We start from the raw sequence: 106984 nt of genomic DNA, 5'->3' as shown, positions 1-106984 counted from the left end.
GGCTCTTAGACGTACCGAAGAGGTTCACGCACAATAAATAAATTGCACTTGATTAGCATACATATCTTATATTATATTCTTGATAAGTGATTTAACTTTATAAAAAAAAGAATTACCTTTTTCGAAATGGATGATCAGTTCCAGGATAAACAAAGTCGTCTCTTTTTGTTAGTTGAAAGGAATAGAACAAAAATAAACAGAGAAGAAGAATCCCCCATAAAATTACCAGTAATGGTGTTCCCGTCTATGAGTTACTTATTGATTATCATACACTCCGCAAGATCACAAAAGTAGAATTTAAATTATAACGATCAAAAACATATAAAAACTTAAAAGATGAATGCGTGAAACTAACGGGGTGACGTGATATTTATATAGCAAATTAGTTTAAGTTTCTAAATGATCTAGTTTACAAGAGAAGCTATGAGATAGAATATCGTCTAATAAATTTAATTCAGCTATGAGATAGAATATCTTCTAATTAATTTTTAAAGATATTCTGGTTATAATATATACATAATTTTGGTAACTCAAATCTTGCTATATATATATTTAAATATTAAATGCATGATATTAGGAAAAAAGATATCTCGTCAGTTGATTGCAACTGGTTTTTGATAAAACAAATCCCACTATAAAGATTTAAATAATAGATAATAAAGAAATAATAAGGAATTTTAACGTTAAAACCTCCCAACTAAGTTTGTTTTGGGTAAAAATCCCCAAAATAAGTATTTAACGAAAAAACCCTTAAACTAACTTTATTTAATGAATTAAATTCTGATAGGTCATAATTACTATTACATAGTTGAGGAATTTTATCATTAAAATCAAAATATTGGAATAGGAGGATAAATTTACAAAATATATTTTATAAATTAATGTATAAGCTTCTATAAATGACTTGGAACCTCTTATAATAATTTAAAACGTCTGATTTTTATAAATGTATTTATAATTTTATAAATGATTTATAAAGCATGCATTGAATTATTAGACATTAATAGTTATTATGATACTTTATATACAAATAAACACTTTTGCTTATTATTTTATGTAATTTATAAATATATAAAAAAATTGATCGCATTATTACTCTTTCATAGTTTCAACAATTTGTTACCATAAATAATTATCTATATATATAAAGAAATGTTTGTCTCTCTCCCGTGAAGCCACGTCATCAATTCGTGCGTTCTGGGAGTGACACGTGTCCCATTTTATATTTAGGGCCAAAATAAATGAATGCAGTTAAGGGTAATTGAACTCAGGACCTCTAGCACTGGTAATTTCTCTTAGAACCACTAGGCTAAAGTCACTTTTTATAAATATGTGGCCGCGAAAATACTTATTATCGTATCAGCTGGAAGCCCATGCTTCTTCTGCTTGTGGCCCGGGCCGACACTGAACAAACGGCAAGATGAAGATCGTGAAGTTAAAAACTTTGCTCTAAACAGTTTTGCAATGTTTCCAACATTTATAACTTGATGCATATAATATATATCAAAATACATTTGTTGTACACGCTTTTATTAGTTTTGCTTTTAAAAGAAGGTATTTACAGTTATAAATGTTTTGTGCCAGTGAAGTAATGGTTGAAAAATCTCTATAGATATGTCATTTTTAAATAACACCCAACTTCTATATATAGTCAATACATATGTCCATGTTATATTCTAGACTAAATATTTTCTCTTTTAAAAATATAGAAAACAATTTTTTTTGTATACAAGCAAATGTTGTAGAGCAAGTATGCATTATACAAAATAATATATATTTAAAATCCATACACAAAAACATAAAAGTTGTTATAGGCCTCTTTCTGCACATGCACACTCCACTATGAATAAGAATTAAAAAAACAGTATTATCATCAAACTTTATCACAAATCCACATTTGTACATCTATAATTATGAGTTAGACAATTAGTTAATTTGATACAATACCAAAGCAAGAATAATCGAAAAACAACTATACCACCGCATACTAATAAGTAAGACATAACAGATAACCAAATTTTTGAATCTTAAAACAAATTTCAACTCGAGCATTTACTGAATATCAAATTAACTAATATCCCGTCCGTATGGCGGGCCGACCCTAGTTTCTAATATTATGTAGATTATTTGAAAAGTGGTAATTGAATTATCATTTTTTTAGATATAATTATAATAAATAAAATTAAAAATTATTGGTCAATCAAATTATAACAATTTGCCACAAAACTTATATCTCGAGGTCTAATAAAAAACCCAATACTGTAAAGCAATGAACCAATAAAGTGTTTGGTTAATTTAACGCTCTAAGAGAAATCTCCTCAACCAAATAATATGCAATACTTGAAACTAAACCATGTCCATCCCATGATATTTGTACAAATCGATCATTAAACAGTCATCAGAAGAACACAATCAAACTTATCGTATACATTAACCATAACTAATCCAAACAAAAAAAATTTAAATCACAAAGAGGGTGTCAGAAGGCAAAGAATAAAACGCAGAGAAAAAATCACAATGTTGAAAACTAAGAATATGGATTTGAAGGATCTGGAATTTATAAAATATGTAGCAAAAAGGTTATCTACAATAGATGGAATTTAAAGTGCTCTTTCTCCTTCTCATGCCTTGAGTATCCGCTACTCAGGGCCGGCTGAGGCATAGGGGATTAATTCTTCGCTTTCTACTGAGTAGGCTATAAGAAACTTATATTTTATGAAACTTATGGGGATTAAAGAAAAATTAATATAGGTAGAGAATGGAGTAGGCGTGATTAATTCTTCGCTTTGGTTTTTGAGAAACAGCGGTTTATAGAATTTTATTTTATTGAGAAAAACATCGACTAATGAAAATATTAAATTCAAATTTTTTTTTCTAAATAAAAATGTATGCTGATGTGTTTGGCAAAGGGGTGCGGAGGTGTACTCCACTCGATCATCCCTATATATTAATTCTGAAGTATTACAACATGTTTTCGTAGTTACGTGTTATCAATAAGATGATTTTTAGAATCCTTAAAAAAATAAGTTGGTTCATATAAATATATATTATATTTTTTATTAAACTAATTATCAAATATACAAAAAATATTAATTTTTTTTCTGAAGTAAAATCAATGGAAGTAACTAATATGATTAACATATATATATATATATATATATATATATATATAACAACTAATAATTATGAATCTATACTATATTTGCAAAGTAAATTTTTGGAATCGAGTTCTCACGTTAAAAATTAGAGTGGTTAATATCGTTTATACCCTTAATGAATAAAATGTACTCCCTCTGTTCTTGAAAGTAAGATGTTTTGTAGAATTTTGATGTTCCAATATATAAGATGTTTTTATTTTTCTAGGTAACTTTTACTTTATTAAAAACTGTGTACCCAATTATATTTTAATAGTTTATTTTATAATTGGTTAAATACCATTAATTTATAGTTTTAATGATACTTTCTAGACAAAAAGTAGTTTTCTTAATATATGTGTTTCTACCTAAAAATCTTATATTTAGGAACAGAGGGAGTATAAATAAATTAAAAATAAAAACGAAATTCTAATATAATTTATAATAAACGAAAAATTACGAAGTAAATTTTTGGAATCGGGCTCTCACTTTAAAATTTAGAATGGTTAATATTGTTTATACCCTTAATGAATAAAATGTATAAAAAATTTAAAATAAAAACGAAATTTTAATAAAATTTAATGAACAAAAAAAATAAAATTAATAATAGTAAGAATTATCCAAAATCTGAAAATATAATTTAAAAAAGAGATAATTTTTGTATATATTGTATTGTTATCTCAAAAAGTCTTTTAGTAAAAAGTCAAAAACATAAATTATATAACTAAATATTAATCAAATAAAATTCTTAATTATATAATTAAATTAGAATATTAAATTATCCAAAATCTAAAAATATAATCAAAAAGATAATTTATATATACCATCAGACAACGATCGTGGAGAAAGCATAATTAAACATTTATAATAAAAAGTAAATTAAAACATATATGAAACAGATTGAAATATAACTTAAAATTAAAACAGAAATATGGGCGGTTAGACCAGCCACTTAAACATAAAGCATAATACTAAAATGAGAAAATGAAACAAGAAAAATATAATTAAAACTTTATTTATTAAAAACTTACTTAAAAAGAGACTGTAGCAATGTTCTCGATTACAAGGACTGGAGAGAATGTAAGAGGAGATATGAATGAAAGAGTAGGAGAATGGGAGAATGAGAACTTGGTTTACAACTGAAGCAAAGACTCCTTTATATAGGAGTTTACAAGGGTGAAATTAAGAAAATAAAAATAAAAGTGGCATATATGGATAACTCCACTAGCAAAAGCTTGCTCCATTAAGCTCCATAATTGTTTGCTTTCTGCTGGAAGTGGACCTTGGTCTTCATGGCTACAGGAGAAAGCACTTATTTGATGTTTTGGATTTTTATCGGGTATTGCGACAAGAGATCGTGGAAAATATTCGTAACAATGTAACCGTATCTGACAGAGTTGCAACAAAGATACGTTTTGGATTTTGAGGAGATTTGCATTTCTTGGGGAGAAAGATTTAAACTCCACTGTTGCCGAAAATTTCTTCATCGATATCTGGCACTTGGGACCCTGAATCACTCCCTGAAGTACAAGAGATTTGATCTGACATTGACGGTAGAAATTGTAAGGAGATAGCCTTAATTTCTTCTTCAGATTTTGCACCTGCCAACATTGCTAACATTTTGGATTTTTGAGCCAAGAAAAAGGTTGTCTCTGGTGTTTGGTTCTGTGTTTGGTTAAGTGTTTGGATTTTTGAGTTTTGTTCTTTTATCCAGGTAAGAATATTTGACGGGTAAAGGTTTGAGGGAATTTTGTATTTATCCCACCACTTGACTCTGAATTTTCTTCGGATAACAGGAATTGGATCAGAAGTAAATTCTAGGGTCCATGAAAAAACCCAAGGAAAATGAAATTTTGAGTGGAAGAGGGCTAGTGGGGGAAATTTCTTTTCTTCTTCAGACGGAATGAAATTTGTCTTGAAGATTTGGAATGATTTTTGGATATTGGGTTTAAATATTTCTGTGACAGAACCAAAGTAGTTCCACCATGGTATGAACCAATAGGGAGATTTGGATAAGTTACAGGTGGTGTCAAAGAAGATCAACCACGTGTGTTTGTGTTTAGGAGATTGGATCAAAAAAGAATTGTACCATGCTTGGCAATAATCCCAATAGTTAAAGGGGACATTGTAACAAGGGAGATTTTTAAGATCTTCTGGAAAATTTAGATTGTCGTTAAGATCATATTCCCAATCGCATGGCGCAATGATTTTATGGATTTTGAATGTGGAATAAGCAACATCAGTGTGGTTTTCGTTTAGATAAAAATGTTTGAAGGACACTGAATCTGTAATTTCCAAAATGGTTTGAAAGAATAACACAGTTTTATCTGTATTATGTGGTTTAAATAAATTGTTTTTGCCAAAATATTTTTCGATTGTTAAAAACGGATCATTGTTCACAAAAAATCCCTTTTCGATATTTATAATATTTTGGTATGTGTGTTTTTCAAAATACTCCGATGGAGTGGTTTGGGAAATCTGCTTCAAAATAATTTGTGAATTATTTGAAGGTTTTGAAACAATTTTTGAGGTCTGGTTTTCTCTTGAAATCATTTTTGAAGGGACCTCGTTATTTTTTGAAATAGCTTGAGAAGGAAGGTTTTTGGAAGATTCTCCCGACTCTTGCTTTGAAAAACTAAGCTCGAAAGCTTTTTGCAATTGTAACATTTGATTCATGATAGCTTCTGGAGATTGAAGAGATTTTGGGGTGGTTGGTATTTCTTCCTTTTTAGCACTCTTTTTTGTTACTGAGATCCAGGGTTCTGTTTTTGGGCTAGTGTTTGTAGGTTCGGGTTTTTCTGAGATTGGTTCCAGGGAAATTCCCTTGCCTTTGTCAATTATCTTCTTCGGAGGCATTGTACCTGTTTTGGAGAAATTCTCTTGTCAAGAAATTTGGGACAAAGTTTGAATCTCCTTTTATAAATTCAATTTCAAAATCGAAAATACTCAAAATCGCCTGCCATCTCGCAAAAATTTGTTTTGATGCAAGGTTTTTCACATCCTTTTGTAAAACGTCTTTAGCACTTTTGCAATCAATTCTTAAAAGAAATTTTTTATTTAAAAGATCGCTTTGAAATTTTTGAATACATAAAACTATACTCAAGATTTCCTTTTTAATAGTAGAATAGTTCTTTTGGGGGTCGTTCCAGTGTGATGATGTAAATTGCACAATACTTTCGCGACGATCTAGCTTCTTTTGTTTAAGAATACCCCCATATCCTATATCAGAAGCATCTGTTTCTACGATTTTCTCTAAATCCGGATCTGCTATGTGCAGACATGGGATTTCTAAGACCTGTTTTTTAATCCTTTGAACTATTTCAGTTTGTTATTTTGTCCAAGGAACTGGATTTTTCTTTAGACGATTGTGCAACGGTTTAGCTATTCTATTTATATTAGGACAGAAATCTAAAACATAATTGAGACTTCCAAGGAACCTTTGTAATTGAGTTTTATCAATAATTTTATCTGGAAATTTACTTGCAAATTCTAAAGATCTTTCAATAGGGGTTATCATACCTTGTGATATCTAATGACCTAAAAATCTGATCTTTGTTTGAAATAGGGACATTTTTGTTTTGGAAACAACAAGACCATTCTTTCTAGCAACGTAATAGAATGTTTTGAGATTTTTGAAATGTTCATCAATAGAATGTGAAAATATTAGTATATCATCAATGTAGACAATGCAAAATTTTGAATAATCAGAAAATATATCATTCATGATTCTTTGAAATTCAGAAGGTGCATTTTTTAAACCAAATGGCATTACATTCCATTGGTACTGACCAAAAGGGACTGTAAATGCTGTTTTATAACGATCATTCTCAGATATCTGAATTTGCCAAAATCCTGATTTTAGATCAAACTTTGAGAATATGTGGGCAGAGTAAAGTCTTTGATGTAAATCTTTTTTATTTGGTATTGGATATCTAATCCATTTTAAAGCAGTGTTTAAAGGTTTGTAATTAATTACTAATCTTGGGGTTCCTCTTTCAATTTCAGAATTTTATTTACATAAAAAGCAGGACAAGACCAAGGAGATCTTGATTTCGAAATCAGTCCTTTTTCTAGAAGATCCGAAATTTCTTTTCTACAATGTTTTTCTAATTCTGGGTTCATTTGAATTGGACGAGCTTTTGTGGGAATCTCTTTTTCAAGAAAATTTTCATCATAATGTAAATCAACAATATGTTGTTTTCGATTCCAAAAAGCAGTTGGTAAATCTGAACAAATTTCTTTCTCAAATAACTTATTAAAGTTTGAAATTTTTTCTTTTATCTCTTTTGAATTTAAGGTTTCTAAGGTTTTTTGAAGTAAAACTTCTGATTTTAAATGTTCCAGGTGGAAGGTTTTACTATGGATTAAAGAGTTTAGAAAGTTTTCTTGTATAGAACAAGCTTTTATTAAGTTTAGACTTTGCTTTTTTGGTGTTTCGAGAAATTTAAAAGATAATTTTATATTTTGATTTTTGAAGGCAATTTTACCATCCATAACTTTATATGGTGTGATCAAATTAATAAATGGTGTTCCTAAAATAACATTTTGATATATATCATCCGTGAGAACGAATGCAGTTTTAATAAGAATATTTTCTTTTAATATTGAAGCTTCTGCTTTAGATGTTATACGAAGTTTAGAGTTATTTGCAGCAGATAGTTTTTCTTTAGTTTCTAGATGAAAACATTTTGGAACAAGCCCAGACTTGATGCAATTAAGATATGCACCAGTGTCGAACAAAGCAATTGTATCAATTTTGTAATTTTCAGAAAAAACAATGGTGACTCTAATTTTATATTTTCGAGAAGTTATTTCTCGTAGAACGAAAAGGAAATCATTAGGGGCCATATCTAGAGATTAAATTTGTTCTTTGAGATTTTCATCTTGATTATTTAGGCAATCATTTTCTTGTTCTTCCGAACTAGATTCATGAGGATCTTTGATGGAAGATATGATCGAGTAAAAATATTCAGAATCTTGTCTTTGTTTTTCTTTGAGGATTTTTAGATCATTTTTTACTTCTTTGATTTCAATCCTAAGATCTTGTATTGTTGTTTTCGAGGTGTCTTTCTTTCTTTTGTTGAGAATAGTGGTGAGATCATAAGAGGATTTGGAGGAACTTGGACCCTGAGATTTTGGGGAATTATCTATGTTTTTATCATCTTTTTCGTTTAAAGTGGAAATAATTTTCTCAAGAAATTTCTGTTTTAGGCTTGGATCAGAAATGGAATTTAATATTTCAAGTTGTAATTCTTGATCTTTAGTGAGGACATAGATATTCTTTTCATTTGATTCTGAACTAGATGATGAGCTATTTAGTTCATCAACCTGAAGGGCTTTTTCAGAAGCCACAGATGAGTCAGAGTCATATGACGAAGAAGAATCATTTAGTAAAAGATTAGCTATTTTATTTGAAATTTCTTCTCCGAGGTTTAGTTCCTGGATTTTGCGATTAAAACGGCAAAACTTTGAAGTGTGACCTTTCTTATTGCATTTGAAGCATGTAAGATCTTTATAGAAAGTTTTTTTGGCTGGGGTTTCCTTTGAAGGGAATTTGTTTTGGGGTTTTTTCCATGAATTTTCACGACTTCTAAAACTTCTATAGTTTCTAGAATGTTTTCTAGACTTATTTTTAGAGTAGTAGTTTTTGTTACAATCTCCTACACAAGATTTACTACCTTGATTGGGGTCTATTTCAAATTGTTTACAGAATGATCCTAATTCTACTTTCGTTCTTTTGAGTTCCCATTTAAGATGTTTCTGGAGTTTCAGGTCTTGGCATATCCTAAGACCTTCTTGTTGAACAATACTGACCAACTCTCCATAAGTGAAATCATCATAGTCTATTATTTGGGTTCCCATGGAATCTCTAATTTTGTTTCTAACTTTGTCTCCTAAGAGAGTAGGAAGGCCAGCTAGGAATTTTTCTTTCCAAAAAGGTTGGTTAGAATCCTGACGGAGTAAGACTCTAGTAAGAAATGTGTTTTTGTACCATTGGAAATCACTTAGTTTTTTGCATTTAAGGTTTGAAAGGAGTTCATCATTTTTATCTCTAAGGACCGAAGGGTCTCCTATAAAATGTAAGGTTATGGCTATGACTAAAGTAGCAACAGCATCTTGTTGAGGATTTCCGAGATTATCTAGGATTGGTACATTATCTTCATCCGTTTTAATTGAATCTAGGATTTCTGTTCGTTGCTGATTGGTTAGGTAATTATCCCACCATCCTTTTAGCTGTCCCGAAAAGCCAGCTATTAGGAGTTCAGCTACGGTTTTATCCTCATTTTCTATTTGGGTTCTATAAGCGTTTGCGGCCATTGTCATTTTTTGGAGAAAACTTAAAATGTTATATTCAGATATACCATCAATATTCCAGTCATAGACTGATGATGAGTTAAATCGAGATTGCTCTATTGGTTGGATTTGTCCTAGATTAGGGGCTGAGATTAATTGACGATCTTGATGGTTTTGCCAATCAAGACGGTTTATTTTTGGGACAGAATTTTGATCAGAACATTCACTAATGTCTGAATCATTGGCTAGAGTGTTTATTTGGATTTTTGATGTAGGAGTATCGGGGATATCAGAAATATGTGGCATGCTACTATCTCCTATTTCAGCTTTACTTAATTGACTTTGGAGGGCACGAATGAATTCAAGGTTTGTGTCTTGGTAAGTTTTGACACTTGAATTGGAAATTTGGAAAGGTTTAAACATGGGACTTTTGTTTTTTCTTTTCAGAAGGAGACTCCATTGGAATGGGGTTTTGATTTTGGATTGATTTTTCAATCCTATCAAGTTGTTTGCTTATTGTACCAAGATTAGTGTTTGAAAAATTGTTTTGAACAATGATATTTTTTATATTAGCTTTATCATCTTCTTGGGGTCGTTTAAAAGGAATTGCTTCAATTGGGGTTCCTAACCAATCTAGCTTTATCCCTTGGGGAGGAGGATGATTTGAGCGAATAATTTTACCATTAGCAAGTGTTTCCCATTCAGGAGTTTTATTGCGATTGGTAATTGGATTCACTGTTTTAGAAAAAGGAAAATTTATATTGTTCTTAGAAGCATAATCTTCAAACCAATTAAAAAATAAAATTTGTACCTTATGTGTTTGAAGATAATCATAAAATTCATTCTGAATGTTATTTCTTTCTTTTAAAAAGTTCTTGAAGAACCAAAGCCTTTTTTGACTATTATTTTTAGAGTAAAATTCATCTCTTAAAAACTCTTTGTCAATTGAAAATTCTTTTTCTAAAACATTTAATTCATTTAACATGTTATCTGTAATGGCTGAAAAAGTTGGACTTGTTGGCTCAGATTTTGTAATAAATTCATTTTGTGAAAGATCATTTTCCGCAGAGTAAACTGGTTTTAGAATCTGTGACTGAAAATTAACATTTCTTAAAACAGAATTTGGAATATCCGAGGTTGAAAAACGGAGACGGAATTTCATACTCTTTTCTTCTCTAGGAAAATCATCACCTAGTTGTGAGACTCTTCCTAAATCAATAGTTTCTGGGTTAGAAGAGGATTCACACATGTTAGAAGAAGATCCACACAAATATTCATCAATCCTATCTTGGTTATTTCTGATAAAAGACAGTTTTACTTTTCCATCACGATATTGTTCAATATGTTTTAAACGTGTATTTGGTTCTATAGATTCTTGGGGTGCATGAAGTTTTGGTTGGACCGCTCCTTCGAGGACCCATTCGTCTGGAAGATTTATATCTTTCCATTGGATGGATCTCGGAATAACGGAGTTGGATCTTGAAAGATCAGTTTGAAGCAACAGGGTCTCCCCTTTTTTGCTGGAAAGTTTTACCTTTGAAGAAAATGCACTTGTCATAGCTTTGTAATGAACTCTAAAGATCAAAGCAATTGGAATTGATCCTTCAATCATTTCATAGTTGTGGGTTTTAACTTGTAACACCAAAGATTTTAAGATATTTTTGTCATTTAGAGAAACAGTAAAGTTTGGATAGAAATCAAATGAAATTGGTCCAGTACATAAACTAGATTCAACCGAGCTTAACAAAGAATCTTCAAAAACTTTAAATCGTGTGTCTCTTAAAATAGCTAATATTGAAGTATTTAACCCTTCTTTTGAAAGAGGTTTTATGCCGACTTGAACCAAGCCAATATGAATATATTTAAAGTTTTTTTCTCTATGCCTTTGTAAAGCACTTTCAGAAAATAAATGAATTGTCTCAAAAGGTTTTGTAAGTTGAATATCACGTTCCTCAGTTTTAATAGAAAAATTTGTTCTCAGGAAATTCATTTTCGAGATTTGGTAAATTTGATCTTTATGAACTCTTGGAATCTCCCAATTATCAATTGATCCTTGGAAATCATCTATAGTTGTTTCTTGACTAGTTACTATCTTTTTTGAATCTTTTATAGCTTTCTTTTCCGATCTGGAAGAAGAAGAGGCTGATTGGAATTTGTATATGATGAAGATCTAAAATATGATTCCATTTTTTGATAATAAAGGTGTAAATCTAAGACTCCTTACAATCCTGTCTAAAGAGAGGTTTTGTTTTCCCAATACCTACGGGACTTAGGACCTTGTCTAGACCGGCAAAAACACTCAGGAGGACTAAGATTTTAACCTATAAGAACCAAAGGGAGGAATCAAATTAATAGATCACCAACAGCCAAAACTTTAGACGCCTACCCAACAGCCAAAACATATATATATATATATATTGTATTGTTATTATTATCTATACTATTATTTTCGAAGTAAATTTTCACAACAGAACTATCACGTTAAAAATTAGCGCGATTAATATCGTTTATACCCTTAATGAATAAATTAAATAAATTAGATAACATAAAAAATGAATTTAGTATTTATTTGATTAGATAAGTTCTTACAATTAATAAAAATAAAAATAATCAATAATTTAAAAATATATTTAAAAGAAAAAAGTTAATTTCTATGTATATGTATATATATTGTGTTGTTATCTTTTTTTTTTGAACAATATTGTGTTGTTATGCAAAAATATATATTTTAATAAATTAGTTAAAAGTTTAAAAACAGAAAATACGTGACTAAATATTAAATAAAATTATTAAGTCTATATAATTGAAAAATAATATCAAGTAATCTCTAAGATTTATATATTACTTATTAGTAATGAATATAGTGTACAAATAAAATTTTATAATACATAAGAATTTTTAATGAAAACATAAGTTATCATTTTTAATTAGTAATACATGTATTAATAAGTAATTATAAAATCTCTATGTTCGCACGTGCGGGCGAAACACCTAGTAATATATATTTGATAACAATTTTGTATCTTTTCATTTTTTGTTTAATTTTATGTTATTAAAAAGTAAACAATCACATTAAGCATATAATACAAAATTAGATTTTTTTTATATGTTATATTTTAAATTTTTATACGTTTATAAATTACTAAAAATGGTAAAAGTACCACAATGAAAATTTTGTGAACAATGATTTATCTTTTTTTGTTCAAGCAAGATACAAATGATCATAAATTTCATGAATATGAAGTCTCATTAATAGATATTCATATTATATCTATTAAATATTATTTAAATTAAACTATATACTATATAAAATATAAAATATGTTAATTTCAGAATTTGCAGTGAAAAGTTATTGAGATTTTATTATTTTAACTTTGATTTTTTAATTGAAAATCTCACATTAAATTTTTGTGATTAACAGTTTAAATATTTGTTAGAGAAAATATACAGATGTTAATAAAATCATATGAATAAAAAGTATCAAAAAGAAATATTTATATTAAAATATATTATATATATTTATGTCAATATCACTAAAATTTAATTATATAGCATAGAAAGTAAATAAAATGATTGTTTTGATTTATTTACCAAAAATATGACTGTAAATTAACAAAAAAATATTGGTTTTGATTTATTTGTTTACTCTGTATACAATTTTTTTTTTAAATAGGTGGTTACTAATATATTATTTGATCCTGACAATCCCAGAAATACAATTCTTCAAATCGAAGTGATTTTTAATATTGAAATTCACTTAGATTAAATAATTTAGTATTGATTTTTATTCCTAAAAGGTTTTAATGAAATATCATGACAAGATTTCAATCACATCCTTTTGAGTTTGTTCAAAGAATGAGAGATTTGATCATTCGTCTAATATTTGTTTCTCTCTAATACCCTATCTAACTATTATAATTGTAAGAATGAGATATTTGAACTATTTATTTTAAGTTTTTTGGTTTATCATTTAATAAATTAAACAATTCTTAATTTATACATAGTTTACATTTATTAGAATGGTAAAATATTATATATATTTTTAACAGTATACGCTTAAGTAGCTAAACATCAAAAACCCAAGTTAATAAATAATTAATAGTCAGACATTTATATTTCGAGTCTGCACTTATATTCTATAACAATTTAATATATTAAATTTAAACACTAACCTGTGAATAGAATTTGACGGTGATTTTATTCAAATTTTTTATTTTTAGATATGTATCTCGAGTGAAACTAATTTTTCAGATGTTCATTTTTTTAAATTGATACTTATATAATTCACCGAATTCATAGAAGAAGTTAAAAAATGAACAAAACTCATATCAATGAAACATAAATATAAATGTAGAAAATAAAATCATTTATGGAGAGTCAATAGTAAACTAATCGAGAGCAGAATACCTAATCTCATTTCCTCGTTATATAATTAATGTTGTCTATCTGGTTTTGGTGATTTATGTCAGCCGCAATACTTATTTTTCTTTTGTGCATATGAAATCTCAAAAATAATTAAAATGAAATGTAATATGTTAACTTTTCAACAACGATGATAGATTGAGATGATAGATTGAAATGTTGTAAAATATTAAAACCACTTAATGAACAAATTAGTATAAAAACTCACCCATACGCACATGATATCATCTAGCTATATAATAATTCCAGGTTTTTAATAATTTTATGACCTTTTGATTTTCCTTATTTCTTAGAAAAGGCAATTAATTAGGTCGGTTTCTCTAATTGAAAAGGAAAATATTATCTTCTCCCTTGTCTATATAAACACATGCACATACACCCATCAAATCACTAAACCCTTCTATCGATCTTATTCACCAAAAACAAACCCTAGCTATTTCAATTCCCAACTATGGCCAAATTTTCCAAAATAGTCAGCTTCATCATCATCGTCCTACTCCTTGTCACATTCTCTACGTTGTCTTGTGCAACACGTGTTCGCTTTACTCATTCAGATCATGTTAGCGCTGTCTCAAAAGAAAGTCAACATCAATACATTCGTCTGCATCGCAACCTCAACAGAATTGAAGAGCGTCTCGCTGATTTTGAAGATGAAGATGAGCCGTCTCCTTACACCAGGATGATCCGTAACGTTGAATTTTCTGCCTTGATGAGGCATTCTTAAGATCGTGTTTGTTTCGTTTGATTTATTAAATTGCTTGGGTTGTTTTTTATTACCATACATGATATTATAAAATTATAAATCATGGGTTTGTACTATTAGGGTTCTTGGGTATGCCTGAGGATCTGATTCCCCAAATTAATGGTCGTATATAGTATGTAATAAAGCATTCATATTGAAAATTTGACATACAAAAGTAGTTTGTGTCTTATAACCCATCAATATCTCTTAGACCAAAAAAAAAAAAAAACCCATCAATATCTTTAGTTACTGTGAAATATTTGAGATTTTCCATCATCATTATATTGGTCAGATATGTCAGAAGTAGTTTGTGTCTTATATAACCCATTAATATCTTTAGATTACTGTAAAATATTTGAGATTTTCCATCATCATTATATTGGTCAGAAAGAAAAGTCTGAAATTGGATAAATCGACAGAAAAGCTGAACTTTAAACCATTACAAAACTATGTTTTTACTATAATTATAAACAAAAACTGATAAAAGCTTTGAAATCAAAGCAAAAAACGTGATTGAATATTGCTGTGAATCTTCCTGCAGACTTTACAGCTATCATCAAATACAATAAAATCCTCTATATCTCCTTTCCATCTACTTCTTTGGGAGTTAATGGATTAGTAGTTTGTAATATATCTTTTACCTGTATAATTTTTTTTTTACATTAAAACTAAGAATATAAGAAACCAATAATTTCAGTAGCCTATATATATCGTCCCACGTTTGCTAAGACACGACACAATATGCACATAACCATCATGCATATAAACAAAACTTATAATATACAAATTAGGATAAAACCTATGCGCAAGGTGAATTTATATGAAAATTATTTAAGAAATAGCGTATGGAAAAATAAAATTTATATTCTTGATCAAATTAATAATTTTTTTGACCCATAAACAATTTTTTTTGTTAATTACATAATTTGTTTACAGATGAGCTGATCACATTTAAAAAACAATATTTTAGGTAAAAAAAAAATCACTTATCGCATAAGAACCTAACGTTTAGGCCGAAGAATCTCAGGCCTACTATTTGATTACAATGAAACTATGTCAGCTCGGTTTTATATCATGATTAACAATTTAAAAGTTAATTATGATTATGAGAAGCTTACATTCACGTGTCAATCCTATCTATCTTCAATATTTTTCTTATTTTTGTGTCGCTTTTTTATTTTGGTTATTGCTCGATATAAATATTAATTTTTGAGTTTATTATCATTTCGTTATTTTGTTTTGGTACGAGATTTAGAAAATGTTTAAGATTTAAAATTATTAAAGAGATACATACTTAGGTTAAGATCCGCGCCTTGTGCAAAATAAATATTTTATATTTTATTACTTATTTTATGTTTTCTGCATATTATGAAATACCAAAATAATAATTATATATTAAATAACTAAGAAATCAGTTACTATTATTTAATAAATTGGTGTGCTCATATAAATCAAAAGACCGCTCTTGTTTATTCGTAATCATTTTAGATTAAATAAATCAAAACAATCAATTTTATTTATTGTATATGAAATATAATTAAATTTAAATGATATTAACATATATATATTGTACTTTTAATATGAATATTTATTAAATGAAGTTTCTACTCATATTATTTTATTGATTATTTGCATATTTGTGTAACAAAAGTTTACACCAACTTTTTTAATGTGGAATGTTTAATGGTTTCAATAATTTATAATCACTTTAAAAAAACAATGAAGATTTAAAAATTAAAATATTAACTTTTCAAGATATGTTCAACGTAAATATCAAAATATAAGTATGTATTTTTATATGATGTATAGTTTAATTTAAACGATATATATCTCTATAATATTTTTTGAGAAGTCAATTTCCTACATGTCGTGCTCACGTTAACTCTCACAGTGCTTGATTACAATGATACCTTTAATGAATTGATTAATTATAATTGTCATTATTGATTTTTTTGATAATATTCTCAATTTCCTTATTTTAAGTATTTTCCCTTTTTCCTTATTTGTTTTTGATTTTTCAATCTTAGTATTTTTTATTTATTTTTCAAAATGAAATATATAATAAAAACGAAATATTCAATGAGTAAAAAAAAATATTTTACAAAAAAAGGAAGAACATATTTTAGGATATACTATATATAATGTGATTTTATAAAAAAAAGAAAGTTCACAAATAAAAACTTAAACATTAATTAATTTATAATATATTTAATTTTTAAATATTTTTATCCGTGCACGTGCACGGAAAAGTCACCTAGTATATATATATATATATATATATATATATATATATTAACATAAGCACCTATTAAAATAAAATTATTTATTCATATGATTTTATAATCATTGTATTTTATTATAGAAAAAATTAAACCTTGATCACAAAATTTTATGTAGAACTTTTAACAGTTTTAGTAATTTATACTTGTTTTTAGAAACTCAAAATACAACATATACAAAATCTCAATTTTTATTATATGATTAATGTAATTGTGTAATTTATTTTAATAATAAATAAAAAAATGATAGAAAGTATACAAATTGTTAGCAAATCTTTATTATTTAAAATAATTAATTGTCATATATATATATTAATCATATTAGTTAATTCTGTAGGTTTTATTTAAAGAAATAATATATAATAATTTTAATTTGATAAATGAATGGTACATAATGGACATACTATATAATATAACATTCCATAGCAATTTAATTTTGGATAAACAAAATTCTCAATTGATTCTCAAGCCGCCATGTAAACAAAATTAGTATTCTAATTACGTGACAATTCAGCAGAATATTTTTTTATTTAGTACAAATTATATGTTATAATTTTTAAATGTTTTTTTATTAATACAGAGGGATAATTAACTATTCATGGCATGCGCGAGGCCGGTCAACTAGTGAATAACTAAACCGAATACGTCGATAACCGACGGAGAAATTAACGGAGTTTGTTTAGAAGACTTATCTTCAGTCAACCTCAGTAATGCCCCTTCCTTTTCTCCTTTAGTATCTTCTTTATTGCTTTAAAGCAGAAGTACTAAGTGATTAAAAACGCAGCGTTTTGGTCCGGAGATCCGTCGGTCGGAAAGTAACCATCTTTATTGTCTACAGAATTTGTTCGTTTCTCCGACAAACCCCACGAGAGAGAGAGAGACATCGATGGAGAAGAGCACGCAGGAGACAGTCAAGAACGAGAAAGTGAAACCGGAGAAGGAGCTGCGTGAGGGATTGAGTCAACTCAGAGACGAAGAATCACTTGGGACTATCGGTGATGATGTGGAGGATGTACAAGACGAGGCGATACGAGAAGTAGTACTAGCTAAGGATCAGGTTGAAGGTAAATGGTTTGTTTCCGAAGATTCTTTGTTGATTTTTTTATTCGTGGGTTTAGTTTTGACTGAGATGATATGTTTGTGTTTACCAGAAAATTCACCTGTAGAACCAAATGATCAAGATGTAAGAGAGGTGAAGGTATTCTTCTTTAACACTAAATAGTTTGATGGAATCTACAAGTTCACTTCAGTGTAGTCTATGTTATGGCCTATGCGTTGTAAACGAGTGATCAAAAGTTGCTTTAATTGTAGCTTGTTACTAGGCAAAGAGTCTTGAGAATTGACATTACTGATCTCTTATGAACCAGAAGAAGGAATTTTTTTTGTCTTTTATTGGTACCCGTTTAGTGGTAATACTAGTAGTACATGGGAAGATTAATCTGAATAGTTACAATTTTAACAACAACTATGTGGCCTTTGACTTTTTTTTCTTTTTCTTTCATGTGGCACATTGGCAGGAAACATCTCCTGCTCTGACTGCATCATTAGACCCATCATTGGTGGACCCATCTTTACCTTCGGATCCTTCAGCTGCCCAAGGTCAAGGTCTATCACTGCTAGAGCAAAAATCTGACTCTCGGGTGGTTGACAACTTGTCTGTTTCTCCGGTTCTGAGGAAAGATAGCGGCAAGGAAGACGTAAGCGTGGTTGCTCCGGTTGATGAAGTTGCAGTAGAAAACCGTGAGGTGGAAGCATCTCCTGCGCTGCCATCACTTGTGGAGTCATCTTTACCTTCGGATCCTTCAGCTGCCCAAAGTCAAGGTCTACTACCACTGCTAGAGCAGAAATCTGATTCTCAGGTAGTCAACAACTTGTCGGTTTCTCCGGTTCTGAAGACAGATAGCGGTAAGGAAGAAGTTGCAAGTGCGGTTTTGCCGGTTAATGAAGTTGCAGTAGAAAGCCATGAGGTGGAAACATCTCCGGCGCTGACTCCATCATCCAACCCATTGGTGGAGCCATCTTTACCCTCAAATCCTTCAGCTGCGCAGGACCAAGGTCTATCACTGCTAGATCAAAATTCTGATTCTCAAGTGGTTAACAACTTGTCTGTTTCTCCGGTTCGGAAGACAAATAGCAACAAAGAAGATGTTGTAAGTGTGGTGGTGGCTCCGGTTGATGAAGTTGCAGTAGAAAACCGTGAGGTGGAAACATCTCCTACTCACCCATCAATGGTGGAGCCATCTCTCTCTTCGGTTCTTTTAGCTGCCAAAAGTCAAGGTCAGTCCCTACTACAGAAAAGTTATGATTCTCGGGTGGTCAGGAACTTGTCGGTTTCTCCGGGTCTGAGGACACCGCCACGTGATGGTTACAACTGGAGAAAATATGGGCAGAAGCAGGTTAAGAGTCCCAAGGGCTCAAGGAGCTACTACAGGTGTACGTACTCTGAGTGTTGTGCTAAAAAAATCGAATGCTCCAACGATTCAGGAAACATGGTACAGATTGTTACCAAAGGCTTGCATAGTCATGAACCTCCCCGGAAGAGTAGCTTCTCCCCGAGAGAGATCAGAGCTGCATCAGCTGTTACGCCTGTTTTAGAGGTTGATACAGTAGTAGCATCAGTCCCTACGCCCCCTCCAACTAAAGAAAACATCTGCCAGTCGCCAACAACCGTTGAACGGAAGAGAACTTGCGAGAACGAAGCTGTGGAAGAACCAGAGCCAAAACGGAGGCAAGTTCTGTACAATTTTGAATTTATTTGCTTACCCCCTTCACTTGGAGAGATCAAAACAACATACTCTTATTATCTTGTGTTTCAGGTTAAAAAACGACAACACACAAAGTTCAGATTTTGTCTCTAAACCGGGAAAGAAACATAAACTCGTAGTTCACGCAGCTGGTGATGTTGGTATCTCTTGTGATGGATACAGATGGCGTAAGTATGGACAGAAAATGGTGAAGGGGAATCCTAATCCGAGGTTTGAAGAACTAAACACATTACCCATTTCTTCTGTTCCATGATTTGATATATTCTGTTCAAAACATTCAGGAATTATTACCGATGCACTTCTGCTGGTTGTCCCGTCCGCAAACACATTGAGACAGCAGTAGAGAACACAGGAGCCGTCGTAATCACATATAAAGGAGAACACAACCACGATACTCCGGTACCAAAGAAACGCAGTGCTGTTATCCCCAGCATCAATGAGAACTAGGTTGGACGATCAGGTGAACATTCCGTCCTCAAGCCAATGCTCGGTGGGACGAGAAAGTGAGAAGCAGAGCAGTGAAGCATTGGATGTTGTTGGTGGCTAGAAAGTGTGATGGAATTAGTCTTTGGATTCGAAAATAAAGCAATGCTGATTGTATGTATTTTAGAGTTGATCAACTGACTCCATTTTCAGTCTCCCTGTTCTTGTTATATAATAAAACAAAACAAAACTCATGAAGATGTCTCTATTAACCTTATTAAGAATAATAATCAGGTTTTGTGTTTAATACTTCTCTCCGTTCCACCAAAATATTTTTATTATTTTCACACATATTAAAAAAAAATACATTAAACTACCATAATAAATGTATCGTTTTCTGTAATTTTCAATTTTTAATAATTTTTAACCAATAATAATTTAATATAATCAATTAATTTTTTTCTGAAGTTTACAATTTTTTTTATAAAAAACACAAAAAATACATCTTTCTGAAACAAATTTTGTTCTAAAAAGTTTATCATTAAGAAACGAAGGGAATAATATTTTAAAGAGAAAAAGACTATGATAGCACCAAACCAAGTTTTTGTTCCCAAAGTAGCACTCAAGGTTCAAAGTCACAAAAATAGGTTTCATTAAAGAGGTAAATATACACTTATACCCTTGGATTAATTAATCCAAACCTTAGGGTTTAGAGTTAAGGGGTGGGTTTTGAAATTAGGGTTTAAAATTTTATAAAAAATAAATACTAAAATAAAAAATAAAAATTTTAAAAACAGTTTCAAAAAGTATTTTTAAATTATAAAAAGAAAATTTGAAAAAAAAAAAATTTCAAAAAGAAAGTATAAAAATTTCGAATCTGAAAACTATAATCTGAAACTATAAAAAAAATTCATTTTTTTTATTTTTTTTTTTATTTTTATTTTATTTATTTTTATTTATTTTTGTTTGTTTATTTAATTTTAAATCAAGGGTATTAAAAATATTTTACCCTTTAATGAATGTCATTTTTGTGACTTTCTCTTTCTAGTGCTATTTTTGAGACATAAACTTCAAAAGGTGATATTATTGACAATTGCCCTATTTTAAATGATCTTATCTTCCCAACTAAATTACATTTTCCAAATTTCTTTGCATTCTCTTAATGGACGAGGCATGTGTATTCTTCAGTTAAGATTTTTGGGTCTTCGAAACTCAAACATATGCCTCTGGCTGACTTAGAGGGTCTTCATTTTGGCTATGTGCATATGCCTCTGGCTCATTTAGAGGGTCTTCATAAACTCCACAACTGAAGAAAACAACAACAACAAAAAACTCTTTCTCTAGTCACTGTAAACCCTAAGTCCAATCGTGATCTCCGATGGCGAGCCTTCGATGCCTTCGCGAGCTAAGCCGCCGCGCCACGACGGTTCTCTCGATCAACCAGACGCGATTGATCTCTTCACTTCCGATCTCAGAGCCTTGCGGTACCACCATTACTCATGCGACCCCTCGATCTCTCACCAGAGATCTCCCATGGTGCAATCTCTGCTCTCGCTCCCAAGGTCGCCATTTCTCTTCGAAAGCAAACGATACTGACGAAAGCAGCGAAGGAGAAGACGATGATGATGATGGTGATGATGAGGAGGAGGATTACGAGGATTCAGCGGAGATGGAAGTAGAAAGGGAATATTCACCGGCGGAGAAAGTGGAGGCGGCGGCGGAGATAGGTTACAAGGTGATGGGACCTCTCAAACCTTCGGAGAGACTATTCAAACCCTATGAGCCAGTGTTCGCCGTTGTTCAGGTTACGTCTCTGCTCTCTCTCTCTCTCTCTCTCTCTCTCTCTCTCTCTCTCTCTCTCTCTCTCTCTTTCATTTCACACTCTCGCTGATGTAATTAGTCCCGTGTAGATTGGTTCGCATCAGTTTAAAGTAAGCAACGGGGACTCCATCTTCACAGAGAAGTTGAAGTTCTGTGACATCAATGATAAGGTATGCTCTTCTTCTCCTTCATGAAGATTTTTGCATTTGTTCATAATTGTTGTTAAATGTTGTCTCTTTGCAGTTGGTACTGACTAAGGTGCTTCTACTGGGGTCTGCAAGCCAGACGATTATCGGTAGGCCTATCTTGCCTGATGCCACTGTTCATGCTGTTGTCGAAGAGCATGTAAGTGACTCACTGTCTTTCTTGCTGTTTTGTAATACCAGTGAAGCTGTGCAAGAAACATTTACTTCCATGAGAGTTGACTTGCTGAAATCCGATGATTGATGAGAGGAACTTAATCAGCTGCTAATAAGAGTTTGAATCCAATTTGTGGAGGACGAGTTTGTAGATTAGTCATTAGTGTTCATCTGTTGTTGCTACATCATCTGAGTGTCTTGGTGTAGAAGAGGATTTACTCATGTACTAGTAGTTTGTCATTCTTGTTTGTTTTTGTGTCTGACTAGTTGAATACCTCTTGTGTGAGTGACAGGCATTGGATGAAAAGGTGCTCATCTTTAAAAAGAAACGAAGGAAGAATTATAGGAGAACCACAGGGCATCGACAGGTATAAATTTAACAAACTCCACTATTTGTTTCAGATTTGTCGATTACCTTTATTCGAGCTTTTTCCGTGAAGTATGTTTGTTGTTTTTGATCATTTAAACACTTATGTCTAGGAATTGACGAAGTTGAGAATAACCGATATACAAGGAATTGAGAAACCAGAACCGACGATTGTCCATAAGCCTTCCAAGGCAGCTGATACAGAGCAACCAGAGGCTGAGTTAGTTGGTTAGAGAGAAGCATTTCTTTTTGTTGTTGTTGTTGAAATTGACAATACTTTGAAGTGAAAGTTCATCTATCATTTGCCAATTTGGGCTTCCCCATTTCTGAAGTTTTTCTCTTAGGAGTAGTCTGTGAAAGAACGAAAAGGCCTTCTTGGTAGTAAGTGGTAATGACTAGGCTCCTAAGATGTGAACGTGATTGCCTTTAGTTATCTCGTTCATCTGATTTTGCTCTTTTTTTGTATTGGAACTTGCTCATGCTTTGAAACTGTTTTACACAAATAAAAAACAATGGTTGCCCTATGCTTTTGTGCTGTAAGATCAAGTTATGTTGTTTTTTTCTTGGACGTATGTTATTGCTTTTTCATGAGCTTCTCTCATTCTCTATACTAGAGAATAAAGAGTATGAGAGAATGAATGTTTGTGTAGTAGAAAGAGAGTTGTAGAAGAGAGATAATAAATGTTTAGTAAAGTAACTTAAAAACCATTTTGTTTCAAGAGCATTGACTCAAAGTTGCGATTACTATAAGTAGTTAAGTACACTAGTCTTTGCACCACCACAATTAAAAAACAAAACCGGACTAGTTCCTGCTATCTGTTCAAAACCGAATGTAAACCAAAGCAATCGAACCGAGATGGGTTATTGATCATTTGAGTCTCCTCTACCTTACACTTGCTATCCTTATTTTGTTCATGGGAGGTATTTTTGTTTGGATCTTTTACAGAACATGAAACAAAGTCGTTAATTGAGCATAATAAACCCATTAGGTCTCCTCACAACCATAAAGAAAAGTCTGTAGAGAGTATACAGTTCGGCTCCTTTTATCTTGCTACCGACAATTCTTCAGTAAACACTAATGGCCCGCTGAAGAAAGGTCAGGCTGATGGGGCAGTGAAATCTCGACCCTCCAGCTCTCAGTCTGCTGGGTCTCAAAAGGGACTCGATGCTTCTACACCTTCGACCTCTGATAAGATCAGTGATACAGAAGTAAATGGGATTATTAAAGAGGTCTCTGAAAGAAAACCTCTTACCAATGGCGTGGCGGTGAAGGCAGATCCTATAGGTTTGGGGAAGTTGTGTGTGTCAGATGCTGAAAGTGACTCTTTGTATAAAGCTTCGAGCTCGAAATTTCAAGCCCTGGAGGACAGTGAAATATTGTTAAGTGATTCTTCATCTAACAGCGTACCAAGAAAGAGCAAACAGATGGTTGCTACTGAAACTCCTCTGCCCATTAAAAAAGAACTTACACCAAGAGGATTAATAAACGCTGGAAACTTGTGCTTCCTTAATGCAACGCTTCAGGCTTTACTCTCATGCTCTCCTTTTGTGCAGCTCCTCCAGAGAGTACAATTCCAAGATATTCCAAAGGTTTTGTGCATTTTCTTTCTATGGTTTCAGTTCTATTATCTGTTGTAGTTGTTATCTGATCGGTGACTGTTCACATCTGCGTGCTCAGGCTGAGTCTCCAACTCTATCTGCATTCTCAGAGTTTATCTCTGAACTAGATGCGCCAAGCAGTTCAAGTTTCAGAAACAATGTCGCCGTTGTTGAGTCTAGTAGACCCTTTACACCTGCCATGTTTGAAGGGGTCCTTAGAAACTTCACACCAGATGTACTCAACAACATGTCTGGCCGGCCAAGGTACAGTCTGAAACTCTTTTGTTTCCCTTCTTTCCCCCTGGTTCCAACACATTGTGTACTTGTGCTGACAGGCAGGAAGATGCTCAGGAGTTTTTGAGCTTTATAATGGACCAAATGCACGATGAGCTGCTGAAACTCAGGGAAGTGTCACCCAAACTTACTGCTTCGAAGTCATCCGTTGTTACTTTTGTTGACGACGATGATGAATGGGAAACAGTTGGACCCAAGAACAAATCTGCTGTGACGAGAACACAAAGCTTTGTTCCTTCTGAGCTCAGTGATATATTCGGTGGGCAGCTAAGAAGCGTAGTGAAAGCAAAAGGTAATTTGCTATTCTGTGTAGTTCATTTCTGCTTCAATCAGGCACTTACTTATATGTGTCATTTTATGGGAACAGGGAGCAAAGATTCTGCTACTGTACAGCCATATCTCTTACTTCACCTTGATATTCACCAGGGAGCGGTGAGGACAATAGAAGATGCGTTGCATTTGTTTTCTGCACCAGAGGATCTTGAAGGGTATCGAGCCTCGGTTACTGGGAAGGTAAACTATTTCTCTTCTCACTGTGTTGAATGAATCTTTGGGATGTTAGGAGCAATGAATATCTTTTTAATTATTGGCTTTTTTGCTTGTTTGAGGTCAGGCTGGTGCAGTGAGTGCTAGAAAGTCGATAAAGATACAGAAACTCTCGAAGATAATGATACTGCACCTTATGCGTTTTAGCTACGGAAACCAAGGGAGTACTAAGCTCCATAAACCTGTTCACTTTCCCCTTGAGCTCAACCTAGGCCGCTATGTTCTTGTTTCTCCTTCCAACGGGGTATAAAGTTGAAAACATAACTCTCTCTCTCTACGACTTTAGACTATTATTACGTACTCGGGTTTCTTCTTTTAGGGTTATGAACTTGTGGCAACTATTACACACCACGGAAGGGATCCTTCGAAAGGGCACTACACCACAGATGCTCGAAGAAAGAACAATCAATGGCTTAGGTTCGATGATGCATCTGTTACTACCATAGGGACAAAACAGGTTTTGCACGACCAAGCCTATGTTCTGTTCTACAAACAAGTGTAAGACGATCAAAAGCAATCCTATTTCCATTAAGAGAGCAGCACGGCTTAGTGTCAGGTCTTTTGAGTTCTCAGTTTAAAAACTCTGAGGGAGAGAATCTCAATAGGTACATAGTTAGTTTTAGAGTACTTTGTTTACATGAAAGTTTTGTTTTGATTCCTTGAGATGTAATGTGATTCAATTCAAACGTTTATTATTTACCTCAATATACTTATTATTAACAAATCAATCAAGTTTGTGAATACAGCTTGTAAGAAACTTCAGATAAAAATCTTATAAAATCAAGAAAATAGAACATGGCGATAATCACCTTTGTTTATACACTTTACCAAGCTACTGAGTAAACTTTAAAACACCTAAAGAATCATTTTTATTATTATTAATTATCCTCGTTGCAATGAATTCATGGCGTCTAAGAATCAATTTAGATGAGAAACGGACCAACAAAGCTAATTAGAACATATGTTAACTTTCACGACAACTTGGTGATATAATATACCGATTATCATACATTTTGACAAGTTTAGAAAAAACGTTGTATAATGGTAGCTTTCATTTGATTCATTGGCTAATCTGTTTATTTCTACAAAATGCATAACATCTAATAAGTTTTGTATGTATATAGAATATAAATTTTAATTTATATATTAATAACTATTACTCTCTCCGTTTCGATTTAATTGTCGTTGTATAGAAATTTTTTTGTTTTAAAATAAATGTTGTTTTAGAATTTAAATTCAAAATTTATTAATAAATTTTCTATTCAATTTTTATATTGATTGAAATATAGTCAGATGTATAGGTAATTGTGTTTTTATTTTGAAAATATATAAAATCATGTGTTTTCTTAATATGTGTGCATAAACGTAAAACAACAACTAAAATAAAATGGAGGGAGTATAAGTTTTAAATTGGAGTGTGAGTCTTGCTCGTTTTAGTCTCGCCATGTCTCATTTTCGGTAGAGATGTTGAAAGGCTTGATCGGTTTATTGATTCTATGCTTGGAGTGTATCATTTGTTTTAGTAGGTTTTTTTTCTGGGGGTATTGTGTCCATTGGTTGCATGTCATCTGTTTCTTCTCTTGTGAGTGTGTCCCAAGAGGTTCGATTGGCATGGCTTCATCTTCAGCGTGTGTTGGGAGAGCTTCTTTCTAAGGAATTTGGACGTGTAGATATCCAAGGTGTGTGGACTGAGCAGCGGTTCCCCTTGTCGAGTTATGAAGTCTCTGGTTCTTGGTCTTATCGATTGGCGGGTGTGGCAGCAGCGATAAGTGTGGTTTGGGTGTAGAAGTGGAGGTTATCGGGTGGCGGGCTATGGGCAGCAGCGGTAACTCCCGATCATTGGCTTTCCCTCAGCTTTAAAGTCTACTAAATTTTTTGTTCTTCTTCTGCGTAGATGGTAACCGTTTAGTTGGTTCGATGTCGGTGTAGATTTATGTTTATTTAAGTTACCATGGTGTGGGTTTAAGTCACCCTAGTATGGGTTTTAGTTGCCGCTTTCTATGGGCTCTTGGTTCTGGGGCTATTTCATTTTGCCGCCAGCTTTTGTAAGGATATTGGTATTTCGATTATGAATGTATTTCAATTTGAGAAAAAAAAAAAGTATAAGTTTTAAATTGAATAACCTTTGTCAAAACACCATAAAAGTATATTTTAGGCGATTTTCTAACACTATTGTCCAGAATTATACACTCTGTCTAGCTATTTCGTTTTCCAAAAGCTATCTTCTTCCTTCAGAAAAACATTTCTCGATACCGAATCAATTAAGTTCGTTTTTAATGTTTCTAAAGGGATTTTAAAATTTTAATGCGCTTGTGTTGTTCACGTAGCATCCAAAATATGTCGACATTTCATGAATCTGTTTTTATAATCTCTCATCTATGAAGTATGAGTCAAATGTAAGGTTGTCTTTGGAGCAAGGAAAAAATACATTTCAATAGTAATCATATTCACACCAAAACTATTGTAGTTATACTTTTCTATTCATTTTATATTATACTTTTCAATGTCCGGTCCACATTAATCAATCTCATTCTACTTCTTTCATTCAGTTCTACTGTTTCACACCATTCACTCTACCATCACCATAATCCATAGAACCCAACCCATGCAGTCACAGTTTTCAATTAATGCTGCACAACAAACTATCTAACAAAGTAACAATATGGTTATATACATTGTTTTCTACAAGGAAAAAACAGTGTAGTTGGACATGCCAACTTCGATTTATGGGCCAACTGTATTTTTTTTGGGTAAGCGAACCATTCATCCAATTTAAAGTTTTATATTCAAATGTTTGACTTTATTTAAACAATAAATCCAGGTTCATACGATATAATATAAAATGGAAGTGGTACGTGTTGTCTTGTGTTATGAACAAACAATCATCCTTGGAGAATCTTATAGATAACCAATTAAAAGTTACTTACTCTTTCAATTTACCTCGCTGTGCCCTATAGAGTGCTTCGATCAACACCCATCGTGTTATAAAATCATTCTTGAAAACGTATAAATGACTAGAAAACATAATGTTTTAATTACTCAATCACGGTTGCCTTAACTGATTAGGGTGAAACTCGGCAAAGTGATCGTTATAGCCAGTTTGCTTTAGAATATAAAAGAAAACACTTTATCAATTACCAAAAGCATATTCTAATCTTAGTACTAGCCTGAATGTGAACTAGAAAGTCTATCAACTTATTTATGTAGAGTTTAATCACATGTTGGTTTTCAGAAATTTGTATAAAAAACTTAGGCTAAAATACAAAGTTTTAGATTTTATAAAAACGTCACTCCAACTTGTGGAACTTCTAAAACACTAATTGTTGTTTTTGGATAAAACACTAATTCTGTATTTCTCACCTTCCAACTGTAACTTTTATTATTTTGTTTCAAACGGACACGGCGGGTAATAATTATAATACTATTAATCAGCTGTATCCCCCTCACACTAAGCTAAGCTAGTTTACCCAATGAAATAAAGACACGTTGAAAAAAGACCGGTCAAAGCCGCCACGTATGTCATCTTTAAGACGCAAGACACGAAGCTTGCTTGCTTGTCTTTTTAAACACAGAGAGTTTTCTTCTCCCTATAAGTAGGAGACGAAGCATCCTCCGAAAAACAAAACTGACTCCGAATATCCAGAGAAAAATCGACGGTGGTTGATTCGCCGGAGCTCATTTTCTCCGGCGAGCTCAGTGAACGAGGGAAACATGCAGAAACGAAGAGCGGTTAGGGATTCTTCCAAGATAACTCCGAGAAATGGGAAGACTTTGGACTCCGGCGAAAAGAAGAGATGCGAGAGGAGGTTGATGAAGTTCGAGGAGTTGCCAAAGTATCTCAAGGACAACGAGTTCATACACAATCATTACCGGTGCGAGTGGTCTCTCAAGGAGACTTTCCTCAGCGCCTTCTCTTGGCACAATGAGACTCTCAACATCTGGACGTATGTACACATTCTTGTTTTACAAAAATATCAAAATTTGAGAATATTTGAGATTGATTCGAGTTTTGAAATGGACAGGCACTTGGGTGGGTTTCTGATATTCGGTTGGATGATGGTGGTGAGTTCCATGGAAACCACGGAGGTTGGCCTGACCAGCTTCGTGAGACTCTTCTCCGGGTAAAGACTTGTCTCGAGGTTATAATCGACTTTTTGTTGATTTTTTTAATATAAAAATCTAAACTTTATGTTTGGTCCAAATGACAGGAAGACAATTCGCTGGCCGTGGCCGTCAATGGAAATCTCAAAAGATGATTTCTTCTCCAGCTATCAAACTCTGTATCATGTAAGAATCTTATACAGACTGTGACATTGTGTATTCTATATTTCTATTACATGTAGACATGCAAGTCATTGTGCTCAGTAATTGGCCTGCAGGGTCGGTTAGTTCGGGTTTTTCGAGTTGGTTAATTTATAATTCGGTTAGGCCAAATTTTACCGACCTGAATTGGGAAAGTTTGTTTCGGTACGGTTCGATTTATGGTTAGTTCGATTTCAAATTTTTTTTACCAAACTTTGCCAATTTGGTTAAATTATTGGGTTAAAATTTCGAAAAATTTGTTGTGTTTGGTCATTTCAGTTAGTTTTGTTATTTAATATTTCTGTTCAGATTTTGGTTAGTTAGGTTAACTCGATTCAAAAATTTAGTTAAAGTTGAGATAGTTTGATTAATTTGTTAAAAAAAACTAACTGATTACCTAACCGAAAATCGTTTTTAAGAAAAAAATTGCCGAATCGAACCAAACTTCTTAACTGAATTAAACTAATTTTTTGGTTCGGTTAATAATCGCAGGCCTTAGTTCTCTTGTAAACATATGATATGCTCATTGCAATTTTACTCTATTCTAAGTGGTAACTTTCCCTCACCATGTGTCTCTTAGCAGGATTCGAACGTGACACACACTAGCTCGTTCTTGAACTATCAAGGAGAAGAAGTTAACCACGAAACAGTTCCAAAATGGCCATGGCTCTTGTTCTTATCCGGAGCAATGGCCTGCTTGATGTGCAGCTCCATGTCTCACCTCTTCGCCTGCCACTCAAGAAAATTCAACCTCTTCTTCTGGCGCCTAGACTACGCAGGAATCTCCCTCATGATCGTCTCCTCCTTCTTCGCACCTCTCTACTACGCATTCTCTTGCCACCCTTACTGGCGTCTCTTCTACCTCTCCTCAATCTCAATCCTCGGTCTCTTGGCCATCTTCACCCTCCTCTCTCCGGCCCTCTCAGCTCCGCGTTTCAGACCTTTCAGAGCAGCTCTTTTCCTAACGATGGGGTTCTCTGGTATCGTACCCGTCTCGCATTTGGTCTACCTTCACAAGGATCACCCCAACGTGCTTATCGCCCTCGTCTACGAGCTAGCGATGGCTGTGTTGTACGCAACGGGAGCAGGTTTTTATGTGAGCCGTATACCCGAGAGATGGAAGCCTGGAGCTTTCGACGTTGCGGGACATAGCCATCAGATATTCCATGTGTTTGTAGTGTTAGGAGCTCTTGCTCATAGTGTTGCATCTCTTCTTATCATGGATTTTCGACGCGCTTCGCCTTCTTGTGCCTTTTGAAGCAAGTAACAAATTGTGTAAAATGTTATAATTATTTTTTCATTTACCAAGAATATTTCAAAGTAAAACGAACTGTCACAATGTGCTACTACCACACAGAATATTCAAAGTAAACAAACTATCACATTCTTCTAATCAGATGATTCATTGGAGAATGAAAGGCCAATAAAGATACAGAGAGGAACAACAAGAAAAGCAGCAAGCTTGAGCAGCTCCTCTGTTTCTTTTGAGAGCACACCTATTCTTGACCAATCACCACTATACCTGAAAGAGTTTATTAACAACACTATGAATAAGCATTACAAGCCTTGTTTTTGAGCTATAAAGGTTAAAACAAAGCTTACCCAGCATCGATGAATCCTAAACCAAGAACAGCGATAGCAGATCGAGCGAGGATTGTGTTGGGGACTTTGATCTGCAAGAAAGGTCGTTTCTCGTTTGCTTTCTCCGTAAAGTCTCTCTTTTTCGACATTACAATGACTAAACCGCCGCCATTTTTCACGAAGACATTACCAAAGCTTCGAACTTTGTCGTTAGGACAGAGGAAGCTACAGTGTCGTACTTGTAAGGTCAGCATTTTTCACTTTCCCAAAAATTCTCAGCATACATGGTGATAAGGGGCAATACTGTTATTGTAATAACAGTAAAAGAGTGAGGGTACTTAGGTAAATTTGCATTTCTGAGGCCTAAACATTTACCAAAATCCAGAAAACCGAATCAAACCAAAAAATTAAAAACCGAACCGAAACTCCCGAGTATCCGAAATTTGTCTTTTATATCGAAAATATCCTAATTAAATTGGAATCAAATCGAATCGAACCTACATGAACTAATCCAAACCAAATTTGCTCCGATTCGTAAAATTTTAGTCTCAACCAAAATAATCGAACCGAACCAAACTAAACCAAACCGAATATCCAAATACTAAATACATAGTCCTTCCTTCTTCCAACATTCCGACCATAGTTCATTTGATTGCTCCTAAACCCCTAAGAAACCTCTCTCTCTCTCTCTCTCTCTCTCTCTCTCTGTAGCCATGGAGATGCACGATTCGTTACAAATCCACAGATTACCACAATCGAAGTACGTAGACGGAGTCAGATGGCTCCCACAAGCCTCCGCCTTGAACCGTTTCTTCGCGGCAGCCTTCCACGACCCAGACTCCGAATCTTCATCAATCGAGATCCAATCTCTCGACCCGAACCCGAACAATATCCCCTCGGTCGTGTCGTTATCCTCATGGACTTCGCCTTCTCGCGTTTCGTCGCTCGAAGTCGTTGGCGGCGGCTCCTTCAAGCCTATGGTCTCCGCCGCCACGTCATCCGGTTCGGTTCATGTTCTGATGGTTGATTTGGTGGAAGGAGGTGTGATTGGAGAGGTTTACGCGGCGGAGGGGGAGAGGTTTCATGTGGGACGCGTGGAGGGTGTGGATTGGAGGGAGGGGGGAGAGTGTGTGACGGTTGGGGATGATGGGAGAGTGAATGTGGTGACGGTTGTGAATGGTGGTGAAGGGTTGAGGTATAGGAGGGTGTTTGATGGGAATGGGCTTGTGGGTTATAGAGCTGTGAAGTGGGCTTCTCCGTGTGAGTTTGTTACTGGTGGGTATGGTTTTGGTTTGCAGCTGTGGGATCAGAGGAAGTCTGGTGAAGCTGTCTCGCAGCTGAAAGGGAGCTGGTGAGTTCTCTGTTCTCTTAGTGGTTTAGTTTTTAGGTTGATTTGGTTTTGAGTCACTGGCTTGTTTGCTCTTCAGTGGTATGGAGTCTGAAAGTTTGTTCTTTTGGGTTATAATTAGAACATTCTCTTATCATTTGAGCTTGGGAGATGTTTAGTAAGTAAAAATGAGAATGGGAAATGTGAATCCTTTGAGTTAGTAGCTTATTTAAAAAGCATACACTTCATGATTGCGTTTCAGGTTTCAAGGCAAAACCTCGGCGGTTGTCCACTCCATTGACATTCATCCATCGCGAAAGCACACTTGCATTGTAAGTACCTTTTTTGTGTGTATTTGAAATCTTATAATGCTTGTACCTGTTTGAAGTTTGAATGATCTCATGCATTGATAAATGTGAGGACTTTTAGTGTGATCTATAATATTTGCCAATATCCTCTGATCCTAATCCTTCATTTTGTCTTTTTTTTTTTACTTATGTTCGGAAAGTAATCTAAACAGGAGATGAAATGAAAGTGAATCATTTGGTTTTGGTGTTTAGAAAATTAAACCACCTTATGGCTAGTAGATATCCTCTTTGATATTTTATACGTAGACCTTCACTATTATCAAGGACATTTTCTTTAACATATACACAAAAATAATTTTAGCGCAGTTGAGTGGTTTTTGTATTGCCCACAGCAGATAGCATTTTAGTATCCTCACAAGTTATAAGCGTGGTCTAATAATTTTGTTTTGATGTGATGTGTTTAGGCGGGAGGTTCTTCTGGTACTGTGTTTGCTTGGGATCTTCGCTGGCCTAAACAGCCTATCGTTCTCTCTGGTGTTGGTGCAAGCGAGGGTGTGAACAATCCTCTGTCTGAAAGTGAGGTATGGGAAGTTCAGTATGACTCATACACAAAGTCCAACATCTCGTCCTCAAGGATTCTCCCTGTCATGACCTGCTCCGAAGACGGAATCCTTGGCGTCATCGAGCAAGGTGCTTGGGCCTTTCTACTACATTAGTCTTCCTTCTTGTATGATTCACCAAACTAATGTTTCTCCTGGCTATTTTGCTCAGGGGAAGAACCGATTGAGCTTCTGGCTGAACCTTGTGCCATTAACAGTTTTGACATCGACAGACAGAATCCACAGGTGAAAACATCATCTAACTCAATTTCAACCTCTGCTTAGATCAACTGAATTGTGTGTTTCTCAATCTGGGTAACATTGGGTTAATGCAGGATGTGATATGTAGCTTAGAGTGGGAGTCAATAGCAGTCTTCTCAAGGCCTTAGCAAAGAAAATCAGGTCATCAATGAAGGAAAGAGAGGAAGGTGGTAGTAATAGATGGTGAGAGACAAGTTTAATGACATAGTTTGTATTCATCTAACAATCTGTGCACAACAGAGTTTGTATTCATCTTAAGTTTGCGATCTCAAAGATTTGGAGTTACGGCTGGATTTTTTTACTTTTGAAACTGTCCTTGTCGCTGTACCATTGCGTATGTTTACAGACACAAGTCTAACCTCGAACCAGTCTCTGACACGTGACAAGAAAAGAAGTCGGCCACCGTAGGTCCTACCAGAACTAATACTTGGCCCTGTAATGATGATGAGCCGTTGAATCTCAAACATCTCTTTTTGTTTTTCTTTAAAGATACTGTATTAGAATTTTAAACTAGAATTTTTCAAACTACAATCAAAGATGAAAGGTGACATGCCACACTCAAAATTAAAGATCACATTAAGGCTTTAATCATTCAAAGATTACTTCCACCCAATATGTTCCAGCTCCTTTTGTTTGAGATATTCCAGCATTTCATCATTTTTTTATTCAATGCTTTTCTGATACAGTCCTCTTTTTGAAAAAGTTTTATTTTGATACTTTCTTTATGTTGAGAAGAACTTTGTTCTGTTTATGTTCTGAGATATCTTTTCTAGCCTGAACTACTTTTGATACTGGTAAGGAAGCATAATGATTTTATTTTTGTCTGGCATGACTATTCTGACTGAGAGATTATATTCCCTTTATAGATCATTTCCACTTTGATTTGACCAAAGTTTCTTTGTAATTCAACAGAATATTTATCTCTTCTGTTTGAAGCATTACCTCTGTTCAAAGACATTAAACTAGTATCACTCTCATAGGATCTGCAAGTTCATCAATCACAGCTCCCCTTCTTCTACAACCTCTCAGGTACAATAAGATTCTTCTGCTTATTTTGGTGTTCTTGAACTTTTTATGGGATCATGAAAGTTATAGAGAACATTATGTGTTAAGTTTGTTTTCTATGTGTGTGTTGTGCAGAGACATGGTTGAACGAAGCCACAGCTTTAAGTTACCAGGAGCTGAGATAAATGATCTAAGAATGGCTCTTTATGAGCGCAAAGAAGTAGTTGAGAGGCTCCAAGATGAGTTAGACGCAGAGAGAGAAGCATCTGCCACGTCAGCGAGCGAGGCTATGTCAATGATTCTCAGGCTGCACGGAGAGAAAGCTGAGCTAGCCATGGAAGCTGGACAGTACAAGAGAATAGTCGAAGAAGAGATGTCTCACGCTGAGATGTCCTTTGCGCTATTAGAGGATTTTATCTACCAGAAAGAGGTTGAGATCACTGCGCTTGAGCATCAAGTGGAAGTTTATAGAAGCCAGCTTATGAGCTTGGGGTATAGTGACTTGAATAACTTAGATGTTAAGCTTCAAGAGGATGAGATGAATCATCATCATTCATTGAGTGATAGGTCTCAAACACCATCTCCAGAGTTGGTAGATGATCTTTCTATCCCTGTGGAGAAGGAAGTTATTGAGCAGAGTTTGGACTCACAGAAGAGTTCTTTAGATGTGTATTGGGAACAGATCAAGAAGCTTGATGAGCAAGTGAAAGAGCTTACACATTTTAGAGACTCGATGCAATACAAGAGTTCGATGTCTGAATCTCGAGTCAACAAGAGAGAAGAAGATGTTGCAAGCTCATCAAAGGGTTTGTGTAAAAGTGAGGAAACTCTGGTGATAAAAGTTGCAAAGCAGACAAAGATGGATAAGAAATCACCTAAACAGACGAGAGACAGAAGCGGTAAGAGAAACCGTGGAGAGTATCAAGCTGAACTGCAGCGGTTGAGGCAGAGAGTAGATAGGCTTGAGAGGGAGAGAACTAAGACTGAGCCTGAAACTAGTGGAGTGGTTGAGGAAAAAGAGATTAGTCTAGTGAGGGAAGTGAAGGAGGAGGTAAGTTCTGTGCAATCATATGAAGTGAAGAGCTCTAACACAGTGGAGAATCTACAACCTTGGATTGACCCAGCCATTCTTTCAATTCAAGAGGTATATTCAACAAATTTTAATTAGTAAACTTTGGTTAGTATTTTATTAGTATTATTAACAAATATTTGGCATGTTTACTGAAACAGGCAATGCTTTATTTCTGGCTATAATGCAAAGAAAAGAAAGTGAAAAGAAGATTTTGTTTGTGTTTGTTTCGAGTGTTTGTCATTGTATAGTGTTTTTGTTTGCTTTTAGCCGAAAGCTGTATGTAATTTTCTGTCTACATAAGATCACATTTTCTCTACCAAAAACATCATCTTGTATATTTGTGTGTAAATATCTATTGAGAAGAACAAGTTAAGAGACTCATTGAGTGATAGAGAATGTGCACTGTTTAATTCTTCCAAAGTTATCAAAACCAGCACCAGGGTTGGGAGATTGTGACATATATTGATTTATATGGTGATCACAGTCCTGAAGATAAAAACTATAATCTCTTGAAGAATCAAACCCAGATGCATGAAAATGCTTCTTCAAAAGCCCTCTTCTTGCTTATCTCCAAAGAAAATCCTCCAGCACGTATAGCTCTCTCCGCTTTGACCCTCAACATTGCTTCGTCTTCCATAGAGTAGTAACCTTGATGATCTGCTCCTCCTCCTCCTCCTCCTATAGGTACTGGTTGTGGGCCCATTCCCGTTGGTCGTGGAGCTTGACTATATGCAGTTGCAGCCGCAGTCCCATGGTTTGATGACTACAGATGCATACATCAACAATAAAGGTTCAGCTTTTGTCAGTAATCTTCAGCTTGCCTATATGAAAACTATGACTCTATTTACCGTATCAGTATCAGTTTGTGGTGGTTGGGACTTGCAAGCCGCCAAGGCTGCAGTTAAATCCTCAGCCTGTTGAACCAAAAAGCATGATCTCATATGTCCTTACTCATTATCTTTTCCTTCTACACATTCATCTAATCACTAACCTAACCAAGATGAGAAAAGTAACGCTACCAAAGGTAATTAATTACCTTGCGTGCTCGATTAACCATGATCTGTTCAGCATTCTCTTGAGAGTATCTCTTTATCTTCTCCTCAATAGCCCCAACATTGATCCCATCTACCAAATCGAATACTGTGGAATAGTATATATATATATACTCACATCGGTCTTGTCAACACATAAACACAAGAATGTAAGGAGAACAAGTGAGAGACTAACTCATGCACTCCACTTCTTCCAAGTAGTCATTGTAGTCCTTAAGTGCTGAAAAATCCTCTTCCCGCTTATTGTATCTGCATAATATGGATTCATCTGTCGGTTCTATATCACCTTATATGCACAAGCAAGCATGGTATGTGACAAAAGAGAAAAAGATTGAGAAGAAGAATACATCGCAGAGATTCTCCTTCTGACATTTATTTCCTTGTTATGATGGCTAGAATTAGACACCATCACCATGCTTGTTTGCTGTTTAGGCTTCTTCTCTTCTCCTCTAGCTAAGAAGCACAACAGATATGAGTTTAGAAAGTAAAGAAGCAACCAAACGGAAAAAAAAAACTCCAGATTTTAAAGAATGCAGATTGATTCGGAGACTATAACCTAAAAGCTACAACTCCTACCATAGATTACAATCGAGGAAATGAAATTCTATCGATTAAAGTTATAAACGTAATAGAATCAATCTTAGGACCTCAAAAATTCAACAAGCCCTGCGAGAGAACTAGAGACTACGACACGGCGACGACGCAAAAGTTCGAAACTTTCAATCAATCACACAACGTCGTATATCTCCTCAACCCTTTGCTTCCGAGTTCCGACCAATGTTGTAGAAATAACAAAATGGAAGATTTTAAGTTGCGAAAAAAAAAAAACAAAATGGAAGATTTTTATTACATGAAGGTGTTTGTTTGTACATGTGCAACTCCGACCGTATATATTTATTTTAAATTTGGGCTATGGGCTCATGGGACAAAAAAGTCAAGCCCAACTTCTTATATTTATTTATGTTTAGACCCCTATTTCAATACCAATTTCTCTTTCTTACCCAATATTATACTATTTTACTAGTTCATACCCACGTTTCAGTTTCTTATCAACAATGTGTGTTATCTTGATGAATATTTTCGGAGTTTCGATTGTATGGCTCACAAATGGTAGAAACTTTAATAGAATCCAACACTAAATGTTTCAAAACAGCGCTTAAAGCTATTATTTTATTATCTCCATACAAGGACTGCAACTTTCTGACTGAGAATCACACAACTCATCATGAGTCATTAATGAGTTCGGACTTCTCGCTGCTGATGCTGTTCTCTGGAGTTGACAATGAAGTTCCAGATATAAAAGCCTGGAATAGCGCAAGAGCCTCCTTTGGTCTATGCAAAGGAACTTCATGCCCTGCGCCTCTCACAGTCACAAAGTTTAGACCATCATACTCCTGAGTCCACCCTCCCACCTGTCTCAAATCATGTCCCCACATTGTTAAAAAGGTTTCAAAAACTTAAGACTTAAGATTCTCTCTTACCTGTCCGTCTATGTACCAAGGACCATAAGGACTCACTGGATGAAGTTTTAGTGCATCTATGCTGTACCGAGTTGATGTGACTGGCACAACAGCATCTGCGTCTCCACTGTTACCAAAAAAAAAACACATTTAACCACCAAAACGGCAAATAACTTGAAGAAAATGTATAGAAATAAAGAGACCTGAACACCCATATACGTAGCCCTGCAGCTATAAGCTCATGGTAAATGTTCAGAACCGAGGAAGGAGAGTCCTTCCAGTTTCTACTCACATCATCACTGCAAAAACCAAACCTCTCCTGATCAGAAACTGTTACAAAGCCGAGTTCTAAGATATAGTAAGTTGCATTTTTAACCTGCAAACATCCCATTTGGATGGTGCAAGTCCCGGTGGGACATGGAGAGCTTCTTGAACCTCTGGGAGATTGAAATACACTTTGGAGTGTTTCATCGTGCAAGGATCATACTGTTCGCTCACACGGCCACCTACTCGTCTTTTCTTTAGCAACATCTTTGCCTGGGAAGCATTGGCAACACAGGCCGGGGTGAAGACGCTGTATTGGTCTATATCACCTATCTCCATGTCCATTATGTCCAGAGCCTTAAGACACACTTCGGATGTGTGAACAAACGGTTCCAAACCACACTTGAGTTTCAGTAAGCTGTATGTTTGGTCAGAGATGAAACCCAAGGTCCAGATATACTGGTAAAGACCGAGGCTGTCATGAAAATCATCCATCAGCCCATTACCTACCTGTAAACAAACATTCATGAGAACTAGCCACAGAGGGATTGATAATGAGGACAGGCAAGCTCACCATGTAACCCATCAGATTAATGGTGTTTTCGCCAGAAGCTTGGTTATGTTCTACAATGGCTTGACTCAGCTGAGGAATGTAATGCCCTGAAGCAAGCCAGAGAAGATTTTTGAGAGACAAAAATGAAAAGAGTACTAATAAGTAAGATGAGCTTACCTGCATAGCTCTCCCCAGCTATGTAAAACTCTCTTCCTTTGTACTCCGGATAAAGCTCAACCCATTTCAGAAGAAACTTCAGTGAGTCTTTCGCTGTGCAAAATCATAACCTCCCCATTCATCAACAAGAGGATCTAAAGAGACAGTGAGCTTAAAAGAAGCTAAAATCATTACCAGTTCTCTGATCACCATTGGTAAGCAAATCAGATGAGGTGTTTGAGTATGAATAACCAACTCCAACAGGTGCATCAAGGAACAAAATATTCGCAACTGCAAACAAATAAAAGGTTGTAAGCTTTGTGAATCATAGCTCTCTTTATGCAACATACCAACTTCATTTACCTTGGTTCCAAGAATATTGATTAAGGTAAAGAGTCTTCCCATCTGACTTAATGTGAAATGGTCCTATCTCTTCTGCTTCCCCAAATCCAACAGATGAGCATCCTGGTCCTGTAAAGAGAGAAAATTAAAAATAAAAAAACTCTCTTAGACACAGACAAAAAAAAATCCCAATTTGATTACATTTTAAGGAATCAAAATCACTCATAACTAACTACATGAAGACAAAAATGGAAATAACGTGTAACAAGCAAAAAGTAATCGAAATTCAAACCAAAGTAGCTACAAGACAATCTCCAAAAGTACAAATCAAGATCCATATCATATAATAGTAGCGTGCATAGTGATGCAGACAGGTTTAATGAGTTGTTGTATATCCATTGAGACACTACTATTGACTATGTTCCAAAGGAGACGACTTTATAAAGCAATTACAAAAAAAAAGGAAGAAACTTTAGTTTTTGTAAAGCAAACCTCCATTGAGCCAGAGAACAAGAGGCTTAGACGCAGCATCTTCAGCGGCTTCAAAAAACCAGTAGAAGAGTGCTCTTCCCAGCTTCTCATTAGTAGTAACGAACCCCGAGTAGTGAGCAAAGTCTACATCGAAATCCTGACCAGGCAATCTCGAGACCCTGTCCTGTTCTTTCTGAGACAAGACTGCTTCTTCGCAGTTACAGAAACGGGCAATCACTAAAAGAGCAATAGCGAAGCAAAACCATCTGGTTTTAGCCATTGTTGTTTTTGGTAATGTTGAACTAAACTTTCTCACAGTACAATGATAGAACGATGATCCCCTTTGTCCATTTTAAAGACTCATCAAGCTTTAAGAATCTCCTTTAAGAAGCATGTGGATAATGACGTCACAAGCTTACTCGACTTCTCCAAAAGTATCGGACTTTAACTTCACTCATCGTGCGTGTGTCTTCACTCCTCACTCACTCATCTTGCGTGTGTGTGGTTTGGTCCTAACGAATTTGGCGTTTAACGCGGTTGGTCGAACCGCAAATGACGTTACTTCCGTTTATGTATGTATAGATGGGCTTTAAGCTTGTACATAATCCTTGTTTGGGCCTAGATGAGGACTTCAAATATATGTACTGGAGTCTATGTATAGACTAGCGTTCCGGTAAAAAATTCCTTAAATTTGATATCAAAATTAAGATTAACTAAATTTTGATCCGCGTATCCGCGCAGATGTATTTTTTAAAGAATATATTTCTATTTGTTTTTCATGTCAATAATATTAGGATAAGACAAAATACCAGAATTTGAAAAACCAAACCGATCCCGATCCAAAAAGTAGTACCAAACCTGAATCAAAATGGATTAAATATCCGAATTATTCAAAATTTTAGTTTTTTAAGAACCGAAACCGAAACCGAATAGATCCAAACTGAAGTATTTTGGATACCCGAATGTATCCGAAATAGATTTATATACTTATATATTTATTATTTTTAGATGTAATGTATATGAAAACATCTAGAATATATATGATACATTAAAGCTTGTTTAAATATTTGAAAATATAAACAAATAATCAATTGTAAATATCAAAAATATTTAAAATAATTATTGATTTTCTATCCATATATTTAAACTAAACAAATTTATATGTTAAGTTTAGATATTCTGACATATGTTATTCAAATTTATATTTATTATATAATTTTGTTTATAGTTTTTGAGAAATTTAAAGAATATAATGAATTTAAAAAATTTTAAAATAATTTAAATGAGTTATCCGAACTCGAACTAAACCCGCAAAAATCCAAAGTGAACACGGACTGAAATTTAGAAATATTCCAATGAGGCTGAAATCTTTGACCCCAGAAACCCGAAACCCAAACGGACCTGAACCGAACCTGATTACGTACCAAGTAGATAGTTTTTAGGGATTTTTGCAAAATTGACCTACAACTTAAAGTCAAACACAAAACTAACCTCTTTTTTTTTGAAAATTGGTTTTGCCCTATTCACCCCACAAGTTCATATAATTTACGAAAATGCAATCAATTTTTTTTTTTTTTCGAAAATGATATTTTTACTCTCTCACCCTCATCATCTTCAAGTAATTACAAGATTGCCATTGTCATCAATACCACAACCACCATGAACAACCAATTTGAAGCTCTTAATGCTCCCAAAATCGATTTACCCTTCTTCTTTTTCCATTCATGTGAACTAAACACAACATATCTCTCACTTTCTCTCCACAATGAGCTAAAAAAACTCAAGATTTTGATTCTAAAATTTTTATGGTTCATAGAGTCATAGAAGCTAACGATTATGGGTGGGTGACTTTCGTTTGTGATTCTGTGTGCTTGGAGAAGCCTTATGTATGCTAAGGAACTTATCTCACCAATTTAAGGTATGACATCGAGTTTTTTTTCCAGATCTGTTCGTCAGACGACTTACTTGGGAAGTCGTCTGGCTGTAGACGACTTACCTGGAAGTCGTTTGTCTGTAGACGACTTACCTGGAAGTCGTCTGGTCAACGCAGAGGTTATTTTTGCAATTGACTTTGAAATCTGTAACCTGAGACGACTGAAAGTTAAGTCGTCTACTATTGTTTGGTTTCAAAAAAAATTCCAAAGAACCTAGACGACTTACATTTCAGTCGTCATAGGTTAGTTTTGCATTTGACTGGATAATTTCAGAAGTTTGACTTCCCCAGACGACTTACATTTCAGTCGTCTGGCGAAAATTAAAATAATAATATTTTTTTTAAAGTAAACGACTTACAATTAAGTAGTCATAGGTTAGTTTTGCAATTGAAAAAAAAAACTTCAAGATTTAATTATACACAGACGACTTATAATTCAGTCGTCCACCAGACGACTTAATTGTAAGTCGTCCAGGATTTTTTTCCGAGATTCTGGTCAAACCTCGTAAATCCTGGACGACTTACATTTCAGTCGTCTCGTGGACGACTGAATTATAAGTCGTCTGTATATAATTAAATCTTGAAGTTTTTTTTTCAATTGCAAAACTAACCTATGACGACTTAACTGTAAGTCGTCTACTTTTAGAAAAATATTATTATTTTAATTTTCACTAGACGACTGAAATGTAAGTCGTCCAAAAAATCAAACTTCTGAAATAATCCAGTCAAATGCAAAACTAACCTCTGACGACTGAAATGTAAGTCGTCTAGCTTTTTTGGAGTTTTTTTTTTAACCAAACAATAGTAGACGACTTAACTTTCAGTCGTCCGAAATAACAGATTTCAAAGTCAATTGCAAAAATAACCTCTGCGTTGACCAGACGACATATAGTTTAGTCGTTTAGACAACTTAGATTGAAGTCGTCTGCGTCTTCTCCACTAGTTTTTAAGTCTTCTACGTTAGTTTTTGAATAACTTGTATTTTTAAGAGTGATAAGTAACTTCAAGATATGTAAAACTCATATTTACAAAATATGTTCTCTCCCTTAGTTTTACTAAATTTGACTAAGTTTTTCAATGCAAACTTATAAAAAATATGATATGCTTTGACTAGTTACTATTCTTTGATTCCATCTCTTAAGTATTATTGTTATAGACAATAATGATGACTATTGTTATGAGTTGGAAGAAGGGTTAAAATGTTTCTTAAAATGTTGTATCAATATAAAGCTACCAACATTCTTGTTTATTAAGATGAGAAAAAGGCCATTGGAGTTTATTATTGCATATGAGAGATCCAAAGATAAGAAAAAGGCTACTGAAGTCTATTATTTCATTGATTTGTAAATGTGTAAACACATTGTTAGCACATTTAATACATCTTGGAAAACATTATTACTGATTTTACAAAAAAATCACAACTAAAAGAGTATACATGCAATTCACAAAACAGACCACAAACAAAACTATTATAGATCATTCATCTACAAAGACAAGCTTGGATTCCACTTGAGTAGACAAGACCAGACGACTTTTAAGAAGTCCAGACGACTTCCAGGAAGTTCAGACGACTTTGTCAGAAGACTTTTAGGAAGTTCAGACGACTTTACAGGAAGTCCAGACGACTTTTAGGAAGTCCAGACGACTTCCAGACGACTTCTAGACGACTAACAAGTAAGTCGTCCCAGAAGTCTTCCAGATCTGAAAAACCTGCATATTAAATCCAGATCTGAAAAGCCTGCATATTAAATCCAGATCTGAAAAGCCTGCATATTCAAAAACGTTCAAATGGCTTAAAAACAGAAAAAAATAAGTAGAAGATTAGATAAATCTACCTTTACAGAACACACAAAAATACATATCTAAAAATAATAGATCTACCTTTAAATTAGTGGAAGATGAGTACCATCTAATTAAAAACCTGCAAAAAAAAAAATAGATTAGTAAGAAAGACATGAGACAAAATTGAAAAATTCATATAAAGTTTGGTATTTTCAAGTCAAAGAGATTAGAGTGGGTTTGGAGAGTTTTAGTTTGGGAAAAAAGTAAGAACTTTATACAACAACAAGTTACCAAATGAAGAAAAATCAGACATAAGAACTTACCAAAACGCTCAGAAAAATCCAGACGACTTCCTGGAAGTCCAGACGACTTTGTCAGAAGACTTCCAAGAAGTCTAGACGACTTCCAGACGACTTCCAGACGACTAACAGGTAAGTCGTCCCAGAAGTCTTCCAGATCTGAAAAACCTGCACATCAAATCCAGATCTGAAAAACCTGCATATCCAAAAACGTTCAAATGACTTAAAAATAGAGAAAATGAGTGGAAGATTAGATATATCTACATTTATAGAACACACAAAAATACATATCTAAAATTAATAGATCTACCTCTAAATTAGTGGAAGATGAGTACCATTTGATTAAAAACCTGCAAAAGAGATAGATTAATAAGAAATACATGAGACAAAACTGAAAAATTCATATAAAGTTTGGTGTTTTCAAGTCAAAGAGATTAGAGAGAGGTTGGAGAGTTTTAGAATGATGAACATTACATTTTTGTTGCAGCCACTTGAGAGGAGGAGAGAGAATGTGTAAATTTTTCTTTATATAGGGAGACAAAAAATCCAATTAGGTTAAATATTTTTGACTGAGACGACTTCCTGGACGACTTACATTTCAGTCGTCTGGTGTTGAAATTAAAACAGACGACTTACATGTAAGTCGTCCAGAAGAGTAATATTTTTAGTGGGAAATTAAATATTTTTAGCGGGAAACTAAAATAGAAGACTTTCCAGACGACTTACAAGTAAGTCGTCTGGTTTAAATTATTTAAGCGGGAAAATAATTTTTTTAAAAAATTTTAGGCGGGAATATTTGGACGACTTACATGTAAGTCGTCTGTTTTAATTTCTTCACCAGACGACTGAAATGTAAGTCGTCCGAGTAAAATGATCCGGTTAGGTTAAACATACATTGGTAAAATATAAGGTTCGGTACGATGTGGACGACTGAAATATACGTCGTCCGGATAAATTATTCAATAGACGACTGAAATATAAGTCGTCCACACCCTAAACATAACCCCTAAACTTAATTATCTAATTAAACACTTCATAAAACCAAATCAAACTTGAAAAGTGTTTACTATACACAGAAATAAACACATATAGGTGAAAACTAATTTTTGAAAAAAACATTTTAGTTTTCCAAAATCTAACCCTAACAATACATACAATACTACAACATATGTTTGCCAAACTCCTAAACCAAAGTATTTCATGATTCACTACTTCCACTCATCTATCTTCAAAACAAATCAATTTTATCATATCTTAATTTATATCAGTTAAAACTGTTTATAATTACTTGATTTTTATTTTTTACACATCAAAATATTTTATTACAAGATTTATAAATTATTTTTAAAATAAACTGGTACCATACGACTTACACTTCAGTCGTCCAGACGACTTCCAACATCTCAGACGACTCAGACGATTTACTGGGGCTATATTCGTAAAAATGGCTTCTGTTTTTTTGTTTGGTCATAAAGGGCTGAGCTGTAATTTTACTAGGCTTTTAGGTTAGTTTTGCATTTGATTCAAGTTTGGGTATAAGTTTGGGATTAAAATCAAGTTGTGGGTTAGTTTTGGCAAAAACCCCTAGTTTTTATAATATAATAGATTTTCAATTTTTCTTAAAAATATAAGTCCATTACTTTTTTTTAATATGTTGCTATCTATGTTTCCAAACAAACATCATTTTTAAACTGCAATCTATGTTTCCAAACAAACTTCTTTTCAAAAACTGCAATCCATGTTTCCAAACAAACTTTTTTTTAAAAAAAACTCCAATCCATGTTTCCAAACAATTTTAAATTCATGTTTTCAAACAAATCTAATTTGTAATGGAGTTCTAATAAGATACTAGATTTTCACCCGCACAATCGTGCGGGTATATCTTTTCACATTTATATATATAGATATTTGTTTTATATAATTATTATATATTTTAAATGTTACTCACATATTTAAATATTTGTATAATTATGTCAAATATAATAATTTTATAGTTTTCATGCTGTAAATTAAAATCATCACATATATATGTTGCTTATTATATATTTATCCTATTAAATTTGCGTTTGATTACTAAACTAAAATTTTTAATGCATGAAACAACATATATGAAAACAATTTTGTATTTAATTTTTTATAATCATGATCTGTAATTCAAATCGCTAGTTTTTTTAGTAATTTTTAGTGTTTATTAATTTTATATAATAAAATACTGTATTAACCCGTTCTACCAACATATTATATTTTTAGCATAAATATTTTATATTTATGAAAATAATATATGCTAACTTATCAATTTAAAATAATTTTATCATATTTTGTTCAATATAACGTTTTTATTTTAAAATGATAGATATTATTATAAAATTGATAAAATAGGATATAATTTTATTCTTTTGGTAACATTTCATTACTAATTACAAAATTAGTTGAAAATATTTATATTCAATTTATGTCAATTAAGGTCTTATTATAATCTTTTTCAAGAGATTTGTTAGAATTTTAAATTGTTTAAAATAATTAAATGATATAAAAGATATTATGATTAAAGTAGTTAAAAATATTATATATATTAGCATTAGTGATATACATTTAATAGAAAATTGAAATGATGGTCCAAATAAAAATATCACTCATCAAAAAATCATGATTTTTATTTTATTAGAAAACAAATTTGAAAAAGTTAAAATAGAAATAAATATTTATTTCTAACAAAATATTTAAAAATTATTAGTAAATTTATTTTTGAAATTAATTAATTTCATTTTATTTAAATTTTCGTTTATAAACTAGAACTATTTTCAATTTTAATTTCTAATTATATTTTATGATAGTTTAAATTAAACTAACTAATTTTTGAAAGTAAATTTAAAAAGATTCTAAGAAGATTTTAAAAAGATTTTGTTACATTATTTTAAATATATTCATTTGTATTTAAAATAAAAAGATAAAGATATTAAAAGATATAATAATGAACATATGTAAAATATGATATTTTCTAGGAATGGTCCAAACTAAAAAAATCAAACATGAAAAGAAGTCATGACTTCTGTTTTAATATATTAGATATATATATATATATTATTTTAATAAATAGAGAATATTATTTATTGGTAATCTATAATTTAAGAAGTAAGTTGGATTCAAATAATATCATTTATTGGTAATCTAAAATTTAGAAAAAAATTTGTCAAAAAAGAAAGATTACGATTTCTAAATTATTTTTATGCAATTTTGATATAAACATAGGCTTCGATTGGTGACCACAAGATGAATAGAAAAAATGAACAAAATGAAAAGTAAAATTTCATTTGAGAAATTGAAAAAAATTAAAAAAAAATAAGAATTTTTGTTCATTTTGTAACTCATCAAAATTGCAGAGGAATATTTTTCTTTATAAATTCATTCTTCTTTGAGGAATTTAGAGGAAAAATGTGGGACCTATCAATTAATAATTTGGCAAAAAATTCAACCTAATTGGTATAAAATTTGAGGAATAGAAAATTCACCATAATTGATTTCCTTCAACATGTTCACCAATTGGAGCCATAGAATATTCTTATTGATTTATTGGTTATCTAAATTATAGGAAGAAGTTTGGACCCAAAATGAAAATATAACGATTTTTGAATTATTTTTTGCGGTTTTAATAAATAGTGAATATTTTTAAACAAGAATGTGTGTGTTCAATATCATTAGTTTAATTTATTATATTGTGATTTAAATCAAGACATAATTCGTTTTGTGTTAGTATTTATGTATGTTATATCAAACATGATAACCAAATGATAACCGGTTTAAGTTTGTGTTTTATGTATATTATATGAAAAACGATAATCAAATGCTGACCAAAAAAAATCAAATTCTAACCGGTTTGCTTTTGTATTTATGTATATTATATGAAAAATGTGGATATTAGATGATGAAAACTTAACATACAAATTAACACGACCCATTTATATTGGTGCAGGTAAAATCAATATGGGTGAGGATGAAAAATTACGTGGATGGACCTTTCCTAAGAACACAGTTATGTTAAGCATGTTCTGAAAAGCAAGGTTTATAGTATGTTGGTGTTAGGAAGAAGGTATTTCACTACAAGAAAACATATTTTTTACGAGGGCAATATACGTTGTAACTTCGTCGTAAACGGGGTGTTACGACGAATGAACCGCGAAACACGTTTCGTCGTAAAACGCCCGTCGTAACCGACGTTTCGTCGTAAATGACTTGTTAAGTTTACGACAAAATATATTCCTCGTAAAGCACAGGGCAGAGATTCGTCGTAAACGACACGTAAAATTTCGTTGTAAACTCCACGTAATGGATTCGATGTAAAGCACACGTAAACATTTTCGTTGTAACACCCTCGTAAATATTTCGATGTAAACTCCACGTAACATTTCGATGTAAAGACCACGTAAAATCTTCGATGTAAAAGACTCGTAATTATTTTCGACGGTAATCAGTTGTAAATGTTTACGTCGAGCCTACATCGACGTTTCGTTTTATAATATATTTTGAATATTATTTTTAACCTCAAATATATATATATATAAATTTGAATTTATTTAAAATTCTGAATTTTAAATAATTTTAATTTTAAAACGAAATATGAAAATAAAAAACATTTATAAAAAAGCATTTAAAAGTCATAATATTTAAATTCATAATACAAACCGAAAATATTAAAAAAACTACATATCATCGAAGTAGTCGGTGGGGTTGCTCGGCTGTTGACGGGTTGGATCGGACTCTTGGGGATCTCGTACTGGCAACCCAAGAGCGGCTCGTCTCTGACTCAACATTCTCTGCATAACCGGGTTTCCCACGGCCATCACGTCTAGCAAATCCTCAAGAGAGTCTAAACGAACCTGCTGGCTATCCATTCGAGCTTTCATCTGAGAAGTCTCTTCATCCCGTCTCGAAGTGTATGACGAAGTTGCCCTTGCAACTTGGTTAACGGAGCCTATACCGACTATTCGGCCCTTCTTTCTAGGAGCCAGCTATAAAATTAAAACATATATTAATATAGTTATTAAAAATAATGAAAAAAAAATTTTAGTTGTACTACCTCTTCGAAGATTCGGTCGGCTTCTTCGGTGGACAATGTGACGGGTAATCCATCGGGAGACTCCTGAGTTAGTTGCGTCTCCCGTTCTTCAATCCGAGTAGCCACTGCTTGAGCGAGTTTCTCTGATGCAGGATCCACAAAAACTCCGTCGGATGTGGCGTGAGTCATCTTGAATAGGTCAGACAGAGATGGTAAGACTCCCGTCTTCTCCAACTACAAAAAAAAAATATTAAAAGTTATATTAATTGAATATTTTAAAATAAATATTTAAAAACAAAACTTACAACGTCTAGACGGATGCCTGCATGTGGTTTTTGGCCGGTTCTGTGAAGCATGGGCAAATTACCATCTTTATCCTTCGTTCTTCGAGAAGCCGAGCACGAATTGGCCTTTTTGATCGAAGACGGGTGCTTCCAATAGGCGATGAGGCCATCCCACACATCCGTCGTGAGCTCAGTGGGCTTTCCCTCATACCCGTCGAGCTCCCACTTGTCCTTCCAATCGGAGACTGTGTTGCAGAGGCGGATCTTTGCTTTTGCAACGAATTCCGCCTTCACCATCTCGGTGATTCCCAAAGACCAATGCCACTTTTGCTGAAACACAAAAAATTTGAAAAGTTTACAATTAATAATAATATTTAAAAAATATATACATATTTAAAAGTTAAAATTTAATTAAATTTAAAAATCTTACCGCAAACATTTTAAACCACGTGATCTTAACGTGATTTGGAGTCTTGCTCCAGTTCGGATATGCCCCGTCGTAGTAACCCTTAATCGTTTTCGAAACGCTCCGGATGAACTGCACCTTCTGGGACAGGCTCAGGTGCAGCCGCTGGAGGAGGAGGTGGAGGCATATGCGGTGGAGGCATTTGCGGTGGAGGCATCTGCGGTGGAGGAGGACTCCAAGCAACTCTCTGAGAAGGCTGAGAGTCTGGAACTGCGGTGGAGGATGATGGACCAGAAGACGATGGACCGGAAGAAGATGTACCGGAACCATCGTCGCCAAACAAATCTCTATAACTAGGTGCTCTGGATTTTCTTCTAGGAGCCTTCTAAAAAAAATTAAAATAAATTTTATCAGTTACGACATAATAAAAATATTATTCCGTTACCTAACTAATCACCTAAACTAATTACCTAACTAATCACCTAAACTAATTCCGTTACCTAACTAATCACCTAAACTAATTTAAAAAAAAAAAAAAGAGAGAGAGAAGAGAGAGTTTACCTTAGAGAGAGCAAAGGAATTTGGGAGGAATGAGCGAGGCAGCCTCGCTCTCGGCGTCCCCTTATATAGATTAGGATTCGTCGTAAAATCGACGTAAATTTACGACGAAATTACCAGGCCCGCGTTTTTCCATTTACGACGAATTTACCAGGCCCGTGTTTTTTAATTTACGACGAAATTACCAGGCCCGTGTTTTTCGAGTTACGACGAAATTACCAGGCCCGCGTTTTTCCATTTACGACGAAATTACGACGCTTAACCCTAAACACCGAGAATGAAATCCCTAAACCCCAAAGTGACATATCATCTAACATCATATCTTATATCATACTACTTCTTACTCTTTCTTTTAGAAAATATTACAATAGAGAAATCCAACATTTGATACATATATTACATCACTCTAAATCGTTTTCGTTCTCATCACTATCATTACAATCATCATCGTCGCTTCTCTCGAACTCGTCTTCACGTGCTTCATCTGTCGCATCTTCGGGAATATCTTCATATTGAAAGTTTTGCGGGTCGATCAAAAGGATTTGCAGCATCTAGCATTTCATAAAATCTTTTTGCATCCAAATTAGGTTCTTCTACATTTCCAGTTCCATCTGCTATTGTTGTAGTTGTTTCTAAAAATGCATCACTAATCATATCTTGAACCCTATCATGATCTACCATCTGCTCCTCTTGATGATAATTATATTCATTATGCACATGATTCGGTTCTTCATTATGATGAGCATCCTCAAAATTAGCATTACTACTACTAGCTTCATTTCCCCCATAACCCTCTCCATGTTGATACCAAATGTAATACTGTGGTGTAAATCCTCTGTTTACTAAATGATTCCATACAGTTTCACTACGTGCAAATTTCGAATTTTTGCATTTTGAACAGGGGCAGAACATCTTACCGCTTTCCTGCGTGATCGGTGTACAGCCCGCCTGGTGCATGAATGTCTCTAGCCCGTTCAGAAATGCATTCGTCACTCTCCCGTCGGAATCTTTGTGCAAATACATCCAACTTCGTAACTCGTAAATACTACCGCCACCGACCATTTTTTCTACTATTTTTTTTTAAATTTTTTTTTTTTTCCGTTTGTGTCTTGTGAGGAAGAGAGTTGTGTGTTGTGAGGAAGAGAGTTGTGGGAAATGACATATATATAGAGAAATTTTCGAGTTGGGTAGTTGAAATATAACAACGATTTTACAAGGGAAAGTTTACATGGATTTTACATAGTTTTTTTACAACGACTTTACAACGAAACTCGATAAGTTTTTCACCTAAATATAACGGTAACATGATTCGTTGTAATATCGATGTAAAATTTCATTTTCGACGTACTTACGTCGTAATATTACATGGCGTTTATGACGAAATTTGGTTTCGTCGTAATTGCGTTGTTACCCCACCAATTACTATTTCTAAAACAACGATAAGGAACCTGTGTCGTTCGTCTGTCTGCCAATTCAGTGGAACGACAAGGAGAAAGTGGACGGAAGTGCAGCTGGTTTGTACTTGAGAGGAACCTTTGACGATGGTCGGAGGTTTCACTCAAGTATAAACCAACTTCACTTCCCTCCATTTTCTCCTTATCGCTCTACTGAATTGGCAGACAGACGAATGACTCATGTTCGTTATCGTTATCTTCGAAATAGTAATTGGTGGTTCGAGAAGAAGAGAGTTGTGTGTTGTGAGGAAGAGAGTTGTGTGTTGTGAGGAAGAGAGTTGTGGGAAATGACATATATATAGAGAAATATGGTAAGTTTTACATGGATTTTACATGGAAAATTTACAACGCGTTTACAACGAACTTAGGTAAGTTAAAGCACTTTCAATACACGTTTTCACCTTTATGTAACGGTAACATGATTCGTTGTAATGTCGATGTAACGTTTACAACTATTTTGCATTCCACGTACTTTCGTCGTAAACTTACATTAACTTTACGACGAATACATTTCGTCGTAAATTACCATCGAGTTTACGACGAAGTCATGTCGCGTCGTAATTGCGTTGTAAAGCTTATGTAAATTTACGAGGAAATAATTTCCTCGTAAAATACCGTTGTTACTGCTACGTTTTCTTGTAGTGTTTCACCTAGTACGATAGTTTTAATGTTAAAAATATGTTTTATTGGTGAGGAAACACCATATAAGTTTTAGCTTCAATGATCTATATTTTGTTGTGTTTTTTTTGTCACCAATTTATATTTTGTTGTTCTAGTGGTCGAGATAGCTTATAAATGGGTAGATAGAGACATAAGTCTTAAAAAGTAACTGAATTTATTGTGTATCCACGTTTTTAGGAAGTAAGTATCAATTTTGGAAAAAACAAAAATTATTTAAAATTAAATTTATTTATTAATTATTCCAATGGTATCCCCTATATATTAAAAGAGAAGCATCACAACATATTTTTGTAGCCACATGTCATCACCACAATCATTCTTAGAATTCTTAGAAAAATATGTTGATCCATATAAATGTATAATAAACTTTTTATTAAACTAACCATAAACTAATCATAAATGTTCTTCATTGTTTCCTTAAATAAAAATCACGGAATTACCTAATGTGGCTAAAGTATATATGACAATTAATGATTTTGAATAATAAAAGATTTGATAAAAATTACTATATTCTATATCATTTTAAAAAATTTAACTAATTAAAATAAATTAAACAATCATGTTAACTATATAATAAAAATTTAGATTTTTTCGTATATGCTATATTTTGAATTTTTAAAAACGAATATAAATGACTAAAGTTGTTAAAAATCTCACATTGAAACTTTTGTGATCCATGGTCTAAACTTTATGTTATAGCAAGATACAAATGATTATGAAATTACAGAAGTAGGAAGTCTCATTTAATAAATATTATATATATATATGTATATTAATATTCTTAAAAATAAATTATATACCATATAAAATATAAAATACATAAGTATTTTAATTTCGAATTTGCTTTGAATTTTTTTGATAAACATTTTGAACAATTATTGACAACTTAATATTTAGATTTTAAACTTTGCATTGAATATATTTAAAATTATAAATTACTAAAACTATTAAAAATCCCATAATTTTTTTATTGTTATCATTTATTTAAAAAATTTGTTATAGAGAAATACAAACGATCAAAATAATATGAGTATAAAATATTTTTTAGCAGATGTCAATATTAAAAATGTACTTTATATCTATGTTAATATCATGTAAACTTAATTTTATAACATATAAAATAGAAAAAGTATTTGTCTCGATTAATAAAATTTATTTAAGTATTTGTACCTATTTAATTACATACGTAATAGTTACTAATTTTTTTATTATTCAATATATATTTATTATTTCATAATATGTAAAAAATATATAATACTTCAAAATAATTTATATATAATATTCATCCCGCCTAAGGGGCGGGTCTTAACCTAGTTCTATTGTAAATATTGTGTAAGTCTAAGGGTTAGTCTAATTTTGTACTTCTCTTTTAATATATTAGATTTAGCGTACTTAGTGTTCTGTCCCGTACTACTTACGGGTAAAAAATTCCTTAAATTTGATATCAAAATTAAGATGAATTTAGCGTACTTATTGTTCTATCCCGTACTACTACTACATATGGTAAAGAATTTATTAAAACATAAGATACAATGAAGATCAATGCTTGTGAGGAAAATGCAACTTAAAGCTAGTTTGTAATAAGAATTTGAATCGAAATTATGAAAAAGCAAAGATAGAACTGTAAAGTTTGTAGAATCTATTACCTTCTCTACTGGACGGGATTTCTTTATTATACATAGTGCCTACAAAAAAGATTGGGACATAACTGAATTTATAATATCCCTTCACTTGCAAACAGTGTTCTTATTTTGCTTATAGTATTGATCCCATGCTACGCATGAAAATTATTTTGCTTACAAATAAAACAAAGTTTATTTATGTATAATTAAAAATGACATGTATAGATATTTTGAGAACAGAGGCTTCAATAAAATCATTGACGAATTTTATTGTTTTAGTGATGCAGTAGAGTGGAAACATTAATTTCTTTGTCATTGCATGCGTATTCGACATCTCACAAATTATGTATTGCATAAAGTCAGCCTGATCTTTTCAGATGCATAAAGTCAGTGTTTATGAATAAACCTATGGTGATTGTCTGAACCAACACTGTATTGATGGTCACGGAGAACATAGCTGAAGAAGATCCGAATTTGATGGACGAGGTTGAAGCTATGAAGACTGGCATGTGGAACAAGTACTCGAGATATTTTCTCGATCTACGAAATATGGACAATCTATAGTTAACTTACAGTGAATCTTCAGTTACAAAACAGATTGAAAGAAAAAGATCTAAAAATTAACATGAGTATAACAAAGAAGACAGGAGAAATAAGATCTAACCTGCTATCTTAAACCATCATAATTACGAGGCTGAATCTTGATTAAACAGAATCATCTTCATCGATGAAATTTTCAGAGGGTATATTTTCATGATTTAGGTGAGAAGATGAAAGATCATCTTGCCGACAGAGAGAGAGATAGAGAAAACTTTAATTTGTTAGGTTTAACGAGTTTTTTTTTTTCGGAAAAAACTGTTACTATAGAATTGGGCCACATTATTTAATTTCCTAATATGATCCATTTTGATAACTCCCTTATTTTTTGGTCCACTAAAATTTTTGTTGTTTTATTATAGTTATTGGTATTTATAGTTTATATATAATACATAGGTAATCATATAGTTATCTCAAAATAAATTTGTTGTTCGTTAATACTATGGATATGTAATTATTATTTTTAAATTAACATTTTCCTATATTAGGGTTACAATATCAAATAAACAATGCAAAAAATATATATATACACTAAGGTATTGTATTTTTTCGTGTTGCAAATACATTAAATACAATAACAATCATATGATAGCGAATAACGTGGACCAAACTTTATACAACCCAATAATTTTCTATTGGATATAAATTGATAATAATTTTACAAGTTACAGCAAACACCCGTCCAGTCGGGCGGGTCAAGATCTAGTGACATATTATAGCTGCTAATAGGGTCCAACATCTACTCTATTAAATCTAACTACTTGATTGACATGCATACCAAGTCAAGATAAAATCTCCCAGAGTTAGATAAGTGTGTGAAGAGTTTGTGGAAGCGATGTTATCGTATCATTACTTGAGTGGGGGTTACGATGGCTCTGATTGATTCTGAATCAAAATCTAAGCGGTCAAATACTAATCTCAATCTCGCAAGATTCTCTTTAGCTCATGTCAACTTAAATCATATATTATGTTTGTTTCAGGTGGCATCACATATTGTGTTACATTTGTTTGTAAATGATAACTATACACTAACGATCCTGGATTTTTATGTGTGTTTTATGTTGTATTTTTGATATATAAAACTTCATAATATTTGTTTTTAAAATAACATGAATATTAATAAATAGCTTTTAGGATATATTGATTGTGGGTTTCGGGTGAGGACCGTTTACAACTACTATTACCCGGATGGATGAATAATTACACTGTGAGTATGCTTGAGTCTTGGAAATGTCTTGAAGCATCATACTATAAATGCATAGTATAAATGTTGAATTGATTACTTAATATTTTAGATTTTGCTCTAAAAAGCATACCTTTTGTTTACTAATACGATTAACAATTTAACTAATAAATATTATTTCATGAAAATATTTACTAGTCTTATAGAGTATTATAGTGAACTTCTTATAATTTCAACTTTTCATTTCAAATCATTATTTTAATATGTCTATAACTAGGTAAAAAGCCAAACTAAAGGTGATATAATATAATAGCATTGTATGTTGTAACATTTTCTCGTAACTTTATTTTAGTGGGGATACAAATGATATAAAAAGGCACTATGAACTATGGAGATGTTACATCCATTCTCAATCATACTTTTAAAATTAATCATTGTTCCTCAATGAATAATTCCTTGATATTTAATTTACCTTATCAACTTCCAGAAGCTTAGACATGCGGTATTAAAAGACCTTCACGTCTTTTCACTTGAAAAATAAGTATAAGTAAACAATACTTGCCTTATTACCAATGTATTATGAAAAATAAAACAGTAATAGTATCTATGATTTTAAAACTGGTAATTGAGTTATACAAAGAATGTTTTGGACCTTTTGATGAGAGCGTTGAGTCAGTGAATATGTTTTGATATTTTTACAGAAAAAAAAACAGAAACAAGAGCTTTCATGCTCTTACGTATATTACGCTATTTATGTGTGCTGTTTTACGTGTTTTATATTCTTACAGACGGAAGGAAAAATGATATTTATAGATCAAGTTAACAAACACAGCAAAGGCAATCACCAAAAAGAAAAAAACACAGCAGAGGCAATTAGCTAGTAAGTCATATTCATTCCATCTATTCTATTATATATGTATTTAGAAATTCGATACATGATATGCATATCACTCTTTTTGTTTACAACTATATCTAAGAATTATATAATTGGTAAATGCATAGAAGAATACAAAAATTCCAAAGATTCCCATGTGGAAGCTCAACCAATCTGATACTAAGTACTAGCCTTTGGAATTATGTGAGATTATCTTTTTGACCATAGCTATTCATAAATATCATTAAACAATCAAGAGGTGGTCTTGAAAACCTTTTGTCAAGAAAAAAACAATCAAGAGGTGGTCCATATATATACACCTTATTGTTGTGGAAAACTTACTCATCTAAAGAGTGCAACATATGATTATGATATCTAGAAAAGATTAATTTAAGAAAACTGATGTTATTTGCATAAACTAAATCGAATGGTCTCCGATCCAAACGAGAAAAGATTTAGAAATTAATTAATTATTTACTCCTACGTAGTAAGGTTGAATGCAACTATTTTTTCTACAAGTTTTCCTTACAAAAAATAAACCAGTAGCAGCCAAAAAAACGTGTAGAAACATTATAATACCACTTTCAAGATCAATTTCAATGCCAAGCTGTTTGCATGCTTAATTTTAATCATATTTCTCTCCAATAATAATGGACCGCCTATGGACATTTTTGTGTGTATGTGGACCAATTCACATCACATGCAAATCAAGATGATCATATGATATAAAATGCTAAATCTACTTTTATGCATAGATGTGTGTTCCACCAATTTTCATTAATACAAACACAAGCTTATCATATCATACGTAGACAATGAACTCGGATAAGGTTATGGCCACAATGGTTCTTATCCAAAACAACTGTTGGATTGGATTGATTAGGTCGAGATTGAGATTTTTTATGAACCAAACATATAATTTTAGTTTCTTTTAAACCAAATTGAAGTTAACAAAGTCAAAATAACTTAATCAAACCCGATGTAACACGTTTATTATATTTTAAATCTGGTAGGGCTAAGGCATAAAAGATTGATACGACTTTGATGATGTAGAAGGTTTATATTTAATATACGTAACTATTGGGGTGAAACCAAAATAGTTAAAGAGTTACAGCGCTAAAGTCAAAATAATAAAAAAGTTAAAACAATTACATTTTTATAAAATAAAACAAAATAAGACAAGGCTCTCTATCTGTTCTGTTCTTCTCTCTTGTCCAGAGGGAGAAAGGCGACTCTGTGTTGCGTTGCGTGAGAGAGGAAGAACCTTCTGCGCGTAACTTTCCATTAATAACATATTGAAAACAAACAAAAGAGAAGAAGACGATGAAGCCTTCGGAGGTTTCTTGAGAATATTAAAATTGTTTAATTTTTAATCCTTTTGATCTCTATCGAGTTTGACACTCGTCTCTTCACGCAATCGCGTTCGTTTCCTCGTATCGCGTCTGCTTTTTGCGTCTAGGATTTGCTTAGAGTTCGTTCCTTTTGATAAAAAAAAAAGTTTGTTCTGGGTACTTAGGAAAGTATATATTAGTACTAGATTTGGCTTAAAGTTGGAGACTTTGAGGATATCTCGTGGTGGGTTCCTTGGAAAGTACAATCGATTGTGGTCGTTGATGAATCTGTGTGTTGGTCAAGGGTCGAAGATATAGAAAGCATTAGTCTTTAATTCGAATTGGTTTGGCTCCCATCTCTGTTTCCTAATTGATTAGGTGAGTCACCTTCCCTACGATGAGTGCAAGCTTCACTGATGATGAAGGCAAGCTTACTCTCTGCGTGGCTGAGAACGGCCACTCATTTGCATTTGAATGCAGCGAGACAACTTCAGTTGAATCCGTGATGCGTTTCGTTGAGTCTGTCTCCGGCATTAGCTTCTCCGACCAGCTCCTCCTCTCGCTGGACATGAGACTCGAGCCACAGAAGCTGCTTTCTTCCTTCGGGCTTCCCGCAGGTGATAGAGAAGTCTTTGTTTTCAACAAAGCTATGCTGCAAAGCAACTCTCATCCGCCATCACCGGAAGATGTGGATTTAGAGGAGGTAGTTGATGCTTTACCACCTGCGGCTTCTTTACATGAACATCACCCCTTGGACGATGCGTCAGATCCAGCTTTAAAGGCCTTACCTTCGTACGAGAGGCAGTTCAGATACCATTTCCTTAGAGGCCGCGCTATCTACAACTGCACGGTCCTGAAGCATGAGAACTGCGAGAGGTTTGCAAGAGAGCAGAAGGTGCAGCAGCGTGCTGTGGAAGTTGCAACCGCGAACCTGGAGCAGTACTACAGGGTGATCTACCAGAACTACCTCGAGTTTATGAAGCGTTACAAGCATCAGCACCGTCTCCACTCCGATCTGCTGATGAATTTCGGAAGGGATGTTGAGAAGCTGAGGTCGGTTAAGGTTCACCCTTACCTGCAAACCGATTCGAGGAAATGCTTGCTGGATTTTGTCAAGGAAGATAAGTTATCACAGGCTGTGGAGAGTTGTGGGAGCTCTCACAGGCAGTTTGAGAATAAGATTGCGCAGTTCCAGCAGATGTTTGTGGAGGTCAAGCGCAAGGTGGAGGAGTTGTTTGCTTGCAGGGCTTCCTTATCGATGGAGAACTTGGAAGTGACTGTTAAGGAGCACCAACACTTCATTAATGAGCAAAATAGCATAATGCAATCTCTCAGGTTTGTTCACTTTGTAAACTGAGAACACCTTTTCATTTGTCTCTACTGGGAAATTTTATGTTGGTATGTAGCAGTGCTCAAGAAATCTCTAGTCGGTAACTAGGCTTTTTGCAGAGTACTAGCGACTAGGCCGATTATAGTAAGAGTTAATGAATTATTTATTTATTTTCTATGTAAGATATTTTAGTTTTTTGAGTTCAATCATAAAATTATTTTGATGAATAATCAAAATTAGATATATAAAGCAAAAGAAAGTAGACAAATTTGTGGATCTATATCAACATTATTGCTTAATTTAACAGATTTATATTGATTAAAACCGATTTTAACCAATTTGTAACTGTTTTAACCAATTTGAATCGTATAAATCAGATTTAAAGAAAATTGTTTCGACTAGGCTGGTGCCTAGACCGATTTTTAGAACTGTAGTCAATTCAAATGGTGACTTTCTCCCTTTTACACATGAAAATTTCTGCTATCTGACAGTGTTTTATGAATCCTGAAACAGCAAAGATGTCAATACGGTTAAGAAGCTTGTGGATGATTGTATGTCAAGCCAATTTTCCTCATCCCTCCGACCTCATGACGCTGTTTCAGCCCTGGGTCCTATGTACGAAGTGCATGACAGGAGCCACCTTCCCCAGATGCAGGCTTGCTATGACTCCATCTCAGAACTCCTGGAATTTTGCAAAAACAAGAAGAATGAGATGAACAACTTTGTACATACTTACATGCAAAAGATAACATTCGTCACATACATCATCAAAGACGCTAAGTTACAGTTTCCCGTCTTTAGAGAGGCGATGGTGCGTCAGGACGACTTATTCGCGGACCTGAAGTTAGTCCGCGGTGTTGGCCCCGCTTACAGGGCCTGCCTCGCGGAGGCGGTGAGAAGAAAAGCCTCTATGAAGCTTTACATGGGCATGGCTGGGCAGTTGGCGGAGAAGCTTGCTATGAAGAGGGAGGCAGAGGTCAGGAGGCGTGAGGAGTTTCTTAAAACGCATGGTCCCTTTGTACCTCGTGATGTGTTGGCCTCAATGGGTTTATATGATACTCCCACTCAGTGTGATGTCAATGTCTCTCCTTATGATACTAGTTTGATCAATATTGAAATGGCAGACGTTGATAGATATGCTCCTGAGTATCTTGTTGGGTTACAGTCAAAGATTGCATCCTCAAGTAGTTCTGCTGAGGCTGAGGAGATAGGTGTAGACACTAACAAAGATAGTTTTGATGATATCTTAGAGGCGTCAGAGTTAGTGGAGATAGCTGGAACCAGCAAGATGGAAGTTGAGAACGCAAAACTAAAAGCTGAACTTGCTTCTGCTATCTCTCGGATTTGTTCATTAGGTCCCCGAGTTGAATACGAGGAGATAGATGAAAGTGAAATAGAAAATTTATTGAAAAACGCAGCGCAGAAAACAGAAGAGGCTCTCCAGGCGAAAGATGAGTATGGGAAACATCTCCTATCTATGCTCAAGGAGAAACAAAGACATTGTGATTCGTATGAGAAGCGCATCCGCGAACTGGAACAGCGTCTCAGCGATGAGTGTTCACAGGGACAGAGACGTGTTAATAACAAGGATGTGTCTGGTGGCTTAAACCTTCTGCACGAAAAAGCTTCAGGTGGTTTGGAAGGCAGCAAAGGTCATGTGTCCGGTTCTGAGCCCATGGATGAGGTCTCATGTGTTTCAAACCATTCTATCAAGCAGCCGTGTAAAGCTAGGGAAGGTATGGATGAGAGTATGGTGGATTCCTCCTCTCTGGTGCTAAGCCATCCTCTTGATTCATCGATGCTGGAAAGCCAGCAAAACAATGAGAAGGGTGGAAAGGATAATTTGGTGGGGGGAATGGGTGTGTTTCTAAGTAACAGTTCAACAGCCGAGAGCCCAACTAAATCTTTAGATACCAAACACAGTGATGATATTATTTTGGAGCTTAGAAATGAGCTGATGGAGAAGTCCAGTAAACTGAATGAGACTGAGTCCAAGCTAAATGGTGCTGTGGAAGAGGTAGCCAGTCTGAGCAGAGAGTTGGAAATGAATCAGAAACTTCTTGAAGAATCCCAGGTTTTGCAGCTATCTCATCTCTTTTTTCTCTGGAATCTTTAAAAGTTTTCTTTCTGATGTGGTAAGTAATGCTTTTTTGGTTGTAGATGAATTGTGCGCATTTGGAGAACTGCTTACATGAAGCAAGAGAAGAAGCTCAGACACATCTTTGTGCTGCTGATCGTAGAGCGTCTGAGTATACTGCGCTTCGTGCCTCATCTGTGAAGATGCGAGGTCTCTTTGAAAGATTCCGGAGCTCTGTCTGTGCTGGTGGTGGGGTTGCTGGCTTTGCCGAGTCTTTGCGTACTTTGGCTCAAGCTTTAGACAAGTAAGTTCCTGTCTGTACCATTGCTTCCAAAACTATTGTCATGTTTCTTATCCACTTTTCAAGTTCTTGTTTCTCATGTTTTTTTTCTGCATCTTTCCTACTTTGGCAATTTCACAGCTCTATTAATGACAATGAAGATGATGGTACTGTTGAGTTCCGGAAATGCATCCGAGTCCTCTCAGACAAAGTTAGCTTCATTTCCAAACACCGGGAGGAGTTACTTGAAAAGTGCCGAAATCTTGATGCTACAATTGAACAGACAAGAAAGGAGTTGGTGGAGAAGAAAGAGCTGGTGAAAACATTGTACACTAAGCACCAACTTGGGAAGCAGGTAGACTCCTGTTGTTTCTAATAGCAGTCATTGTTTCACTGTTTGGAATGTCCTCGGTTTTGAATGAGAAAATTGGTGGACAGGCAAATAAAGAAAAGATATCATTCGGTCGTCTTGAAGTCCATGAGATAGCAGCATTTGTGCTAAATCAAGCAGGACATTACGAGGCGATCAACAGGAACTGCCCAAACTACTACTTGTCCTCTGAATCCGAGGCATTGTTCACAGAACGCCTCCCAAACCGGCCTACATACATTGTTGGACAGATTGTCCACATCGAGCGTCAAGCAGTGAAGCAGCCAAATTTGGCATCAAGTTCAATGTCAACATCGTCTTCAGGAACAACAACAACAACAACAACAAACCCTTATGGTCTTTCTTCAGGATGTGAATACTTCATAGTGACAATAGCAATGCTGCCTGACACTTCTATTCATCAACAAGCTTCCTGATCCTTTTGCTTGTTCTCAAGGCAGATAGATGTGATGGAAGGAACCCCCTCTCCCCTTCCTAAAAAGAAGATGTAAATACTTTTTATTCAAATAACAATCAATAACCGGACAGCCCTTGTTTGTTTTGTGGGTGTTGGTTTTCATTTCAACTTTTTAACTTTTTTATTTATTTCATATCTTTCTTCTTCCTGTAAAGCTGATGATCACTGATCTTAGATTCTTAGTTTAATCTCTTATCCTCATACTCTGCTTTGCTTTTAATGCTGTAATAAAAGAACAATGTAATTATTATATATATAAAAATAAAAGTTCACGATTAATAATGGAATGCCTACCACTCTTGAGTTGTTTTACATAATTGAGTTTATCTACACAAGTTCATTATGAAAACACGTTTCTTCAAATCCTTGTAGGGGTTTTAGTAACCAAAAGAGACTTTTGATTTACATGAAAAACAAAAAAAGAAAAAAAACTAAAAGTTCAGGCTTCTATACTTGCCAAATCCTGAAAACAAAAGCAGAATCTATAGAATTATCTATTATATGCATCACCATCTTCTTCTGAAATGTTGGACAAGAACTTTGGCAAGGATGTGATTCGGGGGAGGTGTAAGAGCAAATCGCTGAACGAGTCTTTTCTCAACATACCCTGTGGTTTGCTGCTGGAAGCAGGATCAAGAACTCTGTTGTTGTTGTTGGCAGACACTGTCCCATTCAGATCATGGAGTTCAGACTTAAATCCACCTGACACTTCAGTATTGAGCTGTGAGTTTGCAGCGACGCTGGGATCCTTGTACAAGAGGTTGAACAAAGAATTAACCCTTGGCATGAGAGACTTCTCGTCTGGTGTATCGAACTGGATATTATCACTTAGCAATTGCTGTTTCAAGATCTCGAATTTCTCCAGATGTTCCGGATGGTTTCCACCAGCAGAATCAGAGAGAAGTCCAACAAAATCGCTCACTGAGATGGATTGTTGTAATCCAGGTACTTTTATCTGACTCGAATCAGTTATGTTTCTTGAATCAGATAAGAATGCAACCAAATCACTCACTGACATAGATTGATTCAGCCCAGCTTCTTCTTCAACCTGATTCGAATCCATAGTGTTCTTTGAATCACCGAGAACTGCAAGGAAATCACTCAGTGATATAGCTTTGTGTAGTCCAATCTGACCACAATCCGTTGTGTTTCTTGAGTTGACTGCTTCAGCACCTCCAATTCCTCCTTCATTTGCGCGAGCATCTATCACTAGAGATTAATGAAACAAACAAGCAGAAAAAGAAAACACACAATCTTAATGTGGTTCAAAAAGTGAAAATGGAAAAAACCTACTCCAATATAAGGAGGTATGAAAGCAACTAGAATGTGCAGTTATCACAATACCTGAGCTGGGAGATGGTGCTTCGTGAGACAGATACATATGTTCAGATGATGACTGAGCCCCAACGGGAGATGCTATTGAAGGACCCGAGCCAAGATTCGAATTCCCATAAGGATATCCCTTTGATTCACTTGGATCCTCAAAGATAGATTGCCGAGCATCAAAGTAGGGAAAGTCCATGATTATCTCTGGCTCACGGCTTAGATGGAAAAGACGATGATCACATTGCACAAGCTTTTCGAAATGTTTGTTCATTATCCCTTGAGCACATTGCAGAAAATGCTTCCTAAAAGATCACATAGAGACTACCATCAGGTGAAGCTAGGACTAGTCATAAAATGCTAAGTTTTTTCAATTACACGAATCGTTTCCTCCTAAGAGCAGAGGACACAAGATATATCTGTACCTGTACAAGCTGGCTTGGCCATCGGTGAAGTCTGATGTTGCCTGCCACAAAGTATGTTTTCTAGGCTGTGGGTTTGTTTCCCGAAAAAATAAAGGCTGCCTAGAAAGCTGAAAAAAAAAAAGAGATCAGAGATTAGAGTCAGAACAAAAGCCTAGGATGTGTGAATGAAAAAGAGCATGAGTGAATATTGTACCACGAGAGTCAACGTTCCAGGTCCATCTTCAGGACAGTTTGCCTTTAAACCCACAATATCCGACCACTGGATCTCGATTTTACTCTTAAGACCTTGTTCCAGCACTTCCCAAACAAGTTTATGTTTTGCAAAGTAACACTTCGCCACCAAATCACCTTCATACCTTGATTTGTACTATCAAAAACAGAACCCTGTCAAGTCAGAACCATTAAACATAAATCAAAACAAAATTGCTCACGGCTCACCTCCCACTTGCCAATCTTTAAAACTGAAGCAGGAAAGTTGGAAGCTTTCAGCTTCTCAATACTCCCTGGAGCTAACGCCGCTCCAGCTGATGCAGCAGCGATACATTTACTCTCTTTCTTAACACCCGTCGTTTGCAGCGTCTCAGCTTTTGAGTCACCACTCTGCGTTAGCCTCATCTGAATCAAATCCAACAAAGACGGACTCTTCCTAAGGCTTAGTCCAAGAGGACTCGGCTCATCAAGAGGGTTGTACTTGGCCGGTGCCATTGGCGACGAGCTAGTCCCAGAGCTCCATAACTAAATCATTCCATTCAGCAAATAAATTTCATAAAAAAAGTAAACTTTACAATCAAATTCGCAGAGAAAGAACAAACCCTAGATCGCTTGTTGAGAGGACCGTGCTCTTCTTCCAAATCATCCTCCACGATCTCCAATTTCACCGGAAACTCAGCTCGGCGCTTCGCCGACAATTCAGACTCCGATCTCCTCATTTCCACCATCCAAACACGAATCACTTCGAAACCCAAAATCGGATAAGTCAATCAGCTCGCGAAATCACGAAGAAGGAAACAAAAGTCGGAATCTTTCACAGAGGATTGATTGATTATCAATCAGCAAACCCTAGAAATTAATAAGAGATCGATTGATTGAAAAAAAAGAGGATTCTCCTCGACGCGTGTTTCCCGCGACTGTAACGCCACGCGCTATTGTTATTTGAAGAGTGAAAATTCCCAAATTATCCACCGCTTGTGCCGTTGAATAGAGGACTACTTTAGTCATTTTACGGTTATCGCTGGCGAACAGCCAGTATATATTGGGTGGGTCCCGTATTTGCTTATTCTTGTGACGGCTATAGGTAGAGAATTTGCCAAGTGTTTCTCTCTTTTTTTTTTTTTTCCGTCAATAGATGATTTTATAACTTAATGGGCCAAGCCCAGAATTACAAACAAAGGCCCAAGGCCTACCAAAACGAAACCCTAGAGAGAAACTAAAACGGCGCCGCCGTTCGCTCACGGCGTGCCCCCGCTTCCAGCCACCACCGGTGATCAACCCAGCGATCCACCGGCAGAACCGACACTCACTGACTTCCAAACTTCAACGCCGCAAACGCTTCCAACCGCGAGTTCCCAATAGTGGAGAGAGTCAATCGGTAATCCGAGATCTCATCCGTCTCCTTTCGTCGCCGGAACTGGGAGGAAGCTTCGCCGGCACAACCAAACCTTCAACATCGGATAGCTTCGATCGTCTTCCGACGAGAACTCCTCCAACTAGACCAAACCGAAACCGCAAAAACCAAGGATAAAAAACAAACCCTAACAACCCTAGGAGACTAAAAGCCGGCGGCGCAAGGCAAAGAACACCTTCACCCCCCGGAAACTGGAGCCGGCGAAAGCGGAGCTAACGAAGCCTCCGCCTCCCGGAAACTAGACCGGCGGCAGTGGATCTGTAGAAGCCTCCACCTCCCGGGAAAACCTAATCTGACAAACCGACCTCACCCCACCTCACCCTTAACCCAGTCGCGTCGTTACTCCAGCCACCGCGCCACCACGTGTGTCTGTTCACTCCCCGAGTTGACCACCCCGGATGGGAACTGGACAGAGCTCCGACAAAACGAACAGGAAGAGAAGGTGAAAAAGAAGCCGGGGAACGTTTTTAACCAAAAGAAAATGGACTCCGGCGACGGCACGGACGCTCACGCGCCGGCCGTACGCCGGGTCCAAAACCCAGATCTGCTTTCTCTCTCTGTTCTCCACCAAGTGTTTCTCTCTTCACTGCCTAAATTAACTTGCCATTTTTGTGGTCACTATGTCAACAATGTTTCTTTAAGCCACTTATGGTAATCTAACTTAAATTAATTACAATCTTATCTTAATCCTACACAAATGAAATCAACTTTCCAGTATTTGTCAAAAGTTGAACAAGATAAAAAGTGCAAGCATTGAAGCTTTAAAAACTTTTTGAATGAAAAATAGTATTGGTTCCAATCTTAAATTTTCATTCTAATTGTAGTTGAAGCTTTGAAGATGAAACAAGACTTCAAAAAAATCGGTTAAAAGTGATACATTTTCTTAGTATATGCTTTGAATGTTAACAAACACATATTATCAAATAACTAGAGATCAACTTACAAAAATACAAAACTGGAACATACTCATTCTTAATTCTTGATTATTTTAGTAAACATATATTTCGAATGTGTATAATTGCAAGAACTATCATCTTTGTCACGTCCAATATTTGAATATAGAAAACAAATCTCCATAACTAGAATACTTTTTTTTGTATTTTGATGATAAACTAAATTTCGTCGCATTTCATCTTAATTGGTATTTATATAAGTTTATTCGTACACATAAAAACATATCATCTAATTAATTAAGATTGCAAAAATATTTAAAATGATTTTGATCCAACAATAATTCAATGTTATAGGTCCTTCATCTACGGACGTCCCTCTCTTATGGATTGGCCAATGACTAATGGCTATTCTTGTCAAATTATAAGTCGCACACAAACAAAAGATATCCTCTTGTGGTTTCTTTCTTCTCAACGCTATTTTTTCGTTTGTGTGTGATTTATTCGGTTTATCCTTGGTTCAAGCTGATCATCCTCAACATATCAACCTTGTAATTAAATGGAGGATGATATAGTAGTACCCTTAAACGTTCATTGTTGATCCTTCTTCATCTTTGAGATCAATAATGCCTGTGCCAGATCCACAGGCGGGGAGGGCATTCATCTGTCTCATTACCTTGTTTCTTTTCTTGTCCATAGCTGTCGGAGGCGGTTGTCTGATTGCATACACAATCCTACCTTACCCTCCAATATGGCTCTCTTACCTTGGCATTTTCTTTGTTTGTCTCCCTTGGTTCTTTTGGATTCTAACCTTTGTATACCGCATCATTTCACGCACTTTTGGATTTAGGATGGTCATTGGATCCGGTGGTAATGATAACACCGCGAACAGAGAGACCATGCCATCTGATCTTGACCCTCCCGAAAAATCATTAGAGCCTCTTGATAATGATGATCCAGAGGATATAGCTCATCCACAAGGCCAAGTTCTAGTGTCCATGGAAGGGAACCAATCAAAGAAACGAATGTCAACCTCAAGTGTTGGTTCACATGAAAGTGAGATGCCATTAGCCATTTCTATGGCCTCATGATCATAAATATTTTGATACAAAATGTGATATTGCCATAGACAACATGAAGGAGATACTAACCAGATTCGTAGCCTCTTGAAGATATGGGAATTTTTGTTGTTTTTAGATTTTATAGGGTAGATAAACAATTGGTATTTATGTAACTATATTGTATATATCTGTAACTAGTTTGGTAATGTAATTCTGTTGCGAAGCCTTCGATTTTAGGGCTGAGAGTTGGAGTTTTTTTAACTTGACAAACAAGCCAATATATTTGAATGTTGAGTACTAAATGCTGGCATCTGCAAATCGGTTAGTTAATGATCACATGATGATAACAAGAAGAAAACAACAAGTTTCTTCCGGTGCATCCGTTGAAATTGGAACAATACAAATAAGATTAGCATAGCCTCTCTGCAAAGATGACATTTACAAAAATCGAAAATGGTCAACAAAGATTCAAAAGACAAATCCCTTATATATTAATTGAGAAACATTACAACCTTTAAGTGTAGCCACGTGTCATCACCAAAATGAAATTCAGAATCCTTAGAAAATATGTTGGTCTAATTAAGTATATATTATACTTTTCATTAAACTAATCATACAATTAATTAAAGTGTACAATTACTATTTTATTTTCTTTCCTTAAATAAAACCTACGGAATTACCAAATATGACTAATATATATATGACAATTAATGATTCTAATAATAAAGATTTGATAGCAATTTATATCCCATCCATTGCTTTTGTTTAATTTTATATTATTAAAATAAATTAAACAATCAAATTAGCTATGAAATTAAAATATAGATTTTTTCGTATATGTTATATTTTGAATTTTTAAAAATGACAAAATTACTAAAACTGTTAAAATTATTATGTAAAAATTAATGATCAATGGTTTAACATCCCCTATATATTAATAGAGAAACATTTAAAAAGTTTAGAACCTGTAGTTTGTACTAATTAAAAAAGTGTCATGATGAGTTGTCACGTAACTTGAATGCAAATAACTAAAATGACACAAAAATGAGAAAAATATTGAAGATATATAGTATTGACAAGTGAACGTAAACTTCTCATAACCATAATTAACTTTTAAATTGCTAAATCATGATATAAAATGGAACTGACATAGTTTCATTGTAACGAAATAGTAGGCATGAGATTCTTCGGCTTAAACGTTAGGTTTTTATGTGATAAATAATTTTTTGTCTTAAAATATTTTTAAAAATAGGACCAGTTCATTAGTAAACAAATTATGTAGTTAACAAAAAAAGTTTTAAAAAATTGTTTAAGGGCCAAATATTAATTCGATCAATAATATAAATTTATTTTCCATACGATATTTCTTAAATAATTTTCATATAAATTTACCCTGCGCAAGACGCAGGTCTTATCCTAGTGGAAGTTAAATTCAGATAAAGTGTTATTTATGTCATGGGAGAATGTTTGGTCTGTTACATGTTATTTATGTCACACAGTTCTACAAAAGTATTATGTTACATGGTCTGTATTTCACTAAGCAAATACAAAATGAGAAAAAGACCAAAATAGCACTAAATCAAGTTTTTGTTCTCAAACTAGCAATCAAGGCCAAAAGTCACAAAAATAGCACTCAAGGGATGGGGTTTAGGGTTTAGAATTTAGGGTTTAGGGTTTAGAGTTTAGGTTTTAGGGTTTAGAGTTGAGAAGTGAGGTTTTGGGGATAAGATTTCAAATTTTGAAAAATAAAAAAAATTAAATTTTTCAAAAGATAAAATGCTATTTTGGTCATTTTAGTTTTTGAATGCTATTTTTGTGATATAAACTTAGAAATGTGCTATTTTGGAGATTTGCCCATACAAAATGGTATTCACCTGTAAATAATAAACATGTAATAGATTTTTTTTTGATAATACGAAAAATGAAATGAAATTGTAGTAAATATTATTTCAAATTATATATTTATGGAATAATAGAATGATCATTTTATTTCATATAGAAAAAGATTCGTGTCATAGACAAAACAAAACAAAAAACTTAATATCAGAACCTTAAACCAGATCAAAATCGAACCAGACCAAACAAACCGGTTTGGACACCAATCATAATAACCGGACTCGAGTGAATTCAATTTTAAAACGATAGGATAGATAACTCTTCGGAACAGAAACAAACAGAGAGCTTGTGCGTTATGTCTCTCTCCCAAACTCTCTTCACTCCTTCATTCATCTCATCTATCAGCAATGAGCTGCGAATTCCTCATCCAAGACCAGTACTCTCATATCCACGTACCCAAACAAACCGTATCCTCTGCGCCGCGAAGCGAACCGGGAAGCGGAGATACCCTTCCGAGAGGAAGAAGCTGAGAACAGAGCAGAAGGAAGCTGCGGCAAAGGTTAAGAACAAGCTCGAAGGAGTCTGGCGTCTCTCTAAGCTCGGAGTCCCCGTCGGTGACGACCCTGGTAAAGATTCTCTCGGAATCTCTGAAGGGCTGCTTCAAGCCATCGCTAAAGTTATCGAGTTTCCGGTGAGTTCCTCCGGTGGAAAAGTTCCAAACTTTATATGAAAAGTTCGAAACTTTATATAATTATATGAAATGGTATCTCTTGTGGATTCTTTCAGGTTGCTTCAATGTTGCCAGAAGAAGCGTTTACTGTGGTGAGAAAGTCTTTTGACGCTAGGAAGGTATTGTGACGGTTTGATTCAGTGTTGTGGGTATAGTTTAAGTGAGTGAAAGTTTTCATCTTTTTTTTTGTTTAGATTCTGAAAGAAGCTAAGTTTGTGTATACTGTGGACTTGGATGTGAAGACGCTTCTTGAGTTAGAGCCTCGTGCTCATGATTTTATATTCCGGTTAGAGCCCAAGCTTGGGCTTGTTGAACATATCTCTCCCGAGAAGACCGTTTCTGGTGACTTGATCAGTGTAGTTAACGAGTGTAGAAGAGTCAATAGTGATGCAGCAGCTGGAGAGCATGAACCTGTGGTTATCAACGGCAATGGAGGAGGAGGAAGAAGCAAACCGAGAGTCGCAGTTGTGGGTGGTGGTCCGTCTGGTTTGTTTGCAGCTCTTGTTCTTGCAGAGTTTGGTGCAGATGTGACATTGATTGAGAGAGGACAAGCAGTGGAAGAAAGGGGACGTGATATAGGCGCTTTGGTAGTTCGTAAGATCTTGGATATGGAGAGTAACTTCTGCTTTGGCGAGGTTTGAAAATAATACTTCTTCTCTTAAGCCTGTTACTAGTTTGTTATTGTCAAAGTCATATAGTTTAGCACTTATGCAACGCAGGGTGGTGCAGGTACTTGGAGTGATGGAAAGCTTGTTACTCGAATAGGGAAGAACAGTGCTACTGTTTTAGCGGTTAGGATTCTGTGACTCTTAGTTGCTTAAACAAGCACGGTTCACTTTTGAGTAACATGTGACCGTATCTTTCGATTGTTGCAGGTGTTGAAGACGTTGGTTCGTTTTGGTGCTCCTGATAATATACTGGTCAATGGAAAGCCTCATCTAGGAACAGACAAGTTAATTCCGTTGCTTCGTAATTTCAGACATTATCTTCAAAGCGCAGGAGTAAGTTCAAAAACAGTTAGATTGATAAAAGCCTCGTTACTTTTGTGTGCTCCTCTTTAATTGCATTTGCTTGATTAGGTGAATATCAAGTTTGGGACTCGTGTAGACGATCTCTTGGTGGAGGATTCTCGTGTTGTTGGAGTCAGAGTTTCGGATTCAGCAGACAAATTGCAGAGTAGCTCCCAGGATTTAAAATTCGATGCAGTTGTTCTTGCAGTTGGTCACTCAGCACGTGACACATATGAGATGCTTCTTTCTCGTAATGTGGAGCTGACTCCAAAAGATTTTGCAGTAAGTTTTGTTATATAACATATGTTGTGAGTATATTCTCTGGCTTGGTTTCATCATACGTTTGTGTGGACCAGGTTGGTTTGCGCGTTGAGCATCCTCAGGAGCTAATCAATAGTATACAGGTTGGTTAAGTTACATTTATCATCATTGTATCATTCAGATCCCATGAATTTGCTGAAGTCGTGATGCTCTTTCTATGCAGTACTCAGATTTAGCAAGTGAAGTTCGTAAAGGACGAGGCAAAGTACCAGTGGCGGACTATAAGGTTGTTCAATACGTGAATGATAAAGACGAGGATGTCTCTCAGTCTTCGTCAAAACGTAGTTGCTACTCCTTCTGCATGTGTCCTGGTGGTCAGGTACAGTTTCCTTATTACAGTGTCTTGCTATTTTTCTTTTCTAAAGAGATCATGAATAAGACTGTTTCCATGTATTTTGCAGGTTGTTCTCACCAGCACAAACCCAAACGAACTCTGCATCAATGGCATGTCATTCTCTCGCCGTTCATCCAAGTGGGCCAATGCTGCACTAGTCGTCACAGTCTCAGCAAAAGACTTTGATCTTCTCAATCTTACTGGACCCTTAGCTGGGATTGAGTTTCAGGTATCAAGACAGATTACTACGTTTCTGCTTTATTCAATACTTCTCAATTGATCTTTTGCTTTTCTTTAGAGAGAGTTTGAAAGAAGAGCGGCTATAATGGGTGGTGGCGACTTTACAGTTCCTGTACAAAGGGTTACTGATTTTCTACAAAGCAAGTTATCTGGTAAACACCAGTTTCCTTAATACTTAATTCTCATTTTATTGTCACGTGTTTTGGTTTGTTTTAGGTGATTTGTTTATTCTTGTGCTGTTATACAGAAACACCTTTGCCTTCATCAAGCTATAGATTAGGAGTGAAGTCTGCAAACCTGCATGAACTGTTTCCTGCTCATATCACAGATTCTCTGCGACAGTCTCTCTCTATGTTTGAAAAAGAGGTTGGTTAAATATTTTCACATTGCAATAAAAATAAATCCATAGCTTCTATTTTCTCTCTAACACTTGAACTTTCAGTTACCGGGGTTCATCTCAGAGGAAGCACTTCTCCACGGCGTAGAGGTATAAATATTATATATATAACTTGTTCTGAATCAGTCTAGTTTTCAGACAAGAGGTAACAATGTTTTCAACTTTTTTTTTTTGAGCCAGACAAGAACTAGCTCTCCTGTTCGGATACCTCGAAGCAATGAGACGTACGAGAGCACGAGCTTGAAAGGCTTATACCCAGTTGGTGAAGGAGCTGGATATGCTGGTGGGATTGTAAGTGCTGCAGTGGATGGTATGTTTTCAGGTTTTGCAGTTGCAAAACACTTTAATCTATTTGATGGAGCCATAGAGTCAATTATTGGAAAAGCTCAAGGTGCTGGACTTGTGAAGTACTAATGAGGATATTGAAAAAGATGAAGTCTCTCCTCTGTCTTTTTTTCTGCATTTGTTGAGGTAGGATAACATCAATGAGGACTGCTTCTTCCTCTAGAGGTTGCTGCATCAAAAGCTTAAGAACCGATACATATATACCAGCCGGAAGAGAATTTTGCCTTATAATTACGTTAGGAGTTGAGAAAAACTAGTGTATTTTCCAGCGACTTTGTCTTTTATATTTTTATATTTTTTTCTCAGTGTATTATGATATTTTACTTCATCATTGATTAGTATTTCGTCAATAGCATCTGTGTCAAGTCATGTTCCTTCATTTTTCTTGAGAGATCAAGACTTTGAAGTGAAGTAGTGGTCTCAGGAGACGCAGAAAAGCTAAACATATGGAAGACTTTTGTATCAATGTCACTTTAAACAAATCATAAGTCAGAACACACTACCGGTTCTAAAGGTTTTAGTCACAAGTTGTACCATTAAGCTTTGGCTTAATAAAAACATTGGTTTCGTGATCACTTTTGAGCTTTTCTCGTGGCGATTGTTACAATTTGCAGTTAGGTGTGCTATAGGTAGATTTGGTTAATTAGATAGCAAGAGTAGAAAGAACAAAAATAAAACATACAATATATATCAAGTTTTGTTTATATTTATTTTGATTATAAATTGTATCTAAATATCATATTTCATTTGTAGATGCCTTATTTATGTTTTGAGAAAGTATAATATAATAATTTTTTCGGTAGACAATATAACTAAAGATTTTGTTTTTATATGCATAAAACGTTAATGGTGAGATTTCTGGAGAAATTGAAGCCACGAAGTAGACGAGTAGAGATAGGTGTGCTAGATTCAGTGTTCTGAAAAAATTGGCAGTACATACATGTGTAACCAGTATATATAAAAGTAACTCCATGAGGTAAGGGGGCACACAAATGAAAGAGAGACAAAGGTCTTTAGAAAGCTCAAGATCATATGATATGTCGGAATCATCTCATGTGCAAACTTTATTAAAAATAAAGATCGTTTCATTGTTATTTTCTAAACTAGGGTCGGTCCGCCCTACGGGCGGGATATTAGTTAATTTGATATTCACTAAATGCTCGAGTTGAAATTTGTTTTAAGATTCAAGAATTTAGTTATCTGTTATGTCTTACTTATTAGTATGCGGTGGTATAGTTGTTTTTCGATTATTCTTGCTTTGGTATTCTATCAAATTAACTAATTGTCCAACTCATAATTATAGATGTACAAATGTGGATTTGTGATAAAGTTTGATGATAATACTTTTTGTTTTTTTAATTCTTATTCATAGTGGAGTGTGCATGTATCAGAAAGAGGTCTATAACAACTTTTATGTTTTTGTGTATGAATTTTAAATATATATTATTTTGTATAATGCATACTTGCTCTACAACATTTGATTGTAGACTAAAAAATTGTTTTCTATATTTTTAAAGAGAAAATATTTAGTCTAGAATATAACATGGACATATGTATTGACTATATATAGAAGTTGGGTGTTATTTTAAAATGACATATGTATATATATTTTTCAACCATTACTTCACTGGCACAAAACATTTATAACTGTAAATACTTTCTTTTAAAAGCAAAACTAATAAAAGCGTGTACAACAAATGTATTTTGATATATATTATATGCATTAAGTTATAAAGGTTGGAAACATTGCAAAACTGTTTGGAGCAAAATTTTTAACTTTACGATCTTCATCTTGACGTCAGTTCAGTGTCGGCCCTGGCCACAAGCAGAATAAGCATGGGCTTCCAGCTGACACGCTAATAAGTATTTTCGCGGCTACATATTTATAAAAAGTGACTTTAGCCTAGTGGTTCTAAGAGAAATTACCAGTGCTAGAGGTGCTGGGTTCGATTACTCTTAACTGCATTCATTTATTTTGATCTTAAATATAAAATGAGACACGTGTCACTTCCAGAACGCACGAATTGATGACGTGGCTTCACGGGGAGTTTTATAATCCTCATCGACACGAGAGTCTACCAAAATAAAATAGTGAAACTTATTGATTAGAAATAAAGATACTGTTGACAAAAAAAAAACTAAGGTATTATATCTAGTATGTGTTTTCTAAATATTTTATGCATGGGTATTTAGATAAAGAACGTGTAGACGGTTTTCAGGGCGATCAGCATGGCCCTTCGAGAGAATAAACAATATGCAATTAGCCATTAAATATTAATGTGTTAAGTGGAACATATAACTTACAATCCATGTGATTTTAGATTCTTTAATATGTTTGATATGAAAAGACATTATAATAGATTCAGTTCTTTATCAACTATGTATATATGTAGAAAAAACAAGATACCTAAAGAAAGTTTGGGGATAGCCACTGTCAGTGTTTGGTAAATTTTCTTTTCACAGCTAGAAGAAAAGACAAACAAAGATAGAAGATACCAGACACACTTACCATGAGCAACCATCATAGTTTCATTTCTGAAAAAAAAAATTGTTTGTTTTCCAATTTGTATCCCTTGTATGAGAGCTCTCTTCTCTAAACTCTTGTGATTATAGTTAAGGTTAGGTGTGAAAAGTAAGCAGCTGTAAATTAAGCTTTCGGCGAGAATGCTTATGTGTGTTTAAAAAGAACGAAATAATCATCAGTTCTACAAACTTTGTCACCTTAAAAAAAAAAAAAAAAGCTTTGTCACCTTTGTTCTCTGTGCTTTGCCATTTCATTTTTCCTTCATTTCCTTAGAATTAATCTCCATCAAAAGTTTCGATTGGTACTCAAAGAAGATGAATAAAACCAAAGAAAAAGTTAAAACTCAGTTATTATATGTGTTGAAGAAAGACTCTTTGGAACGTATGCGTAACACTAAGGAGGTGCGGACAACCTATCAGATGTTGACCATCACCTAAATCAATGGAACTAGCTGGTCTTTGAGAGCTTCTTATACGAATGACCTTTTGAATTATATGTATAACTTTTAAGCAAGAAAAAAAGAAAGAAAAGAATTATATGTATAACTATTTATTTATCTCGATTGTTTGAATCTGAATATCTAATAAACCAAAACATAGAACCAAATAATTAATATAGATACTCCCGTTGGAGGATTATATGATAATTTTTTGGTTAAACAGGAATGATCAGATCACTTTACTAGGAAATTACTAGATTAACGCAAATTAAATTAATTCAAACATTATGGTTTAAGGAAAAAAATTACATTATTATTCTAAGTAGTATTTTTGGTCTTCAATGAGAAGAGAGAAAGACTTATAATTATTATCAAAATTAGGTGGCGCGAAAATAACGCCCTTTCTCTTTAATAATCTCTCATCTCTCTGATCCTTCAATCGCCCCCGGATTTCTTCTTCCTCATCCTCATCTTCACGAGCATTCCTCATCGAAATAGATTAACTCCGATCTGGGTTTTGTATTCGCCCAATTCGATCTCCGAAGGGGCAAAGAAGATTCCGCTAGGAGAATCAATCAATTCACGAGATTGCTCCTTTTTTATTTTATTTGTGGAAATCGATTTCATCTTTCCTGGTAAGATTTTTTTCTTTTTTAAACATTTTGCAACATTCAGAATCATCTTCGGATCTCTAAAGGTTTAACTTCGCATTTTGGTGTATCTTTTCCCAATTTTGATTCTATCTAAAATCAGAAGAACCCTAAAAAAAATATATCTTTTTTTATTACCGCGATCTGAGATTTCATCAGTTAGGAACATAAATAACGACAGCGGTTTTGATTTTATTAATTGATTTAGAAACTATGAATCTTAAAGACTTCAAATTCCTGTTGTATAAGGAAAACAATTTACTAAATTTGATGTCTTCTGTCTGTGTCATGATGAGAGACACAAGTCGGTCGGTAAACAGACAAATTTGCAATCTTGGACTCTTCTTCATAACACATCTCATTCACTCCTTTAAACACAGTTAGTTATAACTGTTTTGTGATTTTCGACCCTCATCCATTCACTTTCTCAAATTGATCAAACCACCATGAATCATCACTGTTAGTGCATTTCATCATCTCCAAGTGTGGGCACCAATTCTTTATTCTTCCATACACGTACTTGGAGATACACCAAGATCTGTAATTGTCAATATAACATTGTCACACGAATTATTATTAAGCTGCTAATAAACTAAGTTATTACTTTTGTTACTATTTGTTCTCTTTGTGTATATGTTAGAAATAAGAATATTGGTCCATTTAACTTTCCAGCCAATCTGATCATGGCACTACTTTGATAAAGACATTGGAGAAGACTTTCTCTCTTTTTGTTTGTTTTTACTTTTCTTTATCTATCTGTGAGGTATCTTAGTGTTTCTTCTGGGTTTTGGCTTTTTTCTTGCAGATTAAAAAGACTCCCTTTACGGCAACTAGAGTTGTTGACTTGTTTCTACTGTTTAGCTCAAATGCAGAAAGAACTAAGAGGCGTGAACTACTGAATCCAACCAATGCAACTTTGTTTCCTTAGTTTGAATGGATGTATCAACAGATACCACAAGACCACGAAGACGTCTTGTTCCATCCGATAAGAACAATGCACCCCCTGCCACTCGCCGTCCTCAAACAAAGGAAGTCAGTTCAAGATACAGATCACCCACACCAACCAGAACCGCCCGATGCCCTTCTCCAAGCGTCACAAGGCCAACAGTTTCTTCAACCTTAGCTGCTAAAAGAGCCGTTTCTGCTGACAGGAAGCGTCCTTCAACACCTCCCTCTCCCACCACTCTCTCCACGCCCATACGCGACGTCTCTATAGACTTGCCAGCTTCATCTAGGCGTCTATCTACAGGAGGTCGTTTGCCTGAAAGCTTATGGCCTTCGACCATGAGAAGCCTCACCGCTTCGTTTCAGTCGGACTCTGTCTCAGTCCCTGTTAGTAAGAAGGAGAGACCGGTGAGAAGCTCTTCTGTTGATCGAACGCTGAGACCTTCTTCAAACATAGCTCAAAAGCAGAAAGCTGAAACGACCTCTGTCTCAAGGAAGCCTACTCCAGAGAGGAAAACAAGTCCATTGAAAGCGAAGAAGAATGCGTCTGATCTTTCAGAGAATCTTTCAGAGAATTCGAAACCTGTAGATGGTGCTCATAGTAGGTTAATAGAACAGCATCGATGGCCTAGTAGAATTGGTGGAAAGCTCGGTTTAAACAGAAGCTTGGATCTTGGCGACAAGACTTCAAGGGGTCCATCAACTCCAGGGTCTCGAATGGGACCGTCTCTTAGTAGAATGTCACTACCTTTGTCTAACAGTTCAAAACCGTTGCATAAAGCTTCTAGTACCGCATCTAGTCTAGGTGGATTACTGTCTCCAACGAAGTCGGAAGATAATAACATAACTCGAACTACTGGGCCTCAGAGACTTTTGTCTGCAAGTTCTATGGATAGAGCAACCTTAGCAACAGCTGTAGCTAGGCTGCATCCATTGTCTGCTCCTGGATCTCGCCCTGCTTCACCAAGTAGAACATCTTTTTCGTCTTCATCGCGAGGCATGAGTACTTCAAGAGGAGTGAGTCCTGCTAGAGGGGTGAGTCCTGCAAGAGGTTTGAGTCCTTCACGTGTCACAGGTTCCTCCTCTTTTGCTAGACCATCAACTCCACCTTCAAGAGGGGTAAGTCCTTCCCGGATAAGACAAACAAGCAACTCTACACAATCCAGCACCACAAGTTCTGTTCTCAGCTTCATCACGGATGTCAAGAAAGGAAAAAAAGCAAGCTACATCGAAGACATTCATCAACTGCGTCTTCTCCACAATAGATATCTACAGTGGCGGTTTGCAATTGCGCAAGCTGAAGCTGTAATGTACATTCAAAGATTAACATCCGAGGTATATAATACTTGTGTCCTCTATAACAATAGGTTGATGAAAACGCATCTTAATATTTTGAGTTTTTGATGTTTCAGGAAACTCTGTTTAATGTGTGGCATGCGATATCAGAGCTACAGGATGATGTGACCAGCCAGAGGATTGGTCTGCAACAGCTAAAGCTAGAGATCAAACTCAACTCACTACTAAACGACCAAGTAGGTTCTCTCTCTGTTGTATATACTGACTTTGCATTCCCATGCTGATGCATAAACATGTTCACAGATGGTGAGTCTTGAAGAATGGGCCGCGCTTGAAAGAGACCATGTTAGCTCTTTAGTTGGGGCCATAGCAGATTTAGAAGCAAATACTCTTCGCCTTCCAGTGACTGGAGGAACAAAGGTATATATTGTTACTACTGAGAATACTCATGGAGATTAAATATAGTTATCATTTATAACTTTTCTTTCCTATAGGCGGATGTTGAATCTTTGAAAGCTGCTATGTCCTCGGCTCTTGATGTAATGCAGTCTATGGGATCGTCTATTTGGTCTTTACTCTCAAAGGTGAGAGAGACCTTTTTAGTAAATCTGTTTTTTTTTTTTTAAATTTACTATCTCAACATAACTCTCAAGTGTGCTCTTTGTGATTGTGTTTGCAGGTGGAGGAGATGAATAAAATGGTATCAGAACTCGCTGTTGTTGTTAATAAAGAGAGTTCTATGCAAGGGAAATGCGAAGATCTTCTGGCCTCAACTGCGATCATGCAGGTAACAAGAAGAACAATCCAGTAACTGAGTTTTGTTTTGTAAAATGAATGGAAGCCTGAGTTTTTGGTGGCGTGGAACAGATAAAAGAGTGTAGCCTCAGGACTCATCTGATACAAACTAGCAGAGAAGGAGAAGAAGATGCAGAGGAGGAGACTCCTCCCTTGTTGCCATTAAGCAAGTTTCCATGGCCATAAATAACACGCTTACAGTTCCACACGCTCACCACTGATGACTGGATCACCTGTAAATTGCTCTTTGATGCTCGCTCCCACATTTCTCTTGTCTTGTTAGAAGTCTTTTTTTTTTGGTATGAAACGTTAGCATAGGAACACAGGAAGTGAAAGATCTCTAGTTCGAAAGTCTTAGGTAAAGAAGGAAAAAGCAATTTATTTGTTCACATGTAAGCTCTGATGTGGGTTTTTAGGCGTTCACTTATATGTAGAGTCAATTTTTAATATTAATTTATTTTATTACAAATTTACTTTACTTACAACACAACTTTGCAATCAACAATCTATTGGTTCATGTTTAGGGATTCTATTTACACCACATTAAATCATATTTGCACCACAATTTTATAAAGCTTCATGATTTGTGGTTTTGCTAAGCATGTTGAAAATTTTCAATAATGTTTTCATTAATCTGTATTATTAATGATAAATAGCATTATTTAGAATTTTAAATAAAAGTTTTTTCATGTAAAACATTAATAAACCATGAATTAAATCATTATATAGGATCAATTACTGCAGTAATTCATAACAAAAATGTAACTAGCATTGTTTCTAGCTTTTTATTAAAATTAAAAAATTTGATCAATAAAAAAAATTGTAATTTGAAATTGTGTTTAAATGGATACTATAAGAGCGCGAAATGAGACCTTTCGTTACAGTTAAACTCAAAGGCCAAAAGCCAAATGTTACTACGTTCCTTATCCGCCGCCACCGCCGAGACAACCGTCGGAGGAGTAATAAACAAGAACACCATCTCCGACCTCTTCAAAATCTCATCTTCCCTCTCTCACCTCACCCAAACCCACGCTCAGATCACTACCCATGGCTTCCAAAACGACATCCGCCTCCTCACCAAGCTCACCCAACGCCTCTCCGAGCTCGGCGCCATCCACTACGCGCGCGACCTCGTCCTCTCCGTTCACCAACCCGACGTCTTCCTCTTCAACGTCCTCATGGGCGGCTTCTCCAACAACGGATCACCTCGCTCTTCCCTTTCTCTCTTCTCCCATCTAAGGAAATCAACTGATCTCGTCCCCAACAGCTCAACTTACACCTACGCTATCTCCGCCGCCTCGGCGGCTCGCGACGAGAGAGCTGGGCGAGTTGTTCACGGGCAAGCAGTCGTTGATGGGTTTGACTCAGAATTACGACTTGGATCGAATATCGTCAACATGTACTTCAAGTTTTCGCGGGTGGATGATGCGAGGAAGGTGTTCGATAGAATGCCTGAGAGAGACTCTGTTTTGTGGAACACTATGTTATCTGGGTACGGAGAGAACGAGATGTATGAGGAGTCTGTTCAGGTGTTTAGGGATTTGATCAACGAAAGCTCTACTCGTTTTGACTCGACGACTCTGTTGAGTGTTCTTCCCTCTGTTGCGGAGTTGCAAGAGCTGAGACTCGGGATGGTTATCCATAGTCTTGCTACGAAGACAGGATGCTACTCTCACGATTTTGTTCGTACCGGTTTTATCTCGTTGTACTCGAAGTGTGGGAAGACTGAGGTGTTGAGAACTCTGTTTCGAGATTTTTGTAGACCAGATGTAGTAGCTTACAATGCGATGATTCACGGGTACACATCGAATGGCGAGACTGAGCGCTCTTTAAGCTTGTTTAAAGAGATGGTGTTGTCAGGAACAAGGTTGAATTCAAGCACGGTTGTGAGTCTGATCCCTGTCTCTGGACATCTTATGCTTGTATATGCCATTCATTGTTACAGCCTGAAGTCAGGCTTCTTATCTCATGAATCTGTCCCAACCGCGTTAACCACTGTTTACAGTAAACTGAATGAGATGGAATCAGCCCGAAAGGTTTTTAACGAGTCTCCGCACAAAAGCTTGGCATCTTGGAACGCAATGATCTCTGGCTACACTCAAAACGGGTTAACAGAGGACGCGATATCTCTCTTCAGAGAAATGCAGAAGTCTGAGTTTAGTCCCAACCCGATCACAATTACTTGTATTCTATCGGCATGTGCGCAGTTAGGAACTTTGAGTTTGGGGAAATGGGTACATGGTTTAGTCAGAGGTACAGATTTTGAGTCTAGCATATATGTGTCTACTGCTTTGATTGGTATGTATGCAAAGTGCGGAAGCATTGCAGAAGCACGCAGGTTGTTTGACTTGATGCCGAAGAGGAACGAAGTTACATGGAACACGATGATTTCCGGTTATGGCCTCCACGGACATGGGCATGATGCTCTGAGTATCTTCTCTGAGATGCTGAACTCCGGCGTTGCGCCAACTCCAGTCACTTTCCTCTGTGGTCTTTACGCTTGTAGTCATGCTGGCCTCGTCAAAGAAGGTGAGGAGATGTTCAATTCCATGGTCCACCGTTATGGTTTTGAACCGTCGGTCAAGCATTACGCCTGCATGGTCGATATTCTGGGCCGAGCAGGACATTTGCAGAGAGCATTGCAGTTTATAGAGGCGATGCCCGTAGAAGCGGATCCTTCCGTGTGGCAAACACTGCTAGGAGCTTGCAGGATTCACAAAGACACAAACCTTGCCCGTACAGTCTCTGAGAAGCTGTTTGAGCTAGATCCAGACAATGTAGGGTACCATGTTTTGCTGTCGAATATTCACTCAGCTGATAGAAACTACCCACAGGCTGCTACGGTCAGACAAGCGGCAAAGAAGAGGAAACTAGCCAAGGCTCCTGGTTACACCTTGATAGAAATTGGTGAGACGCCTCATGTATTCACCTCGGGTGATCAGTCACATCCGCAGGTGAAAGCTATATATGAGAAGCTAGAGGAGCTGGAAGGGAAGATGAGGGAAGCTGGGTATCAACCCGAGACTGAGTTGGCCTTGCACGACGTGGAGGAGGAAGAAAGAGAGCTGATGGTGAAATTTCACAGCGAGAGGCTAGCAATTGCCTTTGGACTCATTGCTACTGAACCAGGAACCGAGATCAGGATCATAAAGAATCTTCGGGTCTGTTTAGACTGTCACACTGTAACTAAACTCATCTCAAAGATCACAGAGAGAGTGATACTTGTAAGAGACGCCAACCGTTTTCATCATTTTAGAGATGGTGTTTGTTCTTGTGGAGATTATTGGTAGTCACTTGTTTTGGTCTCAACACAAGTCATACTGTAACATTACATCACAATAAGTATTGATTTCTTTGTTACAATCTATACGACTAAGCTTAAAAGCTGAAAACTTATGGTATACGAAAATTTTTCGAATACTTTCTATGGTTATAGATACATGGGAATATGCAAGAAGCATAGTAGAAAAGGAACTATACAGACATTTATCAAACTCTCCTGTCATGACCAGACATTATACCTTCACACAATTGTACATCATATATCTTAAGTTGCAGTTATACCTGCAGCGGAAACTTCATCATCAGCTGGCTTTTTCTTCTTCTTTGGGGATGGTTCTTGTGCTTTCCGAACAACTTCCTTGTTTGGCACCAAGACAATAAACAAGTTTCTGTCCCGGAAGTTTTTACTTTCCTCAGTTGCAAGCTACAGATGTTGATAAGTTTCAATAAGGAGCAATGCACATGCCAATCCAATACTAAACTTGTATTAGAAAAGACCAAAGAGTGTAGAGACCAATACGCACCTCTCCTATTTCAGTCTGAAAACGTCTGAGGAGCTCAATAGCAATATTTCTGAACTCGTTTTCTCTGCCTTTCATGTTCACAATCACTTTAACCTGAGTGTATTGGCGAGTCACACAGCAACAAGATATAATCAGAATGAATAGTCCAGTCCCAACAGAGAAAGTAAATGGGTACAACCTTGTCACCATCTTGCAAAAACTTCCTGGCTGCTCTCATGCGTACAGAATAGTCATGCTGGTCAATGTTATAACTACCAGGGAAACAAAAAAGGAAAATCCTTTTGAGAACAAGAAGAAGTTCTAAACAAAACATTGCAACGGCACAGACAAAAGAGAGACAGAGAAGGCACGTTTTACCCCATTTTAAGCTCCTTCAAGTCCATGCGAGTAGCTGACACAAGAAGAAGCTTCAGTTACAACCCATTAAATAAACACCACAGAATGTTACTTAAGCAGAGAGACGAATGATCAGTACTTTTCTTTTGCTGTTCCTTTTTTCGCTTTTGCTGTTCGTATCTATATTTACTGATAGAGTGAAACAAAAGGAAAATAATCATTACCAAACACAATCCACATAAGCATCCAAGTGTAGTTGATTCTCACCTATAATCCATCATTCTAACAACCGGAGGGTCTGCATCGGGCGAAAGAATCACCTGAAAATACTCACTGAAACAACATCACAAAGGAAAATGCTTTTCAAGAATGGTTGAAGTTACAAAGAAACACAAACCAGATCAAGCTCAGCTTCTTCAGCTCTTCGAACAGCTTCCTCCTTGGAAACTATACCAATCTACAGAACAAAATAAACTCAATGTAAGTTCTGTTTTGCTAGAAATCAATTCAAAACTAAACACAAAGCACTTTCATTTTACCATGTTCTGTTGCCCATCAATGAGCCTGACAGTAGCTGACCTACATCAAAGTCAACACATAGCTTAAGACTAGAGACATTCACTCAAATCCAAGTATCCATCATTACCTAATAGCTGAGATATCAAGCGCATCGTCATCCTCGGATTCTTTCTGCCTACCACGCCTATCTCCTGTGAATCTTGAGCCTCCGCCGCCGCCGCCTCCGTAACGGCAGGTGATGGCGAGGAAACGGCGATGATAAGGCGAGAGAGTAATAACTGATAGTTCAGGCAGATAGAGTCGACAACCGAAGAGCTTGGAGTTAACAGAGAATGGGTGATGCGACACCGTTTTGGTTGTTCCGGCGACGATGGCGTTGAACGAGATGGTGCTGCCGGTGATCCCAGCCATGGCGCCAGGCAGAGCCACACTCTACGAATCGCAGAAAACAGAAAATAGGAAATAAAATAAATTTCCCTTATCCAGATAATAATTACACGATACTGTATTTGATTTCTTTTTTTGTCAGCGATTTTTATTTTTATTTTTCAAAGAAAAAAACATTAATAAGACAGATTTGAACATTAACAACACTTTGTGTAATACTTCCTCCGTTTTTTTAATATAAGTCGTTTTAGAAAAAAATTTATGTTTCAAACTATACCACATTTTCTATATAAAATTTATTAACATTTAATGTTATACTAGATTTTGATCCGCAACTTTTTGGTATTAAAAAATAATCAAGTTGCATCAATTTAGGAGAAATAATTAAGTTGCATCAATTTAGGAACAACCAAAATAACTAACTATATAATTATAAAAATATAACTTTACATAAGACTTAGGGCCTGACTGGTTCAAACGCAGCGGTTGCGGTTACGGTTGCGGGAGTTTGTGGATGCGGGCAGTTGCGGTTTCTAGCGGTTTTAAGAGATTTGTACGACTGGTACTGCGGTTAAAAATTGGTGCGTTTGCGGGTGACTTATGACTGGTTAACTACCAAATGCGGTAACAGTCAAATAATAAATTAACAATATTTACATTTAATATAATTATAAAAATATCAAAAATCATAAAATTATAATAAATATAAAATTTATATTTAGAAAGTTATAATTTTAATTTTTGAAAATTTATTGAAATTTTTTTATTATAAAATTTTATAATATTAATTAAAATATAATAGATATATTTTAATATTTTCATAATTTCAATTTTAAATTTTTTATTAAATATTTTTACTTTTGTATATATATTGTTTTAAAAAAAAGAAAAGAATTTTACCCTCCCGCAACCGCCCGCAACCGCAAACGTTAGCTGGAGTCAGCTTTTGGATTTATGAGATTTAGAGCGGTTTGAAGCGGGTTGAAGCGGTTTAGAGCGATTTGAATGATTGTTGCAAACCGCCGACAACCGCAACCAACCGCAAAAGCTGCGTTTGCGGGTGGTAGCGGGAAAACCAGTCGCCCCCTTATTAGGTTTCTAATGAATAGGTCCAAACAACTTTTATAGGTAGATTTTTTAAAACTCCTTCCCTTTTAATAGTATTGATGACCAATGATAATATACTTTCTATTTTATTATTGGTTGATTTGTGGTTAGATAAATAATTAATGATGTTTTTGTTTAGAAAATAAAAAAAATTAATGATTTTTTTAATTTATGTGCGCAATTCTAAAACGACTTATATTAAAAACGGAATGAGTAACTTCTTTTCAATAAGGAAAAAAAACTACTGAATAAATGTCAACGAGAAAATTAAATAACTATTACTCCCCTCCTTCCAATTCGAAAAGATACATATTTTAGTAAAAAAAATTGTTTAAAAATATGTATTTTTTATATGAGCAATTTTCATAAATAAACAATTTTCAAGTTTTGATTACAAAAATAGACCGCAAAAAGGAAAATGATCAAAATTCATTTAATAAGTAAAAAGACTCTAATACCTAGAGATGTCAACAGAAAGCTTGTCCCGCGGGCCTGGCCCGTTTAAACATGTGGCGGGCGGATTTGGGCCTAGATATTCATGACCCGCAAAAAAACGGACCTTACGGGATAGGGCTTGTTCGGTTCTAGAGATGTCAAACTGGGTACTGTCCCGCGGGCCTGGTCCGGAAAGGTTTGTTGCAGGACGGGTATGGGCCTAGGGATTCATGACCCGCAAAATAGCGGGTCTTGCGGGACTGGGCTTGTTTAGTACCAGGTCTAAAGCGGGACGGCCCGCATCAACCGCGGGAAGGCCCACATGTACCGCATCTAGATGCTTCATCGTTTCCGTTGCCCTTTCACCTGAAAATGAAAAGAAAGAGAGAGTGAAAGGCGACAGAGCTTCGACGTGACCGTGAGAAGAAATAGAGCTCTGGTGATGGCTGTTCCCATTCGATGTCTGACAGACGACAGTGCTTCCGGTGACCACATCGTTCCCGTTCCCTGGAGCTTCTTTACATGCATTGGTCGTTTTCCTCCTCTCTTGAAAACCGCTTCTGATTCAGCTCACGATACTCTCTGCTATGGCCGCTGCTACCGGTGAAGAGGTTAGTTAAAAACATCACTCCTAACTTTTAGATAATCGAATCTTCGATTCAGAACAATGAGAGAGACGTATGGCTCTTTTAGATTCGACAAAACTAAAATTAGATTGGAAAAATCTAAATTTTGAAGACTTTTTTTTTTGTCTGAATCTCTGATCATTGGTGTTTCCTGTCTCAATATATGTTGTCTTTGATCTATTGATTTTAATAAAACTCAGTGTTTTGTTCTTTTGTACGTACAGAGAAAAGACCATGCCGAGTAGTAGATTGCGTGCTAACTCCCGTCATCATCTTGGCTTGTATCGCCGTCTTCATCGTTGTCAATTTGTCATGTTCATCAACGACTGCCCCAAGACGGTTGATGGTGCCAACGGAGATTGTGTGCCAAGGTTTCTCCGTAGGTTCTCGCTCCAGCCTCTCAGAGAGAACCCTCTCTTGGGCCCATCTTCTTCCACGTAAGACCTTTGCTCTGTTTCTTGAACCTTTGACGCTTGAGGATTGTAGTGATTCCATGCTATTACTGATCGGTTTGTTGATTAAAACACGATTGTGGTTACAGACTGGAGAAAATGGGACTGTGGTTACTGATTCCATGCTAAACCCGCACCAGTCAAGTATCCAAGCTTCAAGTCTGAAGGCAAGCCTAGCCTTATCGATTGTGTCATAGGTAATAAGTTAAGGATATACATCTTCTTGGATTTAGTATCAAAAAGTTTAATAATGACTGAAATGACCATTGCAGATGTGTCGGCTCTTCTTGTTAAGGAGGAGACTGCATTCCCTTTGAGACAAGACTCTTCACTAGTGAGTTCTCATTCTTTGTGTACAAGTCAGTAATTGTATCAACCGAAGAACACATCCTTGCTTCATGTTCTGTTTTTTATTGTCTAAAGCGGGTGTGTTTGTGTTCATTGTTATGTCTTTGATTCATTGTATCTTTGCTTTCATTTAACAACAATGTTGACCTCAAGCATTTTTTCTTTTTGGTTTCAGATTCCAGGAGAACCCAATATATCTTATATAGCCTCTGTTCCCTGGAGAGACTAGAGTTGATCAATTGGTGGAGATCATTAAGGTAATAAAACGATTGTGGTTTTTGTTTTCTTTCCTGTTAGATTTTCAGAGTTTGTCTCTGATTGTAGTTCTTATATATTCTATGAATTGTCTCTGATTTGTGTTTTCTTTTTGTTTGTGTTTTGAGTGCCAGCAACATCGCCATTTGTAGTCTAAAGTCGATCTTTGTGTTTTATAACTTAGTTAAGAAGTTGTTGTGATCAAAGAGAACATGTGTTGTGGCTCTTTGATGATTCTGTTTATGTATAAACAATCAAATTATCTATTTATTTTGTTGAATTCAAAAATAACCCACAATCTCATATCACTTCACTTTTAACTTGTTGGATTATTACATTTCAAAATGTAAGAGCTTTGAAGCTTAAATCATCTTACCATGGTTTTAGATTACCTCCTTCATCACCAGTTCTTGGAGGTTTTCAAAAACGTACTTCACTCTTCATATTCTACATGCTGCACTCCTTTTGCGTCCAGCCCGCGGGACGGCTTGCAAGGGACTGTGCACTTGGGCGGTATGGGATCGGGCCGACCTTTTGGAGACCGCAGCCCGCGCGGGACGGACCCGCGTTGACCCGCGAGATGACGAACCCGCAGCGGTACGGGACGGGACGGGACGGACCAACCTGTTTGACATCTCTATTCGGTTCCGGGTTCAAAGCGGTACGACCCTCATTAACCGCGGGACGACCTGCAAAGGAGTGTGTTTCTGATCTTAATACATACTTAACACTATCTCTTACTTCTGCAAAGAGTCTCCAATAACCTTTAACCCATCTTGCACTATAAGATTAAGTATGTGAACCGCACATTTTACATGGAAAAACTCTTTTCCACACAATAAATCATCATTCAAATTCAGCTGCGACTTCGCAATGTCATGCATAGAATCATTACTTGTATGTAGCATTATCTAACGTGACTGAGAACACCTTCTATGCACGTATACTATTATACTTTCAACTATACTATTATACTTCATAGTCCTTTTTAATTCTAACTTCTTTCCAGCAGTGAGCCATACGTTCTGGATTGTCAACTATAAACTATTATAAAAAGGAGGGCAGTGGCCCAAACGGTCTTTCCAACAATGAGAGAGACGTATGGCTCTTTTAGATTCGATTCAGTTTCAACTCTATGAAATATAATGTATAATGTTCTGTCTATGAGTATAATGACTGATAATGTACAATGTTCTGTCAATGAAGTATAATGTATAATGTTCTGTCTATGGTAACTGATAAGTATAATGTTCTGTCTATAGTAACTGAGAAGTATAATTATGTGAGCTTGGTTGTGTAGGGGAGTATCCTGCAGCATCAGGAAGTGTTCTGGAGCGTTAGGAAGTGTTCTGGAGCGGCCTGCAGTGTCAAGCATAATCGGATACACTACATTGACGTATGTACCGCGGGACAGCCCGCAAAGGAGTGTGTATTTGGCGGTACGGGCTTGGGACAACCTTTAGGAGACCGCAGCCCATGCGGACCTGACCCGCCGTGACCCGCAAGAAGATGAGCCTGCTGCGGTACGGGACGGAACAGGACGGATCAACCTGTTTGACATCTCTACTAATACCCTAGATATATAAAAAATAATAATTAAAAAATAATTAAAAAATATATTTTTTATAGTTTTAGATTATATGTTTTCAAATTCTAACTTTTTATAATTGTTTTTTTTAAATCGATTTTTATTTATTTATTTTTTTCAAATTTTCTTTTTGTAATTCGAAAATACTTTTTGAAACTATTTTTAAAATTTTTATTTTCAAATTTTTAATATTAATTTTTTTATTTTATAAATTTTAAATCTCAATCTCAAATCTCCACCCTTTAACTCTAAACCCAAGGTTTAGATTAGTTAACCCTAGGGCTATAAGTATATACTAGATTTTGACCCGCGCTTTGAAAGCGCGGGATAACATTTTGATTCAATTTTTCAATTCAAAAGTTACTAATTTTTTTGGTCTGGGTTTTAATATTTGAGTTTAATATCTGTAACTGAGACTAATTAATTTTGACGTCTCATTGTGATGAGCATTCATTCAATTTTCAAGTTATTGGGCTTGAGGTGTTAGGACCCGTTGAGAAACCAAAAATGTTTTTGGATCAGATCGATTCAGATAATTGGGTTTGGAAGTGCGGGACTATTTTTTGTTGATAATTTGTTAACTCATCTCTTAGTTCAGTAATATACAGTAGAACCTCTATAAATTAATAATGTTAGAACTTTGAAATTTTATTAATTTATAGAGATATTAATTTACAAAAGTTTCTTTATTTAGATTTCATATTTTAAGAAATATTTATTTTAAGATGAAAAAAATATTTGATTTTAGTTTGTAGACATTAATTGTTATTTTTTTGAAATTTGCTATTTATATTAATTTTATTATATTATTTGATGTATATAATACATATTGCATATAACTTAAATGTGGTTTTAGATAGAATATTACAAAATCGCATCAAAAATATATTAAGTGTTAATAAAATATAAAGATAATTCAATTGTGAATATAAATAAATCATATAATAATAGGTTCTTACTTATATAAAATATGTATACATATAAATTATTAATTATAATTTTAATGGGGCCATGTATTTACCTAGAATTTTCTAAAAAAATATTATCTTATTATTTTATCGATTTGTATCAAATTTTGAACCGGCCTAAGTTGGGACCGGTAAATTTTATTAACTTTATAGAGATTATTAGTTTATCGAGTATAGAGGTTCTACTGTATTAGACAAAGGTATTCAGTTTCCAAATTTTTCCCAGTTTGGTTCTAGTTGGTTGTGTTTTTGATATTTTGGTTCAAGAACTATAAGAACCGTTCGATTATTCATGGATTTTGTTATTTTGGTTTTCGGTTTTGCTCGGAAACAAATATTAAGAACCCGGTAAAATTTTGAGTTCAAATCGATTCTGGTTCAATTTCCATTCTTAGAATAATTTTGGGTAAAAATCATTTTTTAGGATTTTTGATAAAATATCAGATAACTTAAATAAATTTAAATATTTCAGATTAAAAATTATTTTGGTGATTCGGTTCTATCAAGAAATTAGAAATTTTCTAATTTTAATTTATTAAAAATCGTTTTATTTTTATTTTAAAATTTATATCTATGAATAAAATGGTTAATAAAATTATTAATAATTAGTATGCTTATTTTAAAGGTTACAAATTTGATATTGTTAATTAATTGAATAGGCTGGAGAAAGATTTTTAAATTTTAACTATATATTAAGGTTCAAATGGGCTTCTCACGCAAAGCCCTAAATATTATAATTTTGTTTACACTTGTTTATAATGTATTTGTTAATCTACAATATCTTACTTGTCATATATTTCTAAGTGAAAATATTTTTGGAGATTCTTTAATAAATACAAATTATGAGGTTGGAGATTTGAATAGCGTCAGGAATATTATCAGAAAAGGTAATTAGTTTGGTTGGTTGAAGACTACATGAAATTTTAGATTCACAATCTAATTTGTTTGAATTATTATGTTTGAATTCATTAGGAGATATTGTTCAGATTATATTCCTTAGCGTGCCTAGGTAATATTATGTTTATATATTAAATTGGACGAAAATCAACTTAACAAAAGTTAATACACCATGTTAAATTATATTGTTTAGATTATACAACAAATGTTGCAGTATTTAACAGCAGCTCAAATTGAATCAGCTGTTATCCTTCAAGTACCATAAACTTTCAGCACTTATACCTGTTTTCAGCACTCGTACATGTTAATACTAACATATTTATCCAAGGACGACCAAAACACCATATATAAAGACCTATAAACACTACCACCCTTCCTGTTTTTATATATATCCCAGGATTCCCTTTAAGGTGCAGCAACATATACCTTTGTATCCAGAACCTAGTCCATTGATAAAGCCCTTTCCAGTAAGCATAGATAACCTTAATGTCAGACCCACTGAGTGTAACCAAACTCATCATGCCGAGACTTGTACATTGGCTCCTAGTCCTAGCCATATAAACCTCTCTTATAAAACCATCGTTCAATATTCTCTTCAGTGTTCAAGACCCAGTGAAACACAAACATACCGAGAAAACCCACCTTGTTAGAAAAAAAAAACTTTTCATTTTTTTCCCCATTGTCCCTGTTGTTATATAACACCTAAACTTTGTAATATCTTTTGTCACCTTAGTTTGCCCCAACTTTTCATGAAAATGAACCGTAATTGCAAACATCCTCCGCAACAACGAATCTACTTCCCTCTTGTGCCTCCACAGAGATCGCTCCTCTGTCTTATCGAATCCGCTGAATCTTCATACTTCCCTTTCAGCTCGTCCTCTAGATCCAGATAAACTTCAATTGTACCTCATTCCAAATCGACCAAAAAGGTACCTCGAAATTTCGAGTAAACCCCATCAGAAAACGGAAACAATCGAACCCGCTTTCCATAATTTTCTGATCGAACCCATGTCGTGAAAATCCCAGTCACAATCAAAGATCTCACACCAATCATCATAGAATAGAACCCACATAATACTCTCGTTTTAGTTGAAAGGGATAATAAGATAAATAAGAAAACATATTGTTTGTTGGAAGTAAATGATTTCGTGAAACTAATTAAAAGTATTAAATGGAACTAATTCAATTTAATTAAAATCATAGTTTAAAAATATTCAAGTGGCAGTATCTTGTAAATATGATTAAAACAAAAGGATACCTCAAAAAAGGGCCTTCTGTTTTAATAGTATTGATTTACATTTTTAATAAAATATTTTGATCATTTTGATCATTTGAGTCTATATTTGTGACATAAACTTGGGGAAATTATACATTTACACTTTGTTGAGTACCCCTTTTCAAATTTACACTCAGGAGGAGGACATTTTCACAAATACCTAATTGTTTAGTAGCCGAAAGACAATAATAACCCTCGCAATTTTAACCTTTTCTCTCGAATCTCTCTAGCTCGCCATCGAAGGCGACGAGATTACAGAGCTACGACGGCGATTCTAGCAACGGCGACGACAAAAGGTCTTCTCTCTCACTAGTCACGCCGTCTCTCTGGAAAGAGCATCCGGTGACGACGAATAACAATCAGACTATACGATTCAAAATTTCATCTCAAAAAATGTCGTCTACTCCTCACGATTCTCCTCTACACGATTCTCCTATACACGATTCTCCTCTTCACGATTCTCCTATTCATGATTCTTATCTTCACGATTCTCTACAAGTAAGTACCTAAATTATTGTTTGTTTCAAGTCATTTTTTGAATTTGTTATTTCTGTTATAAGAAAATAGAAGAACATTGGTTGAGGATTGTCATGTTTCTAGTTAGATCTAAGAGAAATAGTATCGATAGTGAACATTGAGTTTTTTTGAAAAATTATAAGCCTTTATAAATGTGGGTTTCAAGTAATTATAAAATGCGTGAACTCAAGAAGTGTTGTCTTGTATTGCAGTTGGATAGCAACGAGTTTTGCACAACCTTGAAATTGCCTGGGAGGGTTTATGAAGCTGTAGAAACACCAGATAATCCCAAAGCGATAATCCATCACTCAAAGATTGATTATATCGAGAAGGTGGAAGATATATTAGGAAAAGAAGAGTTTTCTTTCATAGAGAACTCTCACATTGGGAGCATTTTGAAGTTGGTTAAAAGGAATAGGGTTCAATTTTCAGAAGAGTTGTTCCATTTTCTAATGCAGCGAAGAGTATTGACGCAAGGAGAGGATCTCTGGTTTACTTTCTCGGACCAGCCTATGAGGTTTTCACTAAGGGAATTTCATCTGACAACAGGCTTACGTTGTGAGGAAGATCAGACAATAACAGAGCCGCTGTTCAAAATAATGAAGAAGCCATACATTTGGATGCTGGGCAAGATTGATAAGTTTACGGTGAGAACGTTATATGAAATGTTTAAAAAGAAAGCACGAAGCATGCCAACACTAGAAAGATTATCCCTTGGAACAGCAATACTCACAGAAGCGGTAATTATGGCAGAAAATCCGAGTTCTAAAATCCCGAGAGACAGGTTGCAGCGTTATATGAACTATCGCTCACACAAGATTGCTTGGGGTAAAACTGCTTATAGAATCTTGATGAGAAGTGTAAAAAGTTTGAGTGCAAGTTCCTGGACAGGAGATAGTTATGAAGTGAGTGGTTTTGCGCTAGCCATAAATCTGTGGGCAATGTCATCAGTGAATGTGCTTGGTAAATCTTTGGGAAAGCCATGCGAGACATCCTCTTCTTCTGATCCGTTGTGTCTACATTGGGACTCAACAAGAACTCCGACAATAGCTGAAGTGTTAGAGCTGGAGAAGATAAACAATGTGAGTTTTTATAAGCGTATATAAATATATTCGTATTGTATTGTTTGAAAAGTGGATTTCTAGGGACTCCTTGAAAAGGTCCACAAATCGGTGTCTTGTAGGATTGTAAATTTGACATGTGTTTATACAAGATTATAAATGTACTTTTATAAGGACTATATAAATTAATATATAAGAGGTTTACATAGATATGTTTTATTTATTCTACAGGTTGAGGTTAGCACAGTGATTGGATTGGCTGAGGAATACAAACATTTGGTGGGGGCAACACATAGTGACGATGCTGACTTTCACAGTGTTGTGAAACTAGTTCAACAAGGATACAAAATGAGGAGAAGCGATTGGGAGAAAGGTTTTGTGGATATGTTTGTTGCAACAGAAGATATAGGTCAACAACGCAAGACAAAAGACGAAGATGCAGAGCATGGTGAAGATCTGAACCATAATGAAGATGAAGAGGAAAAGAAAGATGAAGAGGAAAAGACAGATGAAGAGGAAAATAAAGATGAAGAGTATCAAAAGGATAAGGAGCAAAGAAAAGATAAAAATCATTCCATGTCTAACAGCGAGAAACTTGATAAGCTAATCCAAATGGTTCGTGATTTGGATAAGCGAGTAGTAATGATCCAGAATGTTTTAGGAGTTAAGGTAACCAATTCAATTTTACCAATTACTTATCAAATTTCGCGTGTTATTCCTCTCTAATGATTTCACTTGTTTTTTTGAAGTTTAACGACAGTTCACCAAACAAAGAAGATTGTGAAAATGGAGCTAGTTCTGGTGATAGAAGAAGTGCACAAGATTATGAAAATGAAGAAGATACAATTAATGAAGAAGCAAACTCTGATGATAAAAAAAATGCACCAGATGATGAAAATGAAGAAGATACAATTGCTGAAGCAGCAAACTCTGAAGATACAATTGCTGAAGAAGCAAACTCTGGCGATGGAAGAAGTGCACTGGATGATGAAAATGAAAAAGAGATATGTGATGAAGAAGCAAAATCTGGTACAGAGCATCAAAGGGAAGAAGAGAATATTCTTGGGGAAATTGAGACTACACAAAAAATCACTCAAGACGAAGACACAGAAAAACTTGAATCAGAAAGTTGCTTGAAACAAACGTCGCAGGTATGAATCTAAAACAGGATATAAAGGTTTATAAATTTTTTAATTTAGTGATAGGCAAATTGAATTTCTTATTTCTTTTGTAGGTTACGTCGCCTACTCCAACATTCAATACTCCAAACTTTGATACAAGGGTACAAAATTAATATATTTTATAAGGCCTTGTAAAAGTTTAATGTATATAGCATAAACATCTAATTTTCAAATATTTTGTCTGAAGGTTTCATCGCCTAATCCAACATTTACGTCTCCTAAGTTTGATCTCCTTTCCCAAGAAAGTCATAGTGGAAAGGGTACAAATGAGGTATTTTATAAAGCTTTATAAACTATTTCATGATCGTTAAGGTCTCTTAAACAATTATATAAAAACGATTTGCATGAATCAGGTTCTTATGAGAGATGTTTATGAGATTCCTGTTTTCCAACCTCTAATGAAAATAAAAAAGAGATTGGTACAACAACACAGCCAGGTTTGTTTTCCAAACTTTATGAGTATTGATTTATTTTATAGACTTAATAATCCTTTGTAAAAAGGGGACTATTTTTTTTGTTCTGTAGGTAAACGAAGATGTTGAGCCTCCACTTCAAAAGAAGTTTAAAGCTGATACAGATAATGTTCCGCTAAGAAGAAGTGAAAGAGGTCAAATACCATCCATTCATACACAACCACCGTTTACAGGAGCAAGGAAGAAACATCCGATTCTTCATCCCTTTGAGCCAGTTGATAAAACAAGAAAAGAAAAAATGAGAGAATGGAAAATGTCAAACAAAAGAAAGTAAGTTTTATTTTATAAGAAGCTATATATTTCATGAAACTAGATATCTACATAAAAAAGTATGAGTGTCCAATGTAGGAAGCTGAGAATCAATCAAGAGATAGTAAACGCAAAGTGGTTTTCGGATATTGAAACTCCGGGAAAAAAACTTTCAAAAACGGTTAGACTATATGTGAACAAAAATTCTTTATAATCCCTTATAAATTTATATTAATCTTCTTTATAAAACTATATGATCGCTATTCTGAGTATTTGTTTTTTTTTTGTTTCAGCATATTGAAGCAGGTTTTGAGTTGCTGAAACTGAGACAGATAAACAATCCAGATTTGTTTCTGAACAAAACTGCCTTAGTTGTTGGAGTGAAGTTTCTTGAAGAAATAGATGAGTTTTATGATGAGTTTTTAGATGACAAGAAAGGTTTCCAATTTGGAGCAGGCTTTGACAAGTACAACATAGAGAAGAATATCAACTTCCTCTATTCGGCCATTGCAGTAGCAGAGAAGTATTGGCTTGGAGTTGTAATCAACTTGGAGAAGAGAAATATCACAGCATTCAATTGTGCAGCAATGAAGTTCACAGATGCGAGTTTGGTCCCTTACGTTAATGCATATGCGATGGCTCTCCCATTCATGATTCGCTACTTCTTCAAAGATGTCAGCATGGATACAAGCAAGTTCTCGATAAAAATTGTATCTGAAGGTTTCCCACAGGTAACATCTTTATAACCGCTTATAAATCTTTATGGTAGATTTGTATCCAGGTTCTTCAGATCAAATAACTTATATTATAATTTATCTGCTAATATATTACTAAAACATATTTGTTTAAGGTTCTTAAAATAGAAGACAGTGGAGTTTATGCATTGAAGCTGATAGAGTGCCATGCAATGCGTATAGTGGATTTGACAAAGCTGAGTGAAGAAAAAATTGCAATCATCCGAGAAAAGTTGGCGGTTGATATCTTCTCGGAATTACAATGAATACTAATGTGGGAATGAACAAAAACTTTATAGCTTGCTTATAGTTATGTGTGAACAACTATCTGTTTTATGCGTGTTTGGTAAACTTTGTTTGTAGAATTCTGAGTATTATGAGTTTATGACTTGGATTTATGGTTTTCCTTAAATTTAGAAAGTTCAATGGTAAATTTGTATTTCAGTAGCTTTATAACACATTATTACAAATAGTTTATAACCTCTTATAAAATCAAAACAAAATGGTTTATTACAAATGAATTTACGATATATAAAGGAGTATATAAAAGTTATAAAGATTTATAAATCGTTTTTCAAGAGCTCATCAGTTCATAAAACAAAAAAGAATTAAGGTTTATAAAGTTGTATAAACAACCAAAATGATTGAAGCAATTTATAAAGGCTTCTAAATCAGTTTATATACAAAAATGATGATATGTAAGCAACATTATGAGTATACGTGCTAATCATAACGAGTAAGTAATATGGTCTAGTGGTAAGTTGAGGTTGCTTAAAATTTCAATTTAGACAGAAACCCGTGTTCGACCCATGACCTCAACGATTTATCTGTTTTTTTATCATTTACCAAAAGGGATGGCAAAACAGTAAATTTAACTCTTCTCACGCGACACGTCTTCATCTTCTTCACTATGACACGTTTTTTTTTTTGCTTTCTTGTTTTCTATCATTTCTTCATCGTTTCTCTATGTCCGTAAATTTCAAGAAGAAGAATCAACACAACAATCTTCCCCATTTTGAATCATTATCGTGGCAAAAGGTAATTGAGTTTCATCTTCATTTTTGAATCAACAATCTAAATTGAATTGAATTTTTGTTTGAAACCTAATTGATTGACTTAAAATCTCAATCTGTTTCAGTTTCAGTTCCAATTCAACTTGAATCGAATTTAGCAAAAGTTAATTCAAGAACATTCACTGTATTCTCTTTTGATTTTTTATATTCAATTTAGATCAAATTGAAATTCCTATTTGCTTTTGTATATACACTCCAAAATCGAATTGAATTTTTGTATGGAACCTAATTGATTTATCTAAAATCTCAATTTGTTTCAGTTTCTTGGATGCATGTCGTTCATTTGATCTTAATTCACCTAGTTTCTTTCTTTTCTTGATTTTTTTTTTGTGATCTGCATTTCCGATTCCTCCTCAGGAAGATGAAAAATAATTTGAAGAAAAAAGGAAAACTTTTGTCTATTGCCAAAGATTGTGAAGTAGAAGTATCTATTCAAGAAGATGGGTTCAGAGGTTCTTGGTATAGAGCTATCCTCGAGCAAAATCCGACGAGAGTAACAGGAAAAAAGCTTCGGGTTAGTTACAAAACTATGTTCAACGAAGATGGTGTAAGTCCTTTGAAGGAAACTATTGAAAGAAGTTTTATTCGGCCAGTCCCGCCAGAGTGTCTGAATGAGGGTGTCGTATTCAAGGAAGGGTCGGTGGTGGATGCTTATTTTAATAATGGTTGGTGGACTGGTGTTATCGTAGTTGAAAGGCCAGATGGTAGTTTTTTGGTTTACTTTGATGATCCACCAGACATAATGAGATTCATCAGAAGCCAACTGAGACCTCATGCTGATTGGATCGGCTCCAAATGGGTCAAAAGCAAAAACAAGGTATTGTTTTTTTTTGTATGTTTTAAGTTATAAAATTTTGAATGTTTGAGGGCTTTAGCTTATATATGATTGTTTTGGAATTGAAGGTATTGAGTCAACACATGTTTACGAGAGGGAAGTTGGTGGAAATGACCCGTGAAATTAGTGAAAGTGAAAAGGAAAAAATTTGGGTCCGAGCATTGGTAATTACAGAAGTTCGGAAACAAGGAGATGATAGAAGAAAATTTCTGATCAAAAGATGTACAATCTCACAAAATTCGAGTGATGAAGCGGAAGGAAAACATTTAATAGTTGATATTTGCAAAATAAGGCCATCTCCTCCTCGAGATCTTTGTGCAGAGTACAGTCTGAACGACTATGTTGAAGTGGTTGTTACCCATGGGTGGCGCAAAGGTCGAGTGACGGAAATTCTCCTTGAAAACAAATACAAAGTGTATTTCGCTGCCACAAAAGAGGATGCGGTTTTTAATTATACTGAGATTAGGCTGTCAATGGAGTGGCTAGGTGGTGGTAGTTGGATTCGCGCACATGAGGTATTTTCTCACACATAATTTGTATTCATTTTTGGTGCAATTTAAAATCTTCCTACACCATTTTTGCAGAGAGAATTTGAAAATAATGCTGGCACACCAATCAGACCCGGTCAAGATAGTCCTAGTAACACACTTGCCACCGATGAAGATGATACGTTGAATGATGATGCCACCAAAATCAGATCCGATCAAGAGAGCCCTAGTATCACACTTGTTTTAGAATCCAATGAAGAGGATAAGGTGAATGATGATGCCACAGAAATCACATCCTCTCTCGAGAGACACAGAAACACTTCTGTTTTAGAAGCCACTGAGGCTGAAACACAAAACCATGAAACCATATATGTAAGTTTTAGACTATCACCTATATATGTGTTCTCATAGGCTTCTTTTTCTTATCTTTAAACTATATATTTTTACTAATGATGTGTAGGGAAAGGAGTTACCATTACCTCATGAATCAGAAGATATGATGGATGATGTAGCCACTCCAATCATAGACCCTCAAGAGATTCCACGAGGTAAAATGTAGATTATGATTTATAAAAGCCTATAAATAATTTATAAAGACTTACAAATATGTGTAGTTTATAAGAGCAATAAATAGTTTACAAGGGCTTCTAAATCTATATAAAATTTTGACAATTATTTTGAAGGGCTTATAAGGTTTTATGAAGATTTATAAAATAAGGTAATATATAAAGACCTATAAACAATTTTAAAAGATTTATAAATCTGTATAAAATGATTTACAAATTTTGACAATAATTAATAAAGACTTATGAATCTCTATATAATAATTTATAAGGGTTAATAAAATTTTTTAAAAAGCATATAAATATTTTGCAGAAGCTTGTTAATCTATAATAGTTTATAAAACCGTTTTCTAAGCATTAAACCATAAATAAACTTGGGCCTTAAACATTGATAATCGAAATTGGGCCTTAGTGTAAAAAAAATAAAACCGTCACGAATTAGGGTAAAAAGTCGGGACTTTTCATCGCCTTCCTCCGTTCGCGTCTCTTCTGATACAGAGCTGAAGCGCATCTTTTGATCTCTATTTATACTCCGCCGTTCTACATTTCTTTGGTTACAAAAACTTACTTTTCACCATCGATTTCTCTTAACTCCGGTAATGTTATTGGTTCTTCTTAGCGATTCTTCTTCTCACTCTGTCATTTGCGATATATTTCATTGCTAGTTCTTTCGTTTTTGATGTGGTTAATCGATTTTAGAATGATCTATTATGATTTACAAGTGTTGATAAACAAAACCTTTATAAGTCATTATAAAACATATCTTTGACATTGCCATTTTGAATTGTTTCAGGTGAAACGATGAGTGAGTCTAATGACAAGATTGCTTTGCCAAAAAGAATCTCCGAAACTGGTACAAAAGGAGTCGTATTGCAAAGAATTAACAAGCGCTCCAATCTGAAGTTGGTTGGTAAAGTTGAAACCCTTTTGGGCAAAGAATTCAAGAAGCTTGAAGATTCATTCTTGGCTCCGGTAATTAAGATGGGAAGGAAGCAGAAGCTTATGGTGTTTTCAAGGCATTTGATTCATCACTTACTCTTAAGGAGAATTGATATAGGCGAGAAGGGTTTGTGGTTTACTTTTGGAGAACAACTAATGAGGTTTTCTCTAAGAGAATTCCACTTGACAACGGGTCTGCCTTGTGTTGTTGATAAAGATGAAGATGAAGCCGAGACTTCAGCAACAAAAAAGAAGAAGAAAGATCCATGGATGAACAAGAATCAAACTCTAAACACCTTGCTTAAGCTTCTTGTCGAAAAGAGTAAAGAGCTTACTGCTGATCAGAGATTAAGATTGGGAGCTACAATCCTTGTGGAAGGGATATTGATGGCAAGCAATCCGGTGACAAGTATTCCAGAAGAGCGTCTGCTTAGAGCTAGAAATTTCAAAGAGTTTTGCAAGTATCCCTGGGGGAATTTGGCCTTTGATTATTTACTGAAAGAAGTGAAGAGCTTTACCTATGCAAAGCTGACGGAGAATAATCAATACGCGATTTGTGGCTTTATATATGCGCTTCAGCTCTGGGCGTTATCTTCTGTGAATCAACTAGGCACATTCTTTGGTATTAGCGATGATGGAATTCAGTTTCCCTTGTGCTTGCATTGGAAAGAAACCAAAGCGCTTACTATTGAGGAGGTTAACAGATTCGACCAAATGGAGAAGGTAACCGTTTATAATGTTTTATAAAACTGTTTTAGTCTTTGCATTCTTCTTTTACCGATTGTTTGATCATATGCAAACACTTGTCAGGTTGATGTCAAATGTATCCTTGGAGATCCCGGATTGCATAGCGACTTGGTTGAAGATGTTGACTGTGAATTTGGAAGAGTTGTTGATCTTGTCAAAAGAGGATATCGTTTGAAGAGACAAGATTGGCTCAATAGAAGTGTCGACATTGCCGTTGCTGAAGCTGAAGTGGACGAAAATAATTCTGTTCCTGGGATTGATGCAACTGATCAAGAAAAGATTGAATTCCTCAATAATAAGGTAGTGTCTCTTGAAGAAAGAGTGAAGTACCTTGAAGGTCTTTTGAACATTCGTGGAGAAACTGTGAAGGTAAACTACTTTCTATATTTGTTTCGTGTTGTAAATGACAAAAAGATTCATATGCTTCTAACTTGTAACAGGAAACTGAGAAGTCAAAAGAAACTGAAGCCGCCACAAAAACCAAGGTTTGCTATCTATAACGTCTTCATATTCTTAATACAATGTGTGTGAGCTCACATATAATATTTCAGGTAAATGGACAGAATGCCGATTATGAACTTGACGAAAATGAAGTTTTAGGAGTTTATATAGATGCCAAAAGAAAGGAAATCGCTAAGGTTATTTTATTTTTGATATTTTATAATGTTGTTATTAAATTCGAAATTGCTAAGCTAGTTTTTTTTCTTGTAATATTAGAGAAAGAAGAATGGTGTAAGACCTCCACGTGAAGTAGGACATCAAGATGAAGATGATGTAGAAGTCGAAGTCAATGAAGTAAGCTTATTTATAACACTTTATAAATTGAAAACCGTTATAGAATTATAAATCATTAAAAATATGTAATTTTTTTTTTAAAATAGGAACAACCACAAGAAGAAGAGGAACAACAACAAGAAGATGATACAGAAGACGATGTGGACGATGGTGATAAAGAGAGTGAAAATCCGGAAACCAATGAAGTAAGCTGATTTATAAATCTTTAAAAACTGAACAATCGTTTTAAATTTATAAATCATTATAAATATGTAATCCTTTTATTGAAATAGGGACAGACACAAGAGGAAGAGGAACAACACCAAGAGGATGACGCAGAAGTCAATGAAGTAAGCTTATTTATAACCCTTTATAAATTGAAAACCGTTATAGAATTATAAATCATTAAGAATATGTAATCTTTTTTTTTTTAAATAGGAACAGCCACAAGAAGAAGAGGAACAACAAGAAGAAGAGGATACAGAAGACGATGTGGACGACGGTGATAAAGAGAGTGAAAATCCGGAAACCAATGAAGTAAGCTGATTTATAAATCTTTATAAACTGAACAATCGTTTTAAATTTATAAATCATTATAAATATGTAATCCTTTAATTGAAATAGGAACAGAAACAAGAGGAAGAGGAGCAACAACAAGAGGATGACACAGAAGTCAATACAGATGTTGACGTCGGTGCTAAGGAAAATGGATCTGAAAACCCCGTGAAAGGTTCAAAGAAACGTGGAAGAAAGGTAAATATCTCTCAGTGTATAAGGGTTTATAAAATGTTGTTTAGTATAATCTATGTAACTTTTTTTATTGTGTCATCAAAATTGAAGGATGGAGAAGAAAATGAGGATGCATATGAAAAGCCCGTGAAGGTTACAAGGAAAAGTGAAAGAGTAACTAAGGTAAATATCTCTCTGTGTATAATGCTTTATAAAATGCTGTTTAGTATAATCAATGTAACTTTTTTTATTGTGTCATCAAAATTGAAGGGTGGAGAAGTAAATGAGGATGCATCTGAAAAGCCCATGAAGGGTACAAGGAAAAGTAAAAGAGGAACTAAGGTGAATATCTCTCAGTGTATAAGGGTTTATAAAATGCTGTTTAGTATAATCAATGTAACTTTTTTTATTGTGTCATCAAAATTGAAGGGTGGAGAAGTAAATGAGGATGCATCTGAAAAGCCCATGAAGGGTACAAGGAAAAGTAAAAGAGGAACTAAGGTGAATATCTCTCTGTGTATAATGCTTTATAAAATGTTGTTTAGTATACTCTATGTAACTTTTTTTATTGTGTCATCAAAATTGAAGGATGGAGAAGAAAATGAGTATGCATATGAAAAGCCCGTGAAGGTTACAAGGAAAAGTGAAAGAGTAACTAAGGTAAATATCTCTCTGTGTATAATAGTTTATAAAATGTTCTTTCTGATTATCATTTCTGATTTACAAAGGCTGTTATTAAAATCGAAATTGCTAAGTTATTTATTTGTCTTGTAATATAAGGGAAAGAAGAAAGGTGTAACACCCCCACGTGAAGTACAACAACAAGTAGAAGATCATGCAGAAACCAATGAAGTAAGCTGATTTATAAGTCTTTATAAACTGATTGACTTTTTAAATGTTTAATATGCTCTATGTAACTTTACTTATTGTGTCATTAAAATTGAAGGATGGAGAAGGGAATGAGGATGCATCTAAAAAGCACGTGAAGTTTACAAAGAAGAATGGAAGAGGAAATAAGGTAAATATCTCTCTATGTATAATGGTTTATAAAATATTCTTTCAAATTTCATTGACTACATCCAATTATCATTTCTGATTTTCTTAATTGTTATGCTTATAAAGGAACACAATGTTGGCACCCCCAAATCGAAAAAACAAAAGAAACAATTTGAGAAAGATTCAGCTGATGATGTGATAGGAAGTGTTTTGGAAGATCTTAAAAATGCCGATTAGAAGCATCGCGAATTTGAAGAAATGAAGCTCTTTCAGTTTTTTAGTACTTTTAACAAATATCTATGGAACTTTTTCAGTTTTAGTGTGTTATCTTTTGATGATGTCTTCAATGAGGAACATCTTTTGGCTTGTCCCTTAATCCTTCATGATGAGGAAAATATATTTTGGTTTGTACCTTAAACCTTTGCTAAGGAAACATATTTTATTTATGTTCATGCAAGTAAGCTAAGATATCAAACGAACATATAATTTCTACAATTAATCTGAATCCTAATGATTTATAAAGGGTAGTTTATGTAACCACACATTTCGTATAATAAATAACATAACTTCTATTAGACACCTGCAAAATTTATAAAGCATTATAAAATGATAGATGTAAAAATAAAAGGAACATAACTTCTATTAGACACCTGTAAACTTTATAAATCATTATAAAACGATAAAATGTAATAGTAAAAGGTTCCCCAAAATCTATTCGATTCCAATTCTCTCTTATAACATCATATAAAATAATCAATTGCACACAAGTTTTTATACTACTCTGTTATCAAATAGGCCTTACACAACTACCTTTGTTGTGTCCTTTCTGTCCACATCTGCTGCATTTGTAAGCCTTGGGTGATGGTTTAGATATGGGCCGATATTTTCCATACTCCCACGAACTTGGTATCCTCTTTTTTTTCCTCCTCCCACTAGGAAAGCGTGTAGATGGAGGGCGACAAACAAACGAAGCTACATGGGGAGGAATATCCCAATATGTTTTATCACCAACAGGATATACACTCTCTGAATATGCTAGTGTAAACCTAATAAGAAAATTAAGAGAATTAAATAAAGGTACAATAAAGACAGAAAAATGAAAAAGAAGTGTTGTAGAACAATATTTATAAAACCTTATAAATTTGATCAATTTTGTAAACATATATAAACGTGCTGATGTATTACCACAATGGCTGAGAGAACGGACCTTTCATTGGAGAAAAACTCATCGACATAATCATTTTCGTGCTTATTCCCAGATTTTGCAGCGGCAATTGCATGAGCACAAGGAAACTTCTCAATATCAAACACAAAACATGAACAATGCCTTGTTTGAAAATTCACCACTTGATCTCTTGTATCTCCCTTAACCTCAAACTCTGAATCATTGATTTTGGAAACTTCAAGGAAGCGAGACGTAAAATCATATAGCTCCTTCATCTTGTTCCCCACTTCGACAGTGACAGGGTGCATGTGACGAACTCCTTCCTCACGTCGTTCAGTGAACCACTTAGTCATTATCATCCTAATAGTGTCAAAAAGACAGACAATTGGATACTCACGACTCACTTTCAGCAAAGAATTTATAGATTCGGCCAAGTTTGACGTCATGATGTTGAAGCGATTAGCAGGAGAATAAGCTCGGGTCCACTTCCTGAAGTCTGCTTTACGAAGATAATCTGCTAATACAATGTCGGACTCCTCAATCTCTTGAAAATAGCAATCGAAATCAGCTTTGGTGTAGGCATAACCAGCTTCAACAACCAAAGGGACAAGTGTTGAACTTTTGAAATTGTCCTGGACATTCTTTTGAAAGTGAAAGATGCAGATTCCATGGTGAGCAACAGGATAATGTTGTAAAAGAGCTTTTTCAATAGAGGCCGCACGATCAGAGACAAAAACCAAATCCTCTTCATCAGGAATGATGGTTTTCAGACATTTCATAAACCAACTCCATGAGGCTTCATTCTCAGAATCAACTATAGCAAAAGCTATAGGATACAAGTGAAAATTACCATCTTGTGCTGTGGCAGCAAGTAGAGTCCCTTTATACTTTGATTTCAGATGGGCACCATCAACAGAAAGTACCTTCCTCATCAACTTAAACCCTCTGATAGATGGACCAAGCGACAAAAATGCGTATTTGAATTTCCCAACAGCATCAACTTCGATAAAAGTCACAGAACCTGGATTCTTTTCTTTTATCATGTGAAACCAACTGGGCAAAGCTTCATAACTGTCATCAGGAGTACCCCTAGCTATATCTTGGCCGTGCTCTTGAGACCTCCAAGCCTTTGAATATGTAATCACAACACCATGATCATTTCTAGCTTTTTCCATGATCTGTTTAGGTTTCAGCCCAATCTTTCCTCCTTCATAATGATTGCTGACCATAGTTCCCAACAATTTTGCAGTAGCTTGCCGATGACTAACAGTTCTCAGAGAAGTGTCACAAGTATGTTTAGATACATAATGACGAACAAAAAAACTCTGAGATCCTTTAACTGATTTTGCACGAAAACTCCAACTGCATCTTTCATCCACACAACTAAGAACATAACGTGTTTTGTCTGAATATTCTGTGTGGAACTCAAAGCTTTTACTAACTGCATGCAACCTCAACTTTGTGCTCATTTCCTTTTTATCCTTGAAAAACTTCCCGCAGAACAAATCATCATCATCACCACAACTGGGAGACAAGATATCTTCTCCCATGCTTTCTCTACCACGTCTACTGGAGAAAGATGGCAATTTTGACTTTCCAGACCCATATACAGCAAGTCCAATCGAGTCCAATCCTCTCTAAGATAAAAACATGAAACATATACATTAAAAATAGAATTTATAACCCATTATAAGACATTGATTAAACTCTCATATATTTATATTTGACAGAGGAAAAAGTTATATGTACCTTATTGCTAACAAGACCACTTGAAGGAGAAATAAGACTGTCGCTAATACAAGTATGTTGTATACCAGAGACTTCGTCAACTCTCTGAATGCTGTTCCATTCAGTCTCCGCGTGTGTTTTTGTTCCTCTCTAGAAAA

General features: G+C 34.8%; 18 protein-coding genes, 1 long non-coding RNA gene, 1 other non-coding gene and 1 pseudogene across 57 annotated transcripts in view; 15 read left to right on the top strand and 6 right to left on the bottom strand.

The window, feature by feature from the left end:
• The first annotated feature begins 17469 nt into the window (after positions 1 to 17469).
• Positions 17470 to 20369, top strand: LOC103862014 (annotated as a pseudogene).
• Positions 20370 to 21298: 929 nt separating this feature from the next.
• Positions 21299 to 23164, top strand: LOC103862013 (50S ribosomal protein L21, mitochondrial). Its single transcript, XM_009139730.3, has 5 exons — positions 21299 to 21863; positions 21970 to 22050; positions 22124 to 22225; positions 22533 to 22607; positions 22720 to 23164. The coding sequence occupies exons 1-5, from the start codon at positions 21438 to 21440 to the stop codon at positions 22837 to 22839; spliced, it is 804 nt and encodes a 267-aa protein (XP_009137978.1). The 5' UTR covers positions 21299 to 21437; the 3' UTR covers positions 22840 to 23164.
• LOC103862012 (ubiquitin carboxyl-terminal hydrolase 24) lies at positions 22998 to 25773 on the top strand. Its single transcript, XM_009139729.2, has 7 exons — positions 22998 to 23022; positions 23484 to 24196; positions 24285 to 24469; positions 24541 to 24791; positions 24867 to 25012; positions 25113 to 25289; positions 25365 to 25773. Exons 1-7 carry the CDS (start codon positions 22998 to 23000, stop codon positions 25545 to 25547), a joined length of 1680 nt encoding a protein of 559 aa, XP_009137977.2. The 3' UTR covers positions 25548 to 25773.
• A 696-nt stretch (positions 25774 to 26469) lies between these two features.
• LOC103862010 (heptahelical transmembrane protein 2) lies at positions 26470 to 30673 on the top strand. 2 transcript variants are annotated; one of them, XM_009139725.3, is made up of 4 exons: positions 26470 to 28989; positions 29068 to 29166; positions 29254 to 29332; positions 29928 to 30673. In XM_009139725.3, exons 1-4 carry the CDS (start codon positions 28757 to 28759, stop codon positions 30603 to 30605), a joined length of 1089 nt encoding a protein of 362 aa, XP_009137973.1. In that variant the 5' UTR covers positions 26470 to 28756; the 3' UTR covers positions 30606 to 30673. The 2 variants fall into 2 exon arrangements, with proteins under 2 accessions (XP_009137973.1, XP_009137975.1); XM_009139727.3 differs by having other exon boundaries at positions 26471 to 28989; positions 29931 to 30605.
• On the bottom strand, positions 30629 to 31408 carry LOC103862011. The gene is made up of 2 exons (XM_009139728.3): positions 30950 to 31408; positions 30629 to 30869 (listed from the first exon to the last, which is right to left on the bottom strand). Exons 1-2 carry the CDS (start codon positions 31180 to 31182, stop codon positions 30737 to 30739), a joined length of 366 nt encoding a protein of 121 aa, XP_009137976.1. The 5' UTR covers positions 31183 to 31408; the 3' UTR covers positions 30629 to 30736.
• Positions 31409 to 31546: 138 nt separating this feature from the next.
• Positions 31547 to 33738, top strand: LOC103862009 (nuclear pore complex protein NUP43). The gene is made up of 5 exons (XM_009139724.2): positions 31547 to 32279; positions 32518 to 32587; positions 33028 to 33253; positions 33335 to 33408; positions 33498 to 33738. Exons 1-5 carry the CDS (start codon positions 31642 to 31644, stop codon positions 33549 to 33551), a joined length of 1062 nt encoding a protein of 353 aa, XP_009137972.1. The 5' UTR covers positions 31547 to 31641; the 3' UTR covers positions 33552 to 33738.
• Positions 33739 to 33994: 256 nt separating this feature from the next.
• Positions 33995 to 35889, top strand: LOC103862008 (myosin-binding protein 7). Its single transcript, XM_009139723.3, has 4 exons — positions 33995 to 34217; positions 34336 to 34452; positions 34564 to 35572; positions 35659 to 35889. Exons 3-4 carry the CDS (start codon positions 34568 to 34570, stop codon positions 35680 to 35682), a joined length of 1029 nt encoding a protein of 342 aa, XP_009137971.1. The 5' UTR covers positions 33995 to 34217; positions 34336 to 34452; positions 34564 to 34567; the 3' UTR covers positions 35683 to 35889.
• Positions 35861 to 37412, bottom strand: LOC103862006. 2 transcript variants are annotated; one of them, XM_009139722.3, is made up of 6 exons: positions 37200 to 37412; positions 36900 to 37005; positions 36728 to 36801; positions 36537 to 36640; positions 36349 to 36414; positions 35861 to 36263 (listed from the first exon to the last, which is right to left on the bottom strand). In XM_009139722.3, exons 2-6 carry the CDS (start codon positions 36965 to 36967, stop codon positions 36018 to 36020), a joined length of 558 nt encoding a protein of 185 aa, XP_009137970.1. In that variant the 5' UTR covers positions 36968 to 37005; positions 37200 to 37412; the 3' UTR covers positions 35861 to 36017. The 2 variants fall into 2 exon arrangements, with proteins under 2 accessions (XP_009137970.1, XP_033142837.1); XM_033286946.1 differs by having other exon boundaries at positions 36900 to 37001; positions 37200 to 37397.
• Positions 37413 to 37614: 202 nt separating this feature from the next.
• LOC103862005 (serine carboxypeptidase-like 29) lies at positions 37615 to 40224 on the bottom strand. The gene is made up of 9 exons (XM_009139721.3): positions 39820 to 40224; positions 39349 to 39456; positions 39181 to 39276; positions 39007 to 39099; positions 38851 to 38936; positions 38389 to 38786; positions 38216 to 38311; positions 38034 to 38139; positions 37615 to 37964 (listed from the first exon to the last, which is right to left on the bottom strand). The coding sequence occupies exons 1-9, from the start codon at positions 40076 to 40078 to the stop codon at positions 37776 to 37778; spliced, it is 1431 nt and encodes a 476-aa protein (XP_009137969.1). The 5' UTR covers positions 40079 to 40224; the 3' UTR covers positions 37615 to 37775.
• A 17506-nt stretch (positions 40225 to 57730) lies between these two features.
• On the top strand, positions 57731 to 62591 carry LOC103862002 (autophagy-related protein 11). The gene is made up of 5 exons (XM_009139718.3): positions 57731 to 59190; positions 59699 to 61259; positions 61346 to 61566; positions 61684 to 61897; positions 61981 to 62591. The coding sequence occupies exons 1-5, from the start codon at positions 58253 to 58255 to the stop codon at positions 62347 to 62349; spliced, it is 3303 nt and encodes a 1100-aa protein (XP_009137966.1). The 5' UTR covers positions 57731 to 58252; the 3' UTR covers positions 62350 to 62591.
• A 74-nt stretch (positions 62592 to 62665) lies between these two features.
• On the bottom strand, positions 62666 to 65270 carry LOC103862001. The gene is made up of 6 exons (XM_009139717.3): positions 64951 to 65270; positions 64577 to 64873; positions 64332 to 64505; positions 64139 to 64245; positions 63735 to 64018; positions 62666 to 63599 (listed from the first exon to the last, which is right to left on the bottom strand). Exons 1-6 carry the CDS (start codon positions 65074 to 65076, stop codon positions 62881 to 62883), a joined length of 1707 nt encoding a protein of 568 aa, XP_009137965.1. The 5' UTR covers positions 65077 to 65270; the 3' UTR covers positions 62666 to 62880.
• Positions 65271 to 65490: 220 nt separating this feature from the next.
• On the top strand, positions 65491 to 68610 carry LOC103862000. The gene has a single exon (XM_033286686.1). It carries the CDS (start codon positions 67279 to 67281, stop codon positions 67741 to 67743), a length of 465 nt encoding a protein of 154 aa, XP_033142577.1. The 5' UTR covers positions 65491 to 67278; the 3' UTR covers positions 67744 to 68610.
• LOC117133099 lies at positions 68078 to 68183 on the top strand. Its single transcript, XR_004456941.1, has one exon. It is a non-coding gene; the product is annotated as a U6 spliceosomal RNA (small nuclear RNA).
• A 1236-nt stretch (positions 68611 to 69846) lies between the features above and the next one.
• LOC103861999 (uncharacterized protein Cbei_0202) lies at positions 69847 to 73276 on the top strand. Its single transcript, XM_009139714.3, has 13 exons — positions 69847 to 70240; positions 70336 to 70398; positions 70474 to 70914; positions 70999 to 71070; positions 71155 to 71280; positions 71359 to 71571; positions 71646 to 71693; positions 71774 to 71929; positions 72012 to 72173; positions 72243 to 72336; positions 72432 to 72550; positions 72627 to 72671; positions 72762 to 73276. Exons 1-13 carry the CDS (start codon positions 69905 to 69907, stop codon positions 72993 to 72995), a joined length of 2109 nt encoding a protein of 702 aa, XP_009137962.1. The 5' UTR covers positions 69847 to 69904; the 3' UTR covers positions 72996 to 73276.
• Positions 73277 to 75568: 2292 nt separating this feature from the next.
• Positions 75569 to 80046, top strand: LOC103861998 (AUGMIN subunit 8). The gene is made up of 7 exons (XM_009139713.3): positions 75569 to 76524; positions 77345 to 78819; positions 78897 to 79016; positions 79084 to 79200; positions 79275 to 79364; positions 79460 to 79567; positions 79648 to 80046. Exons 2-7 carry the CDS (start codon positions 77473 to 77475, stop codon positions 79759 to 79761), a joined length of 1896 nt encoding a protein of 631 aa, XP_009137961.1. The 5' UTR covers positions 75569 to 76524; positions 77345 to 77472; the 3' UTR covers positions 79762 to 80046.
• A 239-nt stretch (positions 80047 to 80285) lies between these two features.
• On the top strand, positions 80286 to 83224 carry LOC103862163 (pentatricopeptide repeat-containing protein At4g30700). Its single transcript, XM_033287894.1, has 2 exons — positions 80286 to 82957; positions 82988 to 83224. Exon 1 carries the CDS (start codon positions 80484 to 80486, stop codon positions 82863 to 82865), a length of 2382 nt encoding a protein of 793 aa, XP_033143785.1. The 5' UTR covers positions 80286 to 80483; the 3' UTR covers positions 82866 to 82957; positions 82988 to 83224.
• LOC103861997 (translation initiation factor IF3-4, chloroplastic) lies at positions 82975 to 84727 on the bottom strand. The gene is made up of 9 exons (XM_009139712.3): positions 84364 to 84727; positions 84257 to 84296; positions 84115 to 84174; positions 83985 to 84037; positions 83857 to 83906; positions 83739 to 83772; positions 83560 to 83632; positions 83382 to 83474; positions 82975 to 83281 (listed from the first exon to the last, which is right to left on the bottom strand). The coding sequence occupies exons 1-9, from the start codon at positions 84645 to 84647 to the stop codon at positions 83123 to 83125; spliced, it is 846 nt and encodes a 281-aa protein (XP_009137960.1). The 5' UTR covers positions 84648 to 84727; the 3' UTR covers positions 82975 to 83122.
• A 1571-nt stretch (positions 84728 to 86298) lies between these two features.
• On the top strand, positions 86299 to 89556 carry LOC103861995. Of its 5 annotated transcripts, none has more exons than XR_004456877.1 (6): positions 86299 to 86776; positions 87016 to 87228; positions 87333 to 87440; positions 87516 to 87669; positions 87767 to 87848; positions 87981 to 88114. It is a non-coding gene; the product is annotated as an uncharacterized LOC103861995 (long non-coding RNA). The 5 variants fall into 5 exon arrangements; XR_631643.3 differs by lacking the exon at positions 87981 to 88114 and adding an exon at positions 89147 to 89556 and having other exon boundaries at positions 86307 to 86776; positions 87516 to 87577; XR_631642.3 differs by having other exon boundaries at positions 86309 to 86776; positions 87516 to 87577; positions 87981 to 88117.
• Positions 89557 to 92646: 3090 nt separating this feature from the next.
• Positions 92647 to 97198, top strand: LOC117132522. 2 transcript variants are annotated; one of them, XM_033286988.1, is made up of 11 exons: positions 92647 to 93073; positions 93304 to 94173; positions 94384 to 94821; positions 94902 to 95303; positions 95387 to 95434; positions 95521 to 95604; positions 95687 to 95770; positions 95859 to 96076; positions 96155 to 96236; positions 96349 to 96775; positions 96906 to 97198. In XM_033286988.1, the coding sequence occupies exons 1-11, from the start codon at positions 92969 to 92971 to the stop codon at positions 96911 to 96913; spliced, it is 2766 nt and encodes a 921-aa protein (XP_033142879.1). In that variant the 5' UTR covers positions 92647 to 92968; the 3' UTR covers positions 96914 to 97198. The 2 variants fall into 2 exon arrangements, with proteins under 2 accessions (XP_033142879.1, XP_033142878.1); XM_033286987.1 differs by having other exon boundaries at positions 92648 to 93073; positions 96349 to 96786; positions 96906 to 97187.
• A 515-nt stretch (positions 97199 to 97713) lies between these two features.
• Positions 97714 to 106984, top strand: part of LOC117132521 — a 14024-nt gene continuing 4753 nt past the window's right edge. For 14 of the 31 annotated variants that reach the window (XM_033286978.1, XM_033286972.1, XM_033286963.1 and 11 more), the window contains exons 1-12: positions 97768 to 98679; positions 98766 to 99212; positions 99282 to 99557; positions 99646 to 99733; positions 100542 to 101410; positions 101498 to 101803; positions 101875 to 101919; positions 101986 to 102072; positions 102152 to 102229; positions 102316 to 102414; positions 102502 to 102558; positions 102647 to 102745. In XM_033286978.1, coding sequence (XP_033142869.1) covers positions 98224 to 98679; positions 98766 to 99212; positions 99282 to 99557; positions 99646 to 99733; positions 100542 to 101410; positions 101498 to 101803; positions 101875 to 101919; positions 101986 to 102072; positions 102152 to 102229; positions 102316 to 102414; positions 102502 to 102558; positions 102647 to 102745 — 2907 coding nt within the window. In that variant the 5' untranslated portion in view covers positions 97768 to 98223. Of the gene's footprint in view, positions 98680 to 98765; positions 99213 to 99281; positions 99558 to 99645; positions 99734 to 100541; positions 101411 to 101497; positions 101804 to 101874; positions 101920 to 101985; positions 102073 to 102151; positions 102230 to 102315; positions 102415 to 102501; positions 102559 to 102646; positions 102746 to 102832; positions 103598 to 103717; positions 103790 to 103883; positions 103956 to 104059; positions 104561 to 106984 lie in introns of those variants that run through there. The other 17 variants (XM_033286985.1, XM_033286982.1, XM_033286981.1 and 14 more) reach the window with 17 other exon arrangements.
• LOC117132524 overlaps positions 103967 to 106984 on the bottom strand; it is a 3027-nt gene continuing 9 nt past the window's right edge. The window contains exons 1-3 of the mRNA XM_033286990.1: positions 106848 to 106984; positions 105141 to 106735; positions 103967 to 104979 (exon numbers count right to left, since the gene is read on the bottom strand). The exon at positions 106848 to 106984 is cut by the window's right edge and continues 9 nt beyond it. Coding sequence (XP_033142881.1) covers positions 104721 to 104979; positions 105141 to 106648 — 1767 coding nt within the window. The 5' untranslated portion in view covers positions 106649 to 106735; positions 106848 to 106984 and the 3' untranslated portion in view covers positions 103967 to 104720. The remainder of the gene's footprint in view (positions 104980 to 105140; positions 106736 to 106847) is intronic.

Source organism: Brassica rapa, chromosome A03 (assembly GCF_000309985.2).
Source record: "Brassica rapa cultivar Chiifu-401-42 chromosome A03, CAAS_Brap_v3.01, whole genome shotgun sequence".
In the NCBI taxonomy this organism is placed as follows: Eukaryota; Viridiplantae; Streptophyta; class Magnoliopsida; order Brassicales; family Brassicaceae; genus Brassica; species Brassica rapa.
The sequence above is the reverse complement of the archived record's forward strand: the minus strand, read 5'-3'. Positions and strand labels throughout refer to the sequence as shown.

Bases quoted from the DNA above. Each gene is read 5' to 3' on its own strand.
- LOC103862002 (XM_009139718.3), top strand. From the start codon at position 58,253: ATGAGTGCAAGCTTCACTGATGATGAAGGCAAGCTTACTCTCTGCGTG. The intron at 59,191-59,698 runs GTTTGTTCACTT...ATCCTGAAACAG, and splicing joins AGCATAATGCAATCTCTCAG to CAAAGATGTCAATACGGTTA. The intron at 61,567-61,683 runs GTAAGTTCCTGT...GCAATTTCACAG, and splicing joins TTGGCTCAAGCTTTAGACAA to CTCTATTAATGACAATGAAG.
- LOC103862006 (XM_009139722.3), bottom strand. From the start codon at position 36,967: ATGGTGATGGTGTCTAATTCTAGCCATCATAACAAGGAAATAAATGTC. The intron at 36,802-36,899 runs GTATTCTTCTTC...CATATTATGCAG, and splicing joins AGAAGGAGAATCTCTGCGAT to ATACAATAAGCGGGAAGAGG. The intron at 36,264-36,348 runs GTAAATAGAGTC...ATGCATCTGTAG, and splicing joins CACAAACTGATACTGATACG to TCATCAAACCATGGGACTGC.
- LOC103862009 (XM_009139724.2), top strand. From the start codon at position 31,642: ATGGAGATGCACGATTCGTTACAAATCCACAGATTACCACAATCGAAG. The intron at 33,254-33,334 runs GTGCTTGGGCCT...TATTTTGCTCAG, and splicing joins CCTTGGCGTCATCGAGCAAG to GGGAAGAACCGATTGAGCTT. The intron at 33,409-33,497 runs GTGAAAACATCA...GGGTTAATGCAG, and splicing joins TCGACAGACAGAATCCACAG to GATGTGATATGTAGCTTAGA.
- LOC103862000 (XM_033286686.1), top strand. From the start codon at position 67,279: ATGCCTGTGCCAGATCCACAGGCGGGGAGGGCATTCATCTGTCTCATT.
- LOC103862163 (XM_033287894.1), top strand. From the start codon at position 80,484: ATGTTACTACGTTCCTTATCCGCCGCCACCGCCGAGACAACCGTCGGA.
- LOC103862001 (XM_009139717.3), bottom strand. From the start codon at position 65,076: ATGGTGGAAATGAGGAGATCGGAGTCTGAATTGTCGGCGAAGCGCCGA. The intron at 64,246-64,331 runs GTACAATATTCA...TTTTTTTTTCAG, and splicing joins CTGGAACGTTGACTCTCGTG to CTTTCTAGGCAGCCTTTATT. The intron at 64,019-64,138 runs GTACAGATATAT...GTGATCTTTTAG, and splicing joins GGCCAAGCCAGCTTGTACAG to GAAGCATTTTCTGCAATGTG.
- LOC103861999 (XM_009139714.3), top strand. From the start codon at position 69,905: ATGTCTCTCTCCCAAACTCTCTTCACTCCTTCATTCATCTCATCTATC. The intron at 70,241-70,335 runs GTGAGTTCCTCC...GGATTCTTTCAG, and splicing joins CTAAAGTTATCGAGTTTCCG to GTTGCTTCAATGTTGCCAGA. The intron at 72,337-72,431 runs GTAAACACCAGT...GCTGTTATACAG, and splicing joins TCTACAAAGCAAGTTATCTG to AAACACCTTTGCCTTCATCA.
- LOC103862008 (XM_009139723.3), top strand. From the start codon at position 34,568: ATGGTTGAACGAAGCCACAGCTTTAAGTTACCAGGAGCTGAGATAAAT. The intron at 35,573-35,658 runs GTATATTCAACA...TTACTGAAACAG, and splicing joins CCATTCTTTCAATTCAAGAG to GCAATGCTTTATTTCTGGCT.
- LOC103861998 (XM_009139713.3), top strand. From the start codon at position 77,473: ATGGATGTATCAACAGATACCACAAGACCACGAAGACGTCTTGTTCCA. The intron at 79,201-79,274 runs GTATATATTGTT...TCTTTCCTATAG, and splicing joins CAGTGACTGGAGGAACAAAG to GCGGATGTTGAATCTTTGAA. The intron at 79,365-79,459 runs GTGAGAGAGACC...TTGTGTTTGCAG, and splicing joins TTTGGTCTTTACTCTCAAAG to GTGGAGGAGATGAATAAAAT.
- LOC103862005 (XM_009139721.3), bottom strand. From the start codon at position 40,078: ATGGCTAAAACCAGATGGTTTTGCTTCGCTATTGCTCTTTTAGTGATT. The intron at 38,937-39,006 runs GTAAGCTCATCT...GGCTTGCTTCAG, and splicing joins AGCTGGGGAGAGCTATGCAG to GGCATTACATTCCTCAGCTG. The intron at 38,312-38,388 runs GTTAAAAATGCA...TGGTTTTTGCAG, and splicing joins TCCAAATGGGATGTTTGCAG to TGATGATGTGAGTAGAAACT.
- LOC103862010 (XM_009139725.3), top strand. From the start codon at position 28,757: ATGCAGAAACGAAGAGCGGTTAGGGATTCTTCCAAGATAACTCCGAGA. The intron at 29,167-29,253 runs GTAAAGACTTGT...TCCAAATGACAG, and splicing joins TTCGTGAGACTCTTCTCCGG to GAAGACAATTCGCTGGCCGT. The intron at 29,333-29,927 runs GTAAGAATCTTA...TGTGTCTCTTAG, and splicing joins GCTATCAAACTCTGTATCAT to CAGGATTCGAACGTGACACA.
- LOC103862011 (XM_009139728.3), bottom strand. From the start codon at position 31,182: ATGCTGACCTTACAAGTACGACACTGTAGCTTCCTCTGTCCTAACGAC. The intron at 30,870-30,949 runs GTAAGCTTTGTT...AAACTCTTTCAG, and splicing joins TTAGGATTCATCGATGCTGG to GTATAGTGGTGATTGGTCAA.
- LOC103862013 (XM_009139730.3), top strand. From the start codon at position 21,438: ATGGCGAGCCTTCGATGCCTTCGCGAGCTAAGCCGCCGCGCCACGACG. The intron at 21,864-21,969 runs GTTACGTCTCTG...AGTCCCGTGTAG, and splicing joins CAGTGTTCGCCGTTGTTCAG to ATTGGTTCGCATCAGTTTAA. The intron at 22,608-22,719 runs GTATAAATTTAA...ACTTATGTCTAG, and splicing joins GAACCACAGGGCATCGACAG to GAATTGACGAAGTTGAGAAT.
- LOC103861997 (XM_009139712.3), bottom strand. From the start codon at position 84,647: ATGGCTGGGATCACCGGCAGCACCATCTCGTTCAACGCCATCGTCGCC. The intron at 83,773-83,856 runs GTACTGATCATT...TTCTTGTGTCAG, and splicing joins AAAGGAACAGCAAAAGAAAA to CTACTCGCATGGACTTGAAG. The intron at 83,475-83,559 runs GTTGTACCCATT...CAATACACTCAG, and splicing joins TTTTGCAAGATGGTGACAAG to GTTAAAGTGATTGTGAACAT.
- LOC103862012 (XM_009139729.2), top strand. From the start codon at position 22,998: ATGACTAGGCTCCTAAGATGTGAAC. The intron at 24,197-24,284 runs GTTTTGTGCATT...CTGCGTGCTCAG, and splicing joins AATTCCAAGATATTCCAAAG to GCTGAGTCTCCAACTCTATC. The intron at 24,470-24,540 runs GTACAGTCTGAA...TTGTGCTGACAG, and splicing joins AACATGTCTGGCCGGCCAAG to GCAGGAAGATGCTCAGGAGT.
- LOC117132522 (XM_033286987.1), top strand. From the start codon at position 92,969: ATGTCGTCTACTCCTCACGATTCTCCTCTACACGATTCTCCTATACAC. The intron at 93,074-93,303 runs GTAAGTACCTAA...CTTGTATTGCAG, and splicing joins ATCTTCACGATTCTCTACAA to TTGGATAGCAACGAGTTTTG. The intron at 96,787-96,905 runs GTAACATCTTTA...TATTTGTTTAAG, and splicing joins TATCTGAAGGTTTCCCACAG to GTTCTTAAAATAGAAGACAG.